Genomic DNA, 125,397 nt, shown 5'->3' with positions numbered 1-125,397 from the left:
GCATGAGCTTTCGTGTCCACTTGAACTCCAGGGACACCGTCAAGCTCTCTCATTGATAAACAATTAGAAAGTGGTTTGATAAGTGTCCAGAGTAAAATACTAGGTGCACTTATCCAGGTTGGAAAGAGAGAAGTCTTCTTGAGTAAGTGACCCTTCAGCTCAGTCTTAAAGGACCAGGGGAAGACGGATCACAGAGGAGGGGGCAGAGGGAAGAAGAGGGAGTCCTCCACAAGAAAGGAGGTGAACTTGAGTACGGCACCGTCCACAACTGCAGAAGGGTGAAGTAGCCGCAGTGTGTTACACAGGAGAGGCGTGGAGAGAGAGGCTGAGGAGGCAGGCAGGGGCCTTGACCGGGAGGGCTTCACAGGTCAAGCCAAGGATGTGAACCATTTCCTGAGGAAAAGGGGAATTCAGGGAAGGGCTTTTGGGTAGAAACTGGCATGATGAGGTTTGCATTTTAGAAAGCTTCCGAGTGGAGAACAGGGGGAGCTGTAGCTTGTGGCAGGAAGTTTGGAGGTTGCTCCAGTGATCCAGAAGTGGAGGTGAGACCAGAGTTCAAGGTGCTGGCAGGAGGAGGAACAAGGTTGATGGAGATTGGAGGGAGGCATCAAGGATGATTAATTGCCAAGTTTTCAACTCTGCTGAAGTCAAACACAAGAAAAATAAAAGATTCACCTTTAACCTTAATCCCACCTAGACCTTTTAGCCTTTCCTTCTCTTTTATTTTATCAGCAAGTTCTAAGAAGCACACTCTTGTCTCCAGTTTTTCACCCACATTCGTTTTTTTTGTTGTTGTTGTTTGTTTTTTTGAGAAAGAGCCTCAAGCTGTCACCCTGGGTAGAGTGCTGTGGCATCACAGCTCACAGCAACCTCCAACTCCTGGGCTCAAGTGATTCTCCTGCCTCCGCCTCCCAAGTAGCTAGGACTACAGGCACCTGCCACAACACCCGGCTATTTTTTTGGTTGCAGCCGTCATTGTTTAGCTGGCCGGGCTGCATTCAAACCCACTGGCTCAGGTATATGTGGATGGCGCCTTAGCCGCTTGAGCCACAGGCGCCGAGCCCCCACATTCGCTTTTTAAGCAACTGTGTCTGGGGAAAGGGTAGGGACAGATTCTCACTGCTGCTGATGGACCTGGCAGGATTAAGTGGCTGAAATTGGGGATTATGTGACTGACCTCAGAACAAGGCACAGGGTTTCAGGCAGATGAAAGAATAGACATTTAGCTACAGGAAATAAACCAAGAGCCTACTCAGGAGCTGGGTAGACTTGATTTGCCATCAAGATGCTTGGCACCATCTCAGGGAGGCAAGGTAGGATATGATGGTACCTTAGAAAACAGAATCCCAGTCAGCCAAGTTTTCCCCAGTGTTGAGAAAGTTTATGGGCAAAAAAGGACATGTGAGCTTCAGGCCCAGAGAAGCCTGAAGTCCTTCCAAGCACCCTCTTCCTGTAACACCTAACTTTGCTTTGAATCTTGTTCATCATGCCCACCTTACAGGGGTTAGGGCATTCCTGCCAGGTGCCTGAAGCCTCCCTTACATAGGAGGTGAGGTGTTCTAGTTTTACCTTTCCCCAGAAGTATATTCTGAGACAAAGATTCTAGTGCAAGGGTTTATTTGGAATATAAAGGCAAATACCGATATGGGAGTGGAGAAGTTAGACAAGAAAGGGAAGATGGCCACTGGAGAGTATATTGTCAGGGCAGCTACCACTGTGGGTGACTGGAGTTTCATGGGCTGGAAAAGTCAGTGTGAAGCTCATACATCAGCTGGCCAAGCAGTGGAGCTGGGACATCTATATACCAACTCCTGCCACTCATCGGTTGGAAGCTTCTTCTAGAGACGTGTTAATTCTCCTGAACTTCAGGCCTGCCAAGTAGACAGCCAAAGTGGGCTCCAGAGGCATACAAGCCCTTAGGCAAGTACATGCTGGTACCAGCAGTTGGAAGTTGGACTTGTGTGCTCTAAAGGGATAGGAGATCCTGACAAAATCCCAGGCGAGGCATGAAGTCTAGACATGCTTCTTTTTCCTTCCCAGGCATTCGGCTCTGGAACAACCCAGTCTTTAATGACTTGTTAGAACATCCCCCCCTCCTTACCCCACACGAAGGCTAAGTTGTTAAAAAGAAGTTCTTTTCTCAGAAGCTTTATTAATGCTGTAAATTACCATTGCTCTTACTAAGGAGTTATGAGTAGACACAAGCAGTTCTTACAGAATAAACCAGGTCTTTCTTTTGTACGTTCTGAATAAAACCAAGGACACTGTGTATTGTTGGTATGTGCCAAATAGTAATTATATTTCTGTATCTCTAATAATAGTCACATTATTAAACATAGCCAAACGTGGGGACGTTAGTGTTTAACTCTCTCAAATGGACTTGAAATAACAAAAAAGTAAGCCATTTCAAAAGTATTCTAATAAAAATGAGAGAAAGAATTGTAGAAAACAGTAGTCCCTCCTTATCCACAGGGGATACATTTCACACACACACACACCCCATGGATGCCTGAAACTGGTGATCGTATCAAACTATGCTAGGGGCGAATTTCTTTTTCCTTCTTGATTTCATGGATAGATAGAAAATTCATTCTTACCATAGATTTTAGCAACCTCAGCATATGATTTTTTTTTTTTTTATTCCTTAGTCAAAACTTTCACCTTTTCACTTAAAGGAAGCACTTTACAGCTTCTTGTTGGCATATCCAAATTGCCAGCATCACCACTCTTGAGCTTTGAGGCCATTATGAAGTACAGTAAAGGGGACTTAAACATGAGCATTGCAGGATTGCAACAGGTGTGTGGATACCCTGTATAGCTACTGACTAACAGGATACTGACCATGGATCTACGGACAAAATGATGACACACATCCACAGCAGATGGAACAGGACGGCGTGAGATTTCATCACGGTACTCAGTGCACCCTTTAAAACTTATGAATTGTTTATTTCTGCAATTTTCCATTTACTATTTTTGAATCGTGGTTGACCACAGACAACTAAAACTGTGGGAAGGGAAACACAGATCAGAGGAGACTATTGTCATAATACCACGCAGAGACCTCGGGAGGAGGCTTTGAGAACCTCACCACATCAATATTCCTGACACCACAAAACAATTCCCCTTTCACATCCTTATTGTTTCCTGGAAAGGCCACACTGAGTTAAGAACTCACCACACTCACAGTTCCCTGGTACCAATCGCAGTGGCAGAGGGAAGAAGGGATAATAAGCACAGAGCCAGGCAGGTGATAGTCACTCAAAGTTAGTTTGTTTTAATCACACAAGCTGGATGTGACATGCTTGAATTACAAATGAACCAAGTAGGCCTGAAATACCAAGGACAGCTAAAAATACGTTCAAATGCAACAAAAACACAAAGCATGTGGGCTGGCTAAGCTAGGACCAGCTTTCCAAGTTCCAGTACGCTGGAGCCATACAGTAAAAAGGTATATTTAGGATAAGTAAAAAGAAGTACCCAAACTCCAATTTACAGTTTGTCCCCCCGCCCCCAATTAAACTGTAAATTGCTTGAACTTATTCTGTGCTTTTACCTGGGAAGTTTTATCAATGGCAGCTACCATGTCAAGCCGACTCCTAACAACCCATTTAACCCATGATAGAGATAAATGGTAGCATTATTTGTGCCATAGGATTGTTAGGTAAAGGGCAAGGCTCCAGGGTGCTAACCTCCATTATCTGATCCTCTTGAATTAAATACGCTCCTGGGTGACCAGACACCACCAGTAGTTTAACCAGCCATCACTCGCCAATGGCTCCAAGATCTGTATCTGTGCTTACCATCTCTGTGAAAGCTCCAGACCTACATTCTATATTCACTGTTGAATAAACATTTTCATCTGGAATATCCACACACACTTAAAAGTCAACAAGCTCCAAATTAACTCATTATATTCTGTTCTTCCTCACGTTCTTAGATTTGCTCTTTTCCCTGTTCACTTGTTCACCGTGGTTGGAATCTTGGAGTTATCTCACACTTTACCAATTTCATGACACTAAGTATTTGAAGATGCTGTTTCTCTGCTTAGCATCATCCTCTCCATGACCTCTCCAGATAAACTCTTCATTTTTCAAGACCCAGCTCAAATGTTGTTCCCGCTATAAAAACTCTCTGACCCCCTTGACTACCACACCTACAGAACAAGCATAGTCAGTGCTTTGCTCAAGTCTACTCCTTTTTTTTTTTTTTCTTAGAGACAGAGTCTCACTTTGTCATCCTTGGTGGAGTGCTGTTATGTCACAGCTCACAGCAACCTCCAACTCCTGGGCTTAGGCGATTCTCTTCCCTCAGCCTCCCGAGTAGCTGGGACTACAGGCACCCACCAGAACATCCGGCTATTTTTTTTGTTGCAGTTTGGCCGGGGCCAGGTTCGAACCCTCCACCCTCGGTATATGGGGCCAGTGCCCTACCCAGTGAGGCACCTGTGGCATCTCTTTATAAACATCATTGCATCTAATCACCACAAAACCCTATAAGGTAGATATTTTTATCCACTGAATGAAGAAGCAGATATTCAGAGACTGACTTGCATAAATCACACATTTATGTGTAAGGAGGGAAGCTCAAGTTTGACTGACCAACAATCTTCCCATTTAGCTTCTGGATGAAGAAGACTGTTAAAAGCGCGAATCGATGGAAATCTTTTACAATGCATTTCACAAAATCAAATAAAATGATAGGTGTTGGCTAGGATGCACTAAAAGATCTGCTCTCATGTCGTTGGTGGTAGTATAAATGGATATATCCTTTCTGCAAAGCAATCTGGCAAAATGATCATAAACCTCAAAACATTCTCATCTCCTTAATCTAAAATTCCATTTTTTGGACTATATCCTAAAGAGGTAGTCAGAAATATGGACAGACATTAATGTGTATATAACTGACAGGATATTTGATTTTTAAGTCCTTATTGAATATTATGCATGCAAATTAAATTATACAATGTCTGGAATTTGCTTCAAAATAATTTGGACCAGGTTGTTTTAAACCGAAGAAGCTGGATGATGGATACATGTATCTTTATTATACTGTATCTCCATATAAATCTAAACATATTTAATAAAAGATTTCACCAGGGTGGCACCTGTGGCTCAAAGGAGTAGGGCTCACAGCTCACAGCAACCTCCAACTCCTGGGCTTAGGCGATTGGTGGTGGGTTCAAACCTGGCCCCGGCCAAAAACTGCAAAAAAAATAAAAATAAAAGATTTCACCAAGTATTATTTTAGTGAAAAAATAGTATGCTGTGGTATTCCAAGAGAAAAAATATTATGAAGCCATTAAAATGGATGTTTTTGAGAATAATTTAGTAACATAGAAAATGCCCTCAGAATAATACAAATAGTAGATGAAATGGATAAAAGTTCATTTTTATGTGAAAAGAATTAAGGAAAGCAAACTAAAACGTTAATAGAATTGTAATTTTTTCTTCATTTTTTTTGTATTTTCAATTTTTTTCCACAAATGCAATTTATACTTGGACAAAAATAATCCAGCAGTTGACAGAGGAGAGCAGTCAATATTTACCTACGACAGGTTGCCTATTATTGTCACCGTCAAACGTAGGTCACTGCTTTGAGCAGCCAGCTGAGCTAATCGGACCTGAAGGCAATTTTGGTTATATGTAAGGTCTTTGGCAGATAGGAAATTGAATTGTTTGCTTTGTAATTTAGACTCTAACCCTTCTGTAGCACACAGCCATTTGTGTTTATGAGAAGTATTTCCATTGTCAAGGAGTGATTGTGAAATTAATAGCTCTGCTTTATTTCTTGGTGCTTTAGAACGTTTTTAATTTAGTGATATCTGTCTTCACATATTCATTCAGTAAGTATTTAGTGAGAGCCTGCTCTATATCAGGTGCCAGGCTAGGCTTGGTTGAAAAGGGCGGCGCCTGTGGCTCAAGGAGTAGAGCGCCGGTCCCATATGCCAGAGGTGGTGGGTTCAAACCCAGCCCCGGCCAAAAAAACCAAAAAAAGAAAAAAGAAAAGGGGAAAAGATTAAAGGCAACTGAAGTTGTTGCAAAAGAAAAGAAAAGGAAAGGAATGGGGGCCTGCCCTCAAAGAAACTCAGTCTAATGGGAAAGGTCGTGTTGAGGGTTATGTAGTAAAAGACTGTAGTCGAGGTGAGCTCAGGATGAACCCACGCTGGGAGTCTACAGGCTGGCCAGAGTCATTTGGTGTTAAGAATTATTCAGGAATTACACTTGTATATATAGTATATATGATGTGGTCATTTCCCTCACACAATTTAGATTTTATTACTCTGCCTTTAATTTCAGGCGTTTGTAATATCCTCATGTGATGTTTTGCAGTAGTCCTAACTGGTGGGCTAAGATCTGACTTTTACCTTCAGTTCCTTCATATTTACTGTGTACGGTTTTTTCCTCTCGGAGGTATGATCATTATATTTCAAACACCACAACCTTCCTTGGTTCTGCTGCCAGCAAGCTAAAATTTCAACTGTAATTGTCAGAATTTGTCTTGATCATAGCATGAACCTTATGAAACAGAAGTCAGTGCAAAATTAATATGAAAAAAGATGACTTTTCTTTTTCTGGTGCCCAAAATTAATGGCTCAAACAGCAATTAAAAATCTTATTAAAATCATTTTTCAAGAATATAAGGTCAATGATGGCTATTGCTTCTATCCTGTGAAAATGACTTGCAGATCTGGTGATGCTTTCTAGAAATATCAAAATTTTTACTTGGTATTGTTTAAAAAAACACACTTCAATCATCATTCCCCCTCTAAAAGATGAAACATTAAGCAAATGGCTTAAATATCATAGTTAATCATCATTTTTCATGGTCTGAGGATCTGACTTAAAACAAAGCAAACAGCAGAAATAAAAGAAAATAGAAAAACACAGCCCAGTAGCAATTACGAGCACAGAAATCAATTGCCAGTTGGACTGTAGAATTAAATGAAAGGTGAAACATGCAGTTGTGGAAGATAGCATGGAAGTATCTTCATGGCCTTGGAGTAGGGAATTCTTTTCTGAAATAAGACATAAAAACCGAAAGCCTTAATCATTGATAAATTGGATTTCATAACATCCAATTATGAAATCATAAAAACAAGTTCTGTTCATTAATAGAACTTCTGTTTAATAGGACACCACTTACACAACAAAACCCGTTAAGTTCAGATTTAAAAAAAAAGATAAATTTGACTACATTAATAGCAAACTGTTACACTGCAAAAAAAGAAAAAAAAAAACTTTAAGAAAAACCAAAACATAAACAACAAATTGGGGGGAGAATTGCAATATATTATAGACAAAGGGCTGATATCCATAATATTAAAAACTGGGTTTTATATTGAGGGGAGTAAAAAGGGACAAACATCCTAGAAAAATAAATACATGAATAAGCAATTCACCAAAAATGGGTGCATTAACAATGGCCCTTCAAAGTATTTTTATGAAGTTCAACTTCATTCATAATAAGAAAAATGCAAATGAAAACTACACTGAGACGCCACTTCTCATCCATCAGTTTGACAAAGAATCAGAAAGTTTGATTCTTCTGATAGTGTGGCTGACGGAGGACCAGGCAGTTTCACCCGTCACTGGTGAGAAAACCAAACGGCACAGCCCGATGGAGGAGACTTTGGCAATATTTAACAAAACTCCATGTGCATTTACCCTTTCACCCAACAATCACACTTCTAGGAATATTACTCTGAAGGTAAGACTTCCAAAACCATAAAAATACTAACTCACAAGGTTCGCACTGCAGTGTTACTTGTAAGTATGGATAGTGGAACTACCAAAATGCACAAATAAAGGAGAATGGTAGAGTAAACTATTGGATTTAAATTCAACGAAGTGCCCCGAGGCTATAAAAAGGGAAGACCTCTATAAAATAATATAATTTCTAGGACATAATGTTCAGATAAAATATAGTATATATAGGATAAAACCTTTTAAGAAAGGGAAATGAAAAAATATACAAATCTACTTATTTTGGCAAGAAGAAATCCAGAAAGGATAAACAAAAATGAAATTGGTTACCTACAATGGGTAGGGCAGAAAGAGGTGAAAGGGATGGGGAAGGGAGTGATATTTGAATGATTTAGACTTCGGGAAACATGTTAATATCCTACACAGTCAAAAAATAAAATTAGGAGGCGGTGCCCGTCGCTCAGTGGGTAGGGCTCCAGCCACATACATCGAGGCTGGTGGGTTTGAACCTGGCTGGGCAAGCTAAAACAATGACAACTGCAAAAAAAAAAAAAAAAGCTGGGGGTTGTGGCAGGTGCCTGTAGTCCCAGCTTCTTGGGAGGCTGAGACAAGAGAATAGCTTAAGCCCAAGAGTTTGAGGTTGCTGTGAGCTGTGACACCATAGCACTTACCAAGGGCGACAGCTTGAGACTCTGTCTCGAAAAATAAATAAATTAATTAAATAAAATAAAAATTAAGCTTGGCACCCATAGCTCAGTGGTTAAGGTGCCAGCCACATACACTGAGGCTGGCGGGTTCAAACCCAGCCTGGGTCTGCTAAACAATGACAATTACAATAAGACAAAAATAGCTGGCCAGTGCCTGTAGTTCCAGCTACTTGGGAGGCTGAGGATAGAGAATTGCTTAAGCCCAAGAGTTGGGAGGTTGCTTTGAGCTGTGACGCCATGGTACTCTACCAAGAGTGACATAGTGAGACTCTGTCTCAAAAAAAAAGATTAAACCCTGGACTTGACCTGGGACTAGAAGGGGAAAAAAATATCATGCTATGTAAGAAAACTATTGGGAAAAAATAACAAAATGGGAAAATAGATTGTAAATTGTACTGTGGTTATAGAGCAGAATGTCCTTGTTCTTAGGGAACGTACACTCAAGTATTAAGGAATAAAATAACATCACAACGTACTATCGAAAAGTTGAAAAATAAATTATGTATAAGTGTTCACATTTGAAGTGAATATATAGTATAAAACACATACATATACGGGAGAACAAAAAACATACACACCGTTTAAGGAACAATTGTATTAAAATTGTATGATAACTTCATACATACCCATAACAAGATGAATGCAAGTCACTTTTGAGCACCTCTTGTAATTGCAGAAGCCAAATGACTTGAATATTAAAATTTTAATAGTTTTCCCTTTCTTAAAATGTGCACATTTTTTGCCACCCTCCGTATGCATCTATCATATACATGTATGTATATATAAGTTTAAAATGACAAAATGTTAAAAATTGGTGAACTTGAATAAAGGATTAAAAGTTCTCCTTTATTCTCGCAAATTTCTATAAAATCAATACTATCTCAAAATTACACATTTAAAAATTTTTAATTTCTATAAAATCAATACTATCTCAAAATTAAACATTTTATCTCAAAATTTAACATCTAACTTAAAGCACTATTTAAAAACTCAGAAATCAATACTGCAATGATAAACCATTGGAGACCTTCAGGTAAATTTATGATGGATTTACTTATTTCAGAACACTTATTTTTGGGGACCAGGTCATGCTCTGTTGCCCTGGCTGGAGCACAGTGGCATCATCATAGCTCAGTACAGTCTCTGACTTCTAGACTTCTGGGCTCAAGTGATCCTCCTGCCTCATTCTCCCAAGTATCAGGTTGGTGCAAAAGTAATTGCAGTTTTGGATCATGAATTTTAAATCATTGTAACTAGGCTCAAACACATCTTTATTAATCAAAATAGGAACCATTACAATCAACATATTGTTGCCAGTGAGAAATAAGTTTGTTTCTTCCTATAGCATAAAATTCCATGCTTCGGGATTCAAAAGCTGTTGGAAAGCATTTTCTGCATTCTGCTGGTTGTGGAAGTGTTTTCTCTGCAAAAAGTCGAAGAAGTGGTAGGCAGTTAGCAAGAAGTCAGGTGAATATGGCAGATGAGGCAAAATTTTGCAGCCTAATTTGTTTAACTTTGGAAGCACTGGTTGTGTGGTATACGATTGGGCGTTATAGAGAACTGGGCCCTTTCTGTTGACATGCCGGTTGCAGGTGGTGCAATTTTTGGTGCCTCTCATGGATTTGCTGAGCATAATTCTCAGATGCCATGGTTTAGCTGGGATTCAGAAAGCGGTAGTAGATCAGACGGCAGCAGACCGCCGAGCAGTGGCCATGACCTTTTTCTAGTACAAGTTTGGCTTTGGAGGTTCCTCTCACTTCAACCACTGAGCTGGTCATTGCCATTGGTGTATAAAATCCACTTTTCATCACACATCATAACTGATCAAGAAATGGTTCATTGTTGTTGAATGACGATGGCTCTGATTTTCAGTCAGCTCATAAGGCACCCACTTATTGAGCTTTTTCACCTTTCGAATTTGCTTCAAATGCCAAACACCCATCTGGTTGACATTGAATTGTTCGACAACTTCTGCTGTAGTCACCAGAGGATCAGCTTTGGTGATTGCTCTCAACTGGCCTGGCCGTCAACTTCCAGTGGCCAGCCACTACACTTTTTTTCCTTTTTTTTTGAGACAGTCTCAAGCTGTCGCCCTGGGTAGAGTGCTGTGGCATCACTATAGCTCACAGCAATCTCCAACTCTTGGGCTCAGCAATCATCTTGCTTAGTTTTGTCTATTTTTAGTAGAGACAGGGGTCTGGATTTTTCCTCGGGCTGGTCTCCAACTCCTGAGCTCAAGCAATCCACCCGCCTTGGCCTCCTACAGTGCTAGGATTACAGGCGGGAGCCACGGAGCCTGGCCTACACTCCTCGTCAAAGCTCTGGAACCACTACTATATACTGCATGTTTGTTAGCAGTTCCTGGAAAAAATGCATGTTGATGTTGGAAGTTGTCTCCACTGCTTTAGGACCCATTTTTAACTAAAATGAGAAAATCACTTGAATTTGCTTTTTGTCTAACATCATTTCCCTAGTCCAAAATAAACACAGACAGCAAGTAATAAGTCACTGGCAAAAAAACATAAAGCAAGAAATGTGCATTAAAATGATGTATAGCATAACATTTCAGAATGTATTCCCGTCTCAAAACGGCACATTTCAACAATGTGAAAACCATGACTTTTGCACTAACCTAATAGCTGCACTACAAGATCTCACCACCATGCCCAACTAAATTTTATAATTTTTGGTAGTGACCCGTCTCACTGTATTGCTCAAGCTGGTCTCGAACTCTTGGCATACAGTGATCCTCCCGCTTCAGCCTCCCAAAATGCTAGGATTACAGCCAAGTGCCACTGTGTGTGTGTGTGGCAGAAGATTTTAAGGCATGCCAAATGACTCCCCCCACTTCAGAGTTTCATTTCCAGACTATCCAAGGCTCAGCAGAGATGCAGCTGTGCTTCTCACCCCAATAAGCAATGGCTTTTTGCTTCTAGCAACACTTACACAGTTATATATATTGCCTACTCAGTTCAAAGGCAATGATAGGTAGACTAGAGTTATGTTTTAAGCTCAGAGTGTAAAAAATACTGATTTTTACAAAAGATGTAACACTTGAAATGTAACAGGTGATCACGGGCACTTATGAACTAGTTTTGAGCATTTGTACATGAACCATCACGACTGCACAGTGGCTCCCAGAGGCAGAAAGGTGGCACAGGCCAACCAGCCTAATATCCATTGTACCTCTTTCCCTGATCAGTGCAATGAACAGACAGAAGACCTTTAAAAAGTTATTTTGCCACTTTCAATAGCAAGGTACTACACATTAAATATCCCTTTTTTTGATCCAAATGAGCAATAACAATTAAAACATACTGAGAAGCAGTGTGGTTATCCCTCAAAAAAGGCAATGAGATGGTTTAATTAAGAGGTTGACAAATCAGATGTGGAAAACCAGGATATATAGATTAAGTACAAGGAGAACATATACCTTGATATGGGAACCAAAATATGTGGCTATACAATAGGGGGTTTTAATTTAACAATTTTTTTCAGTAGTCGTGTCAACAGTAATTGGAGAAACATGTACCCAATTGTTCAGAGGCTGTACCTGGGGAAAGGATGGGTAACTGTGTGCACTCTGATACACATTTCAATGCCTGAATTTTGAAGAATATGCATTGATTTTGCAATTTAAAAACAGCTAAAATCAGATCAAATGATCTGACGTGGTAAAGATATACAGATGTAAGGAGCATCAGCAAGCCATATATACTGGCTTTACAGAGATCAAACTAAAATTCTAGTATTTTCAGACCTCATAAACATTAGATTAAGATAAATAAGGAAAATGAGATAAGCAAATGAGGAAATGTAGACGTTTTTCATTCAAGAATTTGGAAGCTTACTATATTCAAAACACCTTATCTTTATTATACAGAAATTTAAAAGGGTAGTTAGCTTAAAAAAAAAAAAAACCCGCAATATATTATGAATTAAATTTTACAGCAGAGACAAAAAGGACATCAGATTAGTTTTGGAGAAAGTCGCTTTTAAATAATACACATTTCCAAAGAAAAAATTGATTTTGGGAGACTTTTTTCCCCACTCAATTCTTCTAATAAAGGATTTTTCTCTTTATTAAGACATTTCTTCTGGAACTTTTATATGCAAAATTTATCAAACGGATAATTTCCATAGTAACAGGCTAAACCAGTTGAAATACATATGTAAGTTACATGATTAGAAAGATAATTACGTTATTACTACACAGGTTTGCTATTACTCCATAAGTCCTAAACACACTGCAGCTACACTAACTCCTTAATTTCAGATGTGTAGCCGCATCATCCTAACTGCATCTAATGGTAGAAGCACCATTGTGGCAAAAATAAGAGCTTTTAAATTACAGACGTCAGGGCTAGCTAACCACAGGGGAGAGAACCATTTGTTGGGTTTCTGAGGCACTGCAACATTTTATTTCCTGACCTGGATAGCAGTTCCACGAGTGCTCACTTTATGATTATTTGTTAAACTGTGTGACTTTGCTGTATTTATTGTATTTTACAATTTTATTATTATTTTTTTTTTGTAGAGACAGAGTCTCACTGTACCGCCCTCGGGTGGAGTACTGTGGCGTCACACGGCTCACAGCAACCTCTAACTCTTGGGCTTACGTGATTCTCTTGCCTCAGCCTCCCGAGCAGCTGGGACTACGGGCGCCCGCCACAACGCCCGGCTATTGTATTTTACAATTTTAAATGTTTAGGAAAAAAGGTTTTTATATGTACCTGAGTTAAAAGTCACAGGTCTCAAAACTTCAATTTTCTAAGCACTACATTGTATTTCTCAGGATTTCCTAGAACTAAATGCATTCTTAATTTTGTAAATTTACTGCTGTGTTTTTATGACAGGAAATAAACCACCACAAAGAGACCTATTCTTTGGTAATCGACAGAAGGGTTCCCTTCAGATGTTTTCATCCCTGCTCTCACAGCCTTCAAGAGCAAATGCAGGTGCTCCAGAACCATCTAAAGATGTCTACACGTCTAGACCGACAGGTCTGAAACTTGTCAGAAGAAAAAAACCAACAGATTTTGCCCATATCAATATAAAATATCAAGGACAATATTTAATCAAAAAGATTTTCCTTTTATGTTTTATTTACCTTATTTCCAGGGCTTGATATGTAGCCAGGGTTGTCCAACCTGCACAGTCTGCATATTGATTTTGTGAGGACCTTTTTTGCTTATCTGTAGTGTCAGATAGCATGAAAAGTATGCACGGACCTTTTTTTTTTTTTTTTTGCTAATCAACTTTCAATATTGTTTGTGTATTTAATATGTAGCCAAGACAACTCTTACTCTTCCAATGTATATAAGAGGGGGGAAAAAAAAAGGATGGACACCCTGAAAAATGACTTGACTTAGTTGGAGAGATTTTCACCCTTTCTTCCTTAACAGCTAACCACGTAACACTTAGTACCACTCTCCAAACCTAGAACAACCTGTTTAAAGGGAGAAAGCCTTGTTCCTTTTTCCCGGAAGGCTGTCAGGATACTTCGGAGACCCTCTCCCCACTATTACCCTCACTGAGCCCCCTAACAGTGAATGAGAAGAGCTCATAGCTACAGGGCTGGCAGCTCAGTCTGAGCCGGTGTGCCCGTGCAGAAGTAAAACTGCCTCTCCTAGAACCCGCCTCCTCTCATAGCTTCCATTCCATCATGGACATAATGCTCACCCCCAGTGTGACCTCTGCTTTGTTCCAATACTGGGAATGCTAGATAGGAAGTACAACAAAGATGGGGGCAGATCTGCCTGAGAGTATTTCACAGGGCAATGCTTTTTACTGAGTGAATGCTACCTGCTAAAATAACCTTTATGCTAAAATTAAGTACAGAAAATATTTTTAAGTCATTAGAATATTATCTAGCAATTTTTGACTGAGGTCACTGCAAAGGTGTTTAATATGGAAACAGCCACTAACCAAAGGTCTGTCTCTTATAATTTGACACATTCAGGTAGGACTATTCTAATGGTCATGAGGATCGTTCAGTCAAGAGTTTGTTTCTACCTACGAAGAAACGCTGTCCCAAGATCTCTATAACTAACTTCCTTGAGAAGTAAAACTGCCTTATAAGAGCGAAAGAAGGAATACGCTCAGGGGTCTTTTACAGGGTTAAAGAAAAGTATGAGATTACTTAATTTAAATCTAAAGAAGTCAAATTCTTATTTCCCCTTTAAAACAAGTAAGAAAATATAAACTTAACATGAGTTACTAAAATTTCTGAAACTGTCTATTCAGAAATATTTCACATAAGCCAAAGTTATGATAGGATATTATTAATGAAAAATCTTGGCGTTGATATTCTACATTAGTTATATTTCAGTCTTCTAACATAACCCAAGTTCAACTCACTATTCTACCTAAAAAAGTACAATATTTTCAAGAAGATAGTTAAAAATTTTTTTTGCCCTTTTTCTCCTAGAAATAGGTATGATACATACATGAGAGAGAATAATTAATGATAGAGTATAACAGAAAAAATTACTACAACTCAATGTGAATATAATCTTCTAAAGTCTTTGTTACAATGGGAATAAAAACTTGGTAATTCTAACAGAATGTTATTTTTAATAAAAACTTATTTCTATTATTAATGAAACTAAAAGGTACTTCCCATCATTCAAAGTCTTAAGCACAGAAAAAACACATACTTAATAACAAATAGTGAGCTTAGGCACAGTTTCACAAAGATTGTTTCAACTTTCAAGAAATCAAGAAACTGGGCAGCGCCTGTGGCTCAAAGGAGTAGGGCACCAGCCCCATATCCAGAGGTGGTGGGTTCAAACCCAGCCCTGGCCAGAAACTGCAAAAAAAAAAGAAAGAAGAAAGAAATAAAAATATATAAATAAAAAAAAGAAATGAAGAAACTTTAGGAAAGCATTAAAATTATGAAAAGGTTAAATGTTTAAAGCTCTTTCCCTCAACTTTGGCTAAATGTAACCACATTAAAATACTGACATAGTCCATGATCATGAAACAGAAACATAAAATGGTAGATTTATTTTAATCCTTATTTAAGAATGATATTTAAACAAAGCTCTTACTATGCCAATCAGATTAAAAAATGAGAACTGATGGTATTACAGATGCTCTTGAGCTGGTAAATTTCTAAAGTAATGAAGTCATGTTTAGGAAATGATATTCAAAAATGTAAATGAATATCATTTATATTCATGAAATAATGAATTTATTCAGAAAACACAAAGTTTTCTGTTAAATACAACTTTTTCAACTTCTTCCATGAAGAGCAATACTTAAAACATTTTCAACTGTAAATTCTTAGCTTGCAATGTTCTGATTTCTTTTTTATCTTGAAAATTTCTAAGTGCCATTAAATATGTTATCTTCTGTTTCTTCTTAAAGAACTAATGTTCATAAAAGGATCATCATCATCATCATCCTGAAATGATACACAAACGTTATGTTAGTGACTATTCCACACTTCACTGAAATAAGACAGAAGTTCTTCTGGGCAAATCGCTTTCGAGCAGTCACTTTCTTCTTTCACACAGGGTAAACTCCATTTTTCCATTTTCTTTATAAATGCAAAATACGTAAGTCCATTTAAGTTCTTAGTGAGCATTATAAATAAAATCTTACCTGTTAGGCATGTGTGGGTTTCTACACCTTTAACACAGACCATATACAATTCCCTCAATTATTAGCCTTAATTAGGCAGATGAGGTGTGGGTATGCCAGGAAAAAAAAAATCCCTCAAGTCATTATGTTTGCTTTTTGAACAGGTTTTTTGCTTTCACATTTCATTCCAGTACATCTGCTGTTCCGGAGAAACTACCTCAGAAGCAGCTATAACTCTTATTTTCCATTACTCATTTAATGCTAGAAATCAACTCTCAGACTGATGCAAAAAGCAACCTAGTAAAGCAATCTTTCCAACAGTTTTTTGGAAAAAGTAGATGGAGCATTTCAAAAGATCCAGTGTTGCATGGCAAGCATAAACAGAAATATGAACTATTGCCTAAGAATTTAATGAAAGAGAATGAAAACAACTAGCAAACTTCAGGTAAGCGCAAGGTATATGATTCACTGAGGATACCATACAAGTGATTCTTACGTCTTCAGTAACTAAATATTCAGAAGATAAAGCAAATTTGTTTACCAATATTTGATTTATGTTTCTTTTAGGACATTCATAAAAGAAACTACTGTTTGATGTTAGGCTATATTAACACATTCAAATGTCAGCTAAGTTAACCATTTCTGGTGAGAAATGGATGTACTGAAAAAATACAAACTCGCTTTCATTTACTGATTCATTTGCTGCTATTATAAAAGGCAGAATTTTAATAAACCAGTTTAGATTTATTAGAAGTCTAATAGAAAACTTGCTAATAGTTTTTCTTTGCAGGCAACATGAACTAGTAGATTTTTAACTGTAACATGTATCTAGACGCTTTGGAATAAACAAACGAGTCACTATCTGCCAGCTTCCCTCCTCTAGCGAGATGTTAGTATTAATGGTAGATTGAGCTCTTGCTGCTATTTTTCTTCACAGCCTGAGTTGTGGTGAGCCCTCTCAAACTGTTTAAAATCACAGCTGAGATTCAGGGAAGACAACCACAGCCGCTGAAGCTCAAAATGAAAGGAGTAAGTCACGTGCTGCAACATGGATCAAGCTTGAGGACGTTGCACTACATGAAATAAACCAGTCACAAAAGACATATCCTGCATGATAGAATATTCTTTATCAAGAATAGGCAAATTCACAGAAAGAGAAAGTACAATAGTGGCTTCCGGGGGCTGGAGAAAGGGAGGAAGGAAGACTTGTTTAAGGGGTGTAGAGTTTTAGCTTTGTAAAACGAAAAAGTTCTGATCATCTGTTTTACAACACCATAGATACTTAACTACTCCTGAATTGTGCACTTAAAAATGGTTAAGATGTACTTCAACTAGAATGGCCATTATTAAAAAGTAAAAAAAAAAAAAGTTGGCACAGATGTGGTAAAAAGGGAATAGTTACACATATCACTGTTCGTAGGACTATAAATCAGCTATGGAGATCAACACAGAGATTTCTCAAATGACCAAAAGTCAATCTACCATTTGATCCTGCAAACCTACTAACGGGTTCTACTCAGTGGAAAAGAAGCAATTACATCAAAGAGACACCTGGACACACATATGTTTGTCAGAGCACAATAAACAAAGATATGGAGTCAACCTTAATGGAATCAACTGATGACTGGATTAGGACTATGGGGTGCATATATATAGCATGGAGCATTACTCGGCAAATGTCTTTTGCAGCAACTTGGATGGAACTGGAACCCAATATCCTAAGTGAAGTAACCCAGAAACAGAAAAGCAACGCCACAAGTTCTCATTTAAAAGTGAGAGCTAAACTACGATTACACAAGGGCACAAACAATGGTGCAGTGGCCACGGAGACTCACGACAGGGGAGCGCATAAGGGAGTGAGGAATGAAAACTCAGCCTAGGGGGTAAAATGGACACAGACTGCACTCTACCACTATACAATATACACATAGTGGAATTCAACTGGCACCCCTAAACATACTAAAATTAAATATATTTTTTTAGTGGTTAAGATGGTTAATTTTGTTATGTGTTTTTACTACAATTAACAATCTTTTAAAAATAAAAAATAAATGAAGGGATTGATAGGCCTAAGAGAAACATCTTCAAGCAATTCAATAAAAACTGGCAAAGGCCCTTCAAATGGCAGCCACGGGGAAAGGAGAAGGCCAGCTTCCTTCGTTCACGCAGCTTTAATTCAACTTCATCGAAACAACAAATGAAAATGGCAAGAGGCAAGTTATGATTGGCCGTCCTCCTATTCCTCCTCGTTCAAGCTAGAGGAGAGTTTATGGTTGTCCGGGGTTTTTTGTTCGTTTGTTTTTTGCAGTTTTTTTGGCCAGGGCTGGTTTGAACCTACCACCTCTGGCCTGAGGCCAGGGCCCTACTCCTTTGAGCCACAGGCACCACCCCGGTTGTCTGGTTTAGACGACCATCTTGCAGTTTCTTCCACACCTCCTGCCAGAGGGCACTTCAGTAAGGCCTGGGTGCCTCTGTGACGTTGACAGTCACCATGGACCATCTCATGTAAGATACATGCCAAGTGTACAGTGAATACTCAATAAATACCCCACTACAGAACTATTAAAAGCTCTGGGGATAGCATGATCATCATCCTCCAAATACGAATGGCAGAAGCAAAAAAAATTAAAAAATTCTGATCCTCTTTTGTTTACTGGACAAATTAAATAGAGCTGAGTGAATATCACTTTTTAAAAATCTGCAGACCTTTCATACCTGCAGTAATCACCTTGACAGGCACTCAACAGATGTTATTTGTAGACTCTTTCCATTAACTACAGTTCAAAGAAAGACTATCAATGAAACTATTTTTAAGATAATTTTTAGCAACCAGCAGGTAGTCCTTAAATTTTACATAGTTAAAAATTAATTGAAATTTAACAATATTATTTTATTACCTCATCTGATTCAAAATCAACCCCTTTGGCTATTTGGCTCTGGGACATAGATTTGCTGGATGACACACTGGAGCACCTGAGGCCAAAAAAAAAAAAAAAAAAAGATGAATCACAGGATCTATCAAATGTGCCTATACATGTGTTTTTCAATCTAGTAGCAGCCATGAATAAAAACAGCACACAATTCCCTTCAACCTACATTAGAAACAGTCAAAACTTAATGGGACCAAAGTCTGAATTACAGTTTAGCCTGTATTTACTCACTATGTGGTCTTGTTAAAGTTATTTAATATCTCTGTACCTCAATTTCCTCATCTGTAAAATGAGAATACTAATTTTTTAAAGATTAAATGTGTTAATATGCTTAACACTTAGAACAGAGCCTGACACATGTTAAGCACTAAAAAAAGATTTTTTGAGACAGAGTCTCAAACAGTTTTCACATTTTGAAGTGGCTACATTTTAAATGGTTCTTCAAGTACCTATCTACATAATATAATATGCTCGATTTTGCCTCCTGGGCTGCAAAGCCTAAAGTATTTACTGTTTAGCCTTTTAAGAGTTTGCTCACCCCTGCCTTAAATAAAAGCAGTGTTTGTGAATTCTTTGTCTACAATTTTATTAACATGTTTTGGGATGTTATTATAGCAAAACAAGTATGTCCCCAAAGTCTTGTCTAGACAAAGAAGATAAGAATTAAGAGATCTTACATCAGAAGTAAACAGAAAAATTCACAGATCCTTATACACAAAAATAAGGGACAAGAGGATCTGTGAGGCAAACCTGAAAAGTAACTAAGTTCAGAGGCAGAGGATCTACAAATTTATCAAGGTCCACACCTAAGTGGTGGAGCTTAAATACTTTAAATTACAAATGAAATAACATACACATCCAGCAATTACTAAAAGACTGCAGAAACGGTCTGAATTGTCATTCTGTTGCCATCATTAGAAGCACAACTCTACAAGGCTGATTTCAGATTCCTTTCAAAAATGTCAATTTCTAAATAGCCTCTTGAAATCGCTTACATGAGCTTCATTACTATGTCAAACAACAACACAGATGAGTTTGGGAGCAGAATGCCTGGTCCGTGTGAGTAACTAGGTGACCTTAGGTAAGTTACTTAGTCCACTATGCCTCACTTTCTTCATCCGATGACAGCGTTACAGTTGTATCTATCTCCTGGGGTTTTTGTGAGCACCAGACAAGCTAATTCATACGTAAAGTGCTTACAACAGTGCTGGGCAGGTAGAAAGTGCTGAACGACCATCATTTATTATTATATTAATACCTCATGTCTACAAATGAGAAATTCCAGTAAATGTTCATGAACTAAAAGAACTCCTTCAACTATCTAACACAAAATATATAAGTCTACTTGCACCTGTGCTCATCTTGGGATTTTTTTTTTTTTTTTTTTTACTCCTATAAAGGCCAGTATGAGCTTACAGTTACAGACTCTATACTCCCTTGGATTTTTCTCTTGTCTTTCTTACTGCTTTTTCTACTTTACCCAAGCTCTAAAGGTTGTAACTACAGGACAGGAACACAAGCCCGCCTCTCTCTCTGTATTTCCAGGTCATCCCACCCACCCCAATGGCTTTATGTACCATCTTTCTGCTATCCAGTGGTGAACCGAGGTATCATTTCAAACCCCTCAGTTAAGCTCCAGATTCATATACCCCATCACCTATAACCCTCCTTCATGTAAGTTTCACATACACTCTATACTTCTAAAGCAGTTTTTTGCTTTTTTTTTTTTTTTTTTTATTGAGATAGTCTCACTCTGTCACCCTGGGTAGAGTGCCCTGGCGTGATCATAGCTCACAGCAACCTCCAATTTTGGGGGCTGAGTAATCCTCTTGCCTCAGCCTCTCAAGTTACTGGGACTATAGGCGCCTACAACACCACCAGCTACTTCTTCTATTTTTAGTAGAAATGGGGTCTCGCTCTTGGCTCAGGGTGGTCTTGAACTCATGAGCTCAAGTGATCCACCTGCCTCGGCCTCCCAGAGTGCGAGGGTTACAGGCCTGAGCCACCACTCAGAACTTTTGATTACATGCCTGTGAGCCCTACAGACACCTGTTCCTCTCCTATTCTGAGCCCTTCTTAGGTATGGCATGTTCTAAACACTCAAGCAAAAAGCCTGACAATCAATCTTGTTTCCTTATTCTCCTTTACTCCAAATAATCCAATCCATCCCCAAGTCTTGTTATGCCTGTTTTCAGAATATACCCCCCAACCATCTCTTCCTCCACTTCGCCTGCCGCCAGCCTAAGCGGGCCTCCATCATCTCTTAGCTGGACTCCCACTGGACCTCCCTTCAGGTCAGCCTGTCTGGCTTGTAGTTCCTTCTGCAACCACAGGGATCCTTTATAATGTAAATCAGACATCTCCCCTCCCTCTTGAAAATCCTTCCCTGGCTTCCCCGTGCCATTTATAATACTTAGTGTAAAGATTCAAAGTCCTCACCACACTCACGGGTCCCTGCAGCAGGATTTACCCCTTCCTCTTCTTTCCATTTTCATTGCAAGCCACCTCCTTCTCCACCAGGCTTTTGTCATTGCCTCCTAAACGACGTGAAGCTCGTTTCTTTCTCCAGAGACTCAGCATGTGCTTTTTCCCTCTGCTTCTTGCAAAGCCAAGTCACTCTTCTCACAACTTCAGCTCAGTACAGCCTCCTGAGAAGCCTTCCCTGACCACCTTCAAAGTGAGGTCTGTGCCCTGCGCCACTGCTTGTTCTTGAGGCACCCAGCGTAGAAAGATGTGTAACTATACAATTCTGAGTAATTTTAAATTTTTTCAGATGATTCTTTTTGCAGGAAGTCGCTGCACCTACCTTTGATCTGTCTTTGAAGTAGTAGGAAAAATGTCATCTTCCACATCTGATTCGTCCACCTCAATCACCTGGGGGGAAGGGTGGGGCACAAATTAACAAATAGTTTTTCTGGGAATGGAACATCCAAATAAAAATGAGTTAAATAATTGAATCTCAAACTGTGGTTTTTTAAAAAATATACAAAAAAGCCACAAAAAGGAGGTAGAAACCAGGTTAGCAGCAACTATTAAGACTGAAGCTCAGGCTGAGCGTCCTCATATCTCCCTTCATGCACAAATATTATTTTCTCTCACATGTCTTAGCTCACTTCTCTCCTGGCCATCCCAGGACCATGGCTACCTAAAGGAACACACAGTTAGACTGGTGCATGACTCACACAGGCTCCTGTACAGACTGTGCCCTGCGATTTCCTTCTTGAGTTTTGACGGCATGTCAGACCATCCGTGTTCTATCTCCAACTTTAAATGCAGTAACAGAAAGTACTAGATATCTTTGTCAGATTTATCCCTGTTAAATACTGTTTGTTACTGTTAAGACTCAGTAGAGATTTCTGCTTCTTGGTTCTATCGTTCAAAATACTAACTACTTCTGCACATTTTGTGTTATCATGTTACTTAATAAGCACACTTCCTAAGTCTTCATCTAGCTGAAGTGCAGATGAGGATGAAGCCAGGGACAAAGTACTGAACAAACAGCACCAGGGCCAAGGATGCTGATAACCATCTCACAATGCGGGACAGTCCCCACAACAAAGAATTACCTGATCTACAATATCAGCAGTGCCCCTCTGGCTCGGCGACTGTACCTCAGTGGCTAACCCAGCCCGGGCCTGCCAACAACGACACTACAACCATAACATAGCCAGGCGTTGTGGCAGGTGCCTGTAGTCCCAGCTACTTGGGAGGCTGAGGCAAGAGAATCGCGTAAGCCCAAGAGGTTGCTATGAGCTGTGATGCCACAGCACTCTACCCAGGGCAATATAGTGAGATTGTGTCCCCCCACAAAAAAAATAGTGCCTCTCTGAGAAACACTTTCAATTATTAGTATTCCATGCATGGCCCTTTTAGTTCAACACTGTTATCCTTAAAAATATTACTGTATATAACAATTATGGACTACTGATAAAGTAAATCTCTTTTATTTTTAAAGAGCGAAAGAAAAAACATAAAACAAAACCAAATCGTAAAAGTTTGGTAAAGCTTTCTCAGAAAAGGTAACTGGTAAAGCTTTCTCCAGCTTTAAAATTCCATAATTTTTCTTCTTCAATTTACTTTGTAAATCAAAGAGTTGACAATTCATAAGGTAGGAAACGTAAGTTACTAAAACACAACTATAAAACTTTTTCTTACCTCTGAATAATTCTTGGTAGCAACATTTCGAGAGGGTTGCTGTCTTGTGGATTTAAAGGCTATAATTGAAAGGATGAAATGTATATATTATTCTTAAAATAACTTAGAAAAGAACTGTACATTTCTTTAACTGAATATTTTCTAAGTGCTCTCTGCAAAACCCATGACCACTAATTATAAAACCATTTACATTATTTAAAATCCCCAGAGAGGTGAAATTACATGTTCAAAGAACGCAGTGCTTCGCTGTCAGTCTCATGACTTCCCAGCTTATTCAAATATAGTACTAAGCACTGCTCATAAAATAACCACACTAAAATAATTTATAGAAAAATAGCTAAATGATAAACTCTGATTACATGAACAACTGAACTACAGACACACTGAAGGTAAGCCTGCTGGTCCCTTCCTTCTTTGCAGTGACACATTCCCCTGGCTGTGTTAGGAGCCCTGTGGTTCCAGAAGAGCTTCCTCATTCCCCTGCATCTTGGCAGCCACGTGGACTCTAAGAAATAGACCAGAGGAGAATTCTAGAAGACAGCGTATCTTTTATTCCATGATAAAAATTACTTTGAATCCTTCCTTTTTTTTTTGCTTTATAAACTTGGTTAGATACTTGAAATTTAACTAATCCTTATCTTTCCTTACTTTTTCCTTGAGATCAAAACCTATAATAAATTCCAAACACCTAACTGAGGTTTATTTTCTCCTAAGCCTTACCAGTTTGCTAGTATCAAAAAAACTCCTCCAAGTTAACCCACAAACTAAAGGGCAAGGAAAGAAAGAAAGAGGATTTTAAAAAGTCCAATACTCAAAGAATTGCACAAAGTCCAAATTTCTCCATGTCAGAAAACCTCAGGGATCTTTGTACCTCATCTAAGTTTGTCATTTGCTCATGTTTCCTATTCCAGGCTCTATGTCCAACCCTAGGATATCTGAGAGGAGAGATGAGAGGCAGCAGCAGAGTCCTTATCCGCACCACTCAGTTACTGTTCTCACATCCCGCTCTGCTCCAGAGCAGGGACAGGGCAACTGCATAAAAGCCACTGATCAGGACACTTTCAAAGAGTATTTCAGCTCAATATTGACCCACAGACTCAAACTGAGATCCTTGAAAACAAGACCTCTTCCTTTTTATTCTTGGTGGATAGCAAAAATGAACATCTATGAAATAAATAAACTTTATCAGAAAAGAAGCACTATGTTTTGTTAGGAAGGCAATATAGTATGATGAAGAGCTCTGCAGGTGACTCATTCTGACTTAACTTGCTTGACTACGGCCAAGTTCCTTGGCTTCTTTAAATCTCAATTTCCTTACCTATAAAATAGTGTTACTACTTCATGCAGAAAATTGTGGAAAGGACTTGGTGGCTAATATAAACAACTGTGCCCTGTGCCCAGTAGGTAGAGTGTTCAGAAACGCGGCGCTCGCAGCAGCAGTGGGAAAGGCAGTGGCTTCGGGGGCGCCTTTTATTTGCTGAGTCACATCCTCTGCTGACTAACTTCAACAGAAAAATCAGGGCTATCAATTCTTAAAACTGCTGCTGGCTATAAAAGTAATCTCTACCTTTCCCAGTAAAATTTCAGCCCAGTAATAAATCTGCTTACTCCATGGAGCCTGTTATAATAGAAATTGACCTTTATTATTTCTTCACTCCTCCATTTACAATAGAGATCTAGAACTTATTATAGTCTAATTTGTTGCTTTGGTCCCAAAGTGATGGCAGGTATAGTTAATACCCTGGGGTTTTTATTAGAGACTTACAAATCTAACTTGATAAAAATGTTGTACAAATTCATATTAAAAAATTAGTTCATTTTCCCCTAAAAGCCCAATATTGGAGGCATTCAGTTAAAATTAGCAAAACCATGAGATCAAATCAATTAGATAAAAGAATAATTTAGACCAATGATTTATATAACATACATTGCCATAAACTTACCACAAAACACTGCCCAGATACTAGCAGTGCTCATCCAGTGAATTTTTGGTAGGCACTGTGCTCAAGCTCATTTAATACAACTACTCTACGAAGTCAGCACGACTGTATTGACCAATTTTATAGCTAAGGGGTTACAGATTGACAAGGGTTTATACTTACTGAGGGTTTACTGTGCACAGACACTACGCCGGGTATTTCACGTGCATTTTCACATTGATCCTCAGAGTAACCCAATGAGGTAGATAGGACCAATCGTTACTCAGCCTGACAGAGGAGAACACTCAAACTTAAAGATGGAAAGCTTAACTAATCTGCTGAAGGACACACAGGTAGTCTATCAAGGACTCAGGATTCGAATCAACATCTTTCTGACTTTAAAACCACGCTCTTACCCTCTGTGCTATGCTCTAAGTAACCATTATTCAGTCGTTCTCAAGCATTTATTGAGCACCTCCTGTAAGCCAAGCATTGCGGTTCGATGAGGAGTAAGAACGGCACGAGCCCCGTTCACACGGCACTTACAGCGCAAGGGTGCCGAGCCGGCCAACCAAGCCAGGATTTTTAACCACAATAAGATTTTGGCCTTGAACACAAAATGAACATTCATGAAATCTGAAGTTCAGTATTAATTTGGCTTACTTATATGGCTTCTTTCCACAGATGGATACAGTACTTTAAAAAAATTAGGCCAAACTGCAATCCATAATTTGTCTTTAGTCTCACATGAATAGAAACTTTGTTCCATATTATTAACGGGTAAGAGCATCAGTCACCAAAGGTTATTTATCTCTGAAAGTTTCATTGGCATAGTGTTCTGAAAGGAACCACTGATGCTAGAAAAGTAAAAAAAAAAAAAAAAAAGAATAGGCTTACAAACCCCCCTATCAGACAGATGCAAAGAAAGCAGCCACACGTCAGTCTTTAATAAAGAAAATAAGGACAAAAATCTGTCATTTGTTCACTGTAGGCTATGTTATCCAGACAGACACTTCTGCCAGCAGTTTAAAATGCTTGAAAATTGGCTTGGTGCCCACAGCACAGTGGTCATGGCGTCAGTCACATGCACCCAGGCTGGCGGATTTGAAGTTGGCCCAGACCAGCTGGACAACAATGACAACTGCAACAAAAAAATAGTCGGGCATTGTGGCAGGCGCTTGTAGTCCCAGCTACCTGGGAGGCTGAGGCAAGAGAATCAATTAAACCCAAGAGTTGGAGCTTGCTGTGAGCTGTAACGTCACAGCACTCTATTGAGGACAACATAGGAAGACTCTGTCTCAAAAAAAAAAAAAAAATGCTTCAAAATTTAAAAAATTCAAAACAAAACAAAACAAAAACAACTTCTCAGTGTCACTGAAGAGCTGACCACATAGTAAGGAATTACCAGGTCAGAAGTGAAGAAATCTAGACTCAGAGGGGCAAGCAGAGTCCTTTCCCTGAGTTTATCTTTTTTTTTGTTTTTGGCCAGGGCTGGGTTTGAACCCGCCACCTCCGGCATATGGGACCGGTGCCCTACTCCTTGAGCCACAGGCGCCGCCCCTGAGTTTATCTTTTGATCTGGGAAAATGTTAACATTGGTTGTGAGAGTCCTGGAGGGTAAGGGTTAGAGCTACTCTAAGCCAAGGCCTGCTTAAAGCAGGGCGCCTAATGCATTTGCCCCTAACCTTAAGGTGGGACACCAGTGGTGAAAGAGAAAACAGAGGTAAACAGGATTTCATAAGCATGTATTACCATATCCCCCGACTGATCCAAGTAACTCTCAAGTTACACATTCAGTTCAAAGTGGTCGAAGACTTGTAGTACCCTACAAACTTGGAGAAATGCAGATGAATACTCTGGATGAAGACAGCTTCACCTGAGGTCTCAAATTATTTCTACTGATAATTTTCTAGAGACACCAGACAACAAAACGTGGATGGAAGTAAGTCATCATCAATGCGAACCAACAGAAAGAGGCCCGAACAGTCAGACACTATGTCATTAGATGGAAAATACAAAATGAATACTCTTATTATGCACACACAAAAAATCAAAGACATACCTAAAAATATGTGCAGGGAATTTCAAAAAAACTATTAAAAATGACAAAACATGTTGAAAAAGAACCAAATAGAATGTCTATACCAACCCCAAACATACAAAAAAAAGATAGTTGAAAATTCAAAGGCCGGTTTAAAAAATGGGTGAGTGAAGCAGAGGACTGAATACAATACTCAGAATGTGACACAGGAAGAGAAAGTAAAAGAAAACACCAACGAGGTCATGAGCCACATGAGGATAGAGCAAAAAAGTCTCATATTTACGTCACTGAAGGCCCAGAGGAAGGAGAAAAAGAATAGCAGAGAGGTAACGTTCAAAAAAACAATAGCTAAGAATTTTCTGGAAATGATGAAAGATACCAATTCACAGATTCATAAAGCCCAATAAATCCTAAGGAGAATAACAAAGAAATTTCAATCCATCACAGTGAAATCACAGAACACCAAAGACAGCAAGCTGTGGAAAAAATTGGTTACTTAAAAAAAGAAAAAAAAAAAAACGCGGGCGGCGCCTGTGGCTCAGTGAGTAGGGCGCCGGCCCCGTATACCAAGGGTGGCGGGTTCAAACCTGGCCCCGGCCAAACTGCAACCAAAAAAATAGCCGGGCGTTGTGGTGGGCGCCTGTAGTCCCAGCTACTCGGGAGGCTGAGGCAAGGGAATCGCGTAAGCCCAGGAGATAGAGGTTGCTGTGAGCTGTGTGAGGCCACGGCACTCTACCGAGGGCCATAAAGTGAGACTCTATCTCTACAAAAAAAAAAAAAAAAAAAACACGCAATAGCTGTAATTTATATCTGATTTCTTAATAAGAAACCCAAAGAGTCACTTCAAGTGATTAATTCTACCTACCAGTGTCAAGGAATGCTTCATATTAAACAATTAAGCCAGGACAAAAATAAAAGCAACTTGGGCTAAAGTAAAGGTAGGTAATCTGTGACTCTGGCAACTGCATGCTGCACTTTGGTGGTTTAATGTGCAGGTGTTCGTATTGTATTCGCTCCCTTTTTCTATGTTCCTCATTCATTCATCCACTCACTCACTCCGCGTCCCCCCACATTCACAAGGCAGGCGCAGGGCAGGGCTGCGGTGTACATGGGTAGGTTCACTCTGCTTCTTCTTTCTGTACGGTCACAGTCACAACACAGCCAATGGTAAGCACCAGCAACAACACATTTCATAAATGCCTACTATGTGCCAGGTCTTGGCTTATTTAATCTTCAGAATAACCCAATCCAGTAGAGGTTATTATTCCCAACTCATATGTAAACTATGAGAGCGAGTGAGTTGTCTTAAACCACAAAGCAAACATGTGCTGAACTTGGGAGTTGAACTCAGCTTACATCCTTTCCAATTTACCAGGCTGCCTATTCTTCTCTGCTTTTGTATGAGACCTACCAAAAAGGAGTAGCATTTTTCTGAATGTCATTGCCTAAATGGCAATAAAGATGTTTCTGAAGTCAAAACTAAGGATCTAAGTCAGCTCTCCTGAAGCACTGAATAATATCTGAGTAAAAATACAGCAATTGAATTTTTGGTAAGGTTATGTAGAGTCATCTAATCAATCTATTGTTCATATCCTTTCTCCAGTGTCAGCTGTCATCCAATAATGCTGAAAACTGTGTTTAATGGAGTGACAATTCCATTCTTTCCAAAGTAGCTTACTCCAATCTTTGTATTAATTAAACAGGTTATTCTGTACAATGCAAAGAGTGCTCTATTGAGAGCCAGTAGCTAGGTTTCTAACCTTATCTTACTCTGGAAACTAGTACAGTGGTGAACTATTGGTTATGGAATCCAGAGAACACACCATCATTCCAAGCTCTGGTACTGGCTTGTTATGAGACCTCAGGTAAGTCACCTATCTTTTCAAAGCCCTAGTTTCCCTTTCTGTAAAACTTAGTAAGTACCTACCCCACACACTTGTTAAAAGGTGTGCAGTTTCATAGATACTAGCCATTAGTGGACTATTAATAGTTTTATCAACTCAGGACAAAACTGCTTAGCTCAGTTCCCTCATCTATAACATGAGGGAGCAGAAAGTTGTTCTTAAGTCTTCCAGATCCATTCTATGAGACGATAAACATTAGCTAAGTTTGCTTCTAGCTTTTCCCATCCATCCTCACTGGGCCACAAACGCTGATCTGGAGGACGCAGATAGGCGTCAAGTGTACTCCTGAACCCTTTCCAACTGAGCAATCGCATGTGAGTGCCATTTCAGGCAAGAAGTCACAGCTTCTCTTTGAGAATCCATAAGCTCAAATAGATTTAAAACCACTGCTTCTGGGACTGAACAAATCAAATCTATTTCACTTTTCACATGATAGAACATGATCTGTGTTAAGACCTAAAATTTCCCAGGTTAGGTATCCCAAGTTTCTTCAACAATTTTTTCACATTATTTGGTTTCTCTTCTGAATGATCATATATAGTTGATATTTTTCTTGATATACAGTTCCAAGATGAGTACCATTCTTGGCATGGTACATCCAATTCAGGACATGCTATAGAAGCCACTGCTTCTACTAATACTGCTTCAGACCTCAACAGATTTGGACAGTTAGGCTGACCTGTGCAACTCTTAGCTGACCTAAGTCTTTTTCACTTGGGTTGCTGTTAAACTCACACACCTCACAATTCTATTTGTGTGGCTGTCCTTTTGGACATAAATGCATTTATATTTACCCTTGATAAACTGCATCTTGTGAGCATTAGTTCAACTCCCCAGTGTGTCAAAAGTTAATCATAGCTAAAAAAGTGAGACAACAATTAACCTCAAATAATAGATAATAAATAAAATACACATGAATATATTCTATAATAAATGCTAAGTAGAAAAAATATCACCACCTATCTTAACACATACTTGACTAACAACTTAGGCTGATCTCATAAACTACAATATTAAAAACAGTTTATAAGTCTCCTGAAGTTGAAGTCAATTTTTAGGCCATAGCACACACACAAATTAACCCCAAGATCTTAGCTGTAATTTTTCACAAATGCAGCTCGCGTGACCCCTCTCTAGACCCCAGACACTTGACAGCAGCAGCCTGGAGAAAGCGAGGTAACATCAGGGGAAGAGGTAGTTAGTTCCCTTCTCTCTCCACCACCGCTGGTGTAACGACTAACGGCCTGACTTTCCCAGGCTGCTGTGATCTCTCTGTCGTAAGGAGATAATAATAAAATAGCTAAAAGTAAACAATTATAAAACATAATTTTTAAAGCTTACCCATTTCAATAGCTCTGATATACTACAAAGATCTTTTAAGAAATACTTTACCCTATTATCCTCTCTTTAAAAAGCTTCCCATTGATGACAACACAAATAAATGAAGGTTCCTAAGGAGTATTGCTTTGTTCCTTTTAAATTGGAATTGATAACTTACAGTCTATACTTACCATCTATTATAGACATATTTCTAGATGTTGATCCAGCAGCCTTTGAACTCCTGCTATGAGTAGTGGTTATCTCCAGACGAGTGCCTGCTGTTAAAATGAGGAGCAGTCAATATATAATCCTATCAGTAGCTATGTTTTTTTGTTTTTTAAACACAATACCAAAATGAAAGCTAATTAAGTTTGTAAAAGCCCGAAGATACATAAAAGAAGAAATATATAGAGTCTGACTAATCAATTTTCAGAACCTATTCTTTTTTTTTGAAACAGACTCTCATTCCTGGGTATGCTGTGGCATCATCATAGCTCAAAGCAGCCTCAAATTCTTGGGTTTAAGTGATCTTCTTGCCTCAGCCTCTTAAGTAGCTGGGACTACATGTGCCCACAACAATGCTCAGCTAATTTTTCTATTTTTAGTAGAGATGGGGTCTCACTCTTGGTCAGAGTGGTCTCAAACTCATGAGCTCAAGTAATCCACCTGCCTTGTCCTCCCAGAGTGCTAGGAGTACAGGTGTGAGCCACCTCACCTGGCCAATAGCGTCCTTCTTGCTCTATTTAGATTGAATGGAACTAAATGGAACAGGGTTGCACTTACAGTTCGAAGAGCTAAGTCATTGATATTAATGCTTGGGCATTATTCCATAGCAGGCATGAAATATTTTTATCTTATTTTATTTTTGAGACACGGTCTCACTCTGTCACCCTGAGTAGAGTGCTGCGATGCCATAGCTCACAGCAACCTCAAACTCTTGGGCTTGAGTAATCCTTTTGCCTCAGCCTCCCTAGCAGCTGGGGACTACAGGTGCCAGCCACAACACCTGGCTAGTTTTTCTATTTTTAGTGGAGACAGGGTATCACTCTTGCTCAGGCTGATGTCAAACTCCTGAGCTCAAGTAATCCAACCCGTGTTGGCCTCCAAGAGTGCTAGGATCCAGGTGTGAGCCACCATGCCCAGCCTCAGAAACAATATATTCTTTTGGGCCACATTTGGTTCACATTTGTCCAATTAAAATTTAAGGAAAAATTTTGTAAATGTAAGGATAATAAAAGTCATCATTAGAAGATGGGAATTTCTCTTCCTAGAAATTTTAAACTACATTAGTATTCATTTTACCAATTTAAATTCCTGTGGATATTTATTGAAAATAATTTTAAAACATCCTGAGAGATGGATTTATATAATACATCAGTGAGTTACTGGATGACCAATTTCTGTTTGTTTGAATCATTCAGTGATAACAGTGTTACATTCAATACAATGATAATTTATTATTTTAGAAATCAAATTGTATGGGAGTAGTTTTTCCTTCTAAACAAATTTTATGAAGCCCACTTTATAAGGATGGCATTTGCATCCCACGACAGCAAAAAAAAAAAAATAATAATCTTTCTGGCTCTGGAGTTTCCTTCCTGTTGCCAGTGGTCATTAGCTAGCCATTCTCCTAACAACTCATATCTGCCTGTTACCCTGATGTGAGAACAGAAGACATTAAACGTACTCACAAGGTCCTGTATGAAAATACAGTGATGCTTTTAAAAACTAGGGGTTAAGAACAGTTAAAACCCTATGGGCATGTGGCCATTCACTGAAGTAAAAGGTACATGTCAGAACTGCTTTAAAGGCTATCTTCATGCATTATGGAAATATATTTTTTAAGATTATGTTTTAGAAATAAAAACTCGTAACTTAATCCCGACAAGACAGAATTCTCTATTTCCCACTCAGCTGGCAAGTCTGACCACGCGGTAAAGACTGTCCTCAGGGCTCACCTCTTCCTCTCTGCGACCTTCCTCTGGATGCTGAACTCTGCCCTCTTCCTCCTCTTTGACCTCTTCCTCGGCCTCTTCCTTTGGTGGCTGCCGCTGAGATGCTATCGTCAGAGTCATCGGCCATCTGCTCTGCTAAATCTATACTCATCAGGTCATCGGCACTAAAGGCAGAAGCAGAGTCCTCCGACTGAGATCTGAGAGCTCTGGCCCTATTCATAGCCTGAGGGGGATGATATGGAGAAAGCACCTGTTAGGAGATAAGGCAGCAGCCTAAAAACCATTAATGTGGCCCTTCAGGTAAACACCTGACATTGTCAAACTGTCTACATTATATTTTTCACTAATCATGCTATGAAAATATAAAGAACTTCCCCACCAAATTTAATGCTTTTTGATACTTATCTGTTAGATCAATTTATTAATAAACTACTACCTGTAAAAGAAGACCTTTTGAAAAGGTATACCAAGAAAAATAAAATATCAGACTCAAAACTTCCAGAACTGAAATATTAATAATCACCCCTAATTCAGAAGATCATTTATAAGGGACTGTCATCATTTGAGCTGCTTTTTAGAATAAGCTCTTACTAACAAGAAAAAAAAAAAAAAACATAAAAACTGTTATCACTGAGAGGTAACATTTTAGGGTGCTTTTCTTGTCTTCTGTATTTCTGAATATTTCACGTTTCCTAAAATATACTTTGCTAAAATACTACTTCTGTAATGAGGAAAAGATGGAACAATAATCTCTTCCAAATATAGTAGAATCTCCATAGTTGACCATCTCCCCACACTGACCACTTCCTTAAGTTGACCTGACTTTCACAGACTGGACACGCACCACATGTACCTATCAGTACAGCAGCTCTAGTTTCTTATGTTGACCACCTCCACATGTTGACCAGTGTCACAGTCCTCTGGGTGGTCAACTTACAGAGGTTCTATAATATATGATAAAAATTAAGTAAAATATAGCAACTGAAAGCCTAAGAATAAAAACCTTAAGACCAAGAATATGTCGTATATTTTTAATTTGGTAAGAAATGACAAGTTTGAGACTTCACCAAATATTCTAAAATGAATATAGATTTTCTGATTAAAAATAAGAGCAATTCTGCTCTGCTCTTCCCTTAAACCAATCAAAATGTAACAAGAACAAAAACAAAATACCAAAATGTTTTCAAAAATATTAGAAAATAGCTCAAATCACAATCACACAACCTATGAAGAAGAATTAATGAGTATAATGATTTTTTTTTTTTGAGACAAAGTTTCATTCTGTTGCCCTGGGTGGAGTACTACGGCATCATAGCTCATGGTAATTTCAAACTCTTGGGCTCAAGCAACCTTCTTGCCCCACCTCCCAAGTAGCTGGGTCCTACAGGCTCCTGCCACAATACCCAGCTACTTTTTCTATTTTTTTTTTAGTAGAGACAGGTTCTTGACCAGGCTAGTCTCAAACTCCTGAGCTCAAGTTATCCACCCATCCAGGCCTCCCAGACTGCTAGGATTACAGGTGTGAGCCACCACACCTGGTCTATAATGAGTATTTAACCTAGCTTAGGAGAAAGTTAAGAATTTTGGGCATTGTAGAGTACTCCAAAATTGATGTATATATCCCAAGAGGCCATGACAACAGTCTTTCTTGCTTGGGATGGCAAGTTTTGGGAGTAGGAATAAATGACCACAGCATTTTTAAGCTCTGTGATACCATAAAGGAGAAAGAGGACTAAATGAATAGATAAACAGGCAGATAGACAAGTCAGGCAAGGTGGGCACAGAAGTGAAGGGGGGGGGTCAGGGTAGGAGGTTACAGAACTTCAAGATGATCTTAGTTGAGGTGAAATAACAAATCACTGCATAAAGAGCTTGACATGGCCTTTCTATGCAAAGAGAAAAGACTTCAGGGAATACCACAAAAAATAAAAAGAAACAACAGTAGGAAAAGATTTCAATTCATCTTTCCTGTCCAAAATGAAGTACAGTCCCTCATTATTCACAAATTCCATATTTACAAATTCATCTAATTGCCAGAATTTATCTGTAACCATAAACTCAATACCTGCGATACTTTATGACTTTCTCACACACACCGTGTGCTGCCTGACACACACCTCCCACATAAGGTTAAACCATTAGCCACTCTGCCTTGTTTTAGCTCCTGTACTTTAGACAGTGTCCTTGCTGTGGTACAGTCACATATCACTTGACAGGAATATGTTCTGAGAAATGTGTCATTAGGTGATTTCCTCTTTGTGAAATATCTTAGCACGTACTTAACAACCCTATATGGTATAGCCTACTACATACCAATGCTAAGTGCCATGGCCTATTGCTTCTCAGCTGCAAACTGGACAGCATATCGCTGCACTGAATACTGGAGGCAACTGGAAGACACTGGTATTTGCATATTTTAACAGAAAAGGTACAATAAAAATACAGTATTATAATCTTACAAGGCCACTATTTTCCTTTTACTTATTAATTTGGTGTTTAAAATGTTCCTCCAACATAGTTCTGGAATGCTGTTTAGTAATCCTAGGCATAAGGTTGTGATGTGCCTTATGGAGAAAATTTAGGTTATATAAGCTTCATTCCAGGGTGAGTCGTACTGACAAAAATGTTATAACTAGTGGCCCATTAGAACCTAAGGACTAGAAGTAACTTTAGAGACACAGCTACTGAGAATAACAAAAAGCACCTGTCCATTCTTAAAAGGAGACCTTTAAAAGGTGACCTAAATTAGGGTGGCGCCTGTGGCTCTGTAGGGTGCTGGCGCCATATGCCGGAGGTGGCGGGTTCAAACCCAGCCTAGGCCAAAAAAAACTGCAAAAAAAAAAAAAGTGACCTAAATTACATAATTAATAGATCTAATGGATACATGTTGAATTCTGTAGTCTGAAAATAAATAATACTGGGGGTGCCAAAAAAATGTGTAAAATTGACCATTCCCAAAAAGTGTACACATTGCCGGTAAAATGAATACGTGTAGCATCTAGATACACTCACCAGTAACAGCACCTTCAGTTTAACTTTGAAAAGTAATACATAGATAACAGCACTTAAAAGGTTCTTCTCAGTAAAGCATCACAGTAATGGAGAAGCAAGAATCCAATGTACTCAATTCTGATATGAAGACAAGTGATGCTGGTACGTGGTGGGGGACGGAGGAACGGGGGAGTGAAGAGAGGGAAGGAGGAAGGGGGTGGGGGGTCAGGTGGGTGACACACCTCTTGGGGGCGGGACACAATTATAAGAGGGACTTTACCTAACAAATGCAAGGAGTGTAACCTGGTTCTTAGTACCCTTAATGACTCCCCAACAATAGAAAAAAAAATAAAACAAAAGGTGTGTACATTTTTTGGAGCTCTCTCTATATACTACTTTTTAAGACCCTATGAAACTTCTCAATTGATGTATAATAGGGTACAAAGGAAATCTTAATAAATGCTAGAAATAGAATTATCATACTGTCTAATCGGCATGCAATGAGATGTTAATAATAATAAAGCAAAAATCCTGCCTCCTGAAAGTTAACTAGAGTCAAACTATAAAACAAAACTAAAATAGTAGAATATCTAGAACATAAAAAAAATTATATATAACATCATATGAGACAGCTAAAGTAGTACTCGTAAGAAAGCCTACAGCTTGCTAAATAAGAATGAATATAAGAAATTTAATTCCACTGGGCAGCGCCTGTGCTCAGTGGGCTCAAACCCGGCCCCCCGCCAAACTGCAACAAAAAATAGGTGTTGTGGCGGGCGTCTGTGGTCCCTACCAGCTACTCGGGAGGCTGAGGCAACAGAATCACCTAAGTCCAGGAGTTGGAGGTTGCTGTGAGCCGTGATGCTACAGCACTCTACTGAGGGTGACAAAGTGAGACTCTGTCTCTTAAAAAAGAAGTTCATTCCATTTTCAAAAAGTTAGGAAAAATAAAAGTCTATCAAAAGAAAGTATCACATATTAAAAAGAATAAAGATAAAACTATGTATTAACAAATTTTAAACAAAACCCCTTTAAATTAATAAATGTAACAACTGGTCCTCTGGGACAAAGCAACATTGATAAAAATCACTGAACAGCTTAATAAAAAGGAATAAAACACAACTATACATTATTAGAAATAAGAATGGAGGGTGAAATCCATGGAAAATCAAGACTTATGACAGAATGCTCAATTCTATTTAATTTGGAAAATAAATAACTTAAGCCTATCTAAAGGGACTGGAGGGAACCAAATGTTCTCAACAGACCAATTATCAAAGAAAAATTTAAGAAACTGTTAAAAGAAACATATCCCCCAAAAGGACCAAAACCAGAAAGTTTCATAAGTAAATTCTGCCAAACTTTCAAAAAACAGATAATCCTACTATTATTTCAATAGTGCCAGAGCATAAAGAAAAACAAGCTTTTTTTACAATGCTATCACGATATGAATTGACAAAGAATTGCATGCCCCAAAAGAAAATTACAGTATCTTATTTATGAATACAAAAGTAAACAGAATTCTGAACATAGGGAAAGATCCATACATAAATTACCATAGAGTTTAGGTGTTACAAGGATGAGTCAATAATAGGATATGTATTGGGGGCCAGATGTGGTGGCTCATGCCTATAATCCTAGCACTCTGAGAGGCTAAGGCAGGTGGACTGCTTAAGCTCAGGAGTTCGAGACCAGCCTGAGCAAAGAGCAAAACCCCATTTCTTTTTTTTTTTTTTTATTGTTGGGGATTCATTGAGGGTACAATAAGCCAGTTACACTGATTGCAATTGTTAGGTAAAGTCCCTCTTGCAATCATGTCTTGCCCCCATAAAGTGTGACACACACTAAGGCCCCACCCTCCTCCCTCCAGTATGGAGAAACCTCAAAGCACTCAACCTAGACCTCCCATTCGATCCTGCAATCCCATTACTGGGCATCTACCCAGAAGGAAAAAAATCCTTTTATCATAAGGACACTTGTACTAGACTATTTACTGCAGCTCAATTTACCATTGCCAAAATGTGGAAACAGCCTAAATGCCCACCAACCCAGGAATGGATTAACAAGCTGTGGTATATGTATACCATGGAATACTATTCAGCTATTAAAAAAAATGGAGACTTTACATCCTTCGTATTGACCTGGATGGAAGTGGAAGACATTATTCTTAGTAAAGCATCACAAAAATGGAGAAGCATGAATCCTATGTACTCAATCTTGATATGAAAACCCCATTTCTTAAAAATAACTAGCTGGGCATTATGGCAGGCGTCAGTAGTCCCAGCTACTCAGGAAGGGGCAAGAGGATCTCTTGAGCCCAAGAATTTGATATTGCTGTGGCAATAATGCCACGGCACTCTAGGGAGGGCAACAAAGGGAGACTCTGTCTAAAAAAAAAAAAAAAGATATATGTCAATATAATGAATTATATTAATAGAAGAAAAAAAACCATGTATGTATCTCCATGTATGCAAAAAAGGGATGTAACTCACCAACCATTCCAGATTTAAACAAATAAGCCTCAGGAAAAAGTAAACACTTTCTTTATGTGGCAAAACCCTCACTATGCTGTACTATTCTGTGTACGCATACATGGAGACACAGAACACACAACTGTGCTCAAGGAAGCACTCTACAGACCACTGGAGAAAGACCAAAGACCTACCCACAAAAAGAAAATTTGGGCAAAAAATAACCCACCTGTTTCATATAACTATACAGAATTTATAAACATAAAAATTCCTCAGACTCAATAGTAAAAAAAGAAGTATGAATTAAAAATAACAGCAGTTAGTGGTTTTCTATCCCTTAAATTTGTAAAGCTCAAGATACACAGTAATCCATCAAGATGGCAAGGCTGCAGGGAAATAAGCACTCCCAGAAGCCACTGGCTGGAATGTGGATTGTGTGACCATTTACAGATCTAGCAGAATTTAAAATGAATATACTCGATTAATTTCTAGGACTGAATTGCTAATAATCACCTCTAAATTTTGTATTTTTCCTTTTACCTAAATACTGTTATCTCCATTTTTATCATCTCAAACACGACTCTCAAATCCTATTTTAACTCTACCTTTTGCCATGTGAAGGACTTTGGAGTTTACTGTTATCTTTGAAGTATGTTACTTCTAAAGCCTTATCCCATGAGTGCAGATCTAAAGCCAGTGAGAGAGATGTTGCCATATACTTTGGGGAGACCTGAAATCATACTATCCTGTATTCCTCTGTTTTATTTGTGCTGAAATATACATAACATAAATTTTACTCTTGTAACTATTTTGAATGTAGTACAAAGGCATTAAGTACACTCACATTGGTATACACCACCACCACATCCATCTCTAGAACATTCTCATCATCCCGTACTGAAACTCCACATCCATCAACAGTGACTTCTCACTCCTCCCTCCCCCAGGCACTGTTCTGCTTTCTGTCTCTATGAATTTAACTACTGCAGGTTATCTCATAGAAGTGGAATCAGACAGTAGTTGGCCTTTTGCATCTGGCTTTTTTCACTTAGCATACCATTTTCAAGTTTCATCCACATTGTAGCATGTAACAGAATTTCATTCCTTTTTAAGACTGAGTAAAATTCCATTGCCTGTATACGCCACATTTTGCTTATCCATTCATTTGCTGACAGACATGTGGGTTGTTTCTCTCCGTTGAGTGTTGTGTACCATGCTGCTATAAACACGGGTGTGCAAATATCTGTAAGTCCCTGCTTTAAATTCTCTTGGTTATATATCTAGAAGTAGAATTGTTAGATCACAGGTAATACTATGTTTAATTTTTTGAGGAATTGCCATATTGTTTTTCACAACAGCTGCTTCATTTTTCATTCCTACCAGCAATGCACAAGGGTTCCAATTTCTCCACAATGTTGTCAAAACTTACATTCTTTTTTTTCCAATAATAAACATCCTTCTAGGTATGAGGTGATGTGTTATTGTGATTTGCATTTCTCTAACAATTAGTGATGTTGAGTATCTTTTCATGTGCTTATGGATCATTTGTAAATCTCTTTGTAGACATGTCTATTTTCAGTCTCTTGCCCATTTTTTAATTTTAAGTATTTATTTATTTTTGAAACAGAGTCTGACACTGTCACCCTGGGTAGAGTGTCGTGGCGTCAAAGCTCATAGCAACTTCAAACCCTTGGGCTCAAGTAATCCTCTTGCCTCAACCTCCCAAGTAGCTGAGACTATAGGCACCTACCACAATGCCCAGCTAGTTTTTTTCTATTTTTTAGTAGAGACAGGGTCTCTTTCTTGCTTAGGCTGGTCTGGAACTCCTGAACTCAGAAGCTCCACCAGCCTCGGCTTTCCAGAGTGCTAGGATTACAGATGTGAGCCACAAAAAGCGCTTGGCCTTTTGCCTGTTTTTTAAATTAAAGTTTCACTGTTGTTGCTACTGTTGAGTTTTAAAAGTTTTAAAAATATATTCTAGATATGAAACCCTTATCAGATATGATTTGCAATTATCATTTCCCATTCTGTGGGTCACCTTTCACTCTGTTGATAGTACCTGGTATTACATTTTGAAAGAAGATAACCACCTGCCTCAAACTCTACTAGAATATAAGAAATCAGAGTCCAGGTAAACTAAGTACTGTGGGTTAGAGTTGCAATAGTTTTTACATCTTTCAAGGGCTGTTAAAAAAAAAAAAAAAAAACCCAAGAATATGTGATAGACACCATATATGGCCTGTAGAGCCTAATATTTACTGTTTAGCCAATTACTTAAATGTGAACTTATAATTTAAAAAGAGACTTGGGAGATTTTTCAAATGAACAAGAGACTTTAAAGCATAATATTTTTTTTCTCTAAATAAAAGGGCTAATACTCTTATCTGCTGAAATACTTTACACATGGTACTGTGATTCATATTCTAAGCTAAATGATTCTGCAAAGCCGTGAATTATACTTTGGCAAAATGTCAGACTCCACTGTCTATGCTCTAAGTAGTAAGCTGATAATGAAAACATACACGCCATTATATGGCTTGCTAAAAAATTACTTAGGAAACTCTGATTACCTGAAAAAGCCTTAAAACACAGAGTCTAAACTCATACTTCTTCCTTGTATAAAATGTTCATCCTTTTAAAAGATTAATGAAAACTGAAATTAGTGGCTTCAAACACAAAGGACCTGTTCAAACATAAGTATTTCTGGCTCAGCGCCTGTAGTTTAAGCGGCTAAGGCGCCAGCCATATACACCAGAGCTGGCGGGTTCAAATCCAGCCCAGGCCTGCCAAACAACAATGACAACTACAACCAAAAAAAAAAAAATAGCCAGGTGCTGTGACGAGCGCTTGTAGTCCCAACTACTTGGGAGGCTGAGGCAAGAGAATTACTTAAGCCTAGGAGTTGGAGGTTGCCGTGAGCTGTGACGCCATGGTACTCTAACTAGGGCGACAGCTTGAAAAAAAAGAAACAAACATAAATATTTCTGTAATCTGTTAAACTGAAAGAGCTAATCAAGTTCAAGCTGGATAATCTAAGAACCAGGAATCATTTTCTCTTAGCATTCATTCTTGCTCTTTACCAAACCATCTTTTCTATTTTAAGGGCACACCTTATAATGAATGACTACAAATATAATAAATGTGATAAGGGATTCCTAATCTATACCTTTTCCCCCTTACCTTCCAGAAAACCATCTGTAAAAGGTATAGCAGTTGCATCTATGCAGTTTTGATGTGCTACCTGATAGTTTTAGAAGTTTTTCATTTTTAGCCATTCATTGGCCATGCATTGAATTAATACTATTACAATCTAAAATTTTGATAGGACAGAGGATGGTGGAAAAATTTAGACTTGGAGGCAGAAATAGTTGGGTTCAAATTCCAGCTCCATCACAATGTGACCCTGAGTTTAGTTTCAGTCTTCTCAATTATAAAATGGAAACTAAGATAGTGTAAGTAAGGTGCTAGCAAAAATAAAGATTTTCCTCACACGTCTCTTACCTACCAAACTGAGAAAATCTTGTAGACACGTTGGGGTTGGGAACACACAGCTTCAAGGCCACATGTGGTCCTCCGGATCCCCCAAGTGCGGCCCCTCCACCAAATCTAAACTTTACAGAACAAATCCCTTTATTAAAAGGATTTGGATTAAGTCAAAAGGCCACATTCACAACCCAGCTCCATGAGGCCCCAAGGCCTTAGATTTGCTGTCCAACTTTTAAACACTGAATAGCAATCATAAAACATAAGGACGATTAGAAAAGTTAAGAAAATAGACTTCAATTGTGAATTCACTGAGTATCAGCTAAGAGGCCCAAAATTCGAGTAAATGGTTGCTAACTTGTAGTTCATAGCCTGGAAAGAGACTGAGAAGATGGTGATGACGGTGCTCAAGCCAATTGTAACAGTCAGCACTAGCGATGGAATAATCTTTAATTATTTTAATTATTTACCCCTGGTAACATTGCTAACCAAAACACTAAGTTTCTTTTTTTTTTTTTTTTTTTTTTTTTTGTAGAGACAGAGTCTCACTTTATGGCCCTGGGTAGAGTGCTGTGGCCTCACCCAGCTCACAGCAACCTCCAACTCCTGGGCCTAAGCGATTCTCTTGCCTCAGCCTCCTGAGTAGCTGGGACTACAGGCGCCCGCCACAACGCCTGGCTATTTTTTGGTTGCAGTTTGGCTGGGGCTGGGTTTGAACCCGCCACCCTCGGTATATGGGGCCGGCACCTTACCGACTGAGCCACAGGCGCCGCCCACTAAGTTTCTTTTTTTGCCAAAATATATCAGCTCAATAGAGTAAGATTTTATCTTATACCTATTAAGATGCTCTGATAGTAACTGGGTATTACTTTGATTAATAAGTGCTCTTGTTGTATATGCTCCCTCCCACCCACATACAACAAAGTAAGTTTTAGACAGGACCAAAAAAAAAAAGAAAAAAGCGACATCAGTAGGCAGAATATTTGTAGGCTGAACTGAAACCAATCAAAAGGCAGCCATCCTTACCCAACACCTGCTCACACTCCCATCCACACCTATGGACTCCACTGGCCTATTGGACTATTCTAAATACACCTACTAGTTATTTTACTTTACCAAACTGAATAAAAGCATAGGAATTTACAACAGAAAAATTACCTCTCGAACTTCATCATCTTCTTCATTAGTATTTTTTTGTCTACTTTCTCGGAAACGACGTACCTAGATCATAACAGAGTTATCACAAACATGTTACTTATTCCAGTTGTATAAAAATAAGGTAATGGGCTACAACTGATTAAGAAATACTTTACCCTGTAACATAAAACTTGGACATTTAATAATTTTCCTCACAAAAGACTGATTAAAGAAATCACATCTTTCTAGTTACTTACATTAAAATTTCAGAAATGGGCCAGGCACAGTGGTTCACGCCTGTAATTCTAGCACTCTGGGAGGCCAAGGTGGATAATTACCTGAGCTCACAAGTTTGAGACCAGCCTGAGCCAGAGTAAGAACTGTGGCGGGTACCTGTAGTCCCAGCTACTTGGGAGGCTGAGGCAAGAGAATCAGTTGAGCCCAAGAGTTTGAGGTTGCTGTGAGCTAGGGCAACAAAGTGAGACTGTCTCAAAAAACGAGCAGAAATGTACTCTTAAAAACATATATTGGCCCTTGGGTGGCGCCTGTGGCTCAGTGAGTAGGGCGCCAGCCCCGTATGCCGAGGGTGGCGGGTTCAAACCCAGCCCCGGCCAAACTGCAACAAAAAAATAGCCGGGCGTAGTGGCGGGCGCCTGTAGTCCCAGCTGCTCGGGAGGCTGAGGCAAGAGAATCGCGTAAGCCCAAGAGTTAAGAGGTTGCTGTGAGCCGTGTGACGCACGGCACTCTACCCGAGGGTGGTACAGTGAGACTCTGTCTCTACAAAAAAAAAAAAAATATATTGGCCCAAAGCAAAATTCTACTACCTGCTGCCAAAGTGTTACATGTCACTGAAAAATAGTCTATCAGACTACAGAGGAAAAAAGTTCTACTATCCTATGGTATTATACTTCAGCAAAATAGTTAAAAATCTCTCCCTGATGAGGCCTGAATATTTATTACGTTGCTCAATCACTCTTGTACATTTGGCTGCAAGACATCCAGGAGGCTTCCTAAAATAGTATCCTAAGTGGGTGGGACCTCGGTGTATTTAGGAAATAGCAAGGTGTTGTTGTAACTGGAAGATATGAAGGTAAAGAAATAACAGAAATCCAGACGGAGTGAGGCCTCGTGAGCAACTGTCAAGACTTTTTTGTGGGCAGGAATGACTAGATCTAAAATATGTGAGAATTCAGTTGGCTGACCTGAGAACAGAATTGGCGGTGGGGGTGGGGACTGGGAGAGGGTACGGGGAAGAAGGGTGAAGGTGGAAGCAGAGAGACCCGTCTGGAGGCTACCGGAACGACCCAGTGAGAAACCAATGGCAGTGATGACGGTAGCGTGAGCCAGCCGGACAGCGTGCACTCACACATTCTAATGGCAAAGATAAAAAGGATCCAGACAGCCTACAGGTGACAGGAAGAAAGGAGTCAAGGATGATTTCAAAGTGTTGGCCTGAGGAAAGCAGGTCTGAGAGCAGGGGAGGATCAGCAAGTCAGAGGGGACCATTCCAGTCTGAGGTGTCTATTAAGTACCCAATGGGAATGCCGAGCAGGCTGTTGGCTACAGAAGTCTGAGTTACAGGAGGGATTTGGGCTAGACTTCTGAAAGTCATCAACATATGGTATTTAACCCCAGGAAGCTGGATGAGATCACAACGGGTATGTATAGATGAAAAAGAGATCCCAGGACTTAGTTCTGGGCACCCCAGTTAAAGAGGGTGGAGACACGAGCAGATTCAGCAGCCGAGGCTGAGAATACGCAGCCAGGGAGGCAGGAAAAAACCAGAAGAGAATGTGGTCTGGAAAGTCAATGAAAAATGTCCCACAAGAGGTCAAGTGCGATGTAAGACTGCAAACTGACAGCAGATCTAGCAATGGGGGTCACTGGTGACCTTGACACAGCAGCTTCACTGGAACGATGGTGCCAAAAGCCTGAAGGGAAGGGTTTAAGAGAAAAAGGAAGGAGCAGAACATGCAGAAACTCTTCAAAGCCATAAAAAGAGGAACAAAGAAACATAGTAGCTAAAGGGAGATGGGAATGAGAGTTTTGTTTTTTAAGCTAAAAAAGCAACAACAGCATGTTTAGTTTGATTCAGTAGAAGAGGAAAAATACAGGAAAAATGCTTTTCTTTTCTGAGACAGATTCTCACTCTGTTCTCCCTGGGTAGAGCCCCGTGGTGTCATCATAGCTCACAACAGCAACCTCAAACTCTTGAGCTCAAGGGATCCTCTTGCTTCAGCCTCCTCAGTAGCTGGGACTGCACCACCAATCTGGCTAGTTTTTCTTTTTTTTTTTGTAGAGACAGGGTCTTGCTCTTGCTTAGGTTGGTCTTGAACTCCTGAGCTCAAGCAATCCACCTGCCTCAGCCTCCCAGAGTGCTAGGATTACAGGCGTGAGCTACCACACCCAGCCAGGAATAATACTTTTTAAAAAGATGGCATAGTATTGTAGTAGTGCTCTAAGTAGTATGCAGCATATCGAAAGTGCTAAGGAGACCTGAGAGTCCGAGGAACAGCACCAGGCAGGTGCTGTGTCGTTCGGGATTCTAAGGACTTTGCATGAATTAATTATTTTAATCCTCAGAATAATCTTGAAGAAGGTTCTATTATTATCTTCATTTTACAGATAAGGAAATTGAGGTACAAAGAGGCTAGATCACTCACTGAACACAGGCACTCTAGTTCAGGTCGCACTCTCTCAGCCCTATTAACCAGCACACCACACACACACAGATTCTCACTCTTCCTTTCTCTCTGTGGCCCGGGAGTTGTGATGTCATTCCAGGTAGGAATGGTCACGTTTTACTTGTGATACTTGAGAATCCATCTATGCTAAAAATTAACAAATGCAATACATCCAGATTACCTGCCCTAACTCTGACAGTAGCTGACTGGCACTGAGTAACACGAGGATACACAGGGACACCAGAAGGTTTTAAGGGAACGAAAGCCAAAGGGAATGAGCTCTGAAAACAATGTTTTGTTCTGCTTGGGAGAACATGGAAAATACAGAAAGTGATACCCCATGATCCACCTACTTGGACATAACTATTGATAAAATGGTTATAATATTTTCCTTCACTCTTCGTATGTATACACACACTCACATATAAGATAAAAACTGAATTATATTATCTATAGTTTTGTGTCCTAAAATTCTATTCCAATTTAACATTATAATGGTGGCATAGAATTCTATACTGTATACATGCCACCATTTATTGTATCAAAACATTTCCAATTATTCCCTACTGTGGATAATCCTTATATGAACCAATCCATACATAAATTGTTTGGGGGGAAGAAAATTTCTAGGGCTGAGTTTAAGGATAAAGCTTAAACCTGTTGATATACACTGCCAAACTACTTTCAGTAAAGCCATTCAAACATAGTACTTACATCAATAGTGCACCATATGCACTATTTTTCTCAAATCACTAGTCAAACATAATACTGTATGAGCAGTGTACTAGATATTATTTTTCTCAAATTGCTTCCCAATTTGACAAATAAAAAATATATTTTAGTTTGATTATCCTAGGCTAAACAATACTTTCATAAGCTTATTATCCATTTATATTTCTTTTGTGAACCACCTATTCATATTCTTTGTTCCTTATTCTATTAAAATGTTTACTTTTTTTAACATTTATAAAAGCTCTGCCCATACACACATATTTCACCCATATCAACACTTTTAATTTTGTTTTTCGACAATTTGATATGCAAAGATTTAAAATTTCTCTGTAGCCAAATCTAAACAGCTTTTCATGTGTAATCTTCCACCGCTTTTATGCTTAAAGAAAATTAAATTTCTAGATTAAATTCAAAATCTCAATCAAAACTTACTAAAAACTGGAAATAAACAGGAATTTTCATCCTATGAAGTTAATTTAAAAGCACTTTAGGGATCTTCAAGAGAAGATACTATCTATGGGGAATCCCAGTAACATCTATTCAGTACAATTACATGTGAGACTCCATTCTAGGCACTTTCTAGACATTTTCCAATTTAATCTTCATTTTATTATCTCACTTTTATAGATGAGGAAACTAAACAAATTGGAGCGGTTAAATAGTGACTTATCTGAAAAAAACTCAGAGCTACTCTTAAAGACAGATGGTCTAAACAGACCTAACTATCTAAATTAGTTACTCACTTCTTCATCAATTTTATCTTCTAGAGCATCAATATGACGTTCCTTAAGAAATCGCTGTGTTTTTTCCAGCTGGTATTTCACTAATTCCTCGATGGCATCTTTTTCCTCCTTGTCCACAAATTCTTGTACTGCTTCACCCATTCCTCTTTCTGTTAACAGTGAGAGCTGTACGTTCTGTAAGGCAGATACGAATCACTGGATAAAGAAATGGCATCTACTTCTTGCAAAATAATCATATATGAGCAAGGAAAATTACAGAATAATGTTATCGGGGAAAAATACAAAAGTTATCTAGTTATTAAAGGAAAAGGAAAAAAAACAAACCCCAAAACAGTGAACAGTAATTAAGGCTACTGGTAAGGAAAGGGAGGGGAGGATAGGACAGGCAAAAATGTAGAGGCCTGAGTGGCTGGGATACAGAGTCCAGAAATGGCAGCTAAGGATTAATATTAGAGATTAGGTTAACCAGTGTGGACAGCAGAATAATGCCCGCTAACGATGTCTACACCTTAATCTCTGGGGCCTGTGAATATGGGACTTGTGAAGACATGACGAAAGGGAAATAAAGCCATCTGTAAAAGACAGAGACTAGCAGAGAGTATCCAAGTGGGCCCAGTGTAATCACAGGGCAGAGCGGTAGAAAGGGGTCGCAGGGAGATGTAACTGTGCGGAACGGTCACAGAGACACACCACTGCTAGGTTTGAAGATAAAGAGGGAAACCAAGAGCCAAGAAATGTAGGCACCTCAAGAAGCTGGGAAAGGAAGGAACTGGAGTTTCCCTCGGAGACTCCATAAAGGAACACAGAAATATGTCCATATGTGTAAGATTTCTACATACAGTACTTTAAGATAATACATTTGTGTTATTTTAAACCACACATTTGTAGAAATTTGTTTCAGCAGCAATAGGAAACTAACAGAGCCAGAAGATCCCAGAGTGGCACGTACACAGGACAGCAGGTTTGGGGTTTCACCACCACCAGTCTTTGTAAAGTAACTCTGAAATCACATCCAAATTTGAGAACAGTAGATACTGGACTTTTACAGTAGAGATAAAAACACAGAGCAAGAATAACAACATCAATAATAACAGTGACATTAATAATGATATTAATAACTAACATTAATTATGGATTTTTCTAGATGTTTAACAACCACAAATACTTGTAATTAACTGTCACCCTACTTCCTTCACAGAAACATTCTGAGGATTCATTTTGTTTAAAGTATCAGTTAAATATATTTTAAATTAAGAAATGTTTTAAAAAGCCATGTTCAAGGCTCGTGCCCATAGCTCAGTGGGTAGGGTGCCAGCCACATACACCGAGGCTGGTGGGTTCGAACCTGGCCCAGGCCTGCTAAACAACAATGACAACTACAACACCAACAACAAAATACCCAGGCGTTGTGGCGGGCACCTGTAGTCCCAGCTACTTGGGAGGCTGAGGCAAGAGAATCGCTTAAGCCCAAGAGTTTGAGGTTGCTGTGAGCTGTGACGCCACGGCACTCTACTGAGGGTGACATAATGAGACTCTGTCTCAAAAAAAAAAAAGCAAGCCATGTTCAAAAGTAAGAAATTACCTTCTCTGCAGTTTGAAAATACTGTTTTACAAGGTCTTCTACCCTTAGAGTTGTTCCTTCTGAAGGTGGTTTTGTGATAAGTTTCCCAAAGTTGATCTCTTCTTCTAGCAAAAAAATCCATCAAAAAATAGTGATTTCCGTTATAATGGTAAAGTGGCCAAACTCATTATAGGTTGTCAGTGGAGAATGTCAAATTTCATCAACTGTCAGTTTGCTCAACATGGTAAACTGAGGCAAAACAAACCATTTTTGCTAAGAGCCACTCTTCTCCCCACTCTCCCCAGTCAGTATTCCTTTTCCGTATCTCTTGCAGCTGTTCGCACAGGTGAACCACAGACCCCTGGAGGTCCCTTTTAGGATGCACATAGCCAAAACTACTTCCAAAATAATCCTAAGATGCTTTTAGCCTTCTCACTGTCTGTACATGTGGACTGATAATACAAAAGCAATCATCATGGGTAAAGCCGTTAGTGCCTTGGATGAGACCCAGCAGTGGCATAAAACTCTACTAGTAGTCACCACTAGGTACTCACAATTCAAAACATAAGAAGCCAGTTTAATTTAAGAATGTCCTGATCTAACACTTAAAATTATTAATGTAATTAAATCTCAACCCTCAAGTACATATCTTTTTAACATTCTGTAAGACAAACGGGCAGAACACTTAAAGCACTTCTACTGCATTCCTAAAAAAGAAAACTGTCTCGAAAGTACATGGTGTGGACAGGAAAGAGTTCCTAGGCAGAAAGTCAAAACACAGTGTTCAGTACAGGCTCTGCTGAAACCCTTACCTGGTAAGTGAGTATTAAATGTCTGGCAGGCATGGGATCTGGTGTTAAAAACACAACAATAAAGCCGGGCACAACAGTGCGCACCTATAGTCCCAGCTACTCAGGAGGTAGAGGCAAGAGGATCACTTGACCCTGGGAGTTCAAGATCAGCCTGAGCAACATGAGATCCCCTCCCAAACACCTTACTGTCCCTTAAAAAAAAAAAAAAAACATGAAAAAGACACATTCCCTACCCTCAAGAATAAATTATTACAATCCCAGGTTGTGAGTACCACAGAGAAGATGAAATGTCGATAAGAAAACAATTATTCTTCTCAAAGAAGGCTGAAAATCATGTGCAGGTATCAAAGGCAGTTATCATTTGAATAAAAAACTTCAGAACAAGTTTCACCGAGCAAAAAAAGGGGAAAAAACATTTCAGGCAGAGAAAAAGTATATAAAAAGGCCTAGGAAGGAAAGAGACACAAAGTTTCACGCTTCTTTTGCCAGGTGGCGATGCAAGCAAACAATGACCTTTCTTCATGAACATGATGGCTCCACGTGACCACACCCGACACTAGTTAAAAGCATTTACCCCCAGTCTATCACCTAATCCCCACAATAATTCCATAAGGCCAAGCAGGGTTATTATCCTGATTTTGTAGATGAAAAACCGCAGCAGTTTAGTAATTGGCACAATGTCATGCAAGTTGCCAAGGGGCAAAGCTGGCCAAGATACGAAGCGCTTTCAATATACTACAGAAGCGCCACTGCTTCCACACAGCAATTGTGCTTTAACAACAAAACTCGGAACGAATGAAACTCAAGTAAGGTAAGGTACTAATTATATACCTGTTTTCCTATGAATGCTACTCCCATAACATTCAAGGAATTGATAAAGATGTGCAATTAAAGTAAACCATTCTCAAGAAGCAACTAATTAAAATTCTTAATATAAAAATACAATTCTCTGATAAGGATCTTTTCCCCCTAAAACTATATTATGTGAGCTTCACTGAAATATGTGAATGATTGTTTCAGGATGGATTCACAGCATACCCAATTTCTGATCACAATTTGACAGTGAAAACAGAAGCCCATGAGGCTTAGGCTAATAAAAACTTAGGTCACTTACTTATAAATAAGGACTGTAGAGTTCCATGAAAATTCTGACTCAACAGCACTAAGGAAAAGAGCCTCTATATTTTACATGATCAATATCTCTTATGAAAAAGCACTATTTCAGTCAGATGTCTTTATTTTATAAATGCAAAAAGGGCAATTAGTTTTAATAACTTTTAATTAGAAATTAATTACCTTGATCATCAGAAACATCAAACTATGGAACACCTTATTTCAAAAGTCTGAAGTTTTCCTAAATCACCATATAAAGTCAAAATATATAACGTAAACATTAAGTTTCTAAAAATTGATAATACATAGTAATATTTATTTTGAGCAATAGATCTCCAAAGTCTATGTGTGTCACTACCCAACAGGACTGTTTAAAAAAAACAATGCTGGGTGGCACCTGTGGCTCAAAGGAATAGGGCGCCAGTCCCATATGCTGGAGGTGGCGGGTTCAAACCCAGCCCTGGCCAAAAACTGCAATAAATAAATAAATAAATAAATAAATAAAACAATGTTTGAAAAGAAAGCCATCCATTTCTTTATTGGTGTCAACAGGTTTTAAAATGATACCTAATTTTTAGATGATGAGGTTTAATTATTCCAACTGTCAGTTTATTTTGCCTAAGATATTAAAATCATATCATTTTTATATTTTTTTTTTACTAAAGATTAATTAGACAAACCCTGGAAGAGCATTTTTTAACCTGTAAAGTAAAGTAACCAGCTCACCTGTTTTTTCCTTTTGTTCTCTACGCCTAAAAAAATGGATAATGTCTTTTGGATTAGCTACCCGATCCACAAATTTCTGGCTAAAGCGAAGAACACTGAAGGGTTCAAAACCTCCACTGTAGTCCACCTGGAAAACAGAATAACCGTATGACATCTAAGTTTAACAATTTGCCGACTTTTAAGAAACATGCTCGTCCTTCAGTATTTATAGTGCTTATGCTCGGTACTCTTAAATTTATAAATTAATTTTTACAATACACTTAAAAGATCATGATGGTAACATTTATCCTATTGAGAAAAGAATGCTTGAAAGTTTATGAGCAAAATACTTTGTTCAATGGAATCAAGATAAACAGTAATTTCCGGTGTTAGAATGATTACACCTCCCCATGACAACACTAACATCCAGGTACTTACCAGGCACACCATCTAAGGAACAAGGCAGAATTTCTAAACAAATTTCTTAACTTTCAAGACAACAAAACAAAGAACATCAAAATAAAGTAACAACCTGGCTCAGCGCCCATAGCACAGTGGTTATTGTGCCAGCCACATGCACCAAAGCTGGTGGGTTCAAACCTGACCCGGGCCAGCTAAACAATGACAACAACAACAAAAAATAGCCGGCTGTTGTGGCAGGCACCTGCAGTCCCAGCTACTTGGGAGGCTGAGGCAAGAGAATCACTTGAGCCCAAGAGTCTGAAGCTACTGTGAGCTGTGACGCCACAACACTCTACCGAGGGTGACACAGTGAGATGCTGTCTCAAAAAAAAAAAAAAAACAAAACATAAAACAACCCTACATGTATTAATTAATTGCTCTATCATTTTAGAGATGTGCCTTCACACTAGACAAAGATGGATGCTGGGAAAATACAAGTAGAAAAGCATCCAAGAAGTCCATAATGGTAAACAGATCTTACAAAGAGAAGCACCACCTTCCCTTCTAAGACATACGATCATTTTCCCTAAACTAGCTATTCTCAAAGTAAGGTCTGGGAACCAGCATGCCCCCCATCACCAGCTTATCCAGAATGCTCCCCAGGCCAACTAGCCCCCACACTGCCACTCTTCATCCACACTGTCTGCTACACTGTCTGTTCATTCACCTGATGTTTATTATGTCTCCTCACATCTCCACCTTCTGTAAGCTCAACGAATGCAAACCTCACCTGTTTTAGTGACGCTGTGTCCTCCAGCATCCATAACAGAAGAACTCCGTAAGATTTGTACAACATGTTAATAAATTAATGAGGGCCCTTTAGTAAATACAGTGTAGCTTTGCAGTATTACTTACATGTCCGTATCTGCTCTTTTGTTTCATGAATGAATGAATAATTTACTGTGTTTAGGTAAAGGAATGAGAATTTCCCATTTATATCTGCTTAGTTCTAATGGTGTCAGCAAACATAGATGGGAAAAATGGTACCTTTTGCTCTGATAAAGACAACTATATGATTTCCTTAAAGTAACTATCTTTCTATTACATACCTAGACCATCTCTATAGTGGTCAAATTATGAAAGAGAAAATACTAAATATTAAAGCTCCCCCCAAAACTCTTCAGACATTTTAACAATTAATATACCAGCCTAGCTTTTTATTTGTAATTTTCTGCTACTAAGAGTTACAGAACCCGTTCATTAAACAAACTTCATTGGGTGTCCTCAATGCTCTAGGCATTCTGCCTGCTTCAACCTAGGTAGAACAAACATCTAGTTGGTAATGTCCATCTCATATCAGCCAGAGACAAAGCAACCCCGTGTTTGTCCCAACTTGGCTTTTCATCTGTGCCTGTGCCTGGTTCATGCCGTGATACATGGGCTAAAAAAAATTAAACAAAAATGTGACTGGTGCTGTAAGAGGTATGTACAAAACAGAATGAGGACACAGAGGAAGAGGTATCAACTTTGAGGTCAGGTCAAGAAAGTCTTTCTTGAAGAGGGAGGCTCTAGGTGTGAACTAAAAGTATAAGGAAGGAAAAGGGAACTGTGTTCCACATAGCAGGATGAACAGGCACAAAGTTTCCAGTGAAATAAAACTCCACTGGGTCCAGGAAGTTATAACTTTTGGTCAGACAAGACTAGAGCTTAAGAAAAGGGAGGATAAAAACAAAGAGGTTGATTTAGACGTCTGAGTCTACTCTAGAAAGTTTAGACTTTTTCCTCTCAGTGCTAGGGGATCATTAAATTGTTTTCAACAGGAAAGATACACAGATTGTATTGTACAAAGATCATCTTGGCATTAAGGTGGAGAAAAAGCTAATGATGGGAAGACAAGAGGCAGAGACCTGGTAGGAAGCTGCAGCAAATCCAGTAAGTGATAATAAGGACTCAACTACAGCAGTGACAGTGGGATAGAGAAAAGGGACCAGACCACTTATTGTACATAACGTAATTCATCTGGATCTCATAAATCTACGATGTACAAAACAAGGGACAAGAGATCCAGATGCTCAATGTCATATACCTAGTGGTAGGGCCAGAATCAAACCCAAGCAGTCCCACTCTAGACAGAACTCTTTATCCCCTTTACCTCCAAAGTCTATATCCCAAGATTTCCTCAACTTTAATGTGCATACACATTGCTCGAGGATTTTGTTAAAATGCAGTTGGACCTGATGTGTGGCCTGAGAGTCTGCATTTTTAGTAATTCCCCAGGTGATGCCAATGCTGCTGGTTTAAGGACCACACTCCTTAAGTACCAGGTTGTAGGGAGCCCTAGAAGTACAGATAGATCAACGTGGAAGTCTAAAGTGAAAGTTTAGGAATCATTACTCTGTAGGTGGTTGTGAAAGGCATACACCTAGACTGAAAAGAAGGCTAAGAGTTAGGAAGGGATACAGAGAACTCAGAAAAAGAAAATCTACTGGGTTAGACAACGGAAGGGATACAGAGAACTCAGAAAAGGAAAATCTAGTGGGTTAGACAACGGAAGGGATACAGAGAACTCAGAGAAAGAAAATCTAGTGGGTTAGACAACGGAAGGGATACAGAGAACTCAGAGAAAGAAAATCTAGTGGGTTAGACAACGGAAGGGATACAGAGAACTCAGAGAAAGAAAATCTAGTGGGTTAGACAACGGAAGGGATACAGAGAACTCAGAGAAAGAAAATCTAGTGGGTTAGACAACGGAAGGGATACAGAGAACTCAGAGAAAGAAAATCTAGTGGGTTAGACAACGGAAGGGATACAGAGAACTCAGAGAAAGAAAATCTAGTGGGTTAGACAACGGAAGGGATACAGAGAACTCAGAGAAAGAAAATCTAGTGGGTTAGACAACGGAAGGGATACAGAGAACTCAGAGAAAGAAAATCTAGTGGGTTAGACAACGGAAGGGATACAGAGAACTCAGAGAAAGAAAATCTAGTGGGTTAGACAACGGAAGGGATACAGAGAACTCAGAGAAAGAAAATCTAGTGGGTTAGACAACGGAAGGGATACAGAGAACTCAGAGAAAGAAAATCTAGTGGGTTAGACAACGGAAGGGATACAGAGAACTCAGAAAAAGAAAATCTAGTGGGTTAGACAACGGAAGGTCGCCTTTTCTATTTGCTATGGCGAGGCCCCAGCCTTGACTGCAGTGAACTGGGGAAGAGAGTGGTAAATGAAGAGGACAGGTTATATACGTTTAGGGGCTAGGACTAGAGTAAGAAAGACAGGGTAGGAACTAGGAGAGGAGAAAAGCGCAGAGGCAAAGAAGAGGCCTATGGTTATCACTTTGTTTATATCACAGTGGAAAAGACAAGCAGGCTCAGAGGCATAGAAAAAAATTCAAAGAATAACCAAGTGCATTATGTGTTATGGGGGGAAAGGAAAAGAGGAAGGAAAAGGAAGTCAAGTCAGCAGCTTTGCAGAGAAGGTGTGGAGTGTCATCGTCATGAGGGTGGGGCCCTGGTCAGGTGACAGGTGACAGCCTTGAGGGCAGTAAGTACGTCAGACATGCCTGAGAAACCCCAAGAAGGCCAAAGTGCCTACAGCAGAGTGAGCGGTGAGACAGCTAAAGGCGAAGTTAGAGATCACAGGTAATCTACTGAACAGAACAACAAATTATTTAGAAAATGAGAAAAAGAAATTATCAAACCTAACAATTAAATTGTGATTAAGTCAAATCCTTGCAGCTTTATTGTTTTGCCTCCAGTGGTGATTGCTCTTTATTACTATAAAGACTCTTCTTACTCCTTTTCAAAAAAATCCATGTAAACTGTACACTACTATACTTTGAAAATTAACAGTTTAATTTACATAAGCAGCACTTACTCGCAGTCGTATAAGAGGCTTCTCTGGCTGTCGAGAATTTCCTAGACGTTCCCGTTCAGCATTTTCAAGCATTTCCTTAATCTTAAAATAAAAATAAAGATTAACATCAAAGTACTAAATTGAACTTAAATTTCTCTGAACAGCATAATCATCTTTATTTCCTCAGTGATTTATATACCTGAAATATACCTTCTTGTAATGCTTTCATTAATACTATTCCTTGATGTTTTTCTTCATAGAAATTATTAATAAAATAATTTTTTCAGTCTCAAAAGCAGTGACTTTCAATTGGTGTGCTGTGAGAGGATTTTAGATGTGCCATGAAAATTTTTAAAGATTAATCAAATTATTTTCAAAAGAAATTCAAAGCACAGTAAGTATATTCTTCTTTTTACTCTGTTTTAATCAACATAATTTAAGTGTGTCACAAAAGTTTAACTATAGGTTCAAGTGTGCTATGAGATAAAAAGGGTTGAAAAACATTTCTCTAAATGGGCAGCACCTGTGGATCAAAGGAGTAAGGTGCCAGCCCCATATACCAGAGGTGGTGGTTCAAACCCAGCCCCGGCCAAAAAAAAGAAAAAAAGAAAAAACATTTCTCTAAAGTAATTATTTTAAAAGATATTTAAAACATTACTCCTGTTCCAATTTTCTACTCATATTTCAATAAGGCTTACTTCATCTTACCAACTAAAAACCAAATAAATCAGGCTGGGTGGGCATGGTGGTTCACACCTGTAATCCTAGTACTCTGCAAGACTGAGGCAGGTAGATGGCTTGAGCTCAGGAGTTTGAGACCAGCCTGAGCCCAAGCAAGACCCCTGTCTCTAAAATAGCCAGATGCTGTGGTGGGCATTTCTAGTCTCAGCTACGCTGGAGGATGAGGCAAGAGAACCATTTGAGCCCAAGAGTTTGAAGTTGCTGTGAGCTATGATGCCAGGGCACTGTACCCAGGGTGACAAAGTGAGACTCTGTTTTAAAAAACATAACAAACAAACAAAAACATCTTGTTTTCTCAGTCATATCATCCAGGGAAGACTGACCAGAGTAGGGACCTACCTATCAGCAAAGGATCTTGGGTTATTTATCTTGGAAGAGTTCAAGTTAAAAGAAAGTAAGAAGAATGTTTTCAAATATCTTAAGTTATCTCATACTGTAACAGGATAAGGTTCTAAGATTTTAGACCTGAAAGAGATCTGAGAACAAAACCACTTGTTCCTGAGAAGAGACCCAAGTTACAAGGAGGCAACAGTACTAAAAGCCTTTTCACATGTGGTTGTGTGCGCAGCCGTTAGATATCTTCAGAAGGCCAATTTCATAGCTCAACAACTCTCATCAGAAAGTTCTTCTGCTGGAATTAAAATCTGCCTCCTTATAACTTGCATCTGACCTCAGGAACAATACAGAACAAGTGTTTTGTTCTCACATCTTTTCTGCATCTAAGCTTGTCCTTTAAACTTAAAGCATCCTAGCAGAACTTTCCATGATGATGTTTTGTATTTGCAGTATTCACTAGAGTTGCCATGAGCCACATGTGGATACAGAGCACTTGAAATATGGTCGGAACAAGTGAGGAGCTGAATTTTTAATTTAATTTGTAGTAATTACATGTAAACAGCCACATATTCTAATGATTATCATACTGGATAGCACAAACCTATAATAAAATCATCCAAGTCAATTCTTTGAACTCAACAAAAAAAAAATCACAGAGCACAGTTTTGCCAGGCACCAGGTCAAACATCTGGGTATTTCGAATGGACTCTATAACTTCTGTGTCACCACCATCATCTTTCCTCTCTGTATTCATGTTACCATTCAAAGCACACAGGATTTAGGTGAAGCTGATTCAGTGGATCTCAAGCAGAACCCTTCATCCAGGGATATACTATATACCATCGACTATTATTAAATTGGTTCACAGGACTGAAATACTTCCTCAACTAAAGTAGGTCTTATTGACTTTATCTAAAAATATTACCTTCTCCAAACAGAAGTTCTGTATGGCTTGGGTTACTTTAGGATTATCTGGGTTAAAAATGTCCGGATGATTAGCCAGAACAACATCCTCCATGAAAAACTGCCGCACTGTCTGAAGAGGAATTTTCTGCATATTCATCTTCCTCCCTTTAATACGCAGCAAACCAACATGTCTAAAATGGAGAGAAATAAAAATCTAGTCACAAAGTAAATTTCCTCAGGAAAATGTGCACATCAAAGCTATATTATTTCTTACTTTATAAAAATATTTTTGATAACATCACATCCTTAAAAATAATTATTTTTGGTGGCGCCTGTGGCTCAAAGGAGTAGGGTGCCAGCCCCATATGCCAGAGGTGGTGGGTTCAAACCCAGCCCTGGCCAAAAACATTGCAAAAACAATTGCAAAAACATTGCAAAAAAAAATAATAACTATTTTTGGCAATTTAATACTAACGTTATCATCAAAGGAAAAAAACAGTAAACATTCTCCTTCCCCAGAATAAAATCTACTCATTATTTTTTCTTCATGAACAAATATACAGTTATATGGAAAGACACGTATAACAGTAAGCACATTAAAGGTTATCAAGACAGCCCACGCCAGTGGCTCACACCTGTAAATCACCTGAGCTCAGGAGTTCAAGACCAACCTGAGGAAAATGAGACCCCATCTCTACTAAAATCAGAAAAACTAGCCAGGTGTTATGGTGGGCGCCTGTGGACCCAGCTACTCGGGAGACTGAGGCAAGAGGATCGCTTGAGTCCCAGCGTTTGAGGTTGCTGTGAGCTGTAAGATCACAGCATTCAACCTTAGGGCTATTGAGTAAGATTTTGTCCCAAAAAGAAACAAAAAAGACTTTGAAAGTAGTATGTATAGACTATATTATTACATATTATTATATGTATACACACATACATGATTTCACACCAGAACCATGAAAAAACACCCAACACACACGTCCAATGACCATATTCTTTAAACCTATTATCATCATAACAATCAGAACTTGAGTAGATTCAACGGGTAAAACCCATTATAAAAATTAAGTTCAATCACTGTTAAGTATTCTTTTTTGTTACATCAGTCCCCCAAAGAATTAAAAGAAATGAAATATGCTATAAAATTGCATTTGTAATGAGAAAAATCTAAAATGGTCTTAAGGGAATTTGTTTATAAATGGACTTTGTGAAGTCACCACTTACAGCATCTAACTTAAATAAATAAAAATTTTAGTTTTTAAATACGTCTAATGAGTGCAAAATCATTAATGTCAACTGGATGCCCTGTTATTGAAAATGGCTAAAAGTATGGGAAAACAGTAAGATTATATAGAATAATCCATCTTCATAAATAAATCTATCATATAAACAATATTGCTCATACTTTGAATCTAGGGGATGATTAGAATTTTATTATAGAGAGGATTTCTTAAAAATTGACTTGAAACATATAACAATTACTCACTTCTTTATAGCTTCTCCTGGGGAAAGAGCAGTAACCACAGAACTTCCAGGTTGTGATACATAGAAGAGCTGCTGTTCATTTTTGGTTGGAGCTATTTTACACTCATGTTCATGGCCCCAGATAACAAGATCAATGAAGTCATCCAAAAATTGTTCTGGAATAAAGTTAGTGCTTCCATGTTTACTCCTATACCAAGATTTTGAAAGATAAATAACGTAAATTTGCAGTGATTTAGAAAATTTTCATATTAAATACACCTATATAGGACTTTTCCTCCATTTACTAAAGATTTATTACCTCATTCTATGTGCCAGAAACTGTGCAAGGGATTGGAAATGCAAAGATAATAGGCCTCAAGAACACAAACAAGTGGAAACCCTAAAAAAGGAAGCCATCAATTCTACCTTTAGGGGAAGATCACGAAAAGTTTTACCACAGGAAGGAATCCCCACTTGGTCATATCAGAAAAGCATAAGCTTTATCAATAGTTGAAATCTATAAATCAGTATAATTATACACTGAAAAAATGCAGAAAATAAAATGTCCAATAATTTTTAATGTCATCTTTTTTTTCTAATTATAAAAATGGGAGTAAAACTGTCATCCTTACATATGAGATAAGATTTTTTAATATAAATTATCACATAAATGATTTGCAAGAGGGATCTACCTAACAAATGCAACCACTGTAACCTAGTTGTTTGTACCCTCATGGTAACCTGAAATAAAAAATAAATAAAATGATTTGCAAACTCTAGTGTTACAGCTAGACTAGTTCTTTAAGAATATGTGAAATCCAAGAAAGAAAAACACATAAGTATAGTCTAGCAAGGGGGAGGGGAGGAGAGGCAGGAGGGAGTGGGGACGGAAGGTGAGACTGGTGAGATCTTGCCTCACGTGCACAGTGTGAGGGGTTCAGCACACCCCCGGGTGAAGGGCTCAACTATAACTTGAACTGTACCTTAGAAATGAAAACAATGTAACCTGAACATTTGTACCCTCCTATCAATCTGAAATTAAAAAATAAAGAGAAAAGTTACATGAAGGGACATATCACCCTCCACATATGGGGTAGTCAGGAAAGGCCTCTCTGACAAGTAACCAAGGAGCAGAGAACTGAAAGGAAGGATCAGTAAGCCACAGAAGAAAGTCCTGGGCAGGAGAAGAGCAGATAGCAAAAGTGCTAAGGCGAGAAAGTGTTCAGTAAGTTCAAGGAATAGCAAGATCGGCGTGGCTAAGCAGAGTGAATGCAGAGAAGACAGAAAATCAAATGGGTATCCAGAAAATTTTTTTTAATGTAAAAACATACATCTAGGGGGCCTTCGTTGAGTGCTGGCTCTAATTTGTGACTCAGAAGCTGATCTGGGCGGCGCCTGTGGCTCAGTCAGTAAGGCATCGGCCCCATATACCGAGGGTGGCGGGTTCAAACCCAGCCCCGGCCAAACTGCAACCAAAAAATAGCCGGGCGTTGTGGCGGGCGCCTGTAGTCCCAGCTACTCGGGAGGCTGAGGCAAGAGAATCGCTTAAGCCCAGGAGTTGGAGGTTGCTGTGAGCTGTGTGAGGCCACGGCAATCTACCGAGGGCTGTAAAGTGAGACTCTGCCTCTACAAAAAAAATAAATAAATAAATAAATAAATAAATAAATAAAACATCCTTATTGAAAGATTTTGCATAACAAAGTCCTCTTCAGATTCCTCCTCCTTTTGCACATAGGAGAAAAACTCAACGATGTAAAAAAAAAAAAGAGAAATAAAACATAGAAGACTCAAGAATTCCCACTCAATCAGAAAAAAACCTTTTTTTTTTTTTTTTGAAAACAACAAGAAAAGAAGTATCTAAGGCTACACAAGGTAACAAATGAATCTAACAGCATTAAAGAAGAATCCCCATAAGCACAATGCAGGGACTGGGGAGGAAAGAGCTAAGTAACTTTGGAAAATGATACGCCAAGGCTAAAGACTAAAATAACTTACATAAACATTGTACCCAATTTGGTAGGTTTGTTTCTGACGGGGTGTGGGTCGCAATTTTGAAATTACTTTATATGTAAACCTGCATTGAAAAAAGTAAGTCAATATATTGGAGATAATGTAATCTAGGCTTCAGTTAGCAAAAGAAGTTACAAGTAAATAAAAGGGAAGACACAGAGACCCTGTAGGGCTGGATTAGAAGATGAATTTGCAATTATTTCTTTAACACATAGTTAGATACAGAAATACAGGTGTGAATGTGTATGTATGAGTGACTGCACACACTTGTATATTTCCTTAGTTTTATTCACTGAGGGGGTTGAGAGAGCCCAGTAGCAACAAGCACACCCAGGACCCATATATGGGTTTCTGAACACCACAATAAAAGGAGCTAAGAACTCCTCAGAGAAGTGGTTGATTCCAGGTCTAGGGCAGAAAAATACAAGAGCTTGGAACATCTTGTGGTGCTGTAATGATCAAAGTGGAAACAATCCAAGGAACAGTAAGGATAAAAAAAAAAGAGAGACAGTATTGAATTATAACTCAAAGAATAAAATAAAGATCCTTAAATCCATAATAATATCAATAAAATGAATAATTGAATAAGTAAATGGGGAGTAGAAGAGACAGAAGTTCTTTACAGAAGAATTCCAGCTAATAAATACAGAAAGAGGCTCGGTGCCCGTAGCACAGTGACGGCACCAGCCACATACACCAAAGTTGGGAGGTTGGAACGCGGCCCAGGCCAGCTAACCAACAATGACAACTGCAACAAAAAAGATCCGGGCGTTGTGACGGGCGCCTGTAGTCCCAGCTACCTGGGAGGCTGAGGAAAGAGAATCGCTTGAGCCCAAGAGTTTCAGGTTGCTGTGAACTGTGATGCCACAGCACTCTACCAAGAGCGACATAATGAGACTCTGTCTCAAAAATAAATAAATAAGTACAGAAAGAGTGAGGACGAAAAAAATCACTATTACAGCACTACAACAGTAACTGCTGGAAATAAGATCACCAATGGATGGATCTTGGGTGAAAGTTTAGAGTGAAACAGGATATTTGGATAGTCTCAAACTATTTTTCTCAAAATATTTATTAATTGTGAAATAGAAAATGGGAAATTTACATAGATGAAATCAGGTACACACCCTCTTAATCAAATGATGAAGGCTAACATCGCCGGCGATGAGGTGAACCAACAATCCTATGCTGACTGCCCTCTCCTCTGACCAATCTGCCATTCTACCTCTCAAGGCTTAAATTCCCAGAATTCCTTACGGGTTTTCCTCCCAACTTACCCCCACTTTAGCGTAGTACAAAGTGTGGTAGAACTGGGAAGCACTAAGCAAGAGAAAGAACAACTCCTAGTGGTGAAAAGTTACATGGAGACCACACGTATGGAAACTCTGGCCTGCTCCTTCTTTGAAACTCACACTGTTCATTCAGGAACTCACACCTAAGAAAACAACAGTCAGCCTCCTAATCCTTTCTTTTACCCAACACTTAGCATATTTGTATTCCATAAATGCACAGTCTGCATCTAGTAAATGCATTCAATAAATACAGCTGGCCCTCTGTATTTACCATTTCTCAGATTCAACCAATCATGGATCAAAGATATTTAAAGACCAAAAAAATAACAGTAAAATAAAACATAAAAATTTTAAAAAACAACACAGTATGTCAAGTATTTACATAGCACATGTTGTATTAGGTATCATAAGTACTCTAGATTTAAAGTATATAGGAGGGGGAGTATAGCTTCTAGATTTAAACTATATAGGAGGGGGAGTATAGCTTCTAGATTTAAAGTATATAGGAGGGGGAGTATAGCTTCTAGATTTAAAGTATATAGGAGGGGGAGTATAGCTTCTAGATTTAAAGTATATAGGAGGGGGAGTATAGCTTCTAGATTTAAAGCATATAGGAGGGGGAGTATAGCTTCTAGATTTAAAGCATATAGGAGGGGGAGTATAGCTTCTAGATTTAAAGCATATAGGAGGGGGAGTATAGCTTCTAGATTTAAAGCATATAGGAGGGGGAGTATAGCTTCTAGATTTAAAGTATATAGGAGGGGGAGTATAGCTTCTAGATTTAAAGTATATAGGAGGGGGAGTATAGCTTCTAGATTTAAAGTATATAGGAGGGGGAGTATAGCTTCTAGATTTAAAGTATATAGGAGGGGGAGTATAGCTTCTAGATTTAAAGCATATAGGAGGGGGAGTATAGCTTCTAGATTTAAAGTATATAGGAGGGGGAGTACAGCTTATTTGCAATTACAGTAGAACGTCCATATTTGACCACATCCTTACATTGTCCACCTGCTTAAGTTGACCTAACTTTCAAAGACTGGACATCCACCACATGTACCTAGTTCCCTATGCTGGCCACCTCCATACATTGACCAGTTTGTTGCAGTCCCTTGGGTGGTCACTTTACAGAGTTTCCACTATACTATTCATCCTATGCAAACGTCTGAGGATTCTGAAATCCACGGAGGATCCTATAAACCACCCCCCACGGTGAATTCACAGGAATGACTGTAATCAATTCTATCGTCAGGCCTGAAGTCCTTCTCTGCACCTTCTCAGGTCTGCCCCTCCCACATCACTGTCATCACCTTCATAGGCTCGTTGTCACTGCGGTGATGGCACAGGAAATCTTGCTTTCTCAAGTCTCTCTTCCTTTCAATCAATCCTATACTCTAATGACAGATTAGACTTCTTAAAACTAACAAAAGAAAGCCAATCTAGCTATCTTCACATATTCTGGAAACACACTTGCATATATTTACCAGGAGATGTGCATAAGAATGTTTGTAACAGCCAGATATATGGAAAAAAAAAAAAAAAAAACCTAGAAAGGAAATGTTCACTAACTCTACACAACGGTGAAAATTAATTACATTTCTAAGCAGCAAAATGGATGAATCTCAGAAATGCTGAGAATTAAATAAACTGTAAAATATACAGCATAACACAATTACGCATACATCTGTGATCAAACAATAAAGAAAAGCAATGGTATGATTAATCTAAAATTAAGAACAATGGGAGGAAGATAGGATCAGAGAACAGTATGAGACAATGTACTGATAAGATTCAACATTTTTGCTGAATTCAGGAATATTGATTTTATGGTTATTATTATGGCTTATCCACATTTTATAGGCATTAATTTATACAAAGAAAAATTTCAGAATGAAGTCACACAACACCAAGTTCTGCCTGATCTTGCACTAACAACCTTGAAAGAGTAAGGCCATTTTACTGAAATTGATGAGCTTACAGAGATTCAGGGAATCTCAGTACTTGGGTCAAAAATTTTCAGAGAATACTTTTACCTGTTCTGATGAATCACAAATAAGTTAAACCAAGAGTTCTCCTCTTCTTTTGGTCTCAACATTGTTACTTTTTTATTGACAAACATTCGATAGAGCCTTTCATCTGGAATGGAGCCTGAAACGGACATGTCATTATTTTAAAATTGTTTTCTTACCTGGGTTTAAAACACGAATATATTTGCTTCTAAATAATATGCTACTCAAAGTATTTCAATTTACTGTTTAGAGATATTTGAATTCTACAATCATTTATTAATGAGTAGCTCCAGTTCTTGATGACAGATAGCTATTAGGTACATTCAAAAAATACTTTCCATTTCAGGCACACATACCTTTAAAATAAACAAAATGTGGAATAAAAATGTGAGAGGTTTATGCTTAAATTCTTATTAAAACTTCTAGTAATGTTTTTCAATATCCCTTTATTATAAATTATAGGTATATATACTTTTGAAGTAACATATAGATTATAATATGCATACAATCTAGATATTGAAAGGGATGAGATTTTTTAAAAGTATTTAAAAACAACACAAAAATAAAAATAAAAGTATTATGCCTTTTAATAAAACAATTCTTCCGATACTGCATAGGCTCAGCTTGGTTTAGTGAAAAAGATCAACAAAAACAAGTCAAGAAAATAAGTATAAAGTGTAAATACTATAAAAGGGGGGGGGAAAGCCAGGATACTAAGATGGAGAATAACAATACAGGAAGGGTTGGGAGGAACAAGGTTGCCACTTCAAACGCTGATTAAAGAGGTTTCAGAAGAAAACCGAACTGTGTAGAAGCAGAGGAGCTACAAGTGGCCCAGCTCCCCGAGGGGACCCCTCGGTGTGGCCAATGGCACAGACGGCTGAGGTAGAACACAGAACACTTAACTGAGACAAAAAAGGGAAGGTATTCAAAGCCCAGGACATTAATCTAGGTAGAGGCTGAAGCGCTGAGAATACTCACAAAACTAAAGGTAGGTGGGTAGGTAAAAAGTTTGAGGGAAAGGGAAAGACAAGTTTAGTACGACAGGATAAGCTTCAAGGAGCAGCGTATTTGCAGGCGGGAGGAGAAGTGGTGGTGGGGAACAAGGACGGTAATCCCTCCACTGCCCAACAGCCACAGGTAAGAGAACCACACAGAACACAGAATCGCAGGGTCCAACTGGACAACGCTCAGACAAGAGAACTTTGACTATGCCAATTATGCAACAAGTTCTAGAGTTTATAGGCAAGTGTTTGGTGAGGGTACAGACGGGTACAGGGAAGAGACAGAATCCATTCATGGAAAGAAGAACCTGATGAATAAAGTTTGGGAGAAAATGGATGACTACAGAGACGTGTTTCTGGCAATGATTGAGGAATAATGTCCTCAGTCTGAATATAGGAGAAGAAACCTTTTCCAGGAGATTCGTTCCCTCATGTTGAAGTGATTAAAACAATTAATAGTTTGTTTTTTTTTAAGTATATTTCATTTCATGCTCTATCAATTGCAAAATCAGACATAATGCCCAGATCTCATTTTCCGTATCTCTAAAATATAAATGACCATGATGTTCTTCTACTTGCTAGATTATAAAAGCTGCACAAGGGCTGTCAGCTAGGGGTTACTGTGTAGGACTGTGAAGCTTTAGACCATTCAAAGACTTTTAAGAGATCAAAAAGGACTTTTGGTAATTATTCTGTAATTCAGGATTCTACGTGTGTATATCTGAGTCGAAAAGGGAAAAATACAACGTAAAGGAAAAATATTTTTATCAGAACTGCTATTTTTTTAAATTCTATAAAATTTTTACCAAAATCTTTCCTTTTTACATTCACCAACAAGAAATAATCAGATTTGCCCCACTTTTTCCAAAGTTATCTCCACAATTTTATTTCCTAATTGTTTAAACACTTACTAATCTAAATAATAAAATAAAACCATCTTACCTAAGCCATACAGTGCAATTTTTGTGCTTCCTTTTTGAAGCAAAAGTGGACTAATGTCTATGTTCTCCACAGACATTGAACGTCCAAAGTGATTAACAAATCCAGCACAACTTAAAATATCCAAGGCACAGAGTGCATCTGCCTGTGCAAAATAATTTCGAAGAATAAAAATAAGTGATCTGTCAGCACATTGCCTGTTAAAAGCATACTCTAAATACTAGTTACAAAAACACAGATGAGGATAATGCCTTCTCAAAACAAAATTGCAAAAGTAAAGGTATTTGCTACCTTTTTTCTATTACAAATCATTTGTAGCAACTGGAATCACATGCTAAATACAAAGTTAACATCTCATCAAAGCTTATCATGAGGACTTGGTCACTAAAGGCATGAAGTAAATGCTTTGTAATACCATATTAAGCAAACTTCTGTAAACCTGGGGAAAGACGACCATAAATAATTAGCAATTCATAATGACCAGGTAAAAGATATTTTTGAGTTTAGGATCTCTAATTTTGTTGCCACATCAAATATGTATTAGATAAATTAATTTAGATTTTAAAATGTTCATGAAACAATCATCTCTTGTGAGATTTTATAAGACAGATATAAAGCAATAATAAACTATAAATCAATTTACAAATAAATGTTAGTATGTATTCCTACTCTTAGCACTCATGAAATAAAAACATAGCTCTTACACAAATTCTCATTCCAGATTTTTAAATAAAAGCTTACATAAAATGATTAAAAAATCACTGACTACAAATTGCTAAGAAAAGGGGGAGGAATATTTTCCACAAACTAAAGTGAATGTTTCTAACAGGTGAACTATAAGAAACTAATAATTACCCCTGTGGGATCATCATGATTGCCGTGAATACTAAACACTGGAATTGAAATGTTGAGATTGCCATCTTGGTAGTTCACCCATGGAAACCTTAAAAAAAAAAAAAAAGTTAATTAAGGTTTCTAAATGCTATTTTCCCTAGGATTCTCCTCCAAAATATTGATGTAATCATAGGCAAATATATGATCCATATTGGCAAATGACCACTAGTTCAGAGCTTTAAAGAAAAAAAAAACAAAACATAGGCACCAATACACTTCAATTATAGTTTGAAAATATCATAAGGTACTATACTGCAAAGAAAACCAAACAACAATTAGTAGTGCTTCTGAATAGTATGTAAGAGTGGCATACCCGATTAATGAAAAGTAATGATTAACAGGCCTTCAAAACTATGAAAACCTCTGTGTAAAGTTTTAATTTGTAGTAGAGGGACGGAAGAAAACCCATGTACTTCAGAATCCAAAAGATCAAGATTAAAATTGTTCAGTTCTACCATTACCACTACCTGTGCAACTTAGTCTCCTGCAAGCTCCAGCCTCCAGCTCTTCCTTTCAGAGGCAAAGAATGTTAGCAATTTCTAGTACATCTTTTAAAAAGATCTTATACCTATACGAGTTTATCTGTTAGTGTGTCTTATGTGGAAATATCATACACAAGAAATCATTCACTCAAGGACATAAATATACTTACTTACTAAAACCAAAGTTAACTGACTGGTCGCTGATGATCTCAAACTGGACAGGACGATCACCCATACAGTATTTTCTTAATAGCTCGAGGCAGGTATGTAATGTTTTCCTTGAGGGCTTATTTTCATGAAAAAGATCACCACCTAACAAAATAAAATCCACCTAATGAACAGAAAAATGATGTTAAAATCAGTATGTTTTACAGATAAAATTTTTATATACTACAGATGAAAGAAGTAGAAAAAAACTCACAAAAGACACTATTATGTAAGATGATTAAAAATTTTACATTTTATTTTGTCAAAAGGCCTTCCAATCTGGCAACTAATCTCAGTTCAATGTAGGTTACCAAGCCATCTTCAAAAAAGCCATCTTCGGCCAAGCAAAGTGGCTCATGCCTATAATCCTAGCATTCTGGGAGGCTGAAGTGGGTGGACTGCTGGAGCTCAGGAGTGCCAGACCAGCCTGAGCTAGAGCAAGACCCTGGTGTATACTCAAAATAGAAAAAACTAGCCAAGCATTGTGGCAGGTGCCTAGAGTCCCAGCTACTTGGGAGGATGAGGCAAGACAACCGCTTGACCCCAAGAGTTTGAGGTTGCTGTGAGCTATGATACCACAACACTCTACCGAGGATGACAGAGTGAGACACTGTCTCAAAAAGGAAAAAAAAGGCTATCGCCAAATCACTACACCAAGTCACTTACTCAGTCACCCAAGATGATGATGTTCCTTTCGGTATTATTCAAATCGAATATAAACTTAGCACTTTAATGGAAGGCATATGGAAGAGATACCAAATTCAATTCAAATTATTTAATTCATTTAACAATTATTTATAGAGTTCCTACAGGTATCGGTACCTAAGGAAATAGCAACCTATAATGAAACTTAAATTCTTAATTATGCACAGGAACCCCAAAATACATCCCAGATCACAGTGGCTGTATGTAGACAGTGGCAGTTAGGGAAATTTAAATAAAAATGTGGGATTTATGGTATACCTTCAAGAAAAACCAAGATTTAAGAAATAAGGAAGCAAAAGATCATAGTCAAAGGCACAGAATCAACAAAACAAAAATATATTCAGGGAATGAGTAGCTATTAGTTCATAGTTATCACTTTTGGAAAAGGCAGAATTCTGGAGATTGGTTGCATAGTAATATGAATTAACACTACTGAAATGCATACTTAAAAATGGTTAAGACCGTATATTGTAAGTGATGTATATTTTGCCACTACTAAAGTTTCTTTTTTTTTTTTTTAATATTTTTTTAAAGGCCGGGTGCAGTGGCTCATGCCTGTAATCTCAGCACTTGGGAAGCCAAGGCAAGGGGCGGGTTCAAGACCAGCCTAAGCCAGAGCGAGACCCTGTCTCTATAAAATAGCCAGGGGGACAAAGGGAGGCAAGATCGCCGACTGAAGCCAGCTTTTGGCAGAGGTTCCCATCCAGAGGGAGAAATCATGGCCAGAAATTACCCAATAAAGCAGATAAGGAGCTGAACTGAGAGAGAGGATCAATAGGTTCACATCACCCCTGCTGCGACAAGCTGGGACTCCAAGGAAACAAATTTCAGGTACAAAACCCATCCCAAAGAGGACGGGCATCCTTCCCACTCCCCCAGAAGAGCAGCTTGAGGCAACTAGAGAACAGAGGACCTTTTGTTTCACCAAAGGGGAGAGAACAACTGAGGGCCGGGACTCCCTCCACAGAGAACCACTGCAAGCCCAGGCAGTCTCTTGCCTGGGCCAGAAGTTGATCTAATATTCTCCCTACCCTCCTGAACTCCCAATCCACCCCTCCCCCGTCTCCTGGCGGTCTTCTGGGAGACTACCCCCTGCAAAATCCAGAGTATTTGGCAGATTTTTGCTAGGGTGGGGCACCTAGTTGCGCTGAAACTGTAACTGTAACAGAGTTGGGGAGTCACAAGAGGAGAGAGACTTGACCCATGTTGCCCACCTGCTCCCCGGCTCTGCAGCCTGCAATGGGTGGCTCGGCTCCCTGCCAGGCTCCTATGACCCGTGTGGCACACGGCAGGCTGGCTCCTGTGACTTGTGGCCCGGGGCCAGGGACTTTGCCCTTCGGCTCCCTACCAGGCTCCTGAGACCCACGGCCTGTGCTCAGTGACTCCTCCTGGCTCCTGCAACCCCCGAAGCAGGTGACTCTGTCCTCTGGCTTCCCACCTGGCTCCTGCAGCCTGGGCCTGGGATCAGCAGCTCAGCCCTCTGGTTCCCTGCCTGGCTCCTGTGACTATTGTGCCAGTGGCAATGCCCTCTACTTCCCCACGGGCTTCTGTGACCTGCACACAGCAGTACCCCAGACCAGCAGCACCATCCAGGACAGTGGCAACGCCGCCCCTGACAGTGGTGCCAGCTCCATGGTCTCTCCCACTGGAGTCAAATTGAGCTGCCAGTGGACCCCCGCTGCCTAGATGCTGAAGACCTTTTGAACTCTCCCACGTGATCAATGTTTGTGTCGAATGGGATAATTGGTTTAGAACTCTTGACCTGGGCCGAACACCCAGGGACCCACCAAGATTGTACCCTGGTTGTGTTGTTGTGGGAGTGTGGGATTCTCCCCTTCCAGTTGTCACTTGTGGGAGGGAGGAGTGTCTTAGTTGCTTATATATGTCCACAGCCGAGATTTCAGCCCAAAGCCACTGATTCACTAGGACTGGAGAGAGACTAGCCCCACTAGTCTTGGTCAGCACCATCTAGCCCCACCACACCAAGCAGGTACCAGAGTTTCAGGCAGTAGTTCTGAAGGGGACATTTGTAAAGTGCTAAGGGAAAAAAGTGACAATCACCAGTCCCAGTTCTTTGGTAAAGGGCTGGTTAATTACAACTCCAAGCGCCCTCAATTCAATTTCACCTTGCCAGCTTCTCTAGACAAATGGTGAAAAATAATCATGGGGCGGAATCAGTGGAAAAACTCTGGCAACATGAATATTCAGAGTAGATAAACTCCCCCAAGGAATGACAAAGGAGACACAACAGAAGATCCCATTCATAAACAAATGGCTGAGATGTCAGAAATCAAGTTCAGAATTTGGATTGCAAATAAGACTAACAGAATGGAGGTAAAGATGGAATTAGAAATTCAAGGCACAATTCAAAAGTTGTCTCAAGAATTCAATGAATCCAAAGACAAAATCATCAAAGATTTTGACACACTGAGGCAAGAACTTGCAGCCCTCAAAGATCTGAGAAATACAGTAGAATCCCTCAGTAACAGAATGGAGCAGGCAGAAGAAAGGATCTCTGACACTGAAGACAAAGCTTTTGAACGCTCCCAAATGCTCAAAGAGGAAGATAAGTGGAGAGCAAAAATGGATCACTCCCTGAGAGAATTGCGGGACCACTCCAAAAGAGCAAACATTTGCCTTATAGGAATCCCTGAAGAAAAGGATGGTCCGAAAGGCACAGATGCTCTACTCTGAGATAATTGAGGAGAAAGTCCCAAGCATGGCAAGAGATTCTGAAATTCAGATAGCAGACAGTTTCAGAACCCCAGCATGACTCAACCCAAATAAAGCATCTTCTAGACACATTGTAATTAACTTCACCAAAGTTAACATGAAGGAGAAAATTCTGCAGGCAGCCAGATGCAAGAAAATCATATCCTAACAAGGGGAAGAATATTAGAATGACTACAGATCTTTCTGCTGAAACTGTTCAAGCCAGAAGAGGATGGTCATCGACCTTCAATCTCCTAAAACAAAACAACTTTCAGCCAGGATCCTGTATCCAGCTAAATTGAGTTTCATTTATGACAGAAAAGTTAAACACTTTAATGACATCTAAACACATTGAAGAAATTTGCCATAACCAAACCAGCTCTTCAGGATATTCTCAGACCCATCCTCCATAATGACCAGCATAAGGCTCTACCACCAAAGTAAACTCACTCTGAAATTCTTGACCCAAACCCAATTTCCACAGTGGTGAAAAGATTCAAAATGTCCACTGGATTTTTGAAAAACTTGATACCCAAAATACTACCAGGCTTATCAATACTCTCAATTAATGTGAATGGCTTAAACTGCCCTCTTAAGAGGCACCGGTTGGCTGACTGGATACAAAAACTCAGGCCAGAAATATGCTGCATACAAGAATCTCATCTTACCTTAAAGGATAAATATGGAGTCAGGGTGAAGGGATGGTCATCTGTAATTCAGGCAAACGGAAATCAGAAAACAGCAGGGGTGGCAATTTTATTTGCACACACACTAGGCTTTAAACCAACAAAAGTAAGGAAAGACAAGGATAGCCACTTCATATTTGTTCAGGGAAACACTCAACATAATGAGATGTCAATTATTAACATTTATGCGCCCAACCAGAATGCTCCTCAATTGATAAGGGAGACCCTAACAGACATGAGCAATTTAATATCTTCCAGCACCATAATAGTTGGAGATTTTGATACCCCTTTGGCAGTGTTGGATAGATCCTCCAAGAAGAAACTAGGCAAAGAAATTTTGGACTTAAAATTCACCATACAACAATTGAATTTCACAGACATCTACTGAACATTTCATACTAACGAAACTGAATACACATTCTTCTCATCAGCCCATGGAACATCCTCCAAAATTGATCACATTTTAGGTCACAAGTCTAACCTCAGCAAATTTAAAAGTATAGAAATTATCCCTTGTATTTTCTCAGATCGTCACGCAAGAAAAGTTGAACTCACCAATAACAGGAATCTGCATACTCATATAAAGACATGGAAACTAAATAACCCTATGCTGAATGATAGCTGGGTCATAGATGAGATTAAGAAGGAAATTGCCAAATTTTTGGAACAAAACAATAACAAAGACATGAATTATCAGAACCTGTGTGATATTGCAAAGGCAGTCTTAAGAGGGAAATTTATAGCGTTGCAAGCCTTCCTCAAGAGAACAGAAAGAGAGGAAGTCAATAACTTAATCGGACATCTTAAGCAACTGGAAAAGGAAGAACATTCCAACCCCAAACTCAGCAGAAGAAAAGAAATAACCAAAATTACAGCAGAATTAAATGAAATTGAAGACAAAAGAAATATTCAAAAGACGAATCAAAAAGTTGGTTTTTGGAAAAATTCAACAAAATTGATAAACCTTTGGCCAACCTAACCAAAAACAGAAAATTAAAGTCCATAGTATCATCAATCAGAAATGAAAAAGACAAAATACTACTCGGGAGGCTGAGGCAAGAGAATCGCTTAAGCCCAGGAGTTGGAGGTTGCTGTGAGCTGTGTGATGCCGCAGCACTCTACTGAGGGCCATAAAGTGAGACTCTGTCTCTACAAAAAAAAAAAAAGAAAAAGGCAAAATAATGACACCTCAGAAATAAAAAAAAAAAATCCTTAATGAATACTACAAAAACTTTATTCTCAGAAATATGAAAATCTGAAAGAAACTGACCAATACTTGGAAGCACACCAACTTCCTAGACTTAATCAGAAAGAATTGGAAATGCTGAACAGACCTATACCAAGTACTAAAATACAATCAACTATTCAAAATCTCCCAAAAAGAAGAGTCCAGGACCAGATGGCTTCACATTAGAATTCTACCAAACCTTTAAGGATGAACTAGTACCTATATTACTGAACCTTTTCCAAAACATCAAAAAAGAAGCAATACTTCCCAATACAGTCTATAAAGCAAATATCACCATGATCCCCAAACCAGGAAAAGACCCAACAAGGAAAGAAAACTATAGACCAATATCTTTAATGAACATAGATGCAAAACTATTCAATAAGATCCTAGCAAACAGAATCCAGCAACACATCAAAAGAATTATACACTATGACCAAGTGGGTTTTATCCCAGGGTCTCAAGGTTGGTTCAATATACATAAATCTATAAATATAATAAATCACATAAACAAACTAAACAACAAAGACCAGGTGATTCTCTCAATGGATGCAGAAAAAGCTTTTGACAATATCTAGCATCCTTTCATCATCAGAATACTTAGGAAAATAGGTATAGAAGGGACTTTTCTTAAATTGATAGAGGCCATCTACAGAAAACCCAGTCAATATCATATTGAATGGAGTTAAACTGAAAACATTTCCATTCAGATCAGGAAGCAAGCAAGGTTGCCCGTTGTCTCCACTGCTTTTTAACATTGTAGTGGAAGTCTCAGCCATCGCATCAAACAAGAAAAGGCGATCAAGGGTATCCAAATAGGGTCAGAGGAGATCAAACTTTCACTCTTCGTAGATGACATAATTTTATACCTGGAAAACCCTGGGACCCAACCACAAAACTCTTAGAAGTGATAAAGGAATACAGTATTGTCTCAGGATACAAAATCAATACTCACAAATCAGTACCTTTTATATATATAAGCTGAAAAAAAGTCAAGGACTCTATTCCCTTTACAGTTGTGTCAAAGAAGATGAAATATTTGAGAATTTACCTAACAAAGGACATGAAAGAGCTCTTAAAGAGAATTATTAAACTCTGAGAAAAGAAATAGCTAAAGATGTTAACAAATGGAAAAACACACCATGCTCATGGCTGGGAATAATCAACATTGTTAAAATGTCCATATTACCCAAAGCAATTTACAAATTTAATGCAATCCCTATCAAAGCACCACCATCATACTTTAAAGATCTGAAAAAAATAGTATTTCATTTTATATGGAACCAGAAAAAAACCTCAAATAGCCAAGACATTACTTAGAAATAAAAACAAAATCAAGAGGAATCATGCTACCAGACCAGCATGGTACTGGCACAAAAATAGAGAAGTAGATGTCTGGAACAGAATAGAGAACCAAGAGATGAACCCAGACACTTATCATCATTTGATCTATCAAAATATAAATTGGGGGAAAGATTCCCTATTTAACAAATGGTGCTCAGAGAATTGGCTGGCAACTTGTAGTACAAGACTGAAACTGGATCCACACCTTTCACCATTAACAAAAATTGATTTTCACTGGATAAAAGATTTAAACTTAAGACATGAAACTATAAAGATTCTTGGAGAAAGTGCAGGAGAAACACTTGAAGAAATTGACCTGGCAGAATACTTTATGAGGAGGACCTCCCCAGGCAATTGAAGCAACACCAAAAATACATTACTAGGATCTGATCAGACTAAAAAGCTTCTGCACAGCCAAGAACACAGTAAGTAAAGCAAGCAGACAGCCCTCAGAATGGGAGAGGATATTTGCAGGTTATGCTTCTGACAAAGGTTTGATAACCAGAATCCACAGAGAACTCAAACTTATTAATATGAAAAGAAAAAGTAATCCCATTTCACTATGGGCAAGGGACTTGAACAGAAGCTTCTCTAAAGAAGATATGTGCATGGTCTACAGACACATGAAAAACTGCTCATCATCTTTAATCATCAGAAAAATGCAAATCAAAACCACTTTGAGATATCATCTAACTCCTGTAAGAGTGGCTCACATAACAAAATCCCAAAACTACAGATGTTGGCATGGATGTGGAGAAAAGTGAACACTTCTGCACTGCTGGTGGGAATGCAAGCTAATACATCCCTTTTAGAAAGAAGTATGTAGAATACTCAGGGATCTAAAAGTAGACCTGCCGTTTGATCCTGCAATTCCTCTACCAGGTGTATATCCAAAAGACCAAAAATCTCTTTATAACAAAGACATTTGCATCAGATTGTTCATTGCAGCTCAATTCATAATAGCCAAGTCATGGAAGAAACCCAAGTGCCAACTGATCCATAAATGGATTAATAAATTGTGGTATATGTATACCATGGAGTATTATGCAGCCTTAAAAAAAAGATGGAGACTTTACCTCTTTTACGTTTACATGGATAGAGCTGGAATATATCCTACTTAGTAAAGAATCTCAAGAATGGAAGAAAAAATATCCAATGTACTCAGTTCTATTATGAAACCAATTAACAGTCACTCACACTTTCATATGAAGAATGGATCACAACTATGGCCCAAGATGAAGGAGGGAGAATGGGCGGATGGGAGGGGAGGAGGGTGGCCAGATGGAGGGAGGGTGAATGGTGGGATCACACCTGTGGTGCACAAGGGTACATGTCAGATCCATTAGTATAGAGTATAAATGTCTTAACCCAATAACTAAGTAAACAAGATGAGGTATATAGTAACCAGTGTGATGTAAGGTTCCTAATTCTATATGAAATCAGCACATTGTACCCCACAAATGCATTAATGTATACATGATCTATGTGTTTATGATTTAATTAAAAAATAAATAAAATAAAAATAGCCAGGTGTTGTGGCGGGCACATGTAGTCCCAGCTACTTGGCATGGTGAGGCAAGAGAATCACTTAAGCCCAAGAGTTTGAGGTTTCTGTGACCTACGACACCACGGCACTCTAACAAATGTGACCAAGTAAGACTCTGTCCCCAAAAATATATATGTATTAATATTTATAAAAACTGGCTTTTGGTGACTACAGGAAACATTCAGAAGAACACAACTTGCTTCTGTGGTATTCTTCCCAAAAGTGCAAAAGCTGAAACTAATTATATGAAAATACCTGACCTATACAGTTAAGAAATATTCTATTAAATAACTGGCTTAGGTGAAAACACTGGGTCAAGAAAGACAAAGGAAGATTCAGGAAATGTACCAGATTAAAGGAGAGGAAAGAGACGTGACAGCTAAACACAACACGTGATGTGGGTTAGAACGTGGACACGCCCAACCTGCCCCCAAAATGCCACAACAGACAATACTGGGACCATTGGCCACATCTTAAGATCACATAATAGCACCGAGTCAATAGCAATTTGCTAGTTTTGATATGTGTACTGTGGTTATATATGCAATTTATTTCGAAATGGTTAAGGAAAGAAAAATTGTGTGTGTACAAAGACAGAAGGTAAAGCAAATGAGATAAAATGTAAGAATTCTAGGTTCACAACAAGTAATTCTTTGCACTACTCTTGCAAATTTTCTGTGAGACTGATATTATTTCAAAATTAAAATTTTCAAAGAAAGACTCCAAGGAACGAGGCAACAGAAATAAGGCCAGTTAGAGGCCATGGGCCTACATAATAGAGGACTTAAAAGTCAGGAAGAATTTAGACTTCAATAATAAGAAATATTAAATACAAATTAAGAAAACATGAAACAGTATAAATAAGTCCCAGCATGGAGCCACAGAGGGGTGGAGCAGTTAAGATTAAGGGATGCAGGTAAGGGAAACAAAAACAGGAGGGAACAGAAGGACGAAGTAGAGGAAAGCTTATACTCAGGGGAAAAAAATGTTTTAGGGCCTAGGAGTTAAAACATAACCAGTACATGCAGGATTCTCTGGCAGGAAACAGACCTGCTCTGGCCGTAAGTTTCTTTGCCCTGGAAGGAAGAATCCATCCTAAAAGGAAACAATACTAGCCTTCCCTCTGTTCAATTAAAAAATTTAAAAGAGGGCAGCGCCTGTGGCTCAAGGAGTAGGGTGCTGGCCCCATATGCCGGAGGTGGCGGGTTCAAACCCAGCCCCGGCCAAAAACCACAAAAAAAAAAAAAAAAAAATTTTAAGAGTATCTACTGCTCTGTAGGTCCTTTCTCTGTACTACGACATAGCATGATTTTTCACTCTGGTAGAATTTACCTTTCACTGAAAGAGACATTTAACAAATAAATAATTCAATAAATTATTTCAGGAAGAGCCAGGGAAAAAAAATAAAGCAGAGTAATGTGACAAAAAAGTGCCTAGAGGGAGCAGCGCTTGTGGCTCAAAGGAGTAGGGCGCCTATAATCTCAGCTACTCCTGAGGCTGAGGCCAGAGGAACGCTTGACCCCAAGAGACTCAGGTCGCTAGCTGTAACAACGCCACAGCACTCTGCTCAGGGTGACAGCGTGAGACTCTGTCTCAAAAAAAAAAAAAAAGAAAGAAAGAAAAAAGAATCTGCAAGTCACCATCATTGTCCCGTTCTCTCCAGGGCTCTAGACTGACATTTCACCTGCTAGAAATGTCCAGTGTCCTGTTGGAATCTCCAACTCTAAATCTGTCCAAACCAGAATTCACCACCTTCCCACATAAATAAGTATCTTTTCCTTATTTATTTATTTCTACTGTTGGTACTTCCACTCACCCAGACTCAACACACTTCAGAGTTAAAGTCACCGCTTTCCCCTCATCCCTACCTCCTACAACCAAAGTATGCAAATCCTCTTGCTAATATCTCCCGCATTCGCTTCTTTCCATCCCTAGTGTCAGTACTTATAAAAAGCATCAACTGGTCTCTAATTCATGCTATAATAACCTGCTGCAAGACTTTTATCAAATTGGGTACAAACTCCTCAATCTGGCATTACAAGCCCTCCTCAATGTATCTCAAATCCTCATTCCTGTTCTTTCAGCATGTGTGCTAACACGAGGCCTGCCAGGAAGCCAAAATGACCTGCTGGTCCCCCGTACTTCATACTGTCTCACTTCTGTGCCCTCACTCCTGCTTGGAATAAATGTGCCCTCTCTCTGTTCCTCACTTGTCAAAAGTCTACCCTTCTTCCAAAGCCCAAGTTGAAGGCTACCTTCATTAACTTGCCCTGCTATCTTCATTTAAATGTGATCTCTTCCACCTCTAAACTCTCAGGAAATTTTTTTCTTATGGCTCTTATCACACATGACCTTGCATCTGAGGATTGTGGATATTTATCATATCCACAAACATACTGGTTTTGTGTATGTCCATTGAAAGCAGAAACTTTGACAGTCATCTTTACATTTCAAACAATAACTGTCAAAGGATCCTTCACTCACTAAACACCCCGTAGACATTTATACATTTTAACAGACTACTCACAAAAGTAGCTCCTATCCGAATTAAGAATACAAAGCATACAAGGTTTACCTTAGGCCTTTACGCATTGATATTTAAGCAGGCAATGTTTGCATCTGAGCTTATAACACGAATCTCTAATTTCAGGACGAGAAAGAACCTGTTGACTAAGGGGATATAGTAGAAATTGCACAAATGTAAAGCAACTCACTTCATTTTCCTGGGCAAGTCTTAAAATTTCATCAAACGTTACAAATGTGTCATTTCCTCTGACTGCATCTTTTTCCATAAATCCAAGATGAATGTCCGTTGCAACTAAGATTTTAAATGTATTTTCATCATCACTGTATTAAAAAACATTTTAATATAATTTATTAAAAAGATATTCAAACTAATTGAGACTTAAACTTATAAAATAAATTGCAGTTATGGGGTTATTTGACTAGTCTTAGATTTTTGTCTGAAAACTAGAACTATTCAACAAATAATTAACATTGTGTACTTTCCCTACCAATTCAATATAGAACACATGTACAGACATTTTACAAAGGTTCTGTAACTGCTTTAAAAATTTACAACCTTATCATAATCACTTTCATACACTCATATATAACATGATCCCAAAAGGCTTAATAAACTGTTTGTCTGATTTTGCACTTTTCCAGTTAATTTAAAAAACCTTCCTCTAAATTTGTAAGTAGATTTGTATTAATAAGCAGTAACTTACATTCTGAAAACTACTTGCTTGACATTACTCTTTACAGAAAATTGGTTTTTTATTAATAAATTTGTCCAAGTAACAGATAGAATTGTTCCAATCTAAATTAAACTTGCTAGTATTCAAAGATATTTTCATGTGAAGCAACAATGTACTTCACAGCTCACTGTAAACTCAAACTTCTGGGCTCAAGCAATCCTCTTGCCTCAGGCTCCCAAGTAGCTGGGACCATAGGCATGCACCACTGGGCCTGGTTAATTTTTCCATTTTTCAGAGAGACAGGGTCTCATTTTTGCTTAGGCTACACTCGAACTACTGAGCTCAAGTGATCCTCCTGTCTCAGTCCCCCAGAACCCCAGGATCATAGGCATGAACCAGTGTGCCTGACCCTGAAATAGTTATTAATACTCATTTAATATAACTTTTAATTCTTTAAAATATTTGTATATCTGAACTCATCTCAGCTGTTACAAGTGAAGAGGCAGGCATCCCATGATAAAAACCCAGGCTATTTTCTTTTAACCATAGAACTTTAAGAAAAAAGTAGTAGGCTGGGTGAGTGGCTCATGCCTGTAATTTTAGCATTCTGGGAGACTCAGGCAGGTGCTTGCATTCACAAGTTCAAGACCAGCCTGAGCAAGAACAAGACCACATCTCTACTAAAAATAGAAAAACTAGCCAGGGGTTGTGGCAGCCTCCTATAGACCCAGCTACTGGGGAGGATGAGGCAAGAGGATCTCTTGAAGCCCAAGAGCTTGAGGTTGCTGTGAGCTCTGACACCAGGGCACTCTGCCAAGGGTGACAAAACAAATCTTTTTTCTGTCTCAAAAAAAAAAAAAAAAAAAATTATATATATCTCCAAAATTCAAATTTTTATACATGTAACTTATTTTCAGAAAAGATCTCTCTTTAAAAACTTCAAAACTTATTGCACACAGTTCTGATTGTTATATACAAATATAGGTTGGAATACTTTTCAGATCACATGGCCAGACACTTCCGCACCAAGTTATAACGTGTCTACATATGAATTCTCTCATTTAAACCTCAAGCTTAATTTGAGAAAGGCATTATTATGTCAATTATACAAATGGAGAAACTGAGGAAAGGCTCAGAGAACTGCTGACTTGCCGGAAGTGACACAATTAGTATTCACCAAGGACTTCAACCCAGGGTGAAAGACTCCGACTCTAAAGTTTTTTTCCACATAACTTTTACAATCTTGTATTTTCATTTTACTCAAATTCATTTCCAGTTTATTCAATACTAGGGCAACTTACTCTAAAAATCAATTTTACATAGAATTACACTAAGATTTTATCACGAAAATTCAAGTCGATAGCTCCAATAACTTAAGATAAAGCCTAAAAATAAAACTTACACACTATCGCAAAGATGCCAAATTACGGCAAAACTCCGATCTATAGCTGCATATCTTTTAACAAACATAGTGTGGATTTTTAAACATTTCAAATATCCCTTTTGATGGCTAACATTTCTGTTCATATGCAGGTTCCTTACTTATTGCTAATTTATTTAAAAAGTTGATCATAGTTGTTGTGCTTTGGAAACCCAAAACAACAAAGTATTCCAGAAGTCAAGTTCTTACATGGCATCTGCAGGACTCATTTTTATGGGTAGTCTTGCTACTCTGGGACAAAGTTCCTCTCCAAGAACCCCTGGGTCCTGTGTTCAAATGTCAGGAAATATACTCGGTTCCAAATTCTAGCAAATTCTGAAAACAAAATAACATCATAAAACATAATTTAAAAATAGCTCCATGTATCCAAACCATTTAAACTGCACACGGTACAGACGTCTTAAGTAGTCATCAATTTTGGAAATTCCATTTTTCCATTAAGCACTCATTATACTTATTGCTTTAATGGGCTAAAAATAGAAAATAACACCTCTCCAGTGCCATTTTAGTTTCATCATTATAATATCTCCTATTTTCCCTGACCACACTCTCGGAGAAAATTAATGTATGTTACACAAATGGGCAAAAAGTGTCACACACAGTTCTGGTTTAGCACACAAACAACTCCGTATGCGCAAAAATGTTTAAGTGTCATGCATCGAGGGAACGCAGTATTTCCTGCGCAAACAAAAGTTTTGTTTTTTAAGGACCGGGCTTGTTTTTAAAAGAGAAGCTAGTTTAAATAAACAAACACGTGGTGTGCGGAGAAACACCTTAAAGCTGCAGCAGGACAACCGAAAACGGCCAAGGCATTGGGAGATAGGACTGCCACCTGCACTCCCACGTCCGGAGTTCCAGATTTCGTGGGGATGACAAGCCTCCACACGCCCTCTTCCCGGGACTGTGAAGTCAGGACGCGGAGGCCTCCTGGACCCTCCCCAGCCCACTCGGCCCGTTCTCCCCACAGAGTCCAATTCACTCTGGCCTTCCGCCCGGGAGCCTGCAAAACTTGGAGAGGGCTGATTCCTAAATTACCCCACACCAGGACTCTTCAAAGCCCCGCCATTGGGACCCGAGGCCGTCTTCTGTCGGAAAAGAAAGGGCGAGATACGCCAGAAGATAAACCAAACGCCGGGAACCGAGTTTGCCTCGGAGCTGCTGCAAGGCCGTAAAGCTGAATTCGGCGCGAGAGAACGGCATCTGTTTCTCTCGCGATACCTTCTCAATGACGTCAGCCCTACAAGTCCAGTTCGGCTCTCATTGGCTACCGAATACCGAGAGGGGCGGGGAAAATAGCGACGAGGCCCCGCCCCCGCGCGGGAGCCAATCTTTAGGCAGCCCCGAGGACAAACCCGGAAGCGAGGTCCGCGGCGGCGATTTTCTCTTCTGAAAGGTGGATGTCTGTTGCCGGATTCCGGACCTGGCTTGCTGGTCAACGCGCGTCATCTGAGAGCTGCTGGGCTCGTGCCGGTGAGGGACATGTGGATCCATGCCGAGCCCTGCTAGTCATGCCACGTCTTGGGTCCCAGGGGTAGGACTGAAAGTGGCTTTTCCACTCTTGGCCATGAGAAGGCCACAGGCAGACTCGCGGGCCTTTGAGTGACCAGCTGGGCGGAAACTGGTGGCCCTCACTCTTGCTTCCCACTCACCAGACCCTCCAGTTTACAGGCTTTTTATTATTACCTGTTCCATTCGATTGTCGCCCCTGGGTTTTTGAGCACATCTGTATTACTTTGTGCTGACAGCAGTAAAATGTAGGGCACTGAAAAAATAATGTGATTTTTGAATTAGAGTATCTGGCTGTCAATTCTATTGAAGAGCCTTTGATCTAGGACAGGTTGCTTTAGATCGATCCGAACCTCAGCACCTTCACCTGTAAAATGGGGTTTGTAGCCTCCCACCTGTTACTGAGTTGTTTATAGGAGACAAAGTTAGGGTCTCTCTCAGAATGGAATGTGCCCTTTAAGTTAAGAAACATACCTACCTATCATTTCCTGATGGGATATAAAAAATATCAAGAACGTTGATCGATTTTTTTAAACTCTGAATCAGGCAGACATACCTGGGTTTGACTTTTTAAATCAAATATGCCAAGGCAGTGTTAATATAAGTTATGGTATCTGCATCTGTAAATTCCAAATTTATATAAAAGGAGTTTTTATAAAGAGGAAAGGTATGTTGGGGGAGGAGAGTAAGAATTGGACTATATATAATGTTATTGTATTTAATATAATTTACAAGTGAAATTTATATTATTGAATTGATGTAGGATCACTTTTGTGTTGCAAGGTTCAGGAACTAGTGTGAGAATAAAGGAAAGGTGGGAACTCCAAGAGAACTTAGAAAACACAAAGCAATAGACTAAAAAGCTGGACAGGTCTCAGAAATCTTTTAGTTCCAGCTTTATATTTTATAACAAAGGAATAGGCCCAGAGAAGTTACTGGTAATGATTTATAGATTTGAGTTTTACCCCTTGTAATAAAATTTAATACCACCTTAGGATTGTATATTATTAAACTTACACAATTAGGTATACAATGAATTAATATCTTAGGGATTCTTAATTCTGAAACTTCTCAGAATCCATCCCAGGCAAAATCAAGTGATGGGACTGTAATTACATTTAATACTACAAATATTTGTTAATGCTTGCTGGGACATGAATACTCTGTAAGTGTGGTCCCTATCTTTAAGTTTATAATCTTTGAAGAGTTTAAAATAAGAAAATAGTTAACCACGAAATAAGACAAACTGTAATACCAAAAAAAGGTAGAAAGCAAAGAGAGATATATTTGGGAAGATCAAGAAAGAATCTGAGAAGAGCATTGGGAGACTGATAAGATTTCGACAAATAGAGTTGGGCAGCTGAGAAGTGGTATTTTTTTTCTTTTTTTTTTTGTAGAGAGATGGTCTCACTTTATGGCCCTCGGTAGAGTGCCGTGGCCTCACACAGCTCACAGCAACCTCCAACTCCTGGGCTTAAGGCGATTCTCTTGCCTCAGCCTCCCGAGTAGCTGGGACTACAGGCACCCGCCACAACGCCCGGCTATTTTTTGGTTGCAGTTTGGCCGGGGCCGGGTTTGAACCCGCCACCCTCGGTATATGGGGCCGGCGCCTTACCGACTGAGCCTTAGGCGCCGCCTGAGAAGTGGTATTTTTAATATCCCTTAGTTATTCTCATTTTCTTTAATTGATTAAGGCTTATACGTTGTGTAACTTTTTAAGCTGATACTGGTTTATAAATTAAAATGCCAGCCTAGCAGAATAAATATCACTTCCTTCAGGAAGCCTTCTTTCAATCCTTAGGACTAGATTAATTTTGACCCTCCTGTATAGTTATGGTATCTGGATGTGATCTCATCACAGTGCTCACCACGTTGTCTCTGCCAGTCACCTCCACTAGGCAGTAAGCTTCTTGAGATGAACACACAGCTCTTATTCATTATTGAATCACAGTATCCAGAGACCAGCATATACTAGATATTCTGTTTACATTTGTTGAATGAAGGAGTGAATGATTGCCAAAATTCAGTTCAAAACAAGGAGCCAAATAAGAACTATAGCTGTCTATCAAAGAATAGGACTACTTTTTAAAGCAGTGACTTTTCCTAAGCCAGAAATTATTAAAGTAGAAATAGATCATTATTACAGATGTTTTGTTGAGGATATCTGAATTGAGGAGAGATATTGTGGGGGGGCTCTACTATCTTTAAGAGTCTGGATTCTTTGAAGTATTTTTTAGAAACTGGAAGTTTTTGTTTCTGCTCTGTATTATCTGTGTCTAGTTTATAAAAATTTTAAATGTACTTGTCTTTATTATATTAAATTTTTATTTTTGGTTTTGTTTGTTTGTTTGCAGTTTTTGGCTGGGGCCAGGTTTGAACCCACCACCTCCAGTATATGAGGCCAGTGCCCTACTCCTTTGAGCCACAGGCGCCGCCCTATATTAATTTTTTTTTTTTTTTTTTTTTTGCAGTTTTTGGCCAGGGCTGGGCTTGAACCCGCCACCTCCGGCATATGGGGCCGGCGCACTACCCCTTTGAGCCACAGGTGTAAAATGTCAAGCATTCATCACTCTTAGCACAACAGCATCATACTTAAACCAACAGATTCAAAATAATATAGTTATAATAATGGTTGTACAGTTGACTTAGTAGAAGACAACAAAGAGAAGAGTTAGACCATTAACAATAATAGATAACTGAAATCTGTCACCTCCAATATTTAGTACATATAATGAGGATCAGGAGAAAAACACTAATGAGTTTGGATGGGATTTATTTGTGTGTGTTTGCAAGATAGTTACCTGTGCTGTTGATAAAGCCTCAATTACTATTTTGCTAATAATTTTTTGTTTGTGACTTCAGATCTTGGTGAATAACATAAAGCAGACATAATTCATCTCTTAGAAGCATTGGTATCCTGGCATTTGAAATGCTTTTTATTTAGAATAATAGTAAGAATGGAAAAAGAAAAAGTATACGATAGTGGAAAACCAGACCCAGAGAATTCTTTGGACTTTTCTGAACACTTCAATCAACTTGAATTGTTGGAGACACATGGTCACCTCATTCCCACGGGTACTCAAAGTCTCTGGGTAGGCAATTCTGATGAAGATGAGGAGCAAGATGACAAGAACGAAGAATGGTATCAATTGCAAGAAAAAAAAATGGAGGCAAATCCAAGCAAATTGCTTCTTTGGGCTGCTGAAAAAAATCGGGTAAAGAAAAAGAACAAAGAGGGAACGATAAGAGTAGGAAAAGCATTGGGTTGGAGCCAGCAGACAGGCCCCTGAATCTCTATTTCGCCTGTAAATTTGGGCAAACACCACCATTCTTGAACCTCTATTTTCTTATGTGTAAAAATGGCTATAATGATATCTGTCTCTTTTATTCAGGATTGTGGGGATAAAATGAAGCAGTGTACACAAAAGTACAAATTAGTCACAAAGGATTATGTTAAATACTACTTGGAAGTTTAAGGGTAATTAACTCTGTAAAGATAATGATCGCAAGCAATCATCTGCATTTTTTTTTGAGACGGAGTCTCACTTTGTGACCCTCAGAGTGCTGTAGCATCATAGCTCACAGCAACCTCAAACTCTTGGACTCAAGTGATTCTCTTGCCTCAGCCTCCTGAATAGCTGGGACTACAGGTGCCCTTCCCAATGCCCGGGTATTTTTTAGAGATGGCATCTCTCACTCTATCCAGACTGATCTTGAACTCCTGAGCTCAGGCAATCCACCCACCTCAGCCTCCCAGAGTGCTAGGATTGTAGGTGTGAGCCACAGCGCCTGGCCTAATCATCTGTATTTCTAAATCATTTATAGTCACTGCGGTTGTCCTAGAAGTAAGTATTATTTAGGAAAGGGAGGATGAGAATTAACATTTGTTAAATACCAACTATACAAAGTACCTCATTACATTGTTCCATCTAATCCTCACATGTCCCTATGGCCACTTTTTTTTTTTTTTTTTTTTTATTGTTGGGGATTCATTGAGGGTACAATAAGCCAGTTACACTGATTGCAATTGTTAGGTAAAGTCCCTCTTGCAATCATCTTGCCCCCATAAAGTGTGACACACACTAAGGCCCCATCCCCCTCCCTCCATCCCTCTTTCTGCTTCCCCCCCCCATAACCTTAATTGTCATTAATTGTCCTCATATCAAGATTGAGTCTCACATGTCCCTGTGGGAAAGGTAATAGTCTCTTTTACAGAATAAGAAAATGAGATTCAGGAATATTGATTTTCCTAGGATCATTCTGGTAAAATTAATACCAAAAGCCTATTCTTTCCTCTTGGCCACTTCCACCTCATTTTTCTGAGTTTCCCAATGTCTGTGTTAGTAAACTGTTCACTAAAAGGGTCATACACTTTAGATAGCTTTTTAACCCAAGAGTAAGCTGCAGTCCACCAGAGGTCCGTAGAATAACTAAAACTCAAAACCTGAAGGCGTGTTTCTAAGGTCTTATTTAGAAGGAATTGAACTCTTGAATCTCTAAATTTCCTTGTCACTATTTCATTCTTTTGTTAAAAGAAGCTTAATTGCTAAATGTTTTACACATTATGTATATTTGGTGTGATAAACCTACTACAAGGAAAATCAGCCATTATGGGTTGTTTTCCCACAGATGAAATATAAAATACCATATACAATTACAGGTGGTATTATATAGGACTGTAGCTTTTGTGCAATAAGTTTTAATTGAACCAAGAATAAATGTAAACATCGATATTCAGCAGTCTCATTTTTAGAAGCCGCAGAGTATGGTTAACACTAACTTACTCATTCGTACATTAGTCGTCCTGTCCTTCCAAAAAAGAAATCTTAAATTGTTTTCATTTTAAAGTCATTTGCTTACAAGGAAGTTTGAATTTATCCTAATTAAATCTAATACAAGACAGTTAACTTCTCTCTGTTGTTCTGGTTCGAGTTGGATTTTTAAAAGATTTCTTTTTCTTCTCAGCTTACTACAGTACGGAGACTACTTTCTGAAAAGGCCACTGATGTGAACACTAGGGATGAGGATGAGTATACCCCTCTTCATCGAGCAGCCTACAGCGGACACTTAGATATTGTCCGCGAGCTGATCGCACAAGGGGCAGATGTTCACGCAGTGACCGTGGATGGCTGGACTCCCCTACACAGTGCTTGTAAGTGGAATAACACCAGAGTGGCTTCTTTCTTACTTCAGCATGATGCAGATATCAATGCCCAAACAAAAGGCCTCTTGACCCCCTTGCATCTTGCCGCTGGGAACAAAGACAGCAAAGATACCCTAGAACTCCTCTTGATGAACCGTTACATCAAACCAGGTCTGAAAAACAACTTGGAAGAAACTGCATTTGATATCGCCAGGAGAACAAGTATCTATCACTACCTCTTTGAAATCGTGGAAGGCTGTACAAATTCTTCACCTCAGTCTTAACAGTTGTAGTAATTTTTTTAAGTTTCTAAGTATCAGTGTCCCCTTTATGTGAGCTATAAAATATTCCCCTAAGGCAAAGTTGCCATGAAATGTCTTACTGCAAAAATTTGGTGACACTCATCATAATGCTCTTCCAAGTGAATTGCCTGACCTTGATGGCAAAATATATTTGAAAGTTGTTTGGATATTTCTTAAATGATTTCTGTGGAGTTGGTGATTTTTACCAGAAATAATTTTAAACTGCCTATACTTAAAAACTTGACACGGGTTGTATAGAAACTAACGCTATTTTTGGTGCTGATTCAAGAGAAATGTATTTTTAAATATCCCATATCCTGGACCTTTATTGAGTACTTCAGATCTTGACATATTTTTATAAGATGAGATTACCCATAATTTAATTTTAAAGTCTTAAATATTCTGATGCAGTTCAGTTATCTTCTCTGTATTACCATTTTCATTTTAAACAAGAAAAATTAATATTAATGACTTAAGTCTTCATCAGTTGGAGAAAAAAGTACCAAGAAGCTAAATCTTTGTTCTTTAGAGCATAAATCATTTTCAAAAAAGCATTAGCTGAGTGTTTAATCCATGAATGTTATATACTGCCTCCCCTACAGCAATGCACATGATCCTGTGGACAGTCCTACCTCACCCTGGTCAGCTTACCTGATCCTTCTACTAATGGTGAATCAGTCTGAACTCTTAGACATGCACACAACTCTACCTTGGTCCCTGAGATCATAATATATCTGCTATCCAACTGGTTTTGCCTACTTAGTCTTACTGGTTTGGGTGGGGCGGGAATAGATTCTTGAGTTCACAGGAAATAGTGATTTTCCAAGATCCTCATTTGATACAAACCATATGAAGGCAAAGCGATAAGGGCAAAAGAATTGTAAGAGTAAGGGGTTGATTATGATATTGGGGCTAAAATCACAAGGTGTTTGTTTTTTGTTTTTTTTTTACTTAAAAAACCAGTGTGGATAGTGACAAAAAGCATAAATATGAATATTCAAGAAAAATAAAGTGTAAGTTTTGAACAACAAAAAAAAGCATGAATTATTTTTTCTTACCTGTTCATCTCTTTCTGGGATCTGGAACGTAATTGTTCATCCGGCAAGTACCCACTGTCTTCATCTCCAGCAGCAATTTCCCATTGGCCATCTAGACCCTGTGACTAATCCCAAAGGGTTTTCTCTCAACTTCTTAACACCAGAACTTGCACCTTAGAAGAAGGGACTTGAGAATTATCCTCTTCATCTGTTCTATTTTTTAAATGTGCACCGAGGCTTATATCTTTTAAGCTAGCTCATGTGAACCAATTACCCTAGACTAAGTATTTAATCAAATACATGTAGTTAGAACAAATTAGACCATCTCAGAAAAGTTAAAGCTAATACAGGGTGTCCAGGGTAGCACCTGTGGCTCAAAGGAGTAGGACGCAGGCCCCATGTGCCAGAGGTGGTGGGTTCAAACCCAGCCCTGGCCAAAAACGGCCAAACCATCCCCACCACCAAAAAAAAAAAACCAGGGTGGCCCTAAAGTTTGTGTGCAATTTAAAATAGTTGTCTATCGTAAACTGCCTAGTCTGACAGTCACCGAACTTTATGGCCACCCCATATGTGAACTGAGTCATTGTGACAAACAAGATCTTGAGAGTTAGGAGAGCTTCAGTTACTTTATAATCTCTGGCTAGGAATGCCTTGGTTTTATACTATTAGTGTCTCTAACAGGGGTTGTGGTAGAAAGTGAGATGTTGCTTTCTGTTTAATCTGGATTAAGTTAGTGACAGCAAAGGACAGGTGCAGCTGAGAGACAGTAGTGGTTGGATAGGACCCCATTTGTCCAAGAAGCCGCCTGAATGAGGCTGCCTAGGCTGACAGTCACAAAACCCATGGCTTCTTTCTCACTTGAGAATGGATTTCATTCATGATTCTGTGTAAACTTTCCATTTAAGTAGGGGGCTAAGAAAGCCTTTTTATTTCTGATAAGGACCTGAGATGTAACTACTCCCTTTTTTTGAGGCCTTAACTCCTCACCAGCGCTAGCTAGATAGCAAACTATAGAAAAGAAATCTCATCCCTGAAGGCAGACTTTGCACTGTTACCTTTATGGCTTCTTTAGTGTTCATTAGACTGTTCTGTCCACACAGGCATTCGACATTAATCATGCTTTTGACAGTATCGCTTACCTGTTAATTTCCAATTTAGCAAGCCAAATAGCTCAGTTTGCAAACAGAATTTTCTCTAGTCCTGAGAAGTTTATACAAGACTTAAAACTAAAATCTGGGCCAGGCACAATGGCTCACATCTGTGATCCCAGTGCTCACCCCTGTAATCCTAGCAGTCTGGGAGGCCCAGGTGGGTGGATTGATTGAGCTTACAAGTTCGAGACCAGCCTGAGCAAGAGTGACACCCCCATCTCTAAAAATCAGCAGTTGTTGTAGCAGGCACCTGTAGTCCCAACTAATCAGGAGGCAGAGGTAAAAGGATTGCTTGAGCCTAAGAGTTCCAGGGTTCAGGTTGCTGTGAGCTATGACACCAGAGCACTCTTATCAGGGCAACAAAGTAAAAATCTGTCAAAAAGCAAAAAATAGAAGTATTTTACATTATTTTTCTGTAGTAAGTCTTCAAAATACAGAGTATTTTAGAGCCCATCTTACCTCAGACTAGCTACATTTCAAGTTCTCTAGTTGGCTACTCCAACCGACAGGATAGATGTAGACGCCTGATCATTCTCTAGAGACATAGAAGGATGGTTATAAGGATCATTAAACTTTAAGTCAGACAATTCTGGGTTCAAATCTTGGGTGCCACCTAAGTGCACCTTTGGGCAAATAACTTCAGGTTTCTCATATGTAAAATGGGGATGATATCTATCTATCTTGCTGCAGTGAGGTAAGGAATAAATAAGATAGTCTAGGTAAAGGACATATTACATGTAAGTACTCAAAAAATAGCACTGAGTGGTTCCTTTCCCCAGCATTTCAGGCAGAAATGGCCTTCCTGCATTAGGTATTTGGATCCTTAAAGATCCCATATGTAGGGCGGCGCCTGTGGCTCAGTCAGTGAGGCGCCGGCCCCATATACCGAGGGTGGCGGGTTCAAACCCGGCCCGGGCTGAACTGCAACCAAAAAATAGCTGGGCGTTGTGGCGGGCGCCTGTAGTCCCAAATGCTCTGGAGGCTGAGGCAAGAGAATCGCTTAACCCCAGGAGTTGGAGGTTGCTGTGAGCTGTGTGATGCCATGGCACTCTACCGAGGGCCATGAAGTGAGACAGAGTCTCAAAAAAATATACAAAAAAAATAAAAATAAATAAATAAAAAATAAATGCTACCCTTAAAAAAAAAAAAAAAGATCCCATATGTAGCTCTTCCTTTATATTTCTATAGAACCGTCTCATGATTTTGTAGCAACATAGGCAATAACAAGAATCCAAGTGACTCCATTCTTAAAAATTGATTCCCCATTTCCAAAGGTTCCTGCCATGTATCAAAGGCCTTGCTCTGACCGAAGAAAAAGCTCAAGGAATAAGCAGAGCAAAAGAATTGCAGCAAATAATTGCAGGGACTAGAAGGAAATGAGATGAAGAGAGAAAATGTTTTTCCAGAGCGGGTCCAGGGCCTTAAAACTAAGAATAGCTTATTGCTTATTCTCTGTACAACCTGTCAACGCCAGCTTTTGTTAATGTTGGAGTAAAGGCACGAAAACATTCATTCAAAGCTCAGGTACAGGTAATAGTCCTCAGTATGAATTTAATGACATGGCCACGTCCTCCAGTGGGTCTCACAGCAGCAGGCTTTGTAGGCCAGAAAATCAGCTTAATGAAAGAAATAGCTCATAAAATCTAAAAGCAAACTGCTACACAGTTTGTCTTATTCCTTTCCTTCCTATTACAATACGTGCAGCACTTCCTCTCTCGTGGATGTACAGTACTGGACAATTAGGAAAACATCGTTAGAGAATTAATGCGAGTTCACAAAGGGCACTGTCTCCTGTGCACCCACTGGAGTTCTGTTTCCAGATACAGCTGCTTTAACTAGAGGCGACTTTTAACAATCAAAAAAGGATGAGAGAGCCTGCCATCATTAAAACCAAATAAACAAAACCCACAGCTATATCTAAGAGAGCTCTGCTGTGAGAATCCCATGAAGATAAAACAATCAGAGGCTTCAGGGTGTTTACCAGGCAATTAAGCACTGGAATTCAGATTTGCGTTCATGTGCGTTTGCATATTTCCTGTTTGAAAATATCAAGTCTTCATATGGAGAATCAAATACAAAGAAAGGTATTAGGGTCATTTCATCATTTTTTTAATATTTTAGTCCGTACCTTGGACAATAGGTGGGTTTGGAGTCCATCTAGAAAGGTAACTGTATGTCATGATTTCTCAGCCTCCAAACTATTGGCATTTAGAGCCAAAGAATCGTTGTGAGGATGGGGGGCATCCTGTGCTACAGGACGTTAGCAGCATTCCTGGCCTTTGCTTACTACCAGGGGCACTTTCCACCACCCCCTCACTCCTAGTAATGACAACCAAAAATATCTCCAAACACTGTCAAATATCCCCTGCTGCATGTTGTCAAAAACCTAAGGCAGGACAGTGGCTCACGCCTGTAATCCTAGCACTCTGGGAGACCCAGACTGGTGGATTGCTTGAGCTCAGGTGTTGGAGATCAGCCTGAGCAACAGGGAGATCCCATCTCCACTAAAAAGAGAAAAACTAGCCAGGCATAGTAGCCAATGCCTGTGGTCCCAGCTACTCAGGAACCTGAAGCAAGAGGATTGCTCAAGCCCAAGAGTTTGAGGTTGCTGTGAGCTATGACGCCAGGACACTCTACCAAGGGCAACAAAGACTCTGTCTCAAAAAAAAAAAAAAAAATTATATGTATCTCCAAAATTCAAGCAATAGTATCAAGACCGTGTGGTATTGGTATATTTCATACCATCTTTCATCTATCATACTGTGGTATTGGTAGGTGGACAGGTAGATGAATGAAACATTAATAAAGTCTAGAAATAAATCCAGACATAGATGGTCAATTGATTTTTGACAAAGGTTCTGAGGAAGTCAATGGGAAATTCTTTTAAAGAAATTGTGCTGGAACAACCGAACATGCACTTGGGAAAAAAATGAACTCATTTAGTTGTTGCTTGGTGACAGGGACAGAGGCTGTGCAGCAAAAGGGCAGGAAGAATCTTTTTGGAGGTAGTGAAAATATTTTGTATCTTCCATCCCTATTAAAATACCAACATCCTACTTTCAAGACTTGGAAAAAATGATTCTGCATTTTGTATGGAACCAGAAAAGTCTACGGCCATACCACCCTGCACACGCCTGATCTAGTCTGATCTTGGAAGCTGAGCAGGGTTGGGCCTGGTTAGTACTTGGATGAAACCAGAAAAAAAACCCGTATAGCTAAAGGCAGTTCTTAGTAATAAAAACAAAGTGGGGGTATCACCATACCAGATTTGGGGCTGTATTACAAGGCTATAGTGGTCAAGACAGCATGGTACTGGCACAAAAATAGAGACATAAACATTTGGAATCGAATAGAAAACCTGGAAATGAAACCAACAACTTACAGCCACCTAATCTTCGATAAACCAAACAAGAACATCCAATGGGGGAAAGACTTCCTATTTAATAAATGGTGCTGGGAGAACTGGATATCCACATGTAAAAGACTGAAACTGGACCCGCACCTTTCTCCATTCACAAACTATTGATTCAAGATGGATAAAGTACTTAAATTTAAGGCATGAAATGATAAAAATCCTCAAAGAAAGAATAGGAAAAACACTGGAAGATACCGGTCTGGTGAAAGACTTCATGAAGAAGACTGCCATGGCAATAGCAACAACAGCAATAATAAACAAATGGGATTTAATTAAACTGAAAAGCTTCTGTACAGCCAAGGAGACAACAACCAAAGCAAATAGGCAACCTACCCAATGGGAAAGGATATTTGCATATTTTGAATCAGACAAAAGCTTAATAATCAGGATCTATACAGAACTTCAATTAATACACAAGAAAAAAACCAACAATCCCATGCATCAATGGGGAAGAGAGATGAATAGAATCTTCTCTAAAGACGACAGACAAATGGCTAGCAAACATATGAAAAAAATGCCCATCATCCCTAATTATTAGAGAAATGCAAATTAAAGATATCATCTAACCCCAGCGAGAATGGTCCACGTCACAAAATCTCAAAACTGCAGATGCTGGCGTGGATGTGGAGAGAAAGGAACACTTTTACACTGCTGGTGAGACTGCAAACTAGTACAACCTTTTTGGAGGTAGTGAAAATATTATGGAGAAACCTCAAAGCACTCAAGCTAGACCTCCCATTTGATCCTGCAATCCCATTACTGGGCATCTACCCAGAAGGAAAAAAAACCTTTCATTATAAAGACACTTGTACTAGGCTGTTTATCGCAGCCCAATTTACAATCGCTAAAATGTGGAAACAGCCTAAATGTCCTTCAACCCAGGAATGGATTGCTAAGCTGTGGTATATGTACACCATGGAATATTATTCAGCCATCAAAAAATGGAGATTTTGCATCATTTGTACTAACCTGGATGGAGGTGGAGCACATTATTCTTAGGGAAGCATCACAGGAATGGAGAAGAATGAATCCTATGTACTCAATTTTGATATGAGAACAATTAATGACAATTAATGACACGGTGGGGCACGGGGGAAGGGAAGACCAGACAGAGAAGGAGGGAGTGGGTGAGGGAGAGGAAAAGAAGAAGAAAAAAAAAGGCAAGAAAAGAAAATAGTGACTAATTCTCACATAAATTGGATTTAATTTTGACCAAAGTACGTTACTTAAACATTAATTTTTAATTCAACCTGTTATTATGTTGTTTAGGCTATTGCATGCTCATATATAAGTGAAAGATGTTTGTAATTTCCCCTTTATAATAATATATTCTCTCCAATTTTAATATCGGGTGTATCCAGATTAAGTAGAATGATTTTGAAGTATTTCTTCTTTTCCTATTGTCTATAAAATTTGGCATGATCTGTTTTTTGAAATTATTTTTTACTTTTATTTACAAATATTAGTTGTCTATTTTTTGAGATTTGGGGGGAAGAAAAGAAGAAGTTAACTGATGACTCCATGTGGAAGGCTGACACCACAGCATCTATTTTGTAGGCCAACTGCTATTTCTGGTACTAACAGACTTAAGTTTCTAGTTCCCTGCAAACGCCAGGCCTCTTCTCGTAAATCACGTGAGCGAAACTTGGAAGCTTGTCGTTTGGAACTTATCTCCACCAAGGCCAGGTTGCTTGGATACCTGGTGACGTAAACCTCCTCCTTCACCTACCCTTATATACCCTGGAAGAACTTTGCAATGAACGAGACTTGATCAGACTCCTGTCTTGTCTCCATTCTTCGCGCCCCTTGCCCCTTTTTCATTCTCAACCTCTCCTCCAGGTATCCCTGTCGACTGACCCGCAGGCTGGGTCAACTCCATACTGAACCTCAGAGTCAAAGCATTCTATAATAGACATACTCTTTTTTTTCTTTTTAAAAAATGAATGAATTTATTTAGTCAGCAAATCTTTTTTTTTTAGATTAATATAAGGGTACATATGATTAGGTTACATTGTTTGAGTTTGTTACTAAGCCCAAGTTGTATTTGAGTCCTTCACCCAGGAGGTGCGCCATATACACCCCTACATTGTACTCATTAGGCAGGAGCTTATAAGCCTATGCCCTCCCTATCTCTGCTTGTCGAATTTGTGTTTTTGCTCTCATGTGGGCCTATAGTTGTTTATCTACTAGTTTCAAATTTGTATTGACTACATGGAATGCTTGTTTTTCCATTCTTGAGATCCTTTACTAAGGAGAATTTTCTTCAACTCAATCCAAGTAAATACAAAAGATATAAAGATAGACATACTCTTATCTGACAATGTGAATGTTACTTTATTTGCACTATTATTATTATTATTGCTTAATATCTCAATGCATTAATCGTTTGATTTCTTTTCTGAATGTATTTATTGTCATTCGTTCTTTATGAGGTTTTTGTTTCTAGTCCTAATCTTAAACATTGTTATTGTTATTAATTATTTTGTTATTAAATTTTAAGCCTTTTTAATTCTGTGAAGGCAAAAGTGGAAACCTCATAAACACATGTATATGTAAAAAAAAATTTTTTTGTATCTTGATTGTGGTGGTGTTTTTGCAGATATACACAACTTTCAAAAGTTATTGAGGTTTTAAGTATAAGGCAGTATTTTTCTACCTAAGTTATATTTCAAAGAAGTTGTTTTTAGGGCGGCGCCTGTGGCTCAGTCGGTAAGGCGCCGGCCCCATATGCCGAGGATGGCGGGTTCAAACCCAGCCCCGGCTGAACTGCAACCAAAAAATAGCTGGGTGTTGTGGCGGGCAACTGTAGTCCCAGCTACTCGGGAGGCTGAGGCAAGAGAATCGCGTAAGCCCAGGAGTTGGAGGTTACTGTGAGCTGTGTGAGGCCACGGCACTCTACCGAGGGCCATAAAGTGAGACTCTGTCTCTACAAAAAAAAAAAAAAAAAAAGTTGTTTTTAAAGTAGGTATTTAAAAATGATCAATTTTTTTATTTGGTTATCTTCTATTCCCTGTCCTCAGGAGTATATGTTCATGGTGACCTGCAGAGTCCTATGAGTATTAAAAAAATACACGTCACCAATTCACAGGAATTTTAAAATTCCAAGTAGCAAGCCTCCTGTAATTGGAAGAAGTTTTTCCACTGAATAACAGGATAAGAAACAAGTGGTAGGATTACAGGCGTGAGCCACTGAGCCCAGCCAATAATAGTCATTTGTTTTTTTTGCAGTTTTTGGCCAGGGCTGGGTTTGAACCTACCACCTCGGGCGTTTGGGGCCGGCGCCCTACTCCTTTGAGCCACAGGCGCCGTCCTAGTCATTTGTTTAATATACAGATTACAAAAATGTTCTTAGAATCTGTGGCTTGCCTTTTCACACTCTCAATGATGATTTAAGCGAAAGAGTATCTTAATTTTCATGACCTCTGGTTTATCTATTGCTTTTCTTTAAAGTTGGTGTTTTTGGTTTCCTGTTTAAGGTGTATTTGCCTACGCCAACATCATGAAGATTTTTTTCACTGTTATTATCCAGAAGCTTCAGTGTTTTACTTTTAGTGCTATAATCCATTTCCAGTAGGTATTTGTGTTTGATGTATACCTATTAAAAAACAGTTAACTGTAAAACAGCCACAGGCAGGTCCTTCAGGAAGTATTCCAGAAGAAAGCTTTGTTACTGTAGATGGCAACTCTGGCAGGCAGATAAGATTTAGAGGTGGAAAACCGTGATATTGATGAGCCTGACCCTATGTTGGCCTAGACGAATGCATGTGTTTATGTCTTAGTTTCTAACAAAAAAGTTTAAAAAGTTAAAAATAAAAATAAAAGTAAAAAAAGCTTATTGAATAAAGCTATCCAGAAAGAATATTTTTGTACAGCTGTTCAATGTGTTTGTTATTACGAAAGGGTCAGAAAGTCAAAAAAAAATAAAAAATTTTGTAAAGTAAAACGTTACAGTAAGCAAAGGTTCATATTTTTATTGAAGAAAGAAAAAAGATTTTTTTTATAAATTTAGTGTATCCCGAGTAAGTGGTTAGTTGTTATAAAGTCTATGGTAGCATACAGTAATGTTCACATTCATTCAGTCAGAGCAAGTTTCAGTCCTGCAGGAAACTGGCATGTGTCCTCGACAGGCGTGTCATTTTTTATCTTTCATACTTTATTTTTACTGTACCTTTTCTATGTTTACATATAGTACAGCACCACGTAGTATAGGTCTGTAGCCTAGGAAGAACCGGCTATCCTATATGGCCTAGGTGTGGACTAGGCTATGCCATCTACGTTGGTGCAGACACACGCTAGCATGTTCACACAATGACACATTTCTCAGAACCCAGCTCTATCATTAAGCAATGCATGACAGAAGGGAAACTAAAGAAGGATAAGTCAACCATTCTGGGTTTTTTTCATCCTGTTCTTGTTGTTCATTGTGGGGGCCCACAACACCGTGTCTCCAGCCCCAACCCATGAAACTGTCTGGATGGACCACTATACATTTTTGCTCTGGGTAGGTCTTGTTCAGGTCTCAGGTGCTGACCCCTTAGAAGTCACAGTCAATATTAGTAGGAGGGAGCATCTCAGCAGCAGTCTAAGTAGGGGAGCGCAGATCAGGCATCCTCAGAGCAAGAAGCAGAGCCCAGCTAACTTGGCCTGAGGCTATTTATGGAAGCAATCCTATGGCCTCCTGGGCCACAGGTGTGGAGACTGCTGACCAATGATGTACATATTTTCGTGCTCTCGTGCATCTCACTAACGAGAGCCAATGAAGTTAAATTCCTTCCCCAATCCCTTATTGCCAAGGAATTTCTCACAGGTGCCTCCTATAGTTCATTTTCAGAAAAAGGAGAAAAGAAAATGGAAACCACAGCTCACAGGTAAAACAATACATTTTATACTTATTTTTATCAATAATTTCTTCCAAAAAGAATTTCTGGTAGAATATAATTCAAGGCACAGATAGAATAGTGGGCAATAAAAAAATAAAAAGCCATTAAGAAAGAAAAAGAAGGAAACAAACCACCTAAATTAACACAGTCAATACAATGGACATGATGCCACTTTACCCAGGGTGACAAAGTGAGACACTGTCTCAAAAAAAAAAAAAAAGAAACACTGCTGAGATTCAGATTGTGATTATACTAAATTTATAAATTTGAGGAGAATATTTATAAATATTCAGTGCTATAATTCTTGAATATATTGTAATATATTTCTCCATTTAAGTATTAATTTTTCTTGATAATGTTTTAGAGCAGCGGTTCTCAACCTGTGGGTCACCACTCACAGAAACTGTATTAAAGGATTGCAGCATTAGGAAGGTTGAGAACCACTGTTTTAGAGTATTCTTTTCATTCTGTTTCTTTTGATGCTATTGTAAGAGAGGTCTTTTATATTCTATTTTCCATTTGGTGCTGTGTATAAAAGAAAAATTTTTCTCTACTAATTATGTGCCCAGTGACCTTGATAACTTTATTAATTCCAATAACTTACCTGTATATTCATTTGAATTTTCTATGTATACAACCATGTTGACAACTAATAGTAACAGTTTAATTTCTTCATATTTTATTTTTTAATGCTATAAATTATACAGCTTGATTTTCAAATCTTAAACAACTTTGCCTTCCTATAACAATCACACGTTGATCACGTATATTATTTTTTAACATGGGTTAAATTTGCTAACATTTTGTTTAATATTTGAATTGATCTTCATGAGAGTTTGACCTATAATTTTCCTTTCTCATAATGTTCTTTCAGATTTTGGTATAAAAATTAGTTGGGAAGTGTTAACATTTTCTTCTAATTCTTCTAAAAGGTTGGATAGGATGGGTGTTATTTCATTCTTAAATGTATGGGAGAATTCATCAGTGAGGCTTGAGATGTTCTTTGTGGAATAGGTTTTAATTTTTTTTTTTTAATTGAGACACAGTTTCACTGTGTTGCCCTTGGTAGAGTGCAATGGCATCACAGCTCACAACAACCTCAAACTCTTGGGCTTAAGCAATTCTCTTGCCTCAGCCTGCCAAGTAGCTGGGACTACAGGCACCCGCCACAACACCCAGCTATTTGTTGTTGTTGTTGTAGTTGTTATTGTTGCGTGTATGGGGTCAGCGCCCTAACCACTGGGATACCAGTGCTGAGCCAGAATAGGTTTTAATTTTGAACTTAACAGCTTTATTCATCATATTTTTATAACTATTTCTATTAAGAGTATATTTTTTCTTATATCTAATTGGGAAAGCTATTATTTAAAGTAATTTCTCTATTATATCTAAATTGTTAAACTTTCTAGTATCATATTATTCAAAATAGCTTAATATCTTTCTAATATCTATAAGAAATTTAGGCATAGCTTTACCATTTCTGATATTGGTAAAGCTAGTTTTACAGAAATTCATTCTGTGAGAACTGATTCAAATGACATTCAACAAAATGAACAGCATCTATAAAAATAGTTTCAATTAAAATTCAAAAACCTTTCTTGACTTTTTTTCTATTGGTTCTTGATAAAAGTTAAGAACATAATGTTAAAATAGCATTATGAAATTTTAAGTATTTTTCTTTTTTTTTTGAAATTTTAAGTATTTTTCATTTAAAGTTATATAAACCCATGGTAGATAAAGATATAAAGATACATTGAGTATGAGTCATTTAGAATAATGCTTTAGAAATTATTTCGGCCATTTGGACTTTCAATAGGTGAAGTGTTCTGCAAAAGCTGAGTCATGTTGGCAATAACGCAGCTAGGTAGGAATGGTGATAAATTCATTTCAAACATGTTGAGTGAGAGTTACACCCCACCCCACCCCCCAGTAATTCTCTTTAAATCAGATCTTGCCCAGAATGTGAGCTCAGTGATATAAAGTCAGGGAGTTCAGTGTGTTTGTTCATTGCTGTATCCTGCACACCGTAGTCATTCAGCTGTGCATAAAATGAACGAGGCCTGTCTGTTCTCCCTCCAGAAATCCCTTGAGTACTGGGTAACAGTTTGAAATCTATTGAAGTAGATGATCTCCAGCCTTCTCGCTGCTCCAAAGTTTTGTGATTCTGTGATGTTCAGATTCAATCTCTAGGCCAGTGGTTTTCAGCCTTCCTAGTTCCAAAGGGGTTGCAACCCACAGGTTGAGAACCTCTGCTCTAGGCATTTAAGAGGCATAGCCTCAAGGTGTTGAAGTTTTAGAGTTGAATGAAATAGTGTGAAAGGAGAGAGAAGAGCCAAGCTCAAGGAGAGTACCGGACATAATTTGATGAATTAAAAATTCTGGAAAGATGGTTATAGGAGTGGGAACACAACCTCTAGAGAGGTGGCTGGGAAACCAGGAAAATGAACCCTTTGGAAACCAAGAAGAAATTTTCCAGGAAAACGGAATATAAAACATTGTCAAGTGCTGTTAGAGTGGTCAAGAGACATGGGAAAGCACAGCTTGGTTTGGAAATTCAGAGGTACTAGGTGACCTCCACATGAATAAATTCAACAGACCAGACTGTAAGAAATTAACAACTGAGTTTGGTGTGAGCAACTAAAGCCCCATGTGAATTATCTTGTCAAAAAAAACAGACCACAAAGGAAAAGAAATAGAATGATATAAACTTGAGATATTTAGCATGGCAGAGGGAAGAATGTCATACGTTTTTCTTTTTTTTTTTTTTTGTAGAGACAGAGTCTCACTTTACTGCCTTCGGTAGAGTGCCATGGCATCACACAGCTCACAGCAACCTCCAGCTCTTGGGCATATGTGATTCTCTTGTCTCAGCCTCCCGAGCAGCTGGGACTACAGGCGCCCGCCACAACGCCCGGCTATTTTTTTGTTGGGGGTTTGTCAAACCCGGGGCCGGGTTTGAACCCGCCACCCTCCATATATGGGGCCAGGCCCTACTCACTGAGCCACAGGCGCCGCCCATGTCATACGTTTTTCAAAAGAAACAATCAATAGAGGCATAAGGAAAGAAAAATAACATCTACATAAGCAGATAATAGAAATCTAGAGGAGTTTCAAGTGGCAGAGGAGAAGCACAGAGAAGGGAAACTTCATGGCTCTGCTCTTCGATTTCCTCATGACTAAGTGAGGGGCTCTGCCAGAGTTCTTCTCATTTTAAGAGTTTAGAATTCTATGAAAAACAACAATTTTTTGAGATATGAGTGAAATGGGAGCAGCAAAGTGAAATTCTTAAACACTGTAAAAATCTAGAAAGAAGCAAATTCCAGGAAAAAAATTGTATCTTTTTGCTGACTTTTCACTTGGACTTTGAGTAAGTGTGAGTAAGCATGGAGACGGAGGAAGAGCCTGCAGTTGTGCAGGACGCTGAGACCTAGCAGGCCAGTCTGATTCATGTCCCCTCTAAACCTGGTTCTTCATTTGTAGAGTGGGATTAATAATAATATTAATTGACTCAGCACCTGTAGCTCAGCGGCTACAGCACTGGCCACATATTTCGGGGTTGGCAGGTTCAAACCTGGCCCAGACCTGCCAAACAACAATGACAACTACAACAAAGAAATAGCCAGGCGCCTGTGGTCCCAGCTACTTGGGAGGCGGAGGCAAGAGAATGGCTTAAACCCCCAAAAAGTTTGAGGTTGCTGTGAGATGTGATACCACAGCACTCTATGGAGGGCAACATAGTGAGACTCTGTCTCTAATAACAATAATAATAATAATAGTTACCTTGTGTTGAACCCGACCATATGCCAGGAACTACACTGTATGTATTAACAGCTTTATTCGGATATAATTCACATACCATAAAATTCACTCTTTTAAAGAGTGCATTCAGTTACACTGTGTGTTTTACAAATAGTGCCATTTAATACTTAGATCAGTTCCATTAAGTAGTTATAACCTCCAAGTTGCAAATGGGGAAACTGAGACTCTATAAAACAAGGAATTTGTTCTTAACTGATTAGTTAAACATCTTAACCATGATTAAGAAATAAAGAATTTTCTTGGCTCGGCGCCTGAGGCTCAAGCGGCTAGGGCGCCAGCCACATACACCTGAGCTGGCAGGTTCAAATCCAGTCCGGGCCCGCCAAACAATGATGGCTGCAACCAAAAAATAGCCAGGCATTGTGGCAGGCACCTGTAGTCTCAGCTACTTGGGAGGCTGAGGCAAGAGAATCAATTGAGCCTGGAGTTTGAGGTTGCTGTGAGTTATGACACCACAGCACTCTACAAAGGGCAACAAAGTGAGACTCTGTCTCAAAAACAACAACAAAAAATGGTAAGTAGATGTATGAAAGACATTAGTTTTCATTGTTATAGAACTAGTGGGGGGGGGAGGGGAATAAAAAAAAAAAAAAAGAACTAGTGGTATATTAAGATTGCAAAGAAAATAGCCGGGCGTTGTGGCGGGCGCCTATAGTCCCAGCTACTCGGGAGGCTGAGGCAAGAGAATCGCTTAAGCCTAGGAGTTGGAGGTTACTGTGAGCTGTGTGAGGCCACGGCACTCTACCGAGGGCCATAAAGTGAGACTCTGTCTCTACAAAAAAAAAAAAAATTGCAAAGAAAACTTAGTAACCTTAAACACATAACGATAGAAACTATACAAAGTTAAACAGAGAGATATAAAAGCATCAGTGAGCTGTGGGGCAACTTTAAGCAGCCTAACGTACAGGTAAAGTCTCTGAAAGAGGGTGAGGGAGACAGGAAAAAATATTTGAAAATGTAATGGCAAAAATAAAAAAAGAAAGAAAGAAAAGAAAATGTAATGTAAAACATTTCCTAATTTGTTGAAAACTATAAACCCCTTAGACCCAAGAAGCTCAACAAACTCCAAGTGCAAAAAATAAACAATGCCAAGACACATCATGATCAAACTGCTCAAAAGCAGAGATAAAGAGAAATTTTTAAATGCAGCCAAAGAAAAGACATATGATACAAAAAAAGAAAGACAATGCTGACAACAGAATTTTCAACAGAAGCTAGGCAAGTGAGAAGCTAGTGGAGCAGCAATTTTAAATTACAGAATGATAAAATCATCAATCTAAAACTTCACACCCAGCAAAATTATCTTTCAAAAGCAAAAGGGGAAAAAAAGACTTTCTCAAGATATAAAACCTGAAAAAAATTCACTAGCAATCACTACTAGAAATGTTAAAAGAAGTTCTTCAGGCAGAAGAAAAATGACAATACATAGAAATATGAATTTACACGAATGGATCAACAAATTGTGGCATATGTATATCATGGAACATTATTCAGCCATAAAAAGAGATGAAGGCTGGGCTCTGTAGTTCACACCTGTAATCCCATCAGGCCAAGGCAGGTGGATTGCCTGAGCTCACAGGTTAGAGACCAGCCTGAGCCAGAGTGAGACCCTGTCTCTAAAAATAGCTGGGCATCGTGCTGGGCGCCTGTAGTCCCAGCTATTTAGGAGGCTGAGGCAAGAGAACCACTTCAGCCCAAGACTTTGAGGTTGCTGTGAGCTGTGATATCACAGCAGTCTACTGAGGGTGACAAAGTGAGACTCTGTCTCAAAAAAAAAAAAAAAACAAGAGATGAAAACATTACATGTATTATGTTTACCTGGATAGAATTGAAACACACTCTTCTTAGTAAAGTATCGCAAGAATGGCAAAATACATATCCAATATACTCAATACTAATATGAACCAATATATAAGCAGTTATATACTCACATGAACAATAACACACACTACAGTCTGCAGGGATATGGGGGAGGACTGACAGGGAGGGGCAGGATGAATGGCAGACGGAGGGTGGGCATTTGGCACAATCTCACCTAATGGGCACAATGCTTGGGTGGATATGGGTAAGGGGTTCTTTTACAACTGCAACTTTACCTTGAAAGTGAGAATAGGGTGGCTCAAGGAGTAGGGCACCGGCCCCATATACCTGGGGTGGTGGGTTCAAAACCGGCCCCAGCCAAAAACTGCAAAAAAAAAGGTGAGAATAATGCAATCTAAAAATTTGTACCCTCATATTAATTTGAAATAAAAAAAAAAGAAATAAAAAGTGCCAGAAAGAACTCTTAAAAAAGGGTAGGGTAGTATGCAACAGGAATCTCTCTCCCTGCCTAAACAACAATTGCACTGACAGAATCTGTTTATTCTGAAACTCTGGGTCCACTGAAGGTCTGCAACTCCCAGGGGAAGGCTTAGATTTAGTTTCTAGATTGAAATTATCTACTAAGTGCCCAGCAAAATGTATGAAAAACTGACCCTTATCAAGGTCATGAAAGTTCGGAACAATGAGGACAAAGAGCAGATCCTCTGCATTCCCAGAAAGAAGAAAGCAAGTTCTGTGAAGAGGTCAAGAATAGAATGACAGCAAAATTCTCCATGGCAACAGGAGGTGCCAGAAGACAACGCTGCACTGACCTAAAAAATCTGAGGAAAATCATTTTCAGTCTATAGTTTTCACCTACCCAAACCTGCACTTTCGGAGCGATGAATGGAAACATTTTCTTTTATAAAGGCATTTTCAGATCTGTAAGACATTTTCATGTTTTACCTCCCACACAGCATTTCTTACAAAGCTACTGAACATATCCTGCACCAAATAAGTGAGTAAACTAGAAAAGAAAAAAGATGAGATCCACAAAATCAAGGGTCTAATGCAAGGAGAGACAGGATGGTAAAGGGACATCTTTAGACAAGGAGGAACTGCAGGCCTGCAGAGGAGCCAGGCCAGACTGGGACAGATCAGACGTTCTTGTGCAAGGGGCTTTTTCTTTCTTTTTTTTTTTTTTTATTAAATCATAACTGTATACATTGATATGATCATGGAGCATCATACACTCGCTTCATAGACCATTTGACACATTTTTATCACAATGGTTAACATAGCCTTTCCGGCGTTATCTCAGTTACTGTGCCGAAACATTTACATTCTACATTTACCAAGTTTCGCAAATGAAATTGATAGACTTCCTCTTGTGTTTGCACATATTAAGAGATGTTACTCAAAGAGAAAGAGTTTGGAAATGAACTAACGATAAGGACATTAACAACCAGGCCAATTAAAAAACAAGACGATTATTAACTTCAGACAACTAGAAGGTCGCACAGACAGAGAAAATGATCATATGATATTACGAATACTGTATAGCTCAGCTGTGACTAACCTTTAATAGTTATAGTAATGTAAATTAAATGTTGCTGTAGCCAGAATTTCAGTTTATCTGCAATATGGTAGTATGAGGGAGCAGTAAGTTTCTAAAAGGTAGAGAGCATTAAAAAAGGCTAAAGCTCATCTCCTATAGGAAATCAACATGACACCTAAATTAAAAAAAACATAAAAAATAGTAATATAAGTTACAAATAAGTGGTAATATAACTAAATTATCAGCCAAAAGAAAAGCGGCTTGTCTCCGGGGTGCAGTGGAGGCAGACGGGGTCTTCTGCATTTGATTACCAGCTTTGTAGAACTATTTAGCTCTGTAAAACAACCTACATTTAACTTTCCTAAAATTAACACAACATAATTCGCCTTTTTAAATGACTGCAACAACCAAAACAAACAAAAGCAACCTCATCCTCCCTATTAAAGTGTGGATTTTCCTACTTGCTCCTCAAATCGAATTGTTCTGAATCTGATTCCCTCCTCAGAGTAAAGTGAGTTATTATATGGATTGAAATATGAATAAATTGTGAATACAAAAGTGTTTGGAACGTAAATGCTTAACAACAATAATAATTTACAACCCCAAAGCTGGAAATCCTCCACATTTATTCAGTCACATGCCGTGTGCATGAGTGAGTGTGTGTGTGGCAGGGGGCAGGACTTCACCGGCGTGACACCGGCGACCGTGTCTTGAACTTGGCCTTCTGTTCGGGGTGATCTATGGTCCTGGCGGGGGCGCCAGACTTAGTTCCGAGTTCACATTCCAGCTCGGCCACCTCCCAGCTGCGTGGCCTCAGGCCATTCCCTTAGTACTTCCGAATTTCAGCAACCTGATCTGGGAACAGTGAGGTCTCCTTGGCGGAGCTGGTACCCGAAACTAAGGAGAATTTACGCGAGTCGGGAGCTTTGCCCAAAAACTAACCGCAGCCGCTCAACCTCCAGAGCGCGCAGGGCCCCTGGGGCTGCGGAGCGCGGCGGGGGGCGGGGAGGCCCGCGGTCGCCATGGCAACCGAGACGCCGCTCGGTCCCGGCTGCGCGCGGCGGAGCAGAGCAGGCCACAGCCCCGGGGCGCGCAGGAGACCGCGTAGCATGAGGGTGGAGGAGGCCGTGATGGTGACCGCGGCAATGGCACCCGAGGCGGGTCGCGACAGGGAGCAGCCTGGGCAGCCCGCGGGGCTGGGGTGCGGGGCGCGCGGAGAACCCGGCCCGGGCTGCCCGCAGGAGCCGGACAAACAGTGTGAGTTCAGCGCGGACTCTGCTGGGGGCGTAGACGCGGAGAAGGGGTGCGACGGGGTCAGACCGTGAGGGTGGAACTGCTGTTTTGGCGGGGGCAGAAGTGACGGCACTGTGGCGGAAAGCAGCTGGTCCCCAAGCCCACTTTCACAAAAGGCCACCTGAGCTTAGGGTCTAGGTATCATTTCCCGCTTAAGAGGACTTGAGCATTATACATGGTGGCATTATACTGGAAGGGATTAAAACACACACACATGGGTGGCACCTGTGGCTCAAAGGAGTAGGGCACTAACCCCATATGCCAGAGGTGATGGGTTCAAACCCAGCCCCGGCCAAAAACTGCAAAAAAAACCCAAAAACAAACAAACAAACACCCCCCACACACACACTTACTCTATTGTGTGTGTATATAATCCATACACACGCATTTATGTAAGTACACATTTATGTGTGAATGTCTATGTGCTTGCGTCTGTGTATATAGACAGTGGAAATAGGCACATCATTTTGTCAGTTTCTTCATTTTACACATCAGAAAATGGAGGTCTGAACAAGAGGATAGGAAGTGACTTGCCACAGTTACTCAGTTAATGCTGGAGAAATACTTAAAACATTTCATCACTGGTTTCTTGGACTCTCAGTCCATCAGTTATCACCTGATTCCTTTAGAATCTCACAATGATGGGCCACATTTTAACACACTACTGTTTCCTCTCTGTCCTGCCAGTCCGACAAACAATTTTCAAATAAGTAAAGACAGTTCTGGTACACAGTGACAACTGGCATAGTTGTAATTTGCTTATCTGTATTGTTTCCTGAATTTATGGGCATTTCACAGCCTCTTGTGCCCCAAGGTCTTGGGTAGGTGCTAAGGAATGATGGTGAAAATAATGGGCCAGGAATGGAGCAGGTCTGTAGTACCTCCTTAATTGCCTCCCTGGAGGGCAGCCTTGGGTCCCTTGGCATTCTCTGCACGTAGGGCCCCCAAAGGGAAGCCCGGGCTGAAGGCCTTAATACTTCTGCTTCAGTGGACCACACATTCCTATCCCCCTGAGACTTCATTAAGGAGACTCAGAACCACTGCCTCCTGGTGCCAGGGGCCTGTTCCCTCAGCATCAGCCCTAGTATGACTGTGACACTTCTGTTCTTTAGTAGCATGCAGAGGCCTTACTTAGAGAAACTGAATTCAGAATATTTAGGTAATGGAGATTCTGTATTCCTATTTAAAATTCTGTTGGGTACCTTTTCTATTAAAGATGCTAGTATCTGAATGTTCTTTAGTCCTATGGCTCTATGAGTAAAAGGTGGAATTAATCACTCACTCATCAATTCAGTATGCAGTGACTGTTTACTACACGCCTAGCATTGGACAAATTGCAGAGAAAGGAATAATAAATTAAGCAGATGTCCAAATTTCCACAAGCTCACAAAGTCTATTGGGAGTGTGCAAAGGGTTTCTGCCTCAGCCTCCCTGAGAACCTTTTTTTAGGGCCATAGGCTAAGTAGAGACAAGCTGTTCACACCCAGGCAGCATACTCATTCAATTTTCAAATGTCTATAATTGGAAAGGTCTTCAGTCTCTACAGTTTCTACTTTGCAATCTACTCTGCTCTCAACCCACACACACACAGACAAAGTACGATCTTTTCCTATATGAACATCCTTGAATTACATAATAGCAGCTATTTGAGGACCAACCAAATCTTTCATGGATTTAATATCACTTTCGAAATCATTTGTTGTTCTCTGCCCATGCTGGCTGTCCTCTTCCAACATTCTCCAGTTATTTAAATCGCTGGCCTGGCATTCTAGGTATGATCTGATTAGCATAGTGTGATGGGACTATAATTATGGGTTGTAAACTATGAACTACTTTGAGTAACCCTGAGGCTTGGGAGAGTCCAGTAAGTACTGCTTTTCATTTTCACAACTTTAATTTTTATGACATCAGGAAGCTACTTTCTCAACTATGAAACAGAAATAATTATACTTGCCCAGAGATCATTGTGAAACAACAACAGGAAAGAGACAGTAATATGTGTGAGATGCCTAGGGCATGGTAACATTCTGTGAATTGCAGCAATTGTTATTAGGTCTCAATAAAAGAAACCCTGAAATAATGTTCCAAAAGAATGTCTGGAGTAGGCTTGGCGCCTGTGGCTCAAGCAGCTAAGGTGCCAGCCACATACACCTGAGCTGGCGGGTTCGAATCTAGCCCTGGCCTGCCAAACAACAATGATGCCTGCAACCAAAAAAAAAAAAAAAAAAATAGCCAGGCGTTCTGGCGGGCACTTGTAGTCCCAGCTACTTGGGAGGCAGAGACAGGAGAATCACTTGAGCCCAGGAGTTGGAGGTTGCAGTGAGCTGTGAGGCCACAGCATTCTACCCAAGGCAACAGCTTGAGGTTCTGTCTCAAAAAAAAAAAAAGTCTGGAATAATATTGTTCTCAACATTCCTTCTTAGTAGTGACCATGATCACTGTCAAGTCATCTGTTGACCAATCCACTCAAAATGTTGGTAAAGATTAACACGAAGCTATGTTCTAGTTCTCAGAATTCTCTCTCTTCTTTCTCTCCCATCTTCCTTCCCTTCCTTCCTTTCTGTATTTGCCCATTGTAGCTCTGAATTTTTACAGTCCCCCAAGTGACTTTTAGTGATTTCCTCTGTCAATGTCAATTTTCTTAGCAGCAGAGCTGAAACATGTCAAGGAGGCCTGAACTTAGAGAAGGTGTCTCTTCCCTCTGCGGTCCTGTTATAAGCTTTGCTTCCTTCTTAGCCAAGTTTGTTAAACCTTTTTCTGCTTGAAGATCATGATTTGACAGAAAAAGATTAAATCAAAGTTATGCCTGAGTAGTGCTGATCTCATATTCATGACTCCCAACTTTTGGGAAATGAGGATGAGACCCTAAACTTTAGGAGCCAGGGTGTTCAACCCTTTTTCTTTTCTGGTGCACATCGGAAGAATAAAAGTTGTTGTGGGCCACACATTCAACACACGAACACTAACAAAAACTGATGAGCAAAAGCCAAGGTCCATGCATACTTTTTGTGATATCCGTATTTTTGCAATATCCAGCACCCCAGGATGAACAAAACAGTCCTCAAATAATCTGCATGCCGCCCTCAGGTGGAAGGTTGGACACCTGTGCACATATCTAATTCTACCTGTCCTTGTCTGAAGGTGTGTTTGTGTCTTGGTGACCAGGAATGAGCCAAGATCACTGCCAGAAGCAGCAGGTCTCTTGCCCCACTTGGGCCAGTCTGCGTCCCTGTGAAATTGACTCACTTGTGTTCTTTATTGGTTAGTCTGGAAAAGATAAGACACTTGAAAAAGAGGTCTTTTTCACTTTCAGATCTTCAATAACTGAAGTATTTGGTTTGTGTTGTTCATGGTGCCTTGAATTGAACTTTTGGGTAGTGAGTCTAGACCTACTGATTCCCTGACGTTCGCAGCTTGCACTGGCAGACATGGGATGGTCTTTACTTAGAGCTCTGTTTAAGTGTTTAATTTTACCTGAACACACATTTGTTGAAAAAATTTGTTGCTGTTCTTATGCCAACCTCTGTTCTAGGACTCAAAAGAACTGAAAACACAACATCCCTGCCCTTATGGTGTTTATTAGTGAAAACTAATAGCGACACAAGTAATTGTATGTAAGTGAAAGGAAGCTGCATGCAAATTGCAATGAGTGAAATGAAAGAAAAAAGGAGGATACTGTGAGAAAAAGGCATTTCTAGATGGTGGAGTCAAAGTTTCTCTAAAGAACTGACATTAGAGTCAATGCCTAAAATTTGAGTATAAGTTATAAAGGCAAAAACTTAGGAGCATGACAGTCCAACAAGCAAAAATAGCTTGTGCAAAGATGGGAATGAACAGAAGGGCCCTGGGGCTGGAGCTGTGAGAGAAAGAGGCTGGCGGAGAGGTTAGAGCAACAGGGAAGACCTGAAAGCACAGAGCTCTTGGGTTTCTCCAGAGTTCTGACCCCTGGAGTGAATGAAGAAATGTAGCTAAGATGTTTAGAACAAATCATCTAGTCCTTGACTGTACTACCCTGTTTCCCTGAAAATAAGACATCCTCCGAAAATAAGACCTATTTACAGGAAAGATAAGACGTCCCCTGAAAATAAGACCTAGCGTATCTTTGGGAGCACACCTTATTTTAGGGGAAACAGGGTAGTAATGTCCTATAGGGCCAGAATTAGAGGCCAGTGGTTCACTATTCAAATTTACATTTAATCTTCTAAAATGATAATTTCAAAATGCTGAGAGAGAAAAAAAAAAAAAAGGAAAAAAGTGCTGATTGTGCTGTTTCTGTATCTGAATTGCAAGCTCCATGCATACATCTGTCTCCCGAAGTGCTCTGCCCGGCTCCTAGCAAAATGCCTGCTACGGGTCTTTATTAATAACTTCCCAAATAAGTAAGTGAAAGTTTTTTTTGAGGCAAATGACAAAACCACATATATTTCTATGTATTTCTTCATAATCTATAAAAGAGATACCTGAAACTTACCACACAAGTCTAGGAATTACATAAAAGTATGAAATCCCCAAAGAACCAAAGTTCTTTTTTTCTTTCTTTCTTTCTTTTTTTTTTTTATTAAATCATAGCTGTGTACATCGATATGATCATGGGGCATCATTCACTAGCTTCACAGACCATTTGACACACTTTCATCACACTGGTTAACATAGCCTTCCTGGCATTCTCTCAGTTACTGTGCCAAGACACCTACATTCCACATTTACCAAGTTTCACATGTACCCTTGTAAGATGCACCGCAGGTGTAATCCCACCAATCCCTTTCCCTCCACCCACTTCCCCCCTCCTTTCCCTCCCTTCCCCCCTCCCCCTATTCTTAGCTATAACTGGGTTATAGCTTTCATGTGAAAACCCTAAATCCAAAGTTCTTATCAAAGAGATCTTTCGAAGATGGAGCCTACAGGGATAATTGTCTGATATTTGTATGGAATAATATGTCTTTTTTTTTTTTTTTTTTAAAGAGTTATTCGAGCGGCACCTGTTGCTCAGTGAGTAGGGCGCCAGCCCCATATACCGAGGGTGGCAGGTTCAAATCCAGCCCTGGCCAAACTGCAACAAAAAAATAGCCAGACGTTGTGGCAGGTGCCTGTAGTCCCAGATACTCAGGAGGCTGAGGCAACAGAATCGCTTAAGCACAGGAGCTGGACGTTGCTGTGAGCTGTGACGCCACAGCACTCTACCAAGGGCGATAAAGTGAGACTCTGTCTCTACCAAAAAAAAAAAAAGAGTTATTCAAGTAGGTGTAATGACTAGAAGTTTGGGCAGAATTTATGATAAATAACCTATTTTGTTAATGCCTTTACAGGGAAGAAATTTTTATATTGTGAACCACATAAGAGAATTAAGGAAGTAATGGAAGAAGAACTTTATATAAAGAGAGATGAATGCCGCGTTAAAAACCCATCTGCAGGTAACTCCAGTGACAAATGAAACGTCTTTGTGAAATGGATATGAAATTGCCTATTTGATGACAGGATGATTATTTTATGTATTACAAAATTATAACTATTAAAAGAAAAAATGAGTTCTTGGGCAATTTGTGAGCTATTTTATAATTATTTTGCCTATGTCCAATGAACCTTTATATTTAGAAAAAAATAGCTAAAAGGTAGTTATGACTGTGTGCATTGCTATCCTATTTTTTTTGATGTAGTTATTTCTATTTAAACTTGAGTTATACTTTTTCCAAGTGCCTGAAAAACACAAGAACATCTTTGATTTTTATCAACATATGTATGACCAATAACTATAGCTCCCAAACTTTAGGCATCAGAATTACCTGGAAGCTTGTTAAAAGCAGACTACTAGGCCCTGCCCCTAGAGTATCTAGCTCAGTAGGGCTGGGGTAGGCCCCAAGAATTTGCATTTCTACCAAGTTCCTAAGTGGTATTGCTGCGCTGGTCCAGAGACCCCACCTAGCAAATCACTGACCTGAGAGAATCTAATTCATTTAACTAGGTCAGATCGTGCAAGGATTTATTCTCACAAACTGGACTATATGAATTACATGGTCTGGGCATTGATAACTCTCATTGATGGTTCATGTGAGAATTCCTTCTCAATGATTACTAGATGCATATTTTATTGTAATATTCTTGGGTGCCAGCAATTTCTAGAAGAAATAAAAAGAACTATAAAATAAGCTAGAGAACTTGATATTTTCTGTGGAGTATGGTTGGACAACCTGGAGGTGAGGTTCCAATTCACTAAGAATTCCTAAGAGAGACGCTGCAGGTGCGTCATTTTAGACTCCATTTTATATGACCACTTTTCTTTTCTTTTCTTTTTATTTATTTATTTATTTTTAATTTATTGTTGGGGATTCATCGAGGGTACAAGAAACCAGGTTACGCTGATTGCATTTGGTAGGCAAAGTCCTTCTTACAATCATGTCTTGCCCCCAAAAGGTGTGGCACACACCAAGGCCCCACCCCGTCCCTCCTTCCCTCTCTCTGCTCTTCCTTTCCCCACCCCTCCCTCCTTCTTTCTCTCTCTGTTCTCCCCTTCCCCCACCATGTCATTAATTGTCATTAATTGTCCTCATATCAAAATTGAGTACATAGGATTCATGCTTCTCCATTCTCGTGATGTTTTACTGAGAATAATGTCTTCCACTTCCATCCAGGTAAATACAAAGGCTGTATTTTTAATAGCTGAATAGTATTCCATGGTGTACATATACCACAGCTTGTTAATCTGTTCCTGGGTTGGTGGGCATTTAGACTGTTTCCACATTTTGGTGATTGTAAATTGAGCTGCAATAAACAGTCTAGTGCAAGTGTCCTTATGATAAAAGGATTTTCATTTCTAAACCAGCTACGGAAACACTTTTTTGGGCCTTCTCATATCAGCTATTCTTACAAAAGGAGAGACAAATAAAATGGTCAAATTTGCTCATATAATATAGTCAAGGAAGGTTTTAAAGTCTATTTTGACTCTATGAACGGATACAGAACAACCTACCAAATTACTGCTGGGAAACCTAGCCTAAATTTATTATTTTCCTGTTAATTAAAAAATTTTCCCAAGTCTATACTATTATATTTATCTTTATTGTTTTCAAAGAATACCTAGAAGCTCATTTATGCATTTGTTGTATATTTCATTCTTCTTTTTTTTTTTTTTTTTGTAGCGACAGAGTCTCACTGTACCGCCCTTGGTAGAGTGCTGTGGCGTCACACAGCTCACAGCAACCTCTAACTCTTGGGCTTACGCGATTCTCTTGCCTTAGCCTCCCGAGTAGCTGGGACTACAGGCACCCGCCACAACGCCCGGCTATTTTTTTGTTGCAGTTTGGCCAGGGCTGGGTTTGAACCTGCCACCCTCGGCATATGGGGCTGGTGCCCTACTCACTGAGCCACATTCTTACTCTGTACTTTTATATGAGAGTCTAAGTGAATAAGAAATATCATTTGGTTTATAAAAATTCATTTCTCTAAGTAATCTTTTCAAATATCCTTCATATAAAGTGGAGACTGTGTAGGCTGCATTCTTATAACATCCACCGAAACAGGTATTATTTGAGTCTAGTTGAGAATAGATTCTGTACCTTCAGGTTTTAAAGGGTTTACACATTCCTATCAGATGAGGACAAGAGGGCCTGGATCAGCTGGAAAAGGTTCTTATCATCCAAAAATATAGAAATGCAATTTTCTGATCAGATCTTCTAATCAGATGAAAATGGAATTTTCTGGATAAGGAAGAATTTAGGTCATATATTTTCAGTAATTCCTTAAAGATTTTCTTCTTCTTACAACGTACAAGAAAAAGTTGGGCTTGTTAGAAACTTCATTTGGAACCAGTGCATTTATTTTATTGTTTATTTAAAAATGATTTCCACATTTTGAAGAACTTCTACAGAGGCCTTTGCAGAAATAAATCAACATTCATTTGATGTTTCATATTGCAAGGGGTTTTGTATTTTTCTGGCTCAAACCTGCAGAGTTTATAGTAGTCATGAAAAGTGAGATTAATGAAACTTAATAGTTTTCCCCTTACACAACATATTTCCTTTTCCAGTAAATTTCAAAAGCATACTGCAAATTCCTAATTTATGTCTATACGTGCCTTAACACATGGAAACTTAATTTTTAGCTTGGCCTATTTATTATGTTAAATATAAAATTAGAAAACGAAAAATGTCGCTGAGCAAGTATGGATGTTTTGTTATTCATTACTTTGTTCCACAATGTTTTCTGCCCCTACCATATATGAGGAATTTACTAGATACCAAAGGCACATCAGGATAATTACAGAGTTTAGGAGTCAAAAACACAAAATGACTTAAATTTTTCTTTCTCTAGTCAATCTGTGACTGTGTTTACACAAGGGAAGCGTAGACAATACGGCTTTAAACTAGCTTTTCAAGCTCTGATGTTTATCTTTTGCAGCTGACATGTTTTTAAAGGGTGAGTTTACCTTCCTTGTGAGACCAGGAAAGTCTCGCTGGCTAAAACTTTGACATACAGGCATGGTTTAGTAATTCTTAAATTTAGGATTTAAGAAAACACCTAAAAAGAGTAGAAGGTGGGTAAGGGCATGAGAAGGGAAGCGGGAAGACAAATCTCTAGAAGATTCTGAGCTGCGAGAAAAGATTTGTTTTCTTTTTTTTTTTTTTTGTAGAGACAGAGTCTCACTTTACTGCCCTCGGTAGAGTGTCATGGCATCACACAGCTCACAGCAACCTCTAACTCTTGGGCTTAACGCGATTCTCTTGCCTCAGCCTCCCGAGCAGCTGGGACTACAGGCGCCCACCACAACGCCCGGCTATTTTTTTGTTGCAGTTTGGCCGGGGCTGGGCTTAGAACCTGCCACCCTTAGCATATGTGGCCAGCGCCATACTCACTGAGCCGCAGGCGCTGCCCTGATTTGATTGTTTTCTTTGAGTCTCTCCTTGTGCCTGCTGCCCTTTTCCTTTTGAGGTGAAGGATGCCAGGATTTTTTTTAGCTCTCCACCTTTGTCTTCCCTCTTTCTCCTGGAAAACACAGAGCTGTGTGGGAGCTAAGTTTCTCTTAAAAGCAGCAGCTGCCCAAAAAGGCATGTATGCTTCTTTCTAGATTTCTTTTTCTTCAGTTGGAATATATTGTCTTCTGTAACTTCACCAAACATGAGATCAAACGAAAGTTGGACTATTTTTTTCCAGCAACCTGTATCCTTGAATATAGTAAATAATTATATTTTGCTTTGCGTTTTTTGTACATGTCTGAGGGCATTTGTATTTTAGGTATTTTCCCAATTAAGTTCAAAACTTCTAGCTATTCCTGAGATTGCTTCTGAAGAGCACAGTTAAACTAGACTGGTACAATTATTCCTCTATCTAATTTGGTGTGGTTTGTCTGTACAGTTCTTTCTAATTTTGAACTGCTTTCCGTTTTACTGGCTCTTCCCACAGCATGAACAAATCTGAGTCTTATTTTCTTGGTTTCCTACGGGGCGTCATGCACAGGGGCTATTCGGCAAATGTTTATGGGCTTCTAAATTTGAGAGTCTATTACCCAAAGGCTGGGAAACAGCCCTTTTCTGTCACTGGACAGGATAGAAGAGGAAAGTGGATTGAATAGCAAGGGAAGATTCAGGTTAGAATGAACAACTTGAACTTTTTAAGGTTTTGACAGAAGGAGATTGTGGAGATTTACTTGAGAAGGTCTTTGAAGGAGGAAGAAAGTAATCTTGACAGACAGCCTCAGCTACTCTGCTTAGGAGAGGGGAGGGAGGCAAGAATTGACATTTAACTTGGTGAGTCAGTTCAGTGACTATACTTCTAGAAATGGGAATTGAGTCCAAGCTTGGACGTTAAAATCAGGGACACCTGTTAAAAGAATAGCTGCATTCATGAAATACAAAGTACTTTGTGCCCATCTCATCTAAATCCTGCAATAATCCTTTGAGGTAGATACACAGATTATTATCCTTATGTCAAAGAAGGGAAAACTGAGACACAGTGGATTAAACAATCTGCCCAAAGTCATACAACTACGAGGCAGTGGAACTACTACTGAAAACCCACATCTTCTCTGAACCCAAGGACCCTGCTCCCAGTTGTCACTCGGTTTGGAGCCCTTTATAGAGAGGGATCCAATGTCAGTGACGACGGCAATGGGCGGCCTTGGATCTGTAGAGAATATACGTCATAAAGTTTGCAGCTTCGGAAATTAAAACAAATAATTCATGCGACTAACCTGAATTCACCACCTTACTTAACTTGAGTTAGAGTTTTCTACCCAGTACACATTCACCAAATGTTTGTTGACTGATGCTCAAAACCTGAACAGGTGTTTTAGGCCAGTGCAGATAAACCTTATTAAACGGTATCAGGATTTAAGTTTAACCTTATTAAACGTGTAACTGTCACGTATCAACAGGCAGACACCATTTTCCAGGTATTTTGCTATGGTGTTTTAAATGTAAGATCCAGTGAGTTTATGACTTTTGGGAGATTCTTGAATCTACTGTATGAATTAATGTGGTAACCTTTGGTTCTATTATTTTTGGAAATATTTCCATTTACTGCAGGAATTAAATCAGAATCAGATAAGGTTGACTGAATAAATTCTGGGTATTAACTGTTGCTTATTCCTGATCCTTCTGTGTTTTGTTATGTGTGTTTCTCAACTGACTTTTTATCTATTCATTGAGGGGCAAATTAAATTATCTCAGAGATTGTAGAGGTTTGCTGCATGGAGAATAATTGAATGAATGACATTAAATAAAAGATTAAACAAACGATAAAGACCTTGGGTTGTTTGATAAACCATGTCAAATAAACCTCCACCCAAATAATTGAAAAAATGATCTCAAAGTAAATATTCTTTTTTTTTTTTTGTAGAGACAGAGTCTCACTTTATGGCCCTCGGTAGAGTGCCGTGGCCTCACACAGCTCACAGCAACCTCCAACTCCTGGGCTTAAGCGATTCTCTTGCCTCAGCCTCCCAAGTAGCTGGGACTACAGGCGCCTGCCACAACGCCCGGCTATTTTTTGGTTGCAGTTTGGCCGGGGCCGGGTTTGAACCCGCCACCCTCGGTATATGGGGCCGGCGCCTTACTGACTGAGCCACAGGTGCCACCCTCAAAGTAAATATTCTAAAAACATTTTGTGCTAAAAGGAGAATATGCTAATACTTACCCTCTTGCTAATATTGACAGCTGCCCTGGAAGGGATCTGGAGCATTAAAAGGAATCTCCCTGTGGGAGGCTTGAAGCCAGGACTGCCAAGCAGAAACAGTTTACTGCCACAAGCCAAGTACTATTCAAGACACGGAGGGCTGAGAAGTAAGACCACGATCCCTTTGACTTCCACTTAAGCCCTGAGGGTACTGTGCAGTTTACAAACAATGGTATATGCGTTGTTTAAAAATCACAATCAAAATTCAACCTCCCCTTGACTTGTTGCTCTTGGGTTACTTGTAGTTTAGCCACATGAAGTCATTATGAAACTCAAACAGTTAACAGTTCAGCTGACCAATTTACCCTGCTGGATACAATAGAAATTTGTATTTTGAGTTATACTCAAGACCTTTTTGTTTGTTTGCGCGACTCTTTTTGAGATGGGGTCTCCCTCTATTGCCCAGGAGTGCGGTGGTGTCATCATAGCTCACTGCGACTGCACAGGGGTCTCCCTGTTGCCCAGGCCCTTCTTGAAATCCTGGCCCCAAGTGATCCTCCCTCCTTGGCCTCCCAAAGTGCTAGGTTTACAAGTGTGAGTCACCGCACCTGGCCTCTTTACCTAGTTTAAAATTTCAAAATATTAATGTGGCTAAGAACGTCTCTGTTAGGTGGCTGCCTGGCGCAATGCTTCACCTGGAGCCTTCAGGGAGCCCATCACCAGAACAGTGTCGTACCCACTTGGCAAGTCCGTACCCTCCAGTATCTCCCTTCCTCCCCTATTCTCCGCCCCACCTTTTTTTTAAATCTCAGATTAATGTGAAGGTACATATGATTAAGTTACATTGTTTGCATTTGCAAAGTGAAGTTGGAGTTGCAGCTGAGCCCTTCACCCAGGTCGGGTGCCACATACACCCAGTCTCCTCCTTCCTGAGTCCCCAGGACCTGTCCGTGTCTTTGTGCCTCTGTGTGCTCATCCTTTAACTCCCAATCGTGAGAGTCCTTGTGGTGCTCCAATCCTAAGATGGAGTGAATAACATTCATTTAGAGTTAACGGTCTGCAGTTCCACCCAAGTTGCTGCAAAAGACATTATTTCATTCCTTTCTACAGCTGAGTAGTTCACATTTTCTTAATTCGCTCATAATTAATGGATACTTAAGTCGATTCCACATCTTTGCAATGGCGAATCGAGCTGCGATAAACATTCGAGTGCAGGCGTCTTTTTGAGAAAACGGTGTCTTTTCCTTTGGGCAGATAAACAGTGGTGGGATTCCCGTAGTTAATGGTATAGCTACATTGATTTCTTTGAAGAATATCTATACCAGGGGGAATGAGGAAAGAGAGATGAAGGAATTAGGGAAGAACAAGGTAACTACTTGGTGCGGCTGCCTTAGTTTCATACTGCTTTAGGGAAAAGGTCACCAGGCTGGGCCCAGGGGCCAGATGTTCCTCAGCAGACATAAACTTTGGCATGAAATAGTACTCATTTCTCACTGTCACAGCCAGCATCTGTCAGGAAGGTTTGTAGGGTGCGGGGACGGTGGGGGTCTTGCCAGGAATGTTTGTAGGGTGCGGGGAAGGTGGGGTTCTATGCCAGGAACGTTTGTAGGATGCGGGGAAGGTGGGGTTCTATGCCAGGAACGTTTGTAGGGTGCGGGGAAGGTGGGGGTCTTGCCAGGAACGTTTGTAGGGTGCGGGGAAGGTGGGGGTCTTGTCAGGAACATTTGTAGGGTGCGGGGAAGGTGGGGGTCTTGCCAGGAACATTTGTAGGGTGCGGGGAAGGTAGGGGTCTTGCCAGGAATGTTTGTAGGGTACGGGGAAGGTGGGGGTCTTGCCAAGAACGTTTGAAGGGTACGGGGAAGGTGGGGGTCTTGCCAGGAACGTTTGTAGGATGCGGGGAAGGTGGGGGGTCTTGCCAGGAACGTTTGTAGGATGCGTGGAAGGTGGGGGTCTTGCCAGGAACGTTTGTACGGTACGGGGAAGGTGGGGTTCTTGCCAGGAACGTTTGTAGGATGCGTGGAAGGTGGGGGTCTTGCCAGCAACATTTGTAGGGTACAGGGAAGGTGGGGGTCTTGCCAGGAACGTTTGTAGGATGCGTGGAAGGTGGGGGTCTTGCCAGGAACGTTTGTAGGGTACGGGGAAGGTGGGGGTCTTGCCAGGAACGTTTGTAGGATGCGTGGAAGGTGGGGGTCTTGCCAGGAACGTTTGTAGGGTACGGGGAAGGTGGGGGTATTGCTAGGAATGTTTGTAGGGTACGGGGAAGGTGGGGGTCTTGCCAGGAACATTTGTAGGGTACGGGGAAGGTGGGGGTCTTGCCAGGAACGTTTGTAGGATGCGTGGAAGGTGGGGGTCTTGCCAGGAACGTTCGTAGGGTACGGGGAAGGTGGGGGTATTGCCAGGAATGTTTGTAGGGTACGGGGACGGTGGGGGTCTTGACAGGAACGTTTGTAGGATGCGGGGAACGTGGGGGTCTTGCCAGGAACGTTTGTAGGGTACGGGAAGGTGGGTGTCTTGCCAGGAACGTTTGTAGGGTACGGGGAAGGTGCGGGTCTTGCCAGGAACGTTTGTAGGGTGCGGGGAAGGTGGGGGTCTTGCCAGGAACATTTGTAGGGTACGGAGATGGTGGGGGTCTTGCCAGGAACGTTTGTAGAGTGCAGGGGAAGGTGGGGGTCTTGCCAGGAACGTTTGTAGGGTGCGGGAAGGTGGGGGTATTGCCAGGAACGTTTGTAGGGTATGGGGACGGTCGGGGTCTTGCCAGGAACGTTTGTAGGATGCGGGGAAGGTGGGGGTCTTGCCTGGAATGTTTGTAGGATGCGGGGAGGGGGGTGGTCTTGCCAGGAACGTTTGTAGGGTACGGGGACGGTGGGGGTCTTGCCAGGAACGTTTGTAGGATGCGGTGAAGGTGGGGGTCTTGCCAGGAACGTTTGTAGGATGCGGGGAAGGTGCGGGTCTTGCCAGGAACGTTTGTAGGGTACGGGGAAGGTGGGGGTCTTGCCAGGAACGTTTGTAGGGTGTGGGGGAAGGTGGGGGTCTTGCCAGGAATGTTTCTAGGGTACGGGGAAGGTGGGGGTCTTTCCAGGAACATTTGTAGGGTGTGGGGGTAGGTTGGGGTCTTGCCAGGAACGTTTGTAGGGTATGGGGAAGGTGGGAGTCTTGCCAGGAACGTTTGTAGGGTGTGGGGAAGGTGGGGGTCTTGCCAGAAAGCAGTGTCTCTATGCTCCAGGTGCACACGGCTGGGTATGTGAGCCTTGAAAAGTGATCTGCAGTTGGGAGATAACCATGGATTAAAACAAGAAGTGGGTAAAAACCAAGCACGGATGCTCTTAACCAAGAAAGAAATCATAGTAGAAATATTATTAGCACTGTTTATTCTAGATTCTTAGTATAAACAATAATACCTCATGTTTTATTTAATCTTTATAACAATTACACAAAACATATATAGTTCATTTTATAGATAAGAAAACTGAGGTGCAGAGAGGTCGAATAATTGACCCGGGGTCACTGAGGCTGTGAATGGAAGTGCTGGGATTTGAACTAAGGCACGTTGTCACCAGATGCCATGCTTGTAATCACTAGGCACTACTATGCCTTTGAGCCAGACAGGACCCAGGAGCTAGGGTGTCTATTGGACCTGGAGAGAGATGGGAGCTCAGCAAAAGTAGCACACAGGAAAAGGGTCCCCGGGAGGCCAGGAGTGCAGCCTCTAGGATATGGATTCAGTGGAGGGAAATCCAGCCACTAAGAAACTGAGACAAGAGGTTAAAAACAAAAACAAAAACACTTGTTACAAAAATCAGTTATAGAGACATGGGTTTAACCATAATAAAGTAGTAATAAGCATCATTTACCATGTGTCAGGCCTGGCAGTAAGTGTTTTATGTAGGTATCTAATCCACACAATCACATGAGTTGAGAAATATAATCTCCATTTTCCAGGGAAGAAACCTGAGGCACAGAGACACTATATACATTACCTAAGATCTCGGAGGTAGTGGAGCCAGAACGACAAGCATGTCCACCTGGCTTCCAAGACTGTGCCCTTAGTTCCAGGACAAGGCCCAAGACCTAGTCACCAGGCAACAAGTAACAGTCACAAATTTGTGGTTAAATGGACACAAGTGCCAGGGTTTGGGGAATGCAGGGTTTTAGGAATCTGGGAGGCCACCACACTCACAATCCACAAAGACATCGATGTTCTGGAGTAATGACTGATTCAACTCAAGTCTGGGCCATGTGCTGTTTATCCTGACTTTCCACTCACTTTGTTAGGTTCTGTGTATAGCAGATGAATCGATCATTCCAAGAAAATTCACAAAGCAATTTACTTCAATGATGAATGATTTTCTAAATGCATATTATGTACGTATTATGATTGAAACCATTTCAGTTACCTTTATCTGAAGACATACAAGTCAAATAAATTACCTAATCTATCAATGGAAGACATATAAGAATGTGTTTGATTTTTATCATAATTATATTACTTTCATCCATGCAATTTAGGACAGTCTTGCTTATGATTTCCTACTCGTTGTTACTCACCCACATCATCTTCCTAGCAGCCTCCAGCCAGCTGTCCCCAGCCCAGGCCAAGCCCTTACAGCAATCATGTTACAATATGTAACTATTATTGACATTTATCTCAGCTTCATCTCTGTTAAGTTGCCAGCTGCATATTTGCCCTTTGATCTTTTTTTTTTTTTGTAGAGACAGAGTCTCACTTTTTTTTTTTTTTTTGTAGAGACACAGTCTCACTGTACTGCCCTCGGGTAGAGTGCCGTGGCGTCACACGGCTCACAGCAACCTCTAACTCTTGGGCTTATGTGATTCTCTTGCCTCAGCCTCCTGAGCAGCTGGGAATACAGGCGCCCGGCTATTTTTTTGTTGCAGTTTGGCCGGGGCTGGGTTTGAACCTGCCACCCTTGGTATATGGGGCCGGTGCCCTACTTACTGAGCCACATCTGTATAAGTCAGACTGATCACCAAGAATTAAACATTTCTCATTTTTAATGGAAAAAGGAAGATGTTTGGCACAGACATATCAGAAACAAAATCTGCAGGTGATTTTCAAAAATAGTAATAATTCATAGCCCATCAAAAGCTCCATGAAGGCAGCGACCACGTCTCTTCCATTGCACTGTGTATCTGGCACTTTGCCCAGCGCTGGGCACAGCAGGTGCTCAATCGCTATTTGTCACAGAAAGACCAATGGATGAATGAACTAGCAAGTGTATGCTGAATGAACATTATGTATGTCATAAATGTATATTAGTTTGTAATCCCCATTATTGGCATTAATACCTGTCTATAAATTAATCCAAAGTAATGAAAAACTATGAATGCCTGCTTGATGTTCAGAACCTTCCTGATGCTAACGCACCTATGTTCCCTCTTCCACAAAAGTATATGGTTTTCCCTGCTTGAGACAGCTAAGTTAAACAATGCAAGTGATAGAAGGAAAAGCAAGGCATGACAAGTTCTATATATTTTAAATACATCTTGGAACTAACACTTCTAAAGAGAGGTTTTCCGCAGATTACAATAAGACTTCTAGGAACTTGCCCCATGCAGTGTGCTTCAGGTAGATAATTCAGTCAAACGTCACCGTCATTTTTTCCTGCTCATGATCATGGTAGTTGTGACCCTTCCAAGATCTAATATACTTCATTGAAAGTTTAAATTTAAAATCATGATCATACAATTGTAGTTCTTTTTTTTTTTGAGACAAAGTCTCATTATGTGGCCCTCTGTAGAGTGATATGGTGTCACAGCTCACAGCAACCTCAAACTCTTGGGCTTAAGCGATTCTCTTGCCTCAGCCTCCGGAGTAGCTGGGACTACAGGCGCCCGCCACAACGCCCAGCTATTTTTTGGCTGCAGTTGTCATTGTTGTTCAGCAGGCCCAGGCCGGGCTCAAACCCACCAGCTTTGGTGTATGTGGCTGGCACCCTGCTCACTGAGCTGTGGGTGCTGAGCCCATACAAATGTAGTTCTAAAGCACATTTCAGTTAAGAGACTGAAGTATCTACAGCTTTAGTCATACTAACACGTTTTATTATTCATTTACTATCATTATTCCTTTTTATTCTGTGCCATGTACAAACAAAAAGCTTTCTAGGTCTGTGGTAAGCTTGAAAGTGCCTATGTGGGTAATTTTCTAAAATGTAGATTCTGATACAGTAGGTCTGGGGTGGGATCGGAGAGTCTGCATTTTTATCCAGCTCCCAGGATGATGCTGTTTGTCCAGAAGCTACGCTCCAGTAGTAAGGGACTGGGAAATGTAACCACAGTCCTCCTCTATACTGAGATCATAAGGGCGTGGCTCTCCTAGTCTGCTCTACCAAACCAAGTACTGTTGGGAACAGTAAGTCAAACGCTTAGTTACGTGTCTTGTTCACAATTTTTTTTTTTTTATACTCTAGGATAAGATGACTATAATTTTCCATTGAGGCAAAAAAGCCCCTCTTTCTCCTGAAGTTTGAAGAACAGAGAAGAAACTCAAGCTTGTTTCAGGATTTAAAATGTGTAAAAAAAATGTATATTAGTCTGTAATCCCTATTATTGGTATTAATACCTGTCTGTAAATTAATCTGAAGTAAGGAAAAACTATTGATAAAGTTTACTAAGCACCTGAAAACAAACCAAGAAATTGTCTACTTGTTTTTAGTTTGTCAGAGTCGGAATCCTTTGGGCTTCTCTTTCAGCTCACTCAAGTGTGTGGAACAATGATGAAACCAAGGCGCATTTACTGAGTCTTCAGTTTAAGGTAAACATTATAAACCTCAACCCTTCACGAGAGGGTAATGTGTTCGTGCGCTTAGGAAAATAAATCCAGGTATGACTAGATGATGGTTAGTTTAAATGAATGACACAGATGAAACGTCTTTGACTCATGGACAACCATTTTTATGTTAGCCTTGGAGATAGAGCTCATTTCTCCAGAATTGGTTCACCATATAGTAAGAAGCCAGAAAGTTTATAGTGAGATCTAAAAAAGGCCTGGGGTGGAGAAGATTTTAATCATACTGCTGGGTTAAAAAAAAAAAAAAGGTTTAAAAGAAGGGGAAAATCCTCTTCTTTCCCCCCTATTTTTCAAAGCAATATATATACAGTATAGAACAACTGGAAAATAAAGAAATAGCAAGAAAAAAAACTCATCTGTAATTCAATTTGCAGAAACAACTATTGATATTGCACAATTTCCCATTCATTAAAATATTATTTTAAATAATTACCTAAGTTCATTATACTCTAAATATACTAAATTTGTTCACTTATTAACTCTGGGTTGTTTCTTTTCTCGTTATTTGGGTTTTTCTGATTTTTCATTTTACACATAACTGTTGTGATCTACTTAGGGTCTCACTGAACTTCCTAGCAAAATTCTTACTATTTTCTTAATATTCTGGTTATACATCTTTCATTGTCCTTCTTCTCCAGGGTGAGCTCATCTTAAAACGTCCTCCCTTTTACTATTCTCAAGTTCATTACTATTTTTACTGTAACAAATCAAGTCTAGTCAACAGATTTGTTGACTGGCTATGTCTCTTACCTACTTAAAAATATTTACACTGTGAAACAGTCAATAATCTCTTGCGTCAAGATCCACACCTTTCCAGATTTAATATAAAAATTTCCGTTGAGTCAATACGTGGTAGATGAGTTCCTTCATGCCAGCCAGTTCTAGCCGCCACCCTGTTTATGGAACTCTTTCATCACTGGCTACTTCAGGAACGGTGTCACAGGCCAATGGCTAAAATTGGAGGGTCACACCTTAGTCAAGAAGTTTAACAAAAAGAAAAAAAAATGCCAAGAGTTAGGAGAAAGCATTCACTATTCATACAAATCTGAAATCTTACCTGCATATGTTAGGATGTCACACAAAAAGTGCAGCGGGGTGGGGAGTATTGACTTTCATTCATCCATTAGAAATGTCCTGTTTTTATTTGAGTTCCCAGTGTGACTTTATAAACACGCTCAGAGATTTCCTTTCTAACTTCCATTCTACTCCTGCCAAGAAACCAGTTCTCTACTGTTTATTTTCAGCCTTGCTCCCTGAGCAGGATGCTCTGAATTATTCTGTCCCTTTCTGACCAGCCTCTAATAATGCCTATGGCTCAACTTCACAGCACCGTATCCTTGCTGAAGTTTCCGTCCTTATTCCTCTCTGAGGATCTGGTTCCAATTCTCTTCTGCTTTGGCCCATTGCATATTTTCCCAGCTGGATTCATGTATAGCGCTTTTCATGCCAGCAATATTTATAATAAACAGTGAATAACTGAAACCACCTAAACGCCCGATGTAGGACAGGATTTTCAAAGTTATAATATG

The 125,397-nt window shown here is 39.4% G+C and overlaps 3 protein-coding genes and 2 non-coding genes across 7 annotated transcripts; 3 read left to right on the top strand and 2 right to left on the bottom strand.

Annotated features, from left to right (window-relative positions):
- Nucleotides 1-9,508: 9,508 nt before the first annotated feature.
- MRE11 (MRE11 homolog, double strand break repair nuclease) lies at nucleotides 9,509-81,251 on the bottom strand. Of its 3 annotated transcripts, none has more exons than XM_053561857.1 (20): nucleotides 81,092-81,251; nucleotides 80,246-80,371; nucleotides 78,130-78,262; nucleotides 67,158-67,318; nucleotides 66,467-66,554; nucleotides 65,615-65,756; nucleotides 63,693-63,807; nucleotides 58,383-58,568; nucleotides 56,916-57,087; nucleotides 54,935-55,015; nucleotides 50,678-50,804; nucleotides 48,048-48,151; nucleotides 46,466-46,639; nucleotides 42,328-42,390; nucleotides 32,228-32,447; nucleotides 30,461-30,547; nucleotides 23,086-23,144; nucleotides 21,737-21,804; nucleotides 18,898-18,973; nucleotides 9,509-15,821 (listed from the first exon to the last, which is right to left on the bottom strand). In XM_053561857.1, the coding sequence occupies exons 2-20, from the start codon at nucleotides 80,263-80,265 to the stop codon at nucleotides 15,762-15,764; spliced, it is 2,136 nt and encodes a 711-aa protein (XP_053417832.1). In that variant the 5' UTR covers nucleotides 80,266-80,371; nucleotides 81,092-81,251; the 3' UTR covers nucleotides 9,509-15,761. The 3 variants fall into 3 exon arrangements, with proteins under 3 accessions (XP_053417832.1, XP_053417834.1, XP_053417833.1); XM_053561859.1 differs by having other exon boundaries at nucleotides 48,048-48,148; XM_053561858.1 differs by lacking the exon at nucleotides 81,092-81,251 and adding an exon at nucleotides 80,830-81,081.
- LOC128566230 (small nucleolar RNA SNORA51) lies at nucleotides 28,103-28,228 on the bottom strand. Its single transcript, XR_008374515.1, has one exon. It is a non-coding gene; the product is annotated as a small nucleolar RNA SNORA51 (small nucleolar RNA).
- On the top strand, nucleotides 52,365-52,498 carry LOC128566238 (small nucleolar RNA SNORA48). Its single transcript, XR_008374522.1, has one exon. It is a non-coding gene; the product is annotated as a small nucleolar RNA SNORA48 (small nucleolar RNA).
- A 153-nt stretch (nucleotides 81,252-81,404) lies between the features above and the next one.
- On the top strand, nucleotides 81,405-87,954 carry ANKRD49 (ankyrin repeat domain 49). Its single transcript, XM_053562537.1, has 3 exons — nucleotides 81,405-81,526; nucleotides 84,425-84,777; nucleotides 86,528-87,954. The coding sequence occupies exons 2-3, from the start codon at nucleotides 84,520-84,522 to the stop codon at nucleotides 86,987-86,989; spliced, it is 720 nt and encodes a 239-aa protein (XP_053418512.1). The 5' UTR covers nucleotides 81,405-81,526; nucleotides 84,425-84,519; the 3' UTR covers nucleotides 86,990-87,954.
- Nucleotides 87,955-104,482: 16,528 nt separating this feature from the next.
- Nucleotides 104,483-123,725, top strand: C14H11orf97 (chromosome 14 C11orf97 homolog). The gene is made up of 4 exons (XM_053561421.1): nucleotides 104,483-105,924; nucleotides 111,267-111,371; nucleotides 117,105-117,230; nucleotides 123,489-123,725. The coding sequence occupies exons 1-4, from the start codon at nucleotides 105,690-105,692 to the stop codon at nucleotides 123,491-123,493; spliced, it is 471 nt and encodes a 156-aa protein (XP_053417396.1). The 5' UTR covers nucleotides 104,483-105,689; the 3' UTR covers nucleotides 123,494-123,725.
- The last annotated feature ends 1,672 nt before the right edge of the window (nucleotides 123,726-125,397 follow it).

Source organism: Nycticebus coucang, chromosome 14 (assembly GCF_027406575.1).
Source record: "Nycticebus coucang isolate mNycCou1 chromosome 14, mNycCou1.pri, whole genome shotgun sequence".
In the NCBI taxonomy this organism is placed as follows: Eukaryota; Metazoa; Chordata; class Mammalia; order Primates; family Lorisidae; genus Nycticebus; species Nycticebus coucang.
Note: the sequence above shows the minus strand (reverse complement) of the source record. Positions and strands in the feature narration are given on the sequence as shown.

Coding starts and splice junctions, on each gene's coding strand:
- MRE11 (XM_053561857.1), bottom strand. CDS start 80,265: ATGAGTCCTGCAGATGCCAT. Junction 63,808..65,614: donor AATTGCACTGTATGGCTTAG/GTAAGATGGTTT, acceptor TGTCCGTTTCAG/GCTCCATTCCAGATGAAAGG. Junction 18,974..21,736: donor ACTTCAAAGACAGATCAAAG/GTAGGTGCAGCG, acceptor TTTTGGCCTCAG/GTGCTCCAGTGTGTCATCCA.
- ANKRD49 (XM_053562537.1), top strand. CDS start 84,520: ATGGAAAAAGAAAAAGTATACGATAGTGGAAAACCAGACCCAGAGAAT. Junction 84,778..86,527: donor GGGCTGCTGAAAAAAATCGG/GTAAAGAAAAAG, acceptor TTTTCTTCTCAG/CTTACTACAGTACGGAGACT.
- C14H11orf97 (XM_053561421.1), top strand. CDS start 105,690: ATGGCAACCGAGACGCCGCTCGGTCCCGGCTGCGCGCGGCGGAGCAGA. Junction 105,925..111,266: donor GCAGGAGCCGGACAAACAGT/GTGAGTTCAGCG, acceptor ATGCCTTTACAG/GGAAGAAATTTTTATATTGT. Junction 111,372..117,104: donor CGTTAAAAACCCATCTGCAG/GTAACTCCAGTG, acceptor TAATATTGACAG/CTGCCCTGGAAGGGATCTGG.